This window comes from Coregonus clupeaformis, chromosome 1 (genome assembly GCF_020615455.1).
Source record: "Coregonus clupeaformis isolate EN_2021a chromosome 1, ASM2061545v1, whole genome shotgun sequence".
NCBI lineage: Eukaryota > Metazoa > Chordata > Actinopteri > Salmoniformes > Salmonidae > Coregonus > Coregonus clupeaformis.
The window spans coordinates 83,607,110-83,751,288 of record NC_059192.1 but is presented as its reverse complement, the minus strand read 5'-3'; the positions used below and the strand labels follow the sequence as shown (position 1 = coordinate 83,751,288).

General features: G+C 43.4%; 4 protein-coding genes across 8 annotated transcripts in view; 1 reads left to right on the top strand and 3 right to left on the bottom strand.

Moving 5' to 3' along the window:
• rufy2 (RUN and FYVE domain containing 2) overlaps positions 1-11,028 on the bottom strand; it is a 19,759-nt gene extending 8,731 nt beyond the window's left edge. The window contains exons 1-6 of one of the 5 annotated variants that reach the window (XM_041888451.2): positions 10,955-11,028; positions 9,695-9,949; positions 8,788-8,913; positions 5,245-5,418; positions 4,689-4,806; positions 1-42 (exon numbers count right to left, since the gene is read on the bottom strand). The exon at positions 1-42 is cut by the window's left edge and continues 60 nt beyond it. In XM_041888451.2, the coding sequence (XP_041744385.2) occupies positions 1-42; positions 4,689-4,806; positions 5,245-5,418; positions 8,788-8,863 (410 nt within the window). In that variant the 5' untranslated portion in view covers positions 8,864-8,913; positions 9,695-9,949; positions 10,955-11,028. Of the gene's footprint in view, positions 43-4,688; positions 4,807-5,244; positions 5,419-7,771; positions 8,329-8,787; positions 8,914-9,694; positions 10,036-10,954 lie in introns of those variants that run through there. The other 4 variants (XM_045223050.1, XM_041888443.2, XM_041888435.2 and 1 more) reach the window with 4 other exon arrangements.
• A 30,525-nt stretch (positions 11,029-41,553) lies between these two features.
• On the bottom strand, positions 41,554-89,942 carry tspan15 (tetraspanin 15). Its single transcript, XM_041888421.2, has 8 exons — positions 89,794-89,942; positions 67,436-67,621; positions 65,696-65,770; positions 63,020-63,115; positions 58,562-58,678; positions 53,719-53,769; positions 53,379-53,495; positions 41,554-42,848 (listed from the first exon to the last, which is right to left on the bottom strand). The coding sequence occupies exons 1-8, from the start codon at positions 89,875-89,877 to the stop codon at positions 42,675-42,677; spliced, it is 900 nt and encodes a 299-aa protein (XP_041744355.1). The 5' UTR covers positions 89,878-89,942; the 3' UTR covers positions 41,554-42,674.
• Positions 89,943-92,852: 2,910 nt separating this feature from the next.
• On the top strand, positions 92,853-99,036 carry tacr2 (tachykinin receptor 2). Its single transcript, XM_041888407.2, has 5 exons — positions 92,853-93,406; positions 94,967-95,161; positions 95,338-95,488; positions 95,759-95,955; positions 96,157-99,036. The coding sequence occupies exons 1-5, from the start codon at positions 93,009-93,011 to the stop codon at positions 96,353-96,355; spliced, it is 1,140 nt and encodes a 379-aa protein (XP_041744341.2). The 5' UTR covers positions 92,853-93,008; the 3' UTR covers positions 96,356-99,036.
• Positions 99,037-99,199: 163 nt separating this feature from the next.
• On the bottom strand, positions 99,200-141,246 carry hk1 (hexokinase 1). Its single transcript, XM_041888380.2, has 18 exons — positions 140,996-141,246; positions 135,719-135,881; positions 118,150-118,298; positions 117,875-117,994; positions 117,658-117,753; positions 117,163-117,262; positions 111,263-111,446; positions 110,955-111,110; positions 110,571-110,804; positions 110,007-110,311; positions 109,254-109,402; positions 108,909-109,028; positions 108,307-108,402; positions 107,881-107,980; positions 100,332-100,515; positions 100,046-100,201; positions 99,708-99,941; positions 99,200-99,434 (listed from the first exon to the last, which is right to left on the bottom strand). Exons 1-18 carry the CDS (start codon positions 141,056-141,058, stop codon positions 99,284-99,286), a joined length of 2,760 nt encoding a protein of 919 aa, XP_041744314.2. The 5' UTR covers positions 141,059-141,246; the 3' UTR covers positions 99,200-99,283.
• Between the last annotated feature and the right edge of the window lie 2,933 nt (positions 141,247-144,179).

Here is a 144,179-nt window from a genome sequence, read left to right as displayed (position 1 = left end):
AGGGCCAGACGCAGCCAGGCCCGAGCTCTGCCCAGCGGAGTCCTACAACAACAGCGCACAAACTACAGGTATTAGTCCAACAATCATTCATATTCATATACAGTGGGGGAAAAAAGTATTTAGTCAGCCACCAATTGTGCAAGTTCTCCCACATTAAAAGATGAGAGGCCTGTAATTTATCATAGGTACACGTCAACTATGACAGACAAAATGAGAAGAAAAAAATCCTGAAAATCACATTGTAGGATTTTTAATGAATTTATTTGCAAATTATGGTGGAAAATAAGTATTTGGTCAATAACAAAAGTTTCTCAATACTTTGTTATATACCCTTTGTTGGCAATGACACAAGTCAAATGTTTTCTGTAAGTCTTCACAAGGTTTTCACACACTGTTGCTGGTATTTTGGCCCATTCCTCCATACAGATCTCCTCTAGAGCAGTGATGTTTTGGGGCTGTCGCTGGGCAACACAGACTTTCAACTCCCTCCAAAGATTTTCTATGGGGTTGAGATCTGGAGACTGGCTAGTCCACTCCAGGACCTTGAAATGCTTCTTACGAAGCCACTCCTTCGTTGCCCGGGTGGTGTGTTTGGGATCATTGTCATGCTGAAAGACCCAGCCACGTTTCATTTTCAATGCCCTTGCTGATGGAAGGAGGTTTTCACTCAAAATCTCACGATACATGGCCCCATTCATTCTTTCCTTTACACGGATCAGTCGTCCTGGTCCCTTTGCAGAAAAACAGCCCCAAAGCATGATGTTTCCACCCCCATGCTTCACCCTAGGTATGGTGTTCTTTGGATGCAACTCAGCATTCTTTGTCCTCCAAACACGACGAGTTGAGTTATTACCAAAAAGTTCTATTTTGGTTTCATCTGACCATATGACATTCTCCCAATCCTCTTCTGTATCATCCAAATGCACTCTAGCAAACTTCAGACGGGCCTGGACATGTACTGGCTTAAGCAGGGGGACACGTCTGGCACTGCAGGATTTGAGTCCCTGGCGGCGTAGTGTGTTACTGATGGTAGGCTTTGTTACTTTGGTCCCAGCTCTCTGCAGGTCATTCACTAGGTCCCCCCGTGTGGTTCTGGGATTTTTGCTCACCGTTCTTGTGATCATTTTGACCCCACGGGGTGAGATCTTGCGTGGAGCCCCAGATCGAGGGAGATTATCAGTGGTCTTGTATGTCTTCCATTTCCTAATAATTGCTCCCACAGTTGATTTCTTCAAACCAAGCTGCTTACCTATTGCAGATTCAGTCTTCCCAGCCTGGAGCAGGTCTACAATTTTGTTTCTGGTGTCCTTTGACAGCTCTTTGGTCTTGGCCATAGTGGAGTTTGGAGTGTGACTGTTTGAGGTTGTGGACAGGTGTCTTTTATACTGATAACAAGTTCAAACAGGTGCCATTAATACAGGTAACGAGTGGAGGACAGAGGAGCCTCTTAAAGAAGAAGTTACAGGTCTGTGAGAGACAGAAATCTTGCTTGATTGTAGGTGACCAAATACTTATTTTCCACCATAATTTGCAAATAAATTCATTAAAAATCCTACAATGTGATTTTCTGGATTTTTTTTCTCTCAATTTGTCTGTCATAGTTGACATGTACCTATGATGAAAATTACAGGCCTCTCTCATCTTTTTATGTGGGAGAACTTGCACAATTGGTGGCTGACTAAATACTTTTTCCCCCCACTGTATATATATATATATACAGTGAAGGAAAAAAGTATTTGATCCCCTGCTGATTTTGTACGTTTGCCCACTGACAAAGACATGATCAGTCTATAATTTTAATGGTAGGTTTATTTGAACAGTGAGAGACAGAAAAACAACAACAAAAATCCAGGAAAAACGCATGTCAAACATTTTATAAATTGATTTGCATTTTAATGAGGGAAATAAGTATTTGACCCCTCTGCAAAACATGACTTAGTACATGGTGGCAAAACCCTTGTTGGCAATCACAGAGGTCAGACGTTTCTTGTAGTTGGCCACCAGGTTTGCACACATCTCAGGAGGGATTTTGTCCCACTCCTCTATGCAGATCTTCTCCAAGTCATTAAGGTTTCGAGCCTGACGTTTGGCAACTCGAACCTTCAGCTCCCTCCACAGATTTTCTATGGGATTAAGATCTGGAGACTGGCTAGGCCACTCCAGGACCTTAATGTGCTTCTTCTTGAGCCACTCCTTTGTTGCCTTGGCCGTGTGTTTTGGGTCATTGTCATGCTGGAATACCCATCCACGACCCATTTTCAATGCCCTGGCTGAGGGAAGGAGGTTCTCACCCAAGATTTGATGGTACATGGCCCGTCCATCGTCCCTTTGATGCAGTGAAGTTGTCCTGTCCCCTTAGCAGAAAAACACCCCCAAAGCATAATGTTTCCACCTCCATGTTTGACGGTGGGGATGGTGTTCTTGGGGTCATAGGCAGCATTCCTCCTCCTCCAAACACGGCGAGTTGAGTTGATACCAAAGAGCTCCATTTTGGTCTCATCTGACCACAACACTGTCACCCAGTTCTCCTCTGAATCATTCAGATGTTCATTGGCAAACTTCAGACGGGCCTATATATGTGCTTTCTTGAGCAGGGGGACCTTGCGGGCGCTGCAGGATTTCAGTCCTTCACGGCGTAGTGTTACCAATTGTTTTCTTGGTGACTATGGTCCCAGCTGCCTTGAGATCATTGACAAGATCCTCCCGTGTAGTTCTGGGCTGATTCCTCGCCGTTCTCATGATCATTGCAACTCCACGAGGTGAGATCTTGCATGGAGCCCCAGGCCGAAGGAAATGGACAGTTATTTTGTGTTTCTTCCATTTGCGAATAATCGCACCAACTGTTGTCACCTTCTCACCAAGCTGCTTGGCGATGGTCTTGTAGCCCATTCCAGCCTTGTGTAGGTCTACAATCTTGTCCCTGACATCCTTGGAGAGCTCTTTGGTCTTGGCCATGGTGGAGAGTTTGGAATCTGATTGATTGATTGCTTCTGTGGACAGGTGTCTTTTATACAGGTAACAAGCTGAGATTAGGAGTACTCCCTTTAAGAGTGTGCTCCTAATATCAGCTGGTTACCTGTATAAAAGACACCTGGGAGCCAGAAATCTTTCTGATTGAGAGGGGGTCAAATACTTATTTCCCTCATTAAAATGCAAATCAATTTATAACATTTTTGACATGCGTTTTTATGGATTTTGTTGTTGTTATTCTGTCTCTCACTGTTCAAATGAACCTACCATTAAAATTATAGACTGATCATTTCTTTGTCAGTGGGCAAACTTACAAAATCAGCAGGGGATCAAATACTTTTTTCCCTCACTGTATGTATGTATGTATGTATGTATGTATGTATGTATGTATGTATGTATGTGTATATATATATATATATATATATATATATATATATATATATATATATATATATATATACACACACACACATATTTACCTTCAAAGTGAAGAGGCCCATGGGGGTGGGGGGGGGATACTAACTAGTGGATGTGTCATATTAAAATATCAGAACACTGTGTCTATGTGTGTTGACATTAGACGTGACGTGCATGATTTGTGATCAACATGCAAGTTGTTTCCATAATGTTTAACAGCCCAGCTGTGTCATCAACTTTATAGCACACTCAGAGGAAAATGTGTCTGCTTGCTTTCCAAGGTTATAGAATATATATCTTCCCCTTTATTTCTATGGTGTTCCCTTTGCAATCTGAGGTTAAATTCTGCTGCACCAGAGAGTTTCAGTCGTAAAAAAAATAAAACAGAAAACGATGTGAAAGTACAACAATACATTCAGACACTTCCCTGTTCTGGCTCAAGTTTCTCTTTAACATGTCAGTAAGAGGAGTCCACTTTTAGTACACTTTCAGCTTGCAGTGAACAGTAGTGGCTTTTATGGCCTACAAATGTAAACAAAACCAACATCTGTTTATTATCTATGCATAGTCACTTTACCCATACCTACATGTACAAATTACCTTGACTAACCTGTACCCCCGCACATTGACTCGGCACCCCCTGTATATAGCATAGTTAGTTATTTTATTGTGTTACTTTTTTAAACATTAGTTTATTTAGTAAATATTTCCTTAACTCTATTTTCTTAAAACTGCATTGTTGGTTAAGGGCTTGTAAGTAAGCATTTCACGGTAAGGCCTGTTGTACTTGGCGCATGTGACATATCAAATTTGATCACAGGTCATAAAACAGAAATGTCTGAGAAGAAAATACAAAGTGATGGGTAAACCACTTAGTTAAAAATGAATTGTGGGGCGTACAAAAACATGACAAACAAAGGCCAACGCGTTGGCATGGTGTCAGCCTTCATCAGGGCGTAAAGATCAAGGCTGACACCATGCCGTAATGCTTTGGCCTTTGTTTGTCATGTTAACTATTTCCAACGAAATGCCAAGAAAGTAAAGGCTTTTTAGGGCTTAATTCAATCCTTGGAGCAGAACATCAGCGTTGTAGCGCGATTTACATTTAAATGCAAAGTTCCCGCATTAGCGGCGACTGCATTCACAGTAAATGCTGCATCCGTCGGCTCAATCGGAAATTACCTGTACATTTCAAGCGCACTACAGCACTGAACTTGGGTGATACGGATTGAATCAAGCACTTAATCAAAACATTTCTGCTACAATAATCTCCCCCTCGCTCTCGCTGTTCTGGTACATACTTTAGTCCTGGTAGGTCCCTGACGCTGGCTGCGATCTCTCCTGCCTCAGGACACAACTTCTCCACCATCTCCAGAGGACCCCACAGTGACTTGTTGTATCCAAGAAAGGACTTCTTCACTGGGGTTGCAAAAACAAACATTGAGCCTTATGCCATGGGTAATGTTACACAACACTGTTGAGTATTTGCATCCTTTAACTATCAATAAATTAATGGGAAAGGGGAGATTGTATATTTGAGCATGTCCCGCCAACGGCAGGCATTGGGGATTATGCAGTTGTTAGCTGTGTGTGTAGCTAGCTGTGTGTGAGTATGTGTGATAATGTGTGTGTGTGATAATGTGTGTGATTGTGTGTGTTTGATTATGTGTGTGTGCAGCTAGCTGAGTGTGATAATGTGTGTGTGATTATGTGTGTGTAGCTAGCTGTATGTATTCATTATGTAATTAACATAAATGATGATGCAATGAAAATGTGTCCATAATATGATACTGTCCCCATTATAAATAGGATTCAACTAGTTCTGCACCATTGTAATGATGATGAGTGAGTGAATACCTTTGAGGCCATGTTTGAGGCAGTGCTCCATGACAACGAAGAACTGCTGGAGTGGGGGGTAGTCGGAGTCCAGGGTGCGCCCAAAACTGAGGGCCGACTCGATCAGGCCTTTGATGCTGAGCTTGGCCATGTTCAGCAGGTTAGCTCTCTCCATCGACATAGGGTCCCGCAGAGCTAGAGAGGAAAGGGAACCAACCCACAATAGGGAGTGGTCAATTCAAACTACCTATAGTATGTCAACAAAGAGCCGTGCCATTATGTTTTGCATAGTAGTGCACCCATACATACAGCAGGTAGACATCTGTAGCGCCCATCTTACAGTATTTCAACAAACAGTCATGGATGCATCATCTCACATTTCATAATTCCCTGCAATATGCACTAATTGTAAGTCGCTCTGCTAAATGACTAAAATGTAAATGTAAATATGTGTTGTACAGACATGATACTGTATGTAGGCACGGTATTGGGTTTCATCTTGGCCAATAAATAACATTTTCTGATCAACTATATCTGTAATGAGCGTTTCATCACCACTTCTGATCAAACCAGAAGAAAAACATTGATCAGAAACAGTTTTGCACTGGCCTCTAGCTGAAAATATTCAGTAGATGGATGGGTCCACAGAGATCCTATTCAAATTACTTCTTACGTTTCTAATATGAGTTCTAATATGTAATTCTATGGGATGGGTCACTACTAATGGGATTCTGGCAGGGATGCTTTGGGCAGTATCTTCTGCGTATTTGAAAAGCCAGCAAGATATGGAAGCACATGGCAGCAGGCCTACAGTTTCAGAGTTTAGGCCTCAGTGACAGACTAGTGCTTTATAACAGGGGTATTCAACTGGGGTTCCGCGGCCCCCGAAAATATATAAAACCCTTTCTCTCCCCCAATGTTTTTATGAATATCGCTCGCAACAATAGAATACTTTTATTTCTAATTATGTCAAATGTATTCTTCAACTCCTAATATTGAGCAAATTACACTCACTGGAGTATCTGACATAGGCTTTCAAAAAGCACCTGCGAATAGGCTACCATTGCGACAAGTGCCACTGGCTGCTGGTAAGCTTTCTGGAATTGGACATTAATTTTTTGCCAACACATGGCTAACCTTTGTTTAACCAGTTGCTCTTAGCGAAAATGTGTTTCGAGTTACCTTTCTAGCTAATAGGCTATGTTAGAGTTTACGCTTCCTCTTCCAATTATAATGTGAGATGGTCAAAATAATTTTAAAAAACAATCTACCAAATCTATTTACTTTAAAATATTGATTACTTCTCCTTGCCATTATGATAAGACAAGACATGTGAATTAATTGTTTACATTTACATTTTAGTCATTTAGCAGACGCTCTTAACCAGAGCGACTTACAGGAGCAATTTGCTAACGTATGATGAGGGTCCCTGGGTCGCCGGTTTGCCTGGGAGGGGGGTCCCCTGGGCAAGATAAGGTTAAAGATCCCTGCACTATAGCCTATCCCCTTAATTACTGTCTGCAATCAATCAGCACTCTCCCCATGTTGACAGAGCCACTGATAACGGGATAACATTTATGCAAATAATCAGACACATGGGACTCAGTTGGTAGAGCATGGCGCTTGCAACGCCGGAGTTGTGGGTTTGATTCCCACGGGGGACAAGTAAAAAAAAACGTATGCACTCACTACTGTATGTCGCTATTCTGCTTCAGATCAGAGAATCAGTAGACTGTCATTCTGTCGCACCACTTTTCATGTGAGAGAGCTCTATCCTTGCATTACAGGCCCAGTAATTCCAACTTCATAAAAGATGCAGCTTGTCTGTGTCACCCGTAGTAACTGCAGCAAGCATCGCATCAGGATCACGCTATGAGCCCGACCAGAGAGCACGAGACCTTGAAAAGACGTCCTTTCAACTTATTTTGCTCATAGGGCAGGGTTCGAACCAGCTATCCTGCAGATGCCCACTTGCAGGAATGCCCCGAATTGTGGGCCGCAATCACACACCATTGTTAAATTGTGATAACCTTCTGGTGTTTTTGTGGTTAAGTGTTTTTTCTACTGACCAATAGCTGGTTCGAACACCCTCGAGCATCCCATTGGTTCCTGCTGGTTTTTTCTTGATTGTGTACCGGAGTCCTAGCTAACTAGCCGTCGTTAACAGAACTGCGGGAAAGCAGAGTTATGGTGCATTACCGGCACCTACTGTACTGGAGCACCTCAGCCTTCCGCCTATAGGCGTCATCGGGTAAACATTTACCAATAGAAGTATAAAGAGTGGTTCCTGCAGATGCAGGAATGCCCACATGCAGAAACGCCCCGGATTACGTGCCGCAATTACACCCTTCTCCAAATTGATTCTGATGCGCAAGCAGAAAAATAGATGCACGCTGCTACATTGATTGTATGTTGCACGAATCAACAATGACCGACATATGAATTTGATACTGTAGCAACATGGGAGCAGGCACGCGATGACAAGACAGCTTTGTTGATCTATGCAAAAATAAAAAATAAACATGATGAGCACATTACTCCAAATTACCTTGGACACTCCATTCGTTTACAAAAGATGTGGGTTCCGCTACCTTTGCCAGAACATGACTGCTACTTCCTGAAAAGGTATCCGATGCTTTCCTGGCTAGTGCAAATATGGGCGCCTGCCATCTCCCATCCCCTGCCATCATGGTCGTGGACGTGGTGCTAGCTTTTTCACCGGCCGATTTTTCTTCCTGTAACCTAAGGATTCCAAATACTTGAGACTTCTCCTTGTTGCTTTCTGCTTCAGCTAATGCAAGGTCTTGCTCTGCAGGTGTCGCCATCGTCGAAATATCATACGGTTATGGACAATTCACCTGGCGACCATTGTTGCACAAATGTTTGGGATAGCATTGCTAAATGATCCAATGCCAACCCTTTAATGTACATCACATTCCGTCTACATTCTACGAGTGAAGTCCGCTTTCACAGTAATCAATGACAAATTATTATCCCTTTTCGCCGTAGTGTAGAGATATGTTTACACCCTACTGAAGCCGAATCCCTCAAGTCCGTAGGGTGGTGTTAAACGCTCACAAAACAAAAGCACTACGTAATGAGTGCCATACTTGGGATTCTGCTACCCTCTACCGCTGGCTGGAAGAACTCCAGTTTATTATAAATATAAACGTATCAATTATTTAAAATTGAGTAAAATGTTAAATATGATTAATTAAATGTTTGTAAAATATATATTTTTACTAGCTTAGCTCTATACAGTGTTTACAGAAAATGGAAGTGATGATCAGCCATGTATATTTCTTGTCAACAAGTTCACAGAAATGTATAATCTTACTCATGAATTTAAAAATTAACTCAGTAGATTAACTTGATGCATTTCCCTGTGAAGTTAATCATCTGAAATTGATAGTTTAAATAATTCAATATAGCCTTTCAGTAGGATTCCAGTTTTTCTAAGTCTGTCTGTAATACTCCACTAAACATTTTTGTGTTGTAGCCAATTGTCTTGTACAAACCTCCATGTGATTGAGAAGAAAATATAGGCTATCTGCTTTTGTTTACCTTGACTGTATGCAAGTCGCTCCATGCTCTCACTATGAGTGATGCCCCAGCGATGTAAACTCTGAGGGGAATACATAGTGAAGATCAACTCGACCCAAAATGATCCTGGACACACCACTATTTGTTCTGCAATAAGAAAGGAGAGTAGTCAAAGTGCTACACAATACACTCGATAGGAATGCTGACAACAACCTTACTGAAAACATAACACATTCTCCCCATGAGACAATGATTGTGTGAAATATAAATGATCATTCATATAAAACCAACATTACAAGGCGCATGAATGTGGATATTTTAAATGTGAAATTTAAGGAATTAAGGGGGAAATCTTATGTGCCTGAGGGCCAACTGTGGCGAATACAGACAGTGTCAGTTGGCCATAAACCAACATAAAACAGGCATATTCTGACACAGTATAATGTGCACTTTATGGTCCTTAGTTTTGAATCTGGACCATAACACAGCAACTCATGAACCCATGGAGATAAACAATGTTATAAAGCCAAGCAATACGATTATAACTTGTTCTTCGATCCTGAACATTGCTCTGCAGAACAGCCTTATTATATTTTCAGAAGCAGGACTATGTGGAGTCCATTGACAGTGTAAGTCATGTTTCTGCTGTTCTACTGCAGATTTGCCAGCCAGTGCTAAACGATCATATGACTAATTTCCTGCTGCACCCTCCCTGTCTGTGTCAGTCCCACATTGACTGAGATACTGTATGTACTCTACACTGTAACATCCTCCCATCTGTGTTCTCTTGTAGAATGTTCACTGGACATATACTAATTGACATTATACACTGGTACTAAACTAACTGCTGGACTGTCTGACTCTGCCAAATGGGCCCCTGTATTCTACTGCACTTCTAGAGTGACATGATGAAATGGTGCCAACTTACCTCAGGCAGAGCAGCAACACACTATTTGGCTTAGTTCAGCTGGGCTCAGACTGAATCAGTAACTCCAGACCTTGCCTGGCTGGGTTGGGGCCTGTTGGCTGTGCTGCGTTGGGCCTTGGTACAGAGGGAGCCTCATCCCTCTGCAGTCACAGGCAGAGGAGAGGGGATGTCTCTCAATGGAACCACTCCGAGCACATAATTCACATACGGGCAGCAGAGGAGAGGGGTCGATGAGTGCGGGGGAGGAGTCCCCCACTGAGGAGGGGGAGAAATAGTTCTGCTGAGGGGGAGGGACAAGCCTACACAGATCAGCCAATCCCTGGCCTCCTGCAGTAATGCCGCGTTCAAAACAAATGGGAACTCAGAACTCGGAAATCTCCGACTTCAGTGCGTTCAAGATAACTGGGAACTCGGGGGGAAAAAACGAGCTCCGACTGGGAAAAATCGTTTTGAACGGCCCCAATATTCCGACCTGAAGATCACCGACGTCATGATTTGACCTCTTTGTTTTCCTCCAGAGTTCCCATGTCTTGAAAGCACAATAAATTAATTGCAAAGACATTCAGGAAGTGGTTTAGTGAGTGACACCTCTGTTTGAACGCATTACCAGCTAAATGCATGGAACATACACGTCTCATAAAATGATAGTCACAATAAAGGGATCACCCAATATGTATATTCAGTGACAAATTCTGTAAATATGAATATGGATATTAATTTCAAGTGACCATAAATCATTTAGTAATATAACTATTATTTAGAAGCACATGGTTTTATGACATACAAAGAACTGCCCTTTTACGTTGAAATGGTAATCCAACTGTCTGGTCTATAGACCCCTTTCTGTGTTTGCAAACATTGCCGCACGAGGGCGTTGCGCTCAAATTGGTGGCAGAACAAGAGGGAGTTATTATAGAACGCCAGCAAAAAAGCCTATATTTACATGTTGCTTTTGAGTGCATTTCACACTACTTTTGGATTATAATTCGATATTAAGGCTCGTATGAATGTCCTGCTTAATGTTTGTAATCGCAAATCAACTGCATTATACTTCAACCAGTAAAATGGCTCTCTGGCTAGCTTTGCTACAAACTATATAATTGAGCGTTAGCATTCTAGCTAACAACTGTTCCATTCAAAATAGTTATTTTGCAAAGATCACAACCAAACAAAATCTTAGCGACTGTTCAAGCAAGGAATCAAAACAATTGTAAGTGTATGAGAACCCCAAAAAGTTGTTTAGAAGTAATACAAACGTACATCTAGGCTGTTGAATGGGTGATGGCTTTCTTACTGCACCCAAGAGTCGCTAGCATCCGTGCGTGTCACCAGTGTGTCGTGTACTGGAAAAGGGTCTATGGTCCATCAGTAAAAAGTTCATATTTAGTTTCCCATATGATGTTCTATTATCTATCCAGGAGGGAGCAGTAGCTCCCAAGGCAAGAGTCATGGTACCAGCTCCCGCCATCAGATTGAGAATCTGTTCATTTTGTATTGATAAAAGGAATGACAGATCATATGGCAATTTAACAGGAATGGTGGAAAGAAAACATTTGTGGTTCCTATTCAAAGTCAAAGTCAGCTGCCAGGCACTAACATGGTCACACATTCCAACCAATGAACCATTCATAAACCAGTGTTTGAAAATTGTATTTATTTTTAGTGCAATGTAAGTGCCCTTTTGTTTAAATAACTTTGACTCAATGTAACATTTATTTAAAGTCACAGGTTCTAGGCCCATTTAAAGGGAAAGTTTTAGGTAAAAATGAAACAAAACAAAGTTAATTCATGTTAAAGGTCTAGGTTTGCAATAGGAATACAGTAAGAGTACACAAAATGGCTTCAAATCAACTACTTCTCTGCTCACAGGTGTCATACACGATTGACCAAAAACAGTAACAAACTGTCCTGATGAAAGACAAAACAATTAGCCACTGAACTTACAAATTAACAGTTAAACAGAAAAAAAAATTATCACCTTAAGGGAGGGCACCATCACACTGCTTGAACCCCAAATCCAGCAAAGCCTCTCCCAACACAAATCCACTGGGAACAAAAAAGACATTATTGCAGTGGCTTTACAGAACAATACACATACTGATTATTGGTCAACTCAAATACTGACGCAAATTCACGAGTTTAAGGACCAGACATTGAAATGGGTTTAGAATATTTGAGGGAATGGAATTGAGAATTCAGGAGGGGAATGAGAATGGACCAGATGAAGCAGAGGGCTGCAGATGAAGGATCCAGGTAGTGGACGCTGTGGCTTGGAGTCCCAGGTAGACATCATCGTCAGGCTATGGTAGTTAGGCTGCTGTGGGGATGACAATCCCCAAAAAAGAGAACTCAAAGTTAGTTGGACCCTGGAGAGGAAGTGAGTCGTTCTGGACTGCAGGTGCTGAATGGTTGGCGATATATACTGAACAAAAATATAAAATGTAACAATTAACGATTTTACTGACTTACAGTTCATATAAGGAAATGTCAGTTGAAATAAACTAATTAGGCCCTAATCTATGGATTTCACATGACTGGGAAGGGGTGCAGCCATGGATGGGCCTGGGAGGGCATAGGCCCACCCAATTGGGAGCCAGGCCCACCCACTGGGGAGCCAGGCCCAGCTAATCAGAATGAGTTTTTCCCCTTTATTACAGACAGAAATATTCCTCAGTTTCATCAGCTGTCCGGGTGGCTGGTCTCAGACGATCCCTCAGGTGAAGAAGTTGGATGTGGAGGTCCTGGGCTGGGGCAGTTACACGTTTTCTGTGGTTGTGAGGCCGGTCGGACGTACTGCCAAATTCTCTAAAACGATGTTGGAGGTGGCAACAGTTCTGGTGGACATTCCTGCAGTCGGCATTGCACGCGCCCTCAACTTGGAGACATCTGAGGCATTGTGTTGTGACAAAACTGCACATTTTAGAGTGGCTTTTTATTGTCCCCAGCACAAGGTGCGCCTGTGTAATGATAATCCTGTTTAATCAGCTTCTTGATATACCACACCTGTCAGGTGGATGGATTATCTTGGCAAAGGAGAAATGTGCACAAAATGTGTACATATGGAACATTTCTGGGATCTTTTATTTAAGTTATTGAAAAATGGCCCCAAAACTTTACATGTTGCGTTTATATTTTAGTTCAGTATAGTTGAGGTAGTACAGGCATATGGACGAGATGCCCATGGAGTGACCCGACCTTAGACCCCAGGAGAGCAAGTAGAAACTACGGTGGAAAAACAACAAAAACTTGAAGAACCAGGCTCAGCTGGGAAGCCAATCCTCTTTTGACTGGTTGGGTAGGATTCGGTGCATGTGGTAGATAAGTGTCCGTGAAATGAGGCAGTGACTGGAAGACTGTGCTTTTGTTAATGCAGGTTCTGAGAGATGAGCATGGTGTGGGCTGTTGATGTCAGAGTGGATGTAGGAATGGTAGGCTTGAGAGGACCAGCGTCCGAAGAGATGTAAGGTGTCTGGGATGCCGTGTTGAGATGCCATGGATGCAGCTCCTATGGGGAAAGAATGTCAGGAGAATTGGTCAGCCTGTCACGATCGCTGACAGATGAAGCGGACCAAGGCGCAGCGTGATAAGCGTACATTCTTTAATTAGTACACACACGAACAAAAACAACAAACCAAACGATACGTGAAGTCCTAGGTATTACACAAAACCCTACGGAACAAGATCCCACAAATAACTAGTGCAAAACAGGCTGCCTAAGTATGGTCCCCAATCAGAGACAACGAGCTACAGCTGTCTCTGATTGGGAACCACCCTGGCCAACATAGATCAACACGATCTAGAAACAAAAACATAGAAAACAAAACATAGAAAATCCACACCCTGGCTCAACATATAAGAGTCCCCAGAGCCAGGGCGTGACAGTACCCCCCCCCAAAGGCGCGGACTGCGACCGCGCCACACAAAAACAAGAGGGTAGGGGCCGGGTGGGCATTCCGCCTCGGAGGCGGATCCGCACCTGGTCTGGTCTGGCCCCGCCGGCCAGAGCTGGACTGGACACCGGTGGAGCGGATTGCTCTGGCTCCGGTGTGGAGCAGCTGACCGGTGCCGGACCAGGCACCGGTGGAACAGGCACGGACCGTGCCGGACTGACGACGCGCACCACTGGCTTGATGCGGGGAGCAGGAACGGGCCGGACCGGGCTGACGACGCGCACCACTGGCTTGGTGTGGGGAGCAGGAACAGGCCGGACCGGGCTGGCGATGCGCACCACAGGCTTGGTGCGGGGAGCAGGAACGGGCCGGACCGGGCTGGCGACGCGCACCACTGGCTTGGTGTGAGGGACAGGAACAGGCCGGACCAGGCTGGCGACGCGCACCACTGGCTTGGTGCGAGGGACAGGAACAGGCCGGGCTGGACTGGGAACATGCACCACAGGCTTAGTGCGGGGAGAAGGAACAGGCCGGGCCGGACTGTCGACGCGCACCACTGGCTTGGTGCGGGGAGCAGGAACGGGCCGGGCTGGACTGGGAACACGCACCATTGGCTTGGTGCGGGGAGCCGGAACGGGCCGGGCCGGACTGTGGAGGCGGACTGGAGGTCTGGAGCGGAGAGCTGACACAACCCGTCCTGGCTGAATGCCTATCTCCACACAATATGTGTGAGGCATCAGCACAGGACGTACAGGGCTGTGCACTCGTACTGGCGCTACAGCACGTGGCACTGGCGCAGGATATCCGGGACCGAGGAGGGGTACTGGAGGCCACGAGCGTTGAGCTGGCACACTCCGTCCTGGCTGCATGCCCACCTTAGCACGACACGTGCGTGGTGCTAGCACAGGACGTACAGGACTGTGCCGGAACACTTGCGGCACAGTACGTGGCTCCGCATAACACGGAGCCTGCCCAGTCTCACGCTTCCTAGCCTGAGTACGGGGAGTTGGCTCTGCTCTAACTCTAGGCTCCGCCAACCACCCTTTTAGCCCCCCCCAAAACAATTATTGGGGCTGTCTCTCTGGCTTTCTCCTCGGCCGGTACCCTCTGCGTTGCCGCTGCTCCTCTCTGTAGCGCGCCTCCACAGTCTCCTCCCAAGTCCAGGCTGTCCGTTCCTGGACACGCTGCTTGGTCCTCCTTTGGTGGGATCTTCTGTCACGATCGTTATGAGATGAAGCAGACCAAGGCGCAGCGTGATAAGCGTACATTCTTTAATTAGTACACACACGAACAAAAACAACAAACCAAACGATATGTGAAGTCCTAGGTATTACACAAAACCCTACGGAACAAGATCCCACAAATAACTAGTGCAAAACAGGCTGCCTAAGTATTTTCCCCAATCAGAGACAACGAGCTACAGCTGTCTCTGATTGGGAACCACCCTGGCCAACATAGATCAACACGATCTAGAAACAAAAACATAGAATACAAAACATAGAAAATCCACACCCTGGCTCAACATATAAGAGTCCCCAGAGCCAGGGCGTGACACAGCCGTACAGGGATAGTCTAGTCTCAGATGGGAATGCAACCATTGGTGAGGCGATGGAACCATATTTGGTGATGAATAGTGGATCAGATGGCGAGGCATGTTGAGATTGTCAGGGCTGTTGGTCAGTGATTTGTTAAGGGCTGAAGGTAGCCGGAACATGTAGACTGGTGTGATTCTGCCAAACTGATCAGTTTACTGTGTTTGAGGGTGAAGGTTTCTTTGTCAAGGATGATAATGTCTGACATGCTGAGATAAGGGATGTAGGTAAAAGATGAAGATGTAAACTCCGAACATCGCAGGAAGCGAAATAACCATTAATCCCAGCGTGGAGAGACTGCACTGGAGACGTAACCTGGTCTCAGTATCTGAGGGAGAGTGTCAACATTGGAGCAGCGGTCACAGGCCAGAGGGGCCTGAGGTGGGGAGAGCTGCTAAAGACTGAAGATAGCAAGGAGACTAGAGCAGGCAACCGGAAAACCAGTTGCACCGCCAGCGGAGGTAGAATGTGAGAGGTAGGGGAAGCAGTATGCTGAGAGAGGTAGTCACTGGCAGAGAAAGAGGGTGAGCCGCTCCCGGAGCAGCAGTCACTGGTCCAGTGGGGCCGGAGAGAAAAGTAGTAGCAAGAGGCAAGGGAGCCAGAGCAGCCGCTGGATGCAGGGAGTGCATTGCTGGTGTGGAGGATACAGAGGCAGTGATCGGGGAGAGGGATATGTTCCTCTGTCAGGTATTAGAGAGAGGGGGGAGAGAGAAAGTCGTCCTGCTGGTCTGTCGGTGGAGCTGTAGCTGCAAGGACTTAGGCTGTGTCGGATGCCAAGTTTGAGGCTGGGTGAAAAGCCAGGTCCGGAGCTGATTTGGGGGCCTGGGTCAAAGTCTTTGAGGCCTGATCTGAGGCTTGGAGGCCGAGTTGGTGGTGTTGCAATGAATATGTGGCAGTGGAGGCACCAGGGGATGTTGTCACGGTAGCCCTCGTGTACATGGTGCCACCATGCAGTAGGCAACATGGGTGGAGGTGGATGTGGTTGTGGTCCCGGCAGGAGGTGCAGCCATAGTCAACCGACCAGAGAGAGGGAAAAGTAGTTTAGTGGAAGAAAAGGGGCACGAGGGAGAGGGCAAAATAACGAGAGAACAATCATGGCTGGACGGACGCCATGCAATGACATGAAGATGGCATTTTTAGAGTGAGAAGGCCGGTCTGCAGGATGACAGGATGTGGCCAATATATGGTGAATTTGCAACAAACTGATACGATGTGGCCTGCCGTCACATGGACTGTGGCACACGTGACCTGGATAAGCTTTAATTAATTGCATAATGAAGAATGGCAAACAGCTTGAATGGAAATTAATTTGGAATGTATTAAATTAAATACTGTACCGGCGATGGTTGAATAGCTGGGACTTGGAAGTGATGGTTGGCGGCACAGCCTCACGGGTCTACCAAGGAGCAGGCCATGCAGCTTGCATGTGGCCGGGAGATGCGCTGGTGCGTTCTGTGTAAGCAGGGCCGTGGAAATGCGCTCCGGCGAGCACGCTGGGAATGGGTTGCGGAGCTGGCCGGCTTGGCGGAGAGGAAATGTTGTGAAAGCAGGTAGCTTGCTTCCGTAATATGAGAGGAACGAGGGATGTAAAGACCCAGAAGCCAGCAATTGAAAACAAAATAAAACTAAAGCATGAAACGCCAATTGATTTCAACAGCAAGGTTAAGAGACGGACAGAGTAGAGGTTAATTTTAAAATTAACTTGCTCAGGTGGAATGTTAGTTTGATCAGGTTTATGTAGGGTGGCAGTGGTGATGAAGGAGAGTGAGGACAGGTATGGAGGCTGATTAGCAATGAGTTGTACCTGATGCTTGTTGAGGAGCTGCATTCAAGGCCACTCTAAAATGTGCAATTTTGTCACACAACACAATGCCACAGATGTCTCCAAGTTGAGGGTGCGTGCAATTGGCATGCTGACTGCAGGAATGTCCACCAGAGCTGTTGCCAGATAATTTAATGTTCATTTCTCTCCAACGTCATTTTAGATAATTTGGTAGTACGTCCAACCCGCCTCACAAGCACAGACCACGTCTTACCACGCCAGCCAAGGACCTCCACATTGCACAACCGAAGAATTTCTGCACAAACCGTCAGAAACCTTCTCAGGGAAGCTCATCTGTGTGCTCATCATCCTCACCAGGATCTGGATCTGACAGCAGTTCGGCGTTGTAACCGACTTCAGTGGGCAAATGCTCCCCTTCGATGGCTGAAACCTTCCTGACTCCTCTGTTTCACCACACTCACCACCGTTTCTGCATCACACCAAACGGCAGGCATCACAAACACCAGGAATCTTCAACTTCAATTGCGCCACCTCCACACTTAACGCTACCCCAGAAATCACTCCTTTCATTGGTGGCCTGTTCCTAAGAGCAAAGCAAGAAACAGATCTCGACCCAAGTTACGTGACACGGAGCGCCCGCTCCCTCTGGTCATAAGAAACACAAACAAATATCACAAGTCCACTACAGGTTACCTTCACTGATGCAACTGCACCCAACTCCTTTCCCACCCACCCTGAAACCACAAATGGATCTGTCAAAAGGCAAGGATCCACTTTCTCCAAAAATGTCACTCTTACTGGACAAGATTCTTCTTTATCATGTCCATTGATGCCAGGCTCTGGTTCCGAGACACCAATCCTCTTCGACACCCCATCTACATTTTTATCGCCATTTTCCTCAAATTCAAATACAACCTTTTCTTTCCTCATTCTCTTCGACCTCTTCTTCCTCTTTTCCCTCTCCATTCCTCCTCAGAAATCCACCTTTCTGTGTCACTGTCCCAATATTCCTCTTCTCTCGACTTTGATTGCGGCCCAGTGGCATTCCGACGTAACTCCATCTCATAATCGTCCTGCTCACCTCAGAAACGTGTCTTCTCCGGGCGTCAACATTTTGAGAGCATGAGTACAGTGGCTTGCGAAAGTATTCACCCCCCTTGGCATTTTTCCTATTTTGTTGCCTTACAACCTGGAATTAAAATGGATTTTTGGGGGGTTTGTATCATTTGATTTACACAACATGCCTACCACTTTGAAGATGCAAAATATATATTTTTGTGAAACAAAAAAACTGAAAACTTGAGCGTGCATAACTATTCACCCCCCCAAAGGCAATACTTTGTAGAGCCACCTTTTGCAGCAATTACAGCTGTCTCTTGGGGTATATCTCTATAAGCTTGGCACATCTAGCCACTGGGATTTTTGCCCATTCTTCAAGGCAAAACTGCTCCAGCTCCTTCAAGTTGGATGGGTTCCGCTGGTGTACAGCAATCTTTAAGTCATACCACAGATTCTCAATTGGATTGAGGTCTGGGCTTTGACTAGGCCATTCCAAGACATTTAAATGTTTCCCCTTAAACCACTTGAGTGCTGCTTTGGCAGTATGCTTAGGGTCATTGTCCTGCTGGAAGGTGAACCTCTGTCCCAGTCTCAAATCTCTGGAAGACTGAAACAGGTTTCCCTCAAGAATTTCCCTGTATTTAGCACCATCATTCCTTCAATTCTGACCAGTTTCCCAGTCCCTGCCGATGAAAAACATCCCCACAGCATGATGCTGCCACCACCATGCGTTACTGTGGGGATGGTATTCTCGGGGTGATGAGAGGTGTTGGGTTTGCGCCAGACATAGCGTTTTCCTTGATGGCCAAAAAGCTCAATTTTAGTCTCATCTGACCAGAGTACCTTCTCCCATATGTTTGGGGAGTCTCCCACATGCCTTTTGGCGAACACCAAACGTGTTTGCTTAACTTTTTCTTTAAGCAATGGCTTTTTTTCTGGCCACTCTTCCATAAAGCCCAGCTCTGTGGAGTGTGTGGCTTAAAGTGGTCCTATGGACAGATACTCCAATCTCCGCTGTGGAGCTTTGCAGCTCCTTCAGGGTTATCTTTGGTCTCTTTGTTGCCTCTCTGATTAATGCCCTCCTTGCCTGGTCTGTGAGTTTTGGTGGGCGGCCCTCTCTTGGCAGGTTTGTTGTGGTGCCATATTCTTTCAATTGATTTATAATGGATTTAATGGTGCTCCGTTGGATGTTCAAAGTTTCGGATATTGTTTTATAACCCAACCCTGATCTGTACTTCTCCACAACCTTGTCCCTGACCTGTTTGGAGAGCTCCTTGGTCTTCGTGGTGCCGCTTGCTTGGTGGTGCCCCTTGCTTAGTGGTGTTGCAGACTCTGGGGCCTTTCAGAACAGGTGAATATATACTGAGATCATGTGACAGATCACATGACACTTAGATTGCACACAGGTGGACTTTATTTAACTAATTATGTGACTTCTGAAGGTAATTGGTTGCACCAGATCTTATTTAGGGGATTCATAGCAAAGGGGGTGAATACATATGCACGCACCACTTTTCCATTATTTATATTTTTGAATTTTTTGAAACAATGTAATTTTTTGAATTTCACTTGACCAATTTTGACTATTTTGTGTATGTCCATTACATGAAATCCAAATAAAAATCAATTTCAATTACAGGTTGTAATGCAACATAATAGTAAAAATACCAAGGGGGATGAATACTTTTGCAAGGCACTGTAGGTGGCCACACAGAAAAACGACCCCAAAACTCAACTCTGTTCTACTCCCGTCGCGGTGGAAAACCTTCAGCTCTCCACTTCTTTTGTCTCTCTGACGCTGGACCTCGTTCAATGCACCCCCACTTCCGGTCTATTCTTCTTCTTCCCTGGACACTTTTATAGTTTCCTGCATGCCCTCCTCTAAATAGGGTCCTCAGGGAAATGATTACCAAAACCGTGGTTCCTACCCTGTCACATCAATACAAGCAATCCTATTCTTCTGTTTATTGGATCATCAGAATAACAATAGTAGCTGTTTGGCCAGGGTGGTGTCTGGTGGGTAATTGATCTAAAGGCTTTCCATACTTGAGTGATCAATAAGCCCTGTGTGTCGTGACAGTTACCTGTCAACAAGTCAATAAAGGCTATGGAGCTTGTCAGCAGCAGGTAATTTACCAGGCAGACAGGGAGCCTCCATCTAAGGACAGAGATAATACAATCACCTTGATCAGGGGACTTAAAATTAGGTAACTCTAACAACACACAGGCCTTTATTGGTTGAAAAGTCTCTGAATTGCGCTCAGCTTTCTTATTATGCCTTGTCATCCTTTGACTGTTCAACCGTTGCCATGGAAGTGCCCAGAATACTGGTAATAACGCACTGCTAATAGTAATAATACATAATTCATGAACAAAGTAGTCTAGTTTTTGATGCAACAGGTAGTCATTTTTAACACATTTTATAAGTCACCATCATGCCCACAGAAACAAAATGCTCAAAGTCTTTCTCCAGCAATACCATTGACGGTCATATATGGTATTGTTTTTATAGGCTTGAGGGCGACTCAAACAAAAGTATGCCATTGGTGAGGCCCAGTGGGAGGATATTTAGTTGTATTTCACCACAGACCAAGACATATAATGAGCAAGATCATCTCTGTTAACTACCTGTTTGAGTATTTCAACGTAACCTACTATCTCTTATTTTCCACCTACATCTCACAGCTGATTGCAGCTTTACCCAGTGGTATGGGAGGCTCTTTCTTTACCTTGACCATACATGAGCTGTCACAGAACATTTATGGACAGGAAAAATCCAGTAATCTATTAGCACCTAAAAGGCCTCTGGGTGGTATTCTATTGCTGAAACCCACTGGGACCCATTGCTAGCAAACATCTATTCTGTTTGCCTGTCAGTGTACTGTACAGTACAGTTTAGTTTATTAGGATCCCCATTAGCTACTGCACATGCAGCAGCTTCTCTTCCTGGGATCCACATAAATTGTACAAATACATGACAAAGTACAGAACAGTAATAGACAAGAACAACATAAGATATTACATTAAATTCAAAATAAAATAAGAGTTATATATAGGAAAGACACCAAGAGACAACAAAAGTACTATTTACACTTCATATATACACATTCAAATTCTTATATACAGTACAGTTAAATTAGATCTTTAGAAAGAGGAGTGGCACTGTGATACAATATGTTTTTTTAATCAGTTTTTTAAAGCTAAACTGGCTTTTTGCCTAAGTAACCTCTGGTGGCAGAGCATTCCATGGTGACATGGCTCTATACATAACTAAGTGATGGATCTTTTTTGGGTTTGGGTACCGTGAAACCCATAGTGGCGTGTCTGGTGGGGTATGTACGCATGCAAATAGATTGTACAAGTGGTTAGGCATTTTCAACACACAAATGTTTCTTAAAAAGACTATAAGAGAAATAGTCAATTTCTCCTCAACCCTCAACCATGAAGGTCGATCATGTTGTTGTTAGTTCTGTGTGTGCAGTTGCGGGCAAGGCATGCTGCTTTCTTTTGAGCCAGCTGCAGCTTTGCCAGGTCTTTCTTTGCTGCACCTTACCATATTACCGGACAGTAATCAAGATGGGACAAGATCAAAGCCTGAAGAACTAGTACAGTTGATCTTTGTGTCAAAAATGCAGAACATATTTTTATAACAGACATATACCTCTTCCCATCTTGGCAAAAACTTTGTCAACATGACTTGACCATGATAACTGACCATCCAATGTTACACCTAGGAGTTCAGCTTCTTCAACTTGTTCAGTGGTCACACCCTTTATGCACAACTCCAGTTGAGGTTTAGGTCTAAGAGAATGCTTTGATCCAAATACAATGCTTTTGGTTTTAGATGTATTTAAGACCAGTTTATTGTTATTTACCCATTCTGACACTGACTGTAACCCCTTGCTAAGAGTCTCAGTGAGCTCACATGCTATAGGTGCAGATGTGTAGAGTCTGCAATCATCAGCCTACATAGTCATTTTTGCTTCTTGTAAGACAAGTGACAAATCTTTATTAAAAATAGAGAAGAGTAACGGCCTAAGGCAACTGCCCTGAGGTATACCGCACAAAACATATCTGATGTTATAGAAGCTTCCATTGAAGAATGCTCTCTGAGTTCTATTGGATAAGTAACTCTCCAACCATGTGATAGTTATCCATTTATTTTAGCCAATCATCAGTCATCTGAGTCAGTGCAGTACAAGTTGAGTGCCCTTCCCTACATGCATGCTGAAAGTCAGTAGTTAACTTGTTCTTAAAAATATATATAATTGTGTTTGAACAAATTCATTTGAACAAAATCTCTCCATCAGTTTACTAAGAAGAGGCAGCAAACTGATTGGGCAGCTGTTAAAGCCAGCAAAGGGGGCTTTATTCTTTTTTAGGTACTTTAGCTTCCATCCACACCTGTGGGGACACACTCCTTTAGGCTTTGGTTAAAGACATGGAAAATAGGGGTGACAATACAGTCTGTTACCATTCTCAATAGTTTCCCATCTAGATTGTCTATACCTGGTGGCTTATCATTACTGATGGATAACAACTATTTTTCCACCTCTTCCACACAAACTTGACCAAATTCAAAACGGCAGTCATTTTCTTTCATTATTTGATCTTCAATACACAAATATGATGGTTCAATGTTGTCATTTCACTTCTCAGTTTGTCCACTTTACCGGTGAAATAGTCATTTAAATGATTGGCTATATCAAAAGGTTTTGTTATAAATGACCCATTAACTTCAATGAACGATGGGTTTTCTGCCCATAATATAATTTAAGGTGCTCCAAAGTCTTTTCCCATTGTTTTTTATGTCATTTATCTTGTTGTGGTAATATAATTTCTTCTTTAAAAAAAAGGTTTAGTCACAACATTTCTCAATTGACAGTATGTCAACCAATCAGCTGAGCAGCCTGACTTGTTTGCCACCACCTTTGCATCATTTCTTTTAACCATACAAGTTTTCAATTCATCATCAATCCAGGGGGCTCTAACAGTTCTCACAGTTAGTTTCTTAACAGGTGCATGCTTGTCAACAATTGGCAAAAATAATGTTACTCCAAGTGATGCATCTGAATTCTCCTCCTCATACACATCAGACCAACATACATTTTTTACATCTTCAACAAAAGATTCCTGAGAAAACATTGTGTATGATCTCTTATCAATAACTTTAGGCCCTGCCTTTGGTACTTTGGCTTTCCTTGTCATTGCCACAATTATATGGTCACTACAGCCAATGGGAAATGATATTGCTTTGGAGCAAAGCTCTGCAGCATTGGTGAAGATATGATCAATACAAGTGGATGTCACAGATCCATATCTAGGAAAACCAAAGTTCCAAAGGCTAGGCCTAATATTGTGTATAAGAGGTCATACAAGAAGTTCTGTAGTGATTTCTATGTTGTTGATGTGAATAATATTTGTTGGTCTATGGTGTGTAATGACGAGCAACCAGACGCTGCACTTGACACATTTATGAAATTGCTAATCCCAGTTACTAATAATCATGCACCCATTAAGAAAATGACTGTAAAAACGGTTAAATCCCTGTGGATTGATGAGGAATTGAAAAATTTTATGGTTGAGAGGGATGAGGCAAAAGAGATGGCAAATAGGTCTGGCTGTACAACCGATTGGCAAACGTACTGCAAATTGAGAAATCATATGACTAAACTGAATAAAAAGAAGAAGAAACTACACTATGAAACAAATATAAATGACATAAAGAATGATAGTAAAAAGCTTTGGAGCACCTTCAATGAAATTTTGGGCAAAAAGGCAAACCCTGCTCCATCATTCATGGAATCAGATGGCTCATTCATCACAAAACCCACTGATATTTGCGACTACTTTAATTATTTTTTCATTGGCAAGATTAGCAAATTTAGGCATGACATGCCAGCAACAAACGCTGACACTGCACATCCAAGTATATCTGACCAAATTATGAAAGACAAGCATTGTAATTTTGAATTCCGTAAAGTAAGTGTGGAATAGGTGAAAAATTTATTATTGTCAATCAACAATGACAAGCCACCAGGGTCTGGCAACTTGGATGGAAAATTACTGAGGAAAATAGCAGATGATATTGCCACTCCTATTTGCCATATCTTCAATTTAAGCCTACTAGAAAGTGTGTGCCCTCAGGCCTGGAGGAAAGCAAAAGTTATTCCCCTACCTAAGAATAGTAAAGCCCCCTTAACTGGCTCAAATAGCCGACCAATCAGCCTGTTACCAACCCTTAGTAAACTTTTGGAAAAAATTGTGTTTGATCAGATAAAATGCTATTTTACAGTAAACAAATTGACACAGACTATCAGCAAGCTTATAGGGAAGGACCTTCAACAAGCACAGCACTTACACAAATGACTGATGATTGGCTGAGAGAAATTGATGATAAAAAGATTGTGGGGGCTGTTTTGTTAGACTTCAGTGCGGCTTTTGACAGTATCGATCATAGTCTGTTGCTGGAAAAACGTATGTGTTATGGCTTTACACCCCCTGCTATATTGTGGATAAAGAGTTACCTCTCCAACATAATCCAGGTAGAGTCAGGAATTCCCCAGGGCAGCTGTCTAGGCCCCTTACTTTTTTCAATCTTTACTAATGACATGCCACTGGCTTTGAGTAAAGCCAGTGTGTCTGTGTATGTGGATGACTCAACACTATACACGTCAGCTACCACAGCAACTGAAATGACTGCAACACTTAACAAAGAGCTGCAGTTAGTTTCAGAATGGGTGGCAAGGAGAGGGACTTAGGAAAATTGCAATTGGCTCAGAACAGGGCAGCACGGCTGGCCCTTGGACGTACACAGAGCTAACATTAATAATATATATGCATGTCAATCTCTCCTGGCTCAAAGTGGAGGAGAGATTGACTTCATCACTACTTGTATTTGTGAGAGGTATTGACGTGTTGAATGAACCGAGCTGTCTGTTTGAACTACTGGCACACCAGAGGTCTCTTCACAGTCCCCACGTCAAAAACAGACTATGGGAGGCGCACAGTACTACATAGAGCCATGACTACATGGAACTCTATTACACATCAAGTAACTCATGCCAGCAGTAAAATTAGATTTAAAAAACGGATAAAAATACACCTTATGGAACAGCGTGGACTGTGAAGCAACACAAACATAGACACATGCATACAAACACACGATAACATACGCACTATACACACATGTACACATGGATTTTGTGTTATAGATATGTGGTAGTAGAGTAGAAGAAAGAGGGCACACACTTAATATGTCGTGAAATCTGTTATGAATGTATTGTAATGTTTTTCAAATGTATAACTGCCTTAATTTTGCTGGACCCCAGGAAGAGTAGCTGCTGCCTTGGCAGCAGCTAATGGGGATCCATAACAAATACAAATGTAAATACAGATCCAACACCATTGGTATACACTAGTTGGTTGAGCAATAACCTGGGTCATGTTACAGGCATTAGTCACAGTAAGAAGCTTCCTCTTGAGAGGACAACTAGATGATAACCAGTCAATGTTCAGGTCACCAAGAAAATAAATTTCTCTTTTAGAATTAGAGACCTTATCTAACATCACACACATTCTAAAGATACTGACAGTTTGCGCTTGGTGGCCTATAGCAGCACCCTAAAAGAAGAGGCTTCAGATGAGGCAGGTGAACCTTCAACCACAGCACTTCTACTTTGTCATGAGATCCTCTCTGAGTTTTACAGGAATATGGCTCTGAATATAGACATTCCTGTCTTTTCTATAGATGTTATATCCTTGTATTTCTACTGCTGTATCGTCAAATGTGCTGTCTAAGTGAGTCTCAGAAACTGCTAATATATTAATATTATCTAAGATTAGCAAATTACTAATATCATGAACTTTAACCTTATATAGCTTATATAAAACTGAACTCATATTGATAATAGGTTGTATTTCTAATAATAAAAAATATTTTGGAGCATATTATGTTCAGCAGATGCCTTATCTGGTTTAGCTTGTCTGCAGTAGGGTGCTTTGTTCTTTGTGTCACTTCTGCATAGCTGTCTTGCTGGACTGTTGGTGCCTTCTGATTGGGGTGTCGTCCTGTTAGCTTGGGGGGTAGTGGGGTGGGGTGCTGTCCACCCAATGTTGCAGGGTGGAGCTGGCCTCTCTGGATGGGGCCTGGTGGTGTAGGGTGGAGCTGGCCTCTCTGGATGGGGCCCGATGGTGTAGGGTGGAGCTGGCCGCTCTGGAAAGGGCCCGATGGTGCAGGGCGGAGCTGGCCTCTTTGGATGGGGCCTGTTGGTTTAGGTTCGAGTTGGCCCCTCTGGATGGGGCCCGATGGTGTAGGGTGGAGCTGGCCTCTCTGGATGGGGCCTGTTGGCGCAGGGTAGAGCTGACCTCTCTGGATGTGGCCTGGTGGTGCAGGGTAGAGCTGACCTCTCTGAATGTGGCCTAGTGGTGCAGGGTAGAGCTGACCTCTCTGGATGTGGCCTGGTGGTGCAGGGTAGAGCTGACCTCTCTGGATGTGGCCTGGTGGTGCAGGGTAGAGCTGACCTCTCTGGATGGGGCCTGTTGGCGCAGGGTAGAGCTGACCTCTCTGGATGTGGCCTGGTGGTGCAGGGTAGAGCTGACCTCTCTGGATGTGGCCTGAGTGGCGCAGTGGTCTAAGGCACTGCATCGCAGTGCTAACTGTGCCACTAGATCCTGGTTCGAATCCAGGCTCTGTCGCAGCCGGCCGCGACCGGGAGACTCATGGGCGGCGCACAATTGGCCCAGCGTCGGGTAGGGGAGGGAATGGCCGGCAGGGATGTAGCTCAGTTGATAGAGCATGGCGTTTGCAACGCCAGGGTTGTGGGTTTGATTCCCATGGGGGGCCAGTATAAAAAAATATGTATTCACTAACTGTAAGTCGCTCTGGATAAGAGCGTCTGCTAAATGATTAAAATGTAAAATGTAAAAAATGGATGTGGTGCAGGGTAGAGCTGATCTCTCTGGATGTGGCCTGGTGGTGCAGGGTAGAGCTGGCCTCTCTGGATGTGGCCCAGTGGCTTAGGGTGGTACTGGTCTCTCTGGGTGGGGGCTGGTGGTCGTAATCTTGGAGGATCTATGGCAGAGTTCCTCTTATTTTGGTTTTTGCTTTGTCCCAGAGCAGTTTCTTTCCTAGCAAACACCTTGATATAGTACTTTTGGTGTTAGGAAATCTCTCTGCAGCTCTGGCTGCCACTTGCTGCAGGAGCTGCATGTCCTCTCATTGCCATCATTAGTACCTGTGTAAATTATGATATGTTTGGCCCCATTTAATTTGTTGCTTGACAGACTTTTCAAGGCACTTGCTGTTGTTGGGCTCCATAGCTTTCTGACTGACATTCCAGGGAATAGCAGTTTCCTTCTGAGAAATGTCCTATTGGAGTCACATAAAATGAAGGCCATAGGGTGCTCTGCCTGTGTGCTGCTGTTGTGGGCTGTGGTGTCTGGAGTGATGTTCTTTGGATGGAGTGGGGTTGGGACCACTGGTGGCCTTTCCTTGTATTCCTCTCTCCTGAGGGTCTCAGCATGTCTCCACTGGTGCTGGTGCTGGTGCTCTGGGGCTGGGATGTGAGGATCTTGGGGAGGTGTGAGGAATGTGCTGGTGTGGGAGGAGGAGTTATACTGGGTCTGGTTACTGACCTCGTGCTGAGTCTGTGTGAGTCTCGTCTAGGAGGTTCACAATGAGAAGCAGTGGTACTGCCGATGAGGGGATGTGAGGTGTGGTAGTGAGGGTTGTGGTAGGCTCCAGTTGTTCTCTTAGAGTGTGGATGTGGTGTCTCTGGGTTGTAGCAATTCTATGACTGCTGACAACTCCCTTTGTAGCTCCTCCCTGATGTCAGCTACCTCTCTCCTTATGATGCTCTTGACCGTTGGCAGTTTCTCTCTCAGCTCCTCCTTATCCTGCCTCAGAACAGTCACCTCACCACGAAGCTCATTCACCTCTACCTCCAGTAGGGAGATACTCCCAAAGGCCTGGGACAGCAGGGACAGATTGTCACTCCCCATGTCTTCTAGGGTGGCTTGGTTAGATGTGAGGGTGGTGGGACTTTTGGAATTAACTGATTTCTCATCAGGGATGTCTTCTGATTGAAGTGTAGCAGTTAGATTGCCATTCTCGTTCAAGGTGTCTGCTAGCTCTTTCAGTGATGTAAACTCATGTAAACTCAGCAAAAAAAGAAACGTCCTCTCACTGTCAACTGCGTTTATTTTCAGCAAACTTAACATGTGTAAATATTTGTAGGAACATAACAAGATTCAACAACTGAGACATAAACTGAACAAGTTCCACAGACATGTGACTATATGAATAATGTGTCGCTGAACAAAGGCGTGGTCAAAATCAAAAGTAACAGTCAGTATCTGGTGTGGCCACCAGCTGCATTAAGTACTGCAGTGCATCTCCTCCTCATGGACTGCACCAGATTTGCCAGTTCTTGCTGTGAGATGTTACCCCACTCTTCCACCAAGGCACCTGCAAGTTCCCGGACATTTCTGGGGGGAATGGCCCTAGCCCTCACCCTCCGATCCAACAGGTCCCAGACGTGCTCAATGGGATTGAGATCCGGGCTCTTCGCTGGCCATGGCAGAACACTGACATTCCTGTCTTGCAGGAAATCACGCACAAAACAAGCAGTATGGCTGGTGGCATTGTCATGCTGGAGGGTCATGTCAGGATGAGCCTGCAGGAAGGGTACCACATGAGGGAGGCGGATGTCTTCCCTGTAACGCACAGTGTTGAGATTGTCTGCAATGACAACAAGCTCAGTCCGATGATGCTGTGACACACCGCCCCAGACCATGATGGACCCTCCACCTCCAAATCGATCCCGCTCCAGAGTACAGGCCTCGGCGTAACACTCATTCCTTCGACGATAAACGCGAATCTGACCATCACCCCTGGTGAGACAAAACCGCGACTCGTCAGTGTAGAGCCAGTTTTTGCCAGTCCTGTCTGGTCCAGCGACGGTGGGTTTGTGCCCACAGGCGACGTTGGTGCCGGTGATGTCTGGTGAGGACCTGCCTTACAACAGGCCTACAAGCCCTCAGTCCAGCCTCTCTCAGCCTATTGTGGACAGTCTGAGCACTGATGGAGGGATTGTGCGTTCCTGGTGTAACTCGGGCAGTTGTTGTTGCCATCCTGTACCTGTCCCGCAGGTGTGATGTTCGGATGTACCGATCCTGTGCAGGTGTTGTTACACGTGGTCTGCCACTGCGAGGACGATCAGCTGTCCGTCCTGTCTCCCTGTAGCGCTGTCTTAGGCGTCTCACAGTACGGACATTAGCAATTTATTGCCCTGGCCACATCTGCAGTCCTCATGCCTCCTTGCAGCATGCCTAAGGCACGTTCACGCAGATGAGCAGGGACCCTGGGCATCTTTCTTTTGGTGTTTTTCAGAGTCAGTAGAAAGGCCACTTTAGTGTCCTAAGTTTTCATAACTGTGACCTTAATTGCCTACCGTCTGTAAGCTGTTAGTGTCTTAACGACCGTTCCACAGGTGCATGTTCATTAATTGTTTATGGTTCATTGAACAAGCATGGGAAACAGTGTTTAAACCCTTTACAATGAAGATCTGTGAAGTTATTTGGATTTTTACGAATTATCTTTGAAAGACAGGGTCCTGAAAAAGGGATGTTTCTTTTTTTGCTGAGTTTATATAGAGGATAAGTGCAGCTTCTAGGCCTTGAATCATTACGCTGCCATTTTTGTAGGTGTTGTTGGTGAAGAGTCGATTATCAGGCTCCTGTTCATCAAATACCAAGATCTGTCGACCATTAGTGATTCCTCTCTTTCTTGCATGGCCAAAGTACCTACATGCAGCAGAATACCAAGCAGCACAATGCTCTGTATAGCAGAGCATTGATACCAACCTGGCCAGATTGTATGATTTGCTTCAGTTCTGTCGTCACATTCTTTAATTGGCTTGCGAAGCTATGTCAGCTGATGTAGGCTACGTCAACTGCAGAGGTGTATTTGATTTGCGCATGTGCCAGCAAAGCAGCGCAAGCCTCACTATGCTTATGCCCAAGTGAAGTGAGTTCGGAAAAACTGAAAGTATGCATCTTAGAAATAATTTTCACGTAAAAACTTTAGATGTCCGAAATCAGAATGAAATAGGCTTCCCAAAAATAACATCAATCAATCAATGAAATGTATTTTTAAAGCCCTTTTTACATCAGTAGATGTCACAAAGTGCTATACAGAAACCCAGCCTAAAACCCCAAACAGCAAGCAATGCAGATGTAGAAGCACGGTGGCTAGGAAAAACTCCCTAGAAAGGCAGGAACCTAGGAAGAAACCTAGAGAGGAACCAGGCTCTGAGGGGTGGCCATTCGCTGTGGTAGAACGTTTATTTTGATTGCCGATATTGTGTATTCATCAAAATCCCATCAGGTAGCCTGATTTCAGATGTGTCATGTAAACAAGATTATTAGGGAAATTGTTTGTTCTTGCACAGCATGTAGGCTAAACGTTTAAATCGAACTATTATATTAATCTGACTATTCACAATAATCGTATTATTGTGTGCATACTCAGTGCCCGACGTGCTCCTATTGGTCAGTCACTGGGATCTGCTCGTAACACCAGCCACACTACATGATAAAGGCCAAAAAATGTGGACACTGCTAGAACCATAGCCATGGGAAGTAGGGGTGCTGAGTTTATAAATTTTTTTATATATATAAAAAGTAACCAAATTAGTGAACTAGGCCTTTATTACTCCTATATGAGTTGAGAAAAATACTTGACAGCAGAGCAAAGAAAAATACTCCTCCTTGTCGGAGCCTAAGACTGCAGGTAGCGGTACTTAATCGGCAGACCTAGACCCTGTCACACTGAACGAGCCAAGACGGCCGACAATCGTTTAAGACTGAAGAATTTGCCCACGACCTGGAAAATTGTTCTGGGACGGCATAAGACGGCAAAAATCATATAGTGCAAAGGCCTTTAGGGTAAAATCAGCAAACAGTGGGTGTGTTCGTATATTCACTCTGGAGGGCCAGAGTGCGCTCAGAGTGCGCTCTGGGCGTTTGTAAATTCAGAGTGTTGTCAGATTGTCCATTGGTAAATTCAGAGTGTTTGACTCTCGGAGCGTTCAGAGCGCACACTGGAAGCTCTGGCTGAGGAGGAGGGTTGATCCGAGCGTTCTGACCTCACAACGGCAGTCAAGCACCCAAGCTAACTGGCTAAAGTTGGCTAGCTTGCTAGTTCCTTTCAGACACAAAGAGAACACCTCACTCTAAACATTTTACTCGCCCTAGCAGAGCTGGTTAGGCTGTTTTCATGTTATCTAGAGCGTTTATGACATTAACTGTGCTGCTGGCAACAATTTCATTAGAATGTTCAGAGTTCTTTTCAGCTGCTAGATCAAATGGAATGGGCCAAGCTCCTGTTACTGTTGCCACTGTTATTTTTAGAATTTGAGCAGTGATGCATGCAACTTTTTAAATTATGCACTTTTTACAATGAATAACAGGCCAATCAATATACTGCACTATATCACCATGAGCTGTCCCCTATAGCCACAGTCAACTGTGCATAACTCTTAGGGTGTGAACATGGAGTAAAAAAAAAGCTCACGGTAACTTGCATTTCGCAGCCCCTTCAATTGCATAAAATCATATTTGATTGAGTTTGAAGTGGTCTGTGGTTGATTGCCTCTACACTCATTAACAATTCAACAGTGGCAATACAGTGTTAAACGTAATCTGACATTTATCTTCTTTCAGGCATGATTATCTGTGTCAGACATCAATACAGTGGGTCTGGAAAGAAATGTGAAATTTGTGGTGCTGATCCATTATATTTAAAAAATGACATTCGTAATCTCCCCCCCCTCTCTCTGGGGTTTGTCTTAAAGTTGTCCTTTGCGGAGAGCTAGACAGTGCTAAATCACTAGTATAACACTACCCATAGATCAATTAATAAGATCATTATTCAAACAAATACTCAATAAAAAATATGCTAATGTTTAACATTACATCAGCTAAGATGGCATCAGACAGATGTCAACTTGCTCTATGTATTTCAACCTGCAAGGATAGGTTTGATCATGGAAAAGCTGGCAGTACCCCTGCAAGCTAGTGGTCCATTATTAAGAATGCCTTAACATTTAATTAAGGCTATGTCCAACTATTTAAAGATCCTCATTACCTAACAATTACCAATTTATCTTCATCCCATCTCTTTTACAGATAACTTTTTTAAATGTCGACCACTTTGGTGGTAAACAGTAAACACAGGCTCTCATTAATGTTGATGGAGATAATTAGGGTCAGGGTTAGGGTTGAGCCGGGGTGTGGGGTTAAGGTTATTTGTCTTCGATTAGACCCATAAAAGGGTTGGCATAAGGTAGCTGGGGAAAAGCTCGCTGTTATTTTTTCTTATTTTTTATTGTTGGACATGTAGAATGTAAAAACACTAGCAAATCAGCACCAAGTGATTTTAATTTTGGAAATCTGTTCCAAAGTATTCCCACCCATATTAGAGAGATATAGGCTATGTGATCGTATACAAATTTAAGCAAGGTTTGAAATTATTATGTTTTAGTCCAATATTATATCTGTTTGGGATTCTTGCGGTCAATTTGCAGTCCACAAATTATTTGTAATTATGTTCTGGCCCCCTGACCATCCGCTCAATAAAAAAATTGGTTGATGATCCCTGGTCTAGACCCACCAGCAGTCCCTAGGGTTAGGGTTGGGAGAGAAAATTAGTTTGTCTTCAGGCTGGTGATACAGACTAATCACACTAACCGAAAAAATATAATGAAACGCTAACTGGTCCTGCCACTTAAGGTTGTAAGTAAACTGTGCAAACACTGAAGTGTGTCCTTTTCCTGTTATCAGACGAAAAAATGTAAGCTGATTACATTCACTCCTCCACATTCTCTTACATAAATCTTTCTGTTCTCCAGACCGGCAGAGAATTAGTATAGCAAAGAGGGGACTGGTGGGATTTTGTAAGCTGCTGCTTTTTAATGAAAATGTAAGTAATTATATATACCTGAGTGGTTTATACCTGACATGGTCCAAAATCAACGAGGTACCAGATCACTGTATTAAACATTAATCAAATAAACAATTTCTCAGTATATTAACAAATCGTCAGATAACATTTTGCATGCCTTTCATTCACATACATTGACAAAGTTTCAAAAGGAAAGCCCATCGATTCCTATAACTTAGTTTATGTGGTTGCTACTTAAGTCCTGTTAGGTTTTCAAGGTCATTCTAGTCTCGATTGTTGTCTGTTGCTGTTTTATTAAACAGCAAAATGCAGACCCATGATTCTAATCTTACCACACTTGTCATGCCTCTTAATCTCCCAGTTCAAACAGTATGGGGCAAAGACAAGCATTTGTGAAGCAAACAGAAGTGCGTCACTCGGTTCTTGGCGTCCCAGGGTGACATTGGGACAGAGAGTGGAGGGACTTGTGTCCTGCTTAATCAAAACAGCAAGCTAGAGTGAGGACAGCGAGCAAATCCACATTACATTACATTTGACATGTTAGTAATTTACATTTACATTAATCTTAAGGTAGCTGGGTAAGACAACCACATTTCACAGTCATAGTCAGTCAAACTTTTCCTCAATAGAGCAGCTACCTTCAAAGTCAGTGCTAGTAAGAAAAGGCAAGTATAGGTGTTATTAATCACATGATTCATCCCACGTGCTGTTAATTAATGCGATTAATCACATCCTCTAGGCCAGCCGCATCGGACAGAGCAATCTTGGGGAGAACCAGAGTTATTAGACCTGCAGGTAGGAGATGTCACACCCTGGCTCTGGGACTCTATTTGTTGAGCCAGGGTGTGTTCATTCTATGTGTTATTTCTATGTTGGGGGTTCTAGTTTGTTGTTTTCTATGTTTACCTGAGTGACTCCCAATCAGAGGCAACGAGTGTCAGCTGTTGGCTGGTTGTCTCTGATTGGGAGCCATATTTAAACTGTCTGTTTTTCACTTTGTGTTTGTGGGTTTTTGTTCCGTGTTGGTCTTTGTTACCAAGGACGTTACGAGTCGTTTATTGTTTTGTTTCGTGCTTTATTAAATAAAGTAACATGTTCGTTCATCACGCTGCGCATTGGTCTACTTCTCTCCCTGACGATCGTGACAGAAAAACCCACCAAGATTTGACCAAGCAGCGTGTCCAGGAGCCATCGCCAGGGAGATCTCTAGCAGATCTCCTTCGCCTCCTCGACTGGGTCAAGCCGAGTGAGGAAGAGAAGGGCTTGACATTATGGCAGAAGGGCGAAAGGCTGGCGAGGGACATGGAGACCTGGTCCACGGGTAGGAGAGACGCCCAGAAATTTTTTAGGGGGGGGCTAACGCCGTGGACGACGGGCCAGCAGGAGACCGCGGCAGAGCGGCCCAGCGGATTGGCAGAGGAGGCCGCCAGGTTACGGGGGCCACTGGTCGAAGAGGGGGTGGAAGGTGTAGAGGCACGGGGAGAGGTACTGGGGTGTGTTACCAGTCCGGTCCGGCCCATTCCAGATCCCTGCGTAGGACCAGTGGTGTGTGTCCCCAGTACGGTCCGGCCTGTTCCTGCTCCCCGCACCAAGTCAGTGGTGCGCCCGACAGCCCGGCTCGGCCCGTTCGGCTCCACGCACCAAGCCAGGGGTGCGCATCGTCAGCCCGGTCCGGCCCGTTGCTGCTCCACGCACCAAGCCAGGGGGTGCGAGTCGTCAGTCCGGTGAGGCCGTTCGGCTCCACGCACCAAGCCAGGGGTGCGTATCGTCTGCCCGGTCCGGCCCGTCGCTGCTCCACGCACCAAGCCAGGGGTGCGCATCGTCAGCCCGGTCCGGCCCGTTGCTGCTCCACGCACCAAGCCAGGGGTGCGAGTCATCAGTCCGGTGAGGCCCGTTCCGGCTCCACGCACCAAGCCAGGGGTGCGTATCGTCAGCCCGGTCCGGCCCGTTGCTGCTCCACGCACCAAGCCAGGGGTGCGCATCGACAGCCAGGTCCGGTCCTTTCCTGCCTCACGCACCAAGCCTGGGGTGCGCGTCGTCAGTCCGGCACAACCCGTGCCTTGGTCATCGGTGCCAAATCAGGTACCGCTTTATTGCTCCCCAACGGAGCTGAAGCTAGCCGCTCCTGCTACGTCCAGGTCAGCTCCAGCCAGCGGGGCCAGACCGGACCAGGGGCGCTATGGGGGGTTTATTGGAGGGTGGTGGGCAAGCCCGGAGCCAGAACCGCCGCCGAGGAGGAATGCCCACCCAGCCCTCCCCTGTTTTGCTCGTATTGAGGCGCGGTCGCAGTCCTTTAGGGGGGGGTACTGTCACACCCTGGCTCTGGGACTCTATTTGTTGAGCCAGGGTGTGTTCATTCTATGTGTTATTTCTATGTTGGGGGTTCTAGTTTGTTGTTTTCTATGTTTGCCTGAGTGACTCCCAATCAGAGGCAACAAGTGTCAGCTGTTGGCTGGTTGTCTCTGATTGGGAGCCATATTTAAACTGTCTGTTTTTCACTTTGTGTTTGTGGGTTTTTGTTCCGTGTTGGTCTTTGTTACCAAGGACGTTACGAGTCGTTTATTGTTTTGTTTCGTGCTTTATTAAATAAAGTAACATGTTCGTTCATCACGCTGCGCATTGGTCTACTTCTCTCCCTGACGATCGTGACAGGAGAGAGACATATCTCCCCAGTACCCTCATGTCAGAAGATATGAAAGAGACCCTTTGAGTGAGCTACATCAGGAGGCCATTAGGTTGAAACGGGTGTTGACTCACACATCCTGGTGCCTGGTGAGGGATGTTCGTTATGGAAACAGACACACTGGGAGAAGGGGATCCAGTCGACAGGGCGATGTAATCTCCCAGGTAATTATACTGAACAAAAACATGAACGCAACAATTTCAAAGATTTTACTGAGTTATAGTTCATATAAGGAAATCAGTCAATTGAAATAAATTCATTAGGCCCTAATCTATGGATTTCACATGACTGGGAATACAGATATGCATCTGTTGGTCACAGATACAAAAAAGATTTTGCCTCATGCAGAGCGACACATCTCCTTCGCATATAGTTGATCAGGCTGTTGAATGTGGCCTGTGTAATGTAGTGCCACTCCTCTTCAATGGCTGTGCGAAGTTGCTAGATATTGGTGGGAACTGGAACAAACTGTCGTACACGCCGATCCAGAGCATCCCAAACATACTCAATGGGTGACATGTCTGATGAGTATGCAGGCCATGGGAGAACTGGGACATTTTCAGCTTCCAGGAATTGTGTACAGATCCTTGCGACATGTGGCAATATCAGGCTGAAACATGAGGTGATGGCGGCAGATGAATGGCACGACAATGGGCCTCAGGATCACGTCACGGTATCTCTGTGCATTGAAATTGCCATCAATAAAATGCAATTGTGTTCATTGTCCATAGCTTATGCCTGCCCATACCATAACCCCACCACCACCATGGAGCACTCTGTTCACAACGTTGACCACAGACCACTTCTCAGTTCCTATGCTTCCTGGCTGATGTTTTGGTCACTTTTGAATGCTGGCGGTGCTTTCACTCTAGTGGTAGCATGAGATGGAGTCTACAACCCACACAAGTGGCTCAGGTAGTGCAGCTCATCCAGGATGGCACATCAATGCGAGCTGTGGCAAGAAGGTTTGCTGTGTCTGTCAGTGTAGTGTCCAGAGCATGGAGGCTCTACCAGGAGACAGGCCAGTACATCAGGAGACGTGGAGGAGGCCGTAGGAGGGCAACAACCCAGCAGCAGGACTGCTACCTCCGCCTTTGTGCAAGGAGGAGCAGGAGGAGCACTGCCAGAGCCCTGCAAAATGACCTCCAGCAGGCCACAAATGTGCATGTGTCTGCTCAAACGGTCAGAAACAGACTCCATGAGGGTGGTATGAGAGCCCGACGTCCACAGGTGGGGGTTGTGCTTACAGCCCAACACCGTGCAGGACGTTTGGCATTTGCCAGAGAACACCAAGATCGGCGAATTCGGCAATGGCGCCCTGTGCTCTTCACAGATGAAAGCAGGTTCACACTGAGCACGTGATAGACGTGACAGAGTCTGGAGACGCCGTGGAGAACGTTCTGCTGCCTGCAACATCCTCCAGCATGACCGGTTTGGCGGTGGGTCAGTCATGGTGTGGGGTGGCATTTCTTTGGGGGGCCACACAGCCCTCCATGTGCTCGCCAGAGGTAGCCTGACTGCCATTAGGTACCGAGATGAGATCCTCAGACCCCTTGTGAGACCATATGCTGGTGCGGTTGGCCCTGGGTTCCTCCTAATGCAAGACAATGCTAGACCTCATGTGGCTGGAGTGTGTCAGCAGTTCCTGCAAGAGGAAGGCATTGATGCTATGGACTGGCCCGCCCGTTCCCCAGACCTGAATCCAATTGAGCACATCTGGGACATCATGTCTCGCTCCATCCACCAACGCCACGTTGCACCACAGACTGTCCAGGAGTTGGCGGATGCTTTAGTCCAGGTCTGGGAGGAGATCCCTCAGGAGACCGTCCGCCACCTCATCAGGAGCATGCCCAGGCGTTGTAGGGAGGTCATACAGGCACGTGGAGGCCACACACACTACTGAGCCTCATTTCGACTTGTTTTAAGGACATTACATCAAAGTTGGATCAGCCTGTAGTGTGGTTTTCCACTTTAATTTTGAGGGTGACTCCAAATCCAGACCTCCATTGGTTGATACATTTGATTTCCATTGATCATGTTTGTGTGATTTTGTTGTCAGCACATTCAACTATGTAAAGAAAAAAGTATTTAATAAGATTATTTCATTCATTCAGATCTAGGATGTGTTATTTTAGTGTTCCCTTAATTTTTTTGAGCAGTGTAGGACACGGGTTGGTAACCTTTCCAGAAGCATGGACCCACCCCGCAAGACTGGGTGACAAGCAACCAGGTAGAACACTGTACATGGAGTGCAGACAGATAAACAATCAATTTGAAATGGCAGATTTGAAATTTGAAATGGCAGATCCAATGTGCACTTTGTCCTAATATCATATGTAGCTTCTACAACAATCACATTTGGTAGCATTGTACTATTTTGGGCCTAAGACAAACACATACAAACTGAAGCAACCGAAGAACGCTGAAAAGGATCTCTTTGCAACCAGATTATGTGCTTAATGTCCTTGGATGTAAATTAACTGCTCTATGGAAATTAATTGTTAAGTTGCTTGAGTGTATGAGTGAGTAAATCCATCAGTTTTACATCTATACATAGGCCAACTAATGCATCCTTTGATGCTTTACAGTAGCCATATCAACACCGCCACAGATTAGAAGAAGATACCTCTTTTAGAACACGTACACCATCAGACAAACATGACAAATGCGATGACTCCACCCAAACTGAGGGAAAAACACTGGCAGCTGCAACACCAGAAGCACCATAGTGTTATCATGAAAAATGGTCCACTCCTGAGATAGGAAATATCACTTATTCATTTATATATTCATTTATATATATAATTTACGTTATTTTTCAAGACTTGACTGGGTATTTACAGTAGTATGACACACACTGAATACTGATTTAAATATGTTAGACATAATTTTAAATGTTTTATGTCCTCTGAACGCCCATCAGTGGTGGTGGGGATAAGGATCCTCCTGACAGTTATGATGAATAGGACCAGGGAAGCAGAGCGGATGAGTGTTGGCTGAAATATATAGGCCACTCCACTACTTACTAATGGGGGGAGATTGTGTTGGTTGCGTTAGCTTGTGGGGGGACAAGAGGCACCCATTCTATAAGAACCACTTAACTCTCCACTGGGCACAGACGTCAGTTCAACGTCTAGTTTTGATTTACATTTGAGTTGTCAACTAACCTGGATTAAAAGTGAAATCAACAAAAAATTCACCATGTCATTAGATTTAGGTGAAACATTTTGTTCCCTTACGTTGATGACTTTTTTCAAATCCAATCAGTTTTCCACATTGAATCAACATCATCAAATTTTTGTTGTTGTTGTTAAAATGACATGGAGATGTTGATTCAACCAGTTTTTGCCCAGTGGGTCTCTATTAGTAATCTGGATGACACAAAGGCTGTATATGTATGAGTGAGTGTATCATCCTTACAGGACACCTCCTCGATTGGGGTGTAAACAACAAAAATATTGTTTGTTCTACCACAGCTGAGGTTGGTTCTATCCTGGGGGCACAGAGCACTATTTCTGAAATGAGCATCCAATTCCCAAGGAGTATCTCTTAAATGTGACAGCACAAGGATAGCTGAAGGGCCCAATTCTTCCTCTGGATAGGTTTTAGCTGCAGGCCATTTTCAGTGGCTAAAACTTACCTCATAAGAATAGAATCTCCTCAGATGCCCGTTGTACAAAATCCAAAAGCTGAGGAAGTTGTTTTTGTATATGAGAAATGTTTCATGTTTTGCTCTTAAATTTGCAGTGTTGCTGGCAGGGCCAAATAATGAAAGGATATCACACATTTGTACAAAGATTGCATTTCAGTTAAGGTTAGCATAAGCGTATCAAATCCCTTTTCGTACATTACGTAACATTCAGTGCCTTCGGAAAGTATTCAGAACCCTTGACTTTTTCCACATTTTATTATGTTACAGCCTTATTCTAAAATGTATTACATTGTTTTTTCCCCCTCATCAATCTATACACAATACCCCATAATGACAAAGCAAAATTAGGTTTTTAGACATTTGTGCAAATGTATTACAAATAAAAAACAGAAATATCACATTTACATAAGTATTCAGACCCTTTACGCAGTACTTTGTTGAAACACCTTTGGCATCAAGTCTTCTTGGGTATGATGCTACAAGCTTGGCACACCTGTATTTGGGGAGTTTCTCCCATTCTTCTCTGCAGATCCTCTCAAGCTATGTCAGGCTGAATGGGGAGCATTGCTGCACAGCTATTTTCAGGTCTCTCCAGAGATGTTCGATCGGGGTCAAGTCCGGGCTCTGGTTGGGACACTCAAGAACATTCAGAGACTCTGACATGCACTGTCAACTGTGGGACCTTATATAGACAGATGTGTGCCTTTCCAAATCATGTCCAATCAATTGCATTTACCACAGGTGGACTCCAATCAACTTGTAGAACCATCTCAAAGATGATCAATGGAAACAGAATGCACCAGAGCTCAATTTCGAATCTCATAGCAAAGGGTCTGAATACTTATGTAAATAAGGTATGTTTTTCATTTTTTTATACATTTGCTAAAATTTCAAAAAAACTGTTTTCGCTTTGTCATTATGGGGTATTGTGTGTAGATTGCTGAGGAAAATGTTTTATTTAATCCACTTTAGAATAAGGCTGTAACGTAACAAAAAGTGGAAAAAGTCAAGGGGTCCCGTGTAGCTCAGTTGGTAGAGCATGGCGTTTGCAACGCCAGGGTTGTGGGTTCGTTTCCCACGGGGTGACAGTATGAAAATGTATGCACTCACTAACTGTAAGTCGCTCTGGATAAGAGCGTCTGCTAAATGACTAAAATGTAAATGTCTGAATACTTTCCGAAGGCACTGTAAATATCAAGTGAAATGATCCTGTTAAGGAGTCAAGTGCTGAATAGTTTCATCACAAGCGATAAAGTACATTGTAGGCATCCTTCATGCGTCATGTAATTGTTTATCTATACTTATGACTATTTCCCCATTGGAGCATTAAAGGTACATAGCATTTTACCCCCAATGTTAAGTGTAAGTGAAGGGTTAAAGCAAAGTGAAAGGCAAGTGAGAGTGAGGGCACTGGAAATTCAAAACAAGCAATGTGCTTTGATTTAGTGAGAGAAAGACCCTGCAAGAATGTCAACACCTATAAAAAGGACAATGCTAACATGATGTCGGCTCAGTCCACAGGGTATATATCTCTGGGGAAAAATGTCAGTATTTTCTCTTATGGAAAACCGAAGGCATCATGGAAAAAATATGTTTGTTGGCTAGTAGACTATTATGGGTTCTGTATTAGAAAGTTGTTTGAAAAGGTAGAAAATGCTGAAGAATAACAATTACAGAAATGTGGTATTTTGGGTGGACTAGGCTCCATGAAAGAGTAAAATATTTACAGCTTCACAGCCGGACACCCTCTGCATGCACAGAAAAACCAGCAGGACAGGAAGAGCAACGAAAAACGCCACTACAGAGGCTGCTCAACATCACTGTAAACATTATTTATTTATTCACCAGATCACTCACTATATAATGTTCAAAAGTATTACAGTGAGCTCACACTTTTTTTAAATGAACAGCATACAAGTACAAATAAAGTTTCATTATAAAAAAAAATTACAAAAGATTTTCAGACAGCACCTTAAAAGTTGGTCACAAATAAATAACTAGTAGCTTTGACTTTGATTAATTTGATGTATTTTGAGTCGAAAATGAGTTTGAAGATAAGTTTGACTTTCTATTGTGTGTTTTATTTTACCTTTATTTAACTAGGCAAATCAGTTAAGAACAAATTCTTATTTACAATGACGGCCTACACCGGCCAAACCCGGACGACACTGCGCCAATTGTGCGCCGCCCTATGGGACTCCCAATCATGGCCGGTTGTGATACAGCCTGGAATCGAACCAAGGGGTCGGTAGTGACGCCTCAAGCACTGAGATGCAGTGCCTTAGACCGCTGTGCCACTCGGGAGCCCAAGTGTGTGGATGGATTCAAATAGGAAGTCATTCATCGTTCTGTCTCAGGAGAACCATCTCATTTAGTCCGTTGCCATGGACACAGGCTGCTGATGGAACTTTGGTCTGAATAAGTATGTTAGCCGTTAAAACCAGGCGTGCAATCCCGTACGATCTCATGCTTTTAACAGGAATACACAATCATTGGCAGGAAGACCAAGCACATGATTCTGTTCTGGGAAGAGTATGAGTGATCATGAGAGCGTAAGAACTCGTCCATCTTGAACACAACTTGAGAGAGGGTCACTAACAGATCCCTCAACACTCACATATTGGAGGTAAATGTCACTGTCTGAGCAAAGTAATACGTGTAGATTTCAAACCATTTAACAGTACAAAATCCTAATAAAAATGTGGGCAACAGACCATGTGCATGTTATACATCATTAACAACTTTGGTATTCCTAACTCCTCAAATTAAGCCACATTGAGTGACTGACTATAAACTTACTGTAAGTTAATTAATATGTTGAACCCATGACATCTACAATGATTCTGAAAATCAACAATTGGATTAAGGCAAGATACCCTCTATAAAATTCCCCATAGGAAATATATCCCTTTGAAAAGCTAAAAATATACACTTTACAGGACTGGTACAATGATGATTAAAATATTGCTATCAAGTTCCTACGAGGGGCTGGCTAGAGCTACAATCTCCATAAATTAAAATTAAAAAGGATTCAATGTTTTTGCTGTGAATCAATAAAAACATAATTTCACCAATTAGGGAAAAAAGCTATTCATAAAAGGCAATATATGTTTCACACAGCACAGGCACATACTGTATACCTTTCCATCCTACTAAAACCTTCATACCTTAACCCCTGAAAAAAAAAGATCCCTGAATTAAACCAATTAAAAGGCATCTGAACAGCGTTGTAAAATTGGAGCTGATAGCTCCAGTGTGTTGGAAGGATGAGGCAGGCAGTGCATGGCTGAATTCTCTCTCTGAGCTCACACAGGTACAGCAGTGTTTTAGGCTGGTTAAATAAAAAGGAGGCACACTCAGTCGATCTCTGGCATGCAAATGAAACATTTGGCCATTCTGCCCTGCTTCTTGGTTGCCCTGAAGCCACCACTGTCCACTGTGTCCAGCAGTCCATCCTGGTAGTGACCATACTCAGCAATGGCATCCTCCACCCGCGTGATGTAGAGCCAGCTAATAATCACGCCAAAGAACTGCAAACATAAGGAGATTCAGAGTTACGGATGGGACATTTGGTCTTGAACTATGGGCTTGGGGAAGATGGCCTTGCTTTAGCAAGCACTAGTTCAATGTATTGTAAGCATATATTGGGGCACTTTGTATCTGCAGTCCATTACTGACCACTGCCTTTTTTTTGGGGGGGGTTCAATAAGTCATGTCACATCATTACTTTTTGTCCTTGATACAAAACACATTTCCAAAACCTTTTAAAAAATTGGCTGAAGCATGCCTTTTCAACCAACAGCACAAACCTGAAACAGACAAGAGCTGCAATGATTTATGAACAGGCAGCCATAGCTTTTGCGGATTCTAGAGCTCAAGCTATGTGCTCTTACTGCCAACAGCCCAAAGAAAATCTGTAGCAAATCACACTGTAGAGTATTTGATTTTACTTTTATCAAGCAGCAACGTGCAAAAAGCATGAAATAATCCATACAGTACATCTGCATCATCTTGAGGTAAAAAGCTCTGGTTAAGAATGTATGAAACAATTACTTTCTTTAAAAAATATCCTTGTGGGTATATGGCATGTTAAAACTATTCAAGTGCTGTAGCCAGCAAGTCAAGTCAACTATGAAGCTATATCATTTTAGTTCCATAACTCATTGACTGAGGGGTCTGAAACTCAGACATAACAGTCTACTCCAAAGGCACTGAACTGATGGCTAATCAAATCTAAGACTCAAAGACCACTTCTACCTTTTCTCGATGGCCTGTTTCAAATTAAAAGTCAGGAAGTATACAAGGTATGTGGGGGGATTCCTCAAATAACTAGATTACATGGACACATTCAATGATTAATCCTATCAGCAAATACAGTGAGGGAAAAACGTATTTAATCCCCTGCTGATTTTGTACGTTTGCCCACTGACAAAGACATGATCAGTCTATAATTTTAAATGGTAGGTTTATTTGAACAGTGAGAGACAGAATAACAACAACAAAATCCAGAAAAACGCATGTCAAAAATGTTATAAATTGATTTGCATTTTAAATGAGGGAAATAAGTATTTGACCCCTCGGCAAAACATGACTTAGTACTTGGTGGCAAAACCCTTGTTGGCAATCACAGAGGTCAGACGTTTCTTGTAGTTGGCCACCAGGTTTGCACACATCTCAGGAGGGATTTTGTCCCATTCTTCTTTGCAGATCTTCTCCAAGTCATTAAGGTTTCGAGGCTGACGTTTGGCAACTCAAACCTTCAGCTCCCTCCACAGATTTTCGATGGGATTAAGGTCTGGAGACTGGCTAGGCCACTCCAGGACCTTAATGTGCTTCTTCTTGAGCCACTCCTTTGTTGCCTTGGCCGTGTGTTTTGGGTCATTGTCATGCTGGAATACCCATCCACGATCCATTTTCAATGCCCTGGCTGAGTGAAGGAGGTTCTCACCCAATATTTGACGGTACATGGCCCCGTCCATCGTCCCTTTGATGCGGTGAAGTTGTCCTGTCCCCTTAGCAGAAAAACACCCCCAAAGCATAATGTTTCCACCTCCATGTTTGACGGTGGGGATGGTGTTCTTGGGGTCATAGGCAGCTGGTGACTATGGTCCCAGCTGCCTTGAGATCATTGACAAGATCCTCCCGTGTAGTTCTGGGCTGATTCCTCACCGTTCTCATGATCATTGCAACTCCACGAGGTGAGATCTTGCATGGAGCCCCAGGCCGAGGGAGATTGACAGTTATTTTGTGTTTCTTCAATTTGCAAATAATTGCACCAACTGTTGTCACCTTCTCACTAAGCTGCTTGGCGATGGTCTTGTAGCCCATTCCAGCCTTGTGTAGGTCTACAATCTTGTCCCTGACATCCTTGGAGAGTTCTTTGGTCTTGGCCATGGTGGAGAGTTTGGAATCTGATTGATTGATTGCTTCTGTGGACAGGTGTCTTTTATACAGGTAACAAACTGAGATTAGGAGCACTCCCTTTAAGAGTGTGCTCCTAATCTCAACTCGTTACCTGTATAAAAGACACCTGGGAGCCAGAAATCTTTCTGATTGAGAGGGGGTCAATGGTCTAAGGCACTGCATCGCAGTGCTAACTGTGCCACTAGAGATCCTGGTTCGAATCCAGGCTCTGTCGCAGCCGGCCGCGACCGGGAGACTCATGGGCGGCGCACAATTGGCCCAGCGTCGTCCAGGGTAGGGGAGGGAATGGCCGGCAGGGATGTAGCTCAGTTGATAGAGCATGGCGTTTGCAACGCCAGGGTTTTGGGTTCGATTCCCACGGGGGGCCAGTATAAAAAAAAAAATGTATTCATTAACTGTAAGTCGCTCTGGATAAGAGCGTCTGCTAAATGACTAAAATGTAAATGTAAAATGCAAATTAATTTATAACATTTTTGACATGCGTTTTTCTGGATTTTTTTGTTGTTATTCTGTCTCTCACTGTTCAAATAAACCTACCATTAAAATGATAGACTGATCATTTCTTTGTCAGTGGGCAAACGTACAAAATCAGCAGGGGATCAAATACTTTTTTCCCTAAATGTGAGCATCAATACCCTCAACTCAATAACCCATGGGATCTCAGTGAGAAACTTCATGACCCATGTCGTTTCTACAACTCACTTTTTCCTTTACGTAGCTTCAGGTGATAGAGATCAACATTTATTCCCAGACACAGGCAGCCACATCTCCTTCCAATCAATGGAGAGGGAGTAGACAACGGTCTAAATTATTTAAAATGGCCAGTCAGAAGACAATCCTTTTGTCTTACTTTACAGCCACATACTGTGAAACACAAAAGCACGAAATATGTCTAAGTCAATACCCTCCAAGTTGTGCTCCCTCCAATGCTACATATTATTCTAAATATGGGGCACCACATACACTGAGTGTACAAAACATTAGGAACACCTGCTCTTTTCATGACAGACTGACCAGGTGAATCCAGGTGAAAGCCATGATCCCTTATTGATGTCACCTGTTAAATCCACTTCAAATCAGTGTAGATGAAGAGACAGGTTAAAGAAGGATTTTTAAGCTTTGAGACAAATGGGACATGAATTGTGTATATGTGCCATTCAGAGGGTGAATGGGAAAGACAAAAGATTTAAGTGCTTTTGAATGGGGTATGGTAGTAGGTGCCAGGCGCACCGGTTTGAGTGTGTCAAGAACTGCAAAGCTGCTCGGTTTTCATGCTCAACAGTTTCCCGTGTGTATCAAGAACGGTCCACCGACCAAAGGACATATAGACAACTTGACACAACTTTAGGAAGCATTGGAGTCAACATGGGCCAACATCCCTGTGGAACACTTTCGACACCTTGTAGAGTCCATGCACCGACGAATTGAGGCTGTTCTGAGGGCAAAAGGGGGTGCAACTCAATATTAGGAAGGTGTTCCTCATGTTTTGTACACAGTGTATATAGAATAAAGAAAGAAAATAATAAAAGCAAAGAGAAGAGAATTAAAAAGGAAAGTACTCCTTCTAGAATATATAATAAAAATTTAAAAAAATCTAATTTGGCAAGGTATGTAATCTGTAGTCAAGAGGTGGGCAAATTAATTGAAGGGTAGGTGATTCATCTGTGGGTCTGTCAAACTATAATGGGAGAAAAATCTATTGACTTGGTTGTAATTTTGTGTGGAGTGTGATGTGACTTTCAAAATAGCCTAGAATACAATTTTTTTATTGAAAAGGGTCTTCAAAAGTCTTCAAAATCTTGCTAGATAACAAATGTATGTTATTTGTATTTATTGTTTTCAGAGGAACAGATTGCATTTAGACACATAATTAACATGTGACATCATTGGCCCTTCACAGTAGACTACAGTCTGTCTGCAACATTTCAAAGACAATTTTCAGTCTTAAAAGAACAATCTCCCTCTTTAAAGATCTACAAGTGTATGACTGTAGCGCTTCATATCCTTTTTTCTACAAGATACAAGTGGTTATATTGTTTATAATTGAACATAGCTAATTAACAGGAAATTATATGGAGCATGTAATGAAGCAAGGCTCTTGGGACCGTTATGGAACACCACCAACTGCAGGAAAAATTAATAAAATATATCTGAATTTATAGTACCTTATTCATCCCAGCTATGGTAGTGGAGCATGGACGTTACAAACAATGAAGCCCTTTAGGCTCCTTTACTCATCAAGGTCACACTTCAACAGCGAGGCTTCAACAGTGAACCTACATGGACAACACAACACATTTCCTCAATGTGTTCAGCCCAAGTCAGTTATTGAGAGGGTTCTTGCTTATGTCCCCCAACTTCCCTCACCCCAAAATGGCCTCGATTAGTTCTCAGCTGTAAGGATAGAGTAAGTAATGCTCTAATCTAGACTCACTACTGGGGAAATACTGCTCTGTCTTTGCCCATCTATAGCAGAACCAGGTAAACAACATAAATCAAAGTGCTGTCTCCCTAGGGAATGACTGCGAATGGGGTGACGTTTCACATAAACCAAATGCCTAATCTTTGCAGTGGAGAAGCATTTATAACTGGGAGGCCCATCAAGCATGCCAAACACACTCATATTCTGAATGGATATAGGTACTCATTAAAACCAGTAACTGAGCTTGATATTGGGAGGAAATGCAGTAGTAGGGTTTACTATTGACATTTACATTTTTAGGTCAAGATTCAATTCAATCAGCGGTAGATCCGCACGCTCTACATATGTCCAGGATTCAAGCCGATCGCTCTTTGGTCGGCTATTCACCTTTTAAAAGGGCAATGTGTCCGCGTTTGCAGAGACCCCATTCATGGGAACATGGCCCTAGACTTTTCATGGTGCTCTTGTGAATCTGTAGGTTTGTGTTGCATATAAGCAACATACACCATTCTAAAGATAGAGTAGTTATGCAGCAGATGGGGGCTCGGCACGCAGTAATGCAATTAACAAAAACATTACACATGCCTGAAAAATGGGTTTAGATTTTTCTACTGCAGATTGATAGAGTGGATTAAAGTTCCAGTTGACATTTTGTGGTGACGATTAAACATGTATTTGTGCCAACAGCGAGAATAACTCAAAAAGCTCATAAGATCTGAGAAACTACTCTCACAGAATTTGAAAGTGTAAATTCAATATTGCACATTTGTCCTGTTTTCCCTTGTCACGGATTCTGCCGAGGCTGCCCCTCCTTGCCCGGGCAGGTTTTGGCGTTCGTCGTCACCGGAGTACTAGCTGCTGCCGATCTATGTTCTATGTTTCTATGTTCTACGTGTTGTGTCAGATTGTTTCACACCTGTTGCCCATCTTGTTATTACTCCGCCCCTATTTAACCCTGTGGCTCCCATTGTGTTCTGTGCGTGTTTGTTGCTTGTACTCGTATGTCATTGGTGAGCGGATTTATTCCTCCCTGCGTGGAGGCTTCTTGTTTCTTTACGAGCTTTAGTAAAGTTACGTTTTTCCCTTGAGTTCTGTGTCCTGCGCCTGACTTCAGTCTACCGCATACACTGACATCGTGACAGAAACACGCACCCCAATGGAGTCAGCAGGAACGACTGTATCTACCGAGACGATGGAGGAACGAGTCCCAACGTCAAGGGACGATCCTCCAGAATCTCGGTGAGACGATGGAACGAGTTTTCCAGATGATGGAGCGATTGGCGAGAGGTGGTATCCCTTCTCCATGTCCAACCACACCACCACCTGCTACACTGGCTACCACTTCGCCACCTGGGTCCAGTGGGATTCGGTTCTCGCTCCCGAGGGCATATGACGGTACACCTGCCGGGTGCCAGGGATTTCTCCTCCAGGTAGAGCTCTACCTGGCCACCATTCACCCGGCGCCCTCGGGATACGAGAGCGTGTCCGCCCTCATCTCCTGTCTATCGGGGAAGGCGCTTGAGTGGGCTAACGCCGAGTGGAGAAATATAGACTCGAGAATTGTCCCCTACGCGGATTTCACCCGCCGCTTCCGGGCGGTATTCGATCATCCACCTGAGGGGAGAGCGGCGGGAGAACGTCTGGTCCACCTAAGACAGGAGATGAGGAGCGTGCAGGAGTTTGCGCTGGAGTTTAAGACTGCAGCAGCCAGCGCGGGATGGATGAGCGGGCCCTTATCGACCACTATCGTTGCAGCTTAAGGGAGGACGTCCGTCGGCAACTGGCCTGCAGGGACACCAATCTCAACCTGGACCAACTGGTGGACATGTCCATCAGGTTGGATAACCTGTTGGCAGCCCGCGGACGTTCTGATGGGGGCCTGTCCATTTCATCTCCCAGCACCTCCGAGCCTACACCTATGGAGCTAGGAGGTGCTGCAGGTAGGGAGACTGGGAGAGAGACTGTCCCCTGCACCAAGTGTGGCCGCAGAGGACACACTGCTGGTCGGTGCAGGGGAGGTTACTCAGGAGGTCGAGGCAGCAGGCAGAGCACTGGTCGACAGTCTCAGGTGAGTAGGCACCCGACTCACCCAGAGTTCCCTGTTGCTAATATGTGTATCGACATTATGTTTCCAGAATTTTCTCCTCATTCCCAGCATAAGGCGCTAGTAGATTCAGGCGCGGCTGGGAATTTTATTGATCGCCAGTATGCACGTAGCCTAGGGATTCCCACAGTGTCTGTTGATAAACCTTTCCATGTTCACGCATTAGATAGTCGCCCGTTAGGGTCAGGCATAATCAGGGAGGTCACCGCTCCTCTGCTGATGATGACGCAGGGGGGTCATGAGGAGAGGATTAGCCTCTATCTGATTGATTCTCCTGCGCATCCTGTGGTGTTGGGACTTCCCTGGTTAGCCATTCATGACCCCACTATTTCATGGCAACAGAGGGCTCTCAAGGGATGGTCCAGTCAGTGTTCAGGGAGGTGTTTAGGAGTTTCCTTGGGGGCAACTTCGGTGGAAAGTTCAAACCAGGTTTCCACCATGCACATTCCATCCGAGTATGCCGATTTGGCTATCGTCTTCAGCAAAAAGAGGGCGACGAAATTACCACCCCATCGTCCGGGGGATTGTGCGATAAATCTCCAGGTAGGAGCTGCACTTCCCCGGAGTCACGTGTATCCTTTGTCTCAGGAGGAGAAGGCGGCTATGGCGACATATGTCACCGAATCTCTGAGGCAGGGATACATTCGGCCATCCACTTCACCCGTTTCCTCGAGTTTCTTTTTTGTGAAGAAGAAAGATGGTGGGTTACGCCCGTGCATTGATTACCGTGGCCTAAATCAGATTACCATCAAGTACAGCTATCCATTACCTCTAATAGCTAGTATGACGGAATCATTGCACGGGGCACGCTTGTTCACAAAATTGGATCTCAGGAGCGCGTACAACCTAGTGCGTATCCGTGAGGGAGATGAGTGGAAGACGGCATTTAGCACCACCTCTGGACATTTTGAGTATCTGGTCATGCCATAAGGGTTAATGAATGCTCCTTCAGTTTTCCAATCATTTGTGGATGAGATTTTCAGGGACCTGCACGGACAAGGGGTAGTGGTGTATATTGATGACATCCTTATATACTCCGCTACACGTGCCGAGCATGTGTCCCTGGTGCGTAAGGTGCTTGGAAGACTGTTGGAGCATGACCTGTATGCTAAGGCAGAGAAATGCCTGTTCTTCCAGGAGTCCATCTCTTTCTTGGGGTACCATATGTCTGCCTGCGTCAGGGGTGAGGATGGAGAGTGACCGCATTTCGGCCGTGCGTAATTGGGCGACTCCAACCACGGTAAAGGAGGTGCAGCGATTTTGGGGTTTTGCTAATTACTACCGGAGATTTATCCGGGGCTTTGGTCAGGTAGCAGCTCCCATTACCTCGTTACTGAAGGGGGGGCCGGTGCGTCTGCAGTGGTCAGCGGAGGCGGACCGGGCTTTTAATCGTTTGAAGGACCTGTTTACCTCGGCTCCAGTGCTGGCTCATCCGGACCCCTCTTTAGCCTTCACGGTTGAGGTGGATGCGTCCGAGGCTGGAATAGGCGCTGTACTGTCTCAGCGCTCGGGTATGCCACCTAAACTCCGCCCCTGTGCCTTCTTTTCGAAGAAGCTCAGCCCGGCGGAGTGCAACTATGATGTGGGGGACCGGGAGCTGTTGGCTGTGGTCGAAGCTCTGAAAGCGTGGAGACATTGGCTTGAGGGGGCTAAACACCCTTTTCTCATTTTGACTGATCACCGTAATCTGGAGTACATCCGGGCAGCGAGGAGGTTAAACCCTCGCCAGGCAAGGTGGTCCATGTATCTCACCCGTTTTGTTTTCACCCTTTCTTACAGGCCAGGTTCCCAGAACGCTAAGGCAGATGCTCTGTCCCGACTGTATGACTCGGAGGGGAATTCCGTGGAGCCCACTCTCATACTTCCGGCGTCGTGTCTGGTGGCACCGGTGGTGTGGGAGGTTGACGCGGAGATCGAGCGGGCGTTGCGCAGCGAACCCACTCCTCCCCAGTGTCCAGAGGGTCGTGTGTACGTACCGCTTGATGTTCGCGATCGGTTGATCTATTGGGCTCACACGTCACCCTCCTCTGGTCATCCTGGTATCGGTCGGACCGTGCACTGTCTTAGTGAGAAGTACTGGTGGCCCACCTTAGCTAAGGACGTGAGGGTTTATGTTTCCTCCTGCTCGGTGTGCGCCCAGTGTAAGGCTCCTAGACACCTGCCCAGAGGGAAATTGCAACCTCTACCCGTTCCACAACGACCATGGTCCCACCTATCGGTGGACTTCGTGACGGATCTTCCCCCCTCACAAGGGAACACCACGATCCTGGTTGTTGTGGATCGGTTTTCTAAGTCCTGCCGCCTCATTCCGCTGCCCGGCCTCCCTACGGCCCTACAAACAGCTGAGGCCCTATTTACACACGTCTTCCGGCACTACGGGGTGCCTGAGGATATAGTGTCTGATCGGGGTTCCCAGTTCACCTCTAGGGTTTGGAGGGCGTTCATGGAACGTCTGGGAGTCTTGGTCAGTCTGACCTCAGGATTTCACCCCGAGAGTAACGGGCAGGTGGAGAGAGTTAACCAGGAGGTGGGTAGGTTTCTGAGGTCGTATTGCCAGGACCAGCGGGGGGAGTGGTCGGTTTACCTCCCCTGGGCAGAGATAGCCCAGAACTCCATCCGCCACTCCTCCACTAACCTTTCTCCATTCCAATGTGTATTAGGTTATCAGCCGGTCCTGGCACCTTGGCATCAGAGCCAGATCGAGGCACCTGCGGTGGACGAGTGGTTTCGGCGCTCGCAGGAGACCTGGAACGCTGCCCATGTACGTCTGCAGCGGGCCATCAGGCGGCAAAAGGCGAGCGCCGACCGCCACTGCAGTGAGGCCCCGGTGTATGCACCGGGGGACCGGGTCTGGCTCTCGACCCGAAACCTGCCCCTTCGCCTGCCCTGCCGAAAACTGGGTCGGCGGTTTGTGGGGCCATTCAAAGTCCTGAGGAGATTGAACAAGGTTTGTTATAGGTTACAACTTCCTACTAATTATCGTATTAACCCCTCGTTCCATGTTCCATGTGTCTCTCCTCAGGCCGGTGGTAGCTGGTCCACTCCAGGAGTCGGAGATACAGGAGGTTCCTCCGCCCCCGCTGGACATCGAGGGGGCACCGGCGTACTCGGTTCGGTCCATATTGGATTCGAGGCGTCGGGTGGGAGGGGTATATTGGATTCGAGGCGCCCACTGCAGTATCTCGTGGAGTGGGAGGGGTACGGTCCGGAGGAACGGTGCTGGGTTCCTAGGAGGGATATCCTCGATCCATCCATGTTGAGGGATTACCACCGCAATCATCCCACTCGCCCCGCGCCGCGTCCTCCTGGCCGTCCCCGAGGGGGGGTACTGTCACGGATTCTGCCGAGGCTGCCCCTCCTTGCCCGGGCAGGTTTCGGCGTTCGTCGTCACCGGAGTACTAGCTGCTGCCGATCTATGTTCTATGTTTCTATGTTCTACCTGTTGTGTCAGATTGTTTCACACCTATTGCCCATCTTGTTATTACTCCGCCCCTATTTAACCCTGTGGCTCCCATTGTGTTCTGTGCGTGTTTGTTGCTTGTACTCGTATGTCATTGGTGAGCGGATTTATTCATCCCTGCGTGGCTTCTTGTTTCTTTACGAGCTTTAGTAAAGTTACGTTTTTCCCTTGAGTTCTGTGTCCTGCGCCTGACTTCAGTCTACCGCATACACCGACATCGTGACATCCCTCTGTGCTTGATAAGATGGACATGGAATTGGAAACCAATAGAAAGTGTCCAATGTGCCAATTAATGATTCGTTCTGAGAGGCAGAATTTATAACGCGATAAGCAAACATTTGTAGGGGCTTCCACTGCAAGCTGTGACTGGGAAGATGCATCATCCTCTCTAGCTAAGATATACAACCAAAACATTTTTATGTGAATTCCTGAATCAAACAGGAAAGATCTCACAATATAACTGCATAATTTCCAGCCCCCACCCCCCATAAAATGAGTTTTTAAACCATTATGTGGAAACCAGTACCTGCCTCCTGCTACAGCCATTAACCAAAGTGCTGTGCCCACAACATTTATGTGTGAATCATTACTTGTGTATTGTTGGTGGACATCAGATGTCAGTCTAAAATGGCATGGTGATTAACTCTTACCTGGGGGAATAAGATGCCAAGCAGCAAGCCAGACATTATCTTATAGTTATCCATGAACCAGATGAAGACAGCATCAGTACAACCTCTGATGTAGATGACGTTCTGCAAGGCCAGCCTCTAAGCAGGAGGGACAACATGTACACGATATACATTTAAATGGCAGGCAAATCCATATGACTGATGTGTGTGATATAATCTTTTATACATATGTGATAAATAAAATATGAATTAGAAACTTGTTACTGGTCTGCACTGTCCCTCTGTATGACATCAGCAAACATCAATTTCCTATTTAGACTGTGAGAGACATTGAGACACCATTTTGTTCAGCGTGTCTTACCTCTTTGTCAAGGACCTTATATCCACATAGTGTGTTGGCAACTTCATTAGGCTGAAAAGGAGGAACATAATACTAAGTAAAAGTGATGTAACATATTTGACCACATTACTAGCAGGTTACACAAGCATATTTGAAGTTAAGATACATCCCTTGATGAGGATTATTCAAATAATTAATGATAATGAGGAATCTTCTCTACAATGTCCACCTGATTTTCTAAAATAGAAAATCAAATAGCTTGTTTTGAAAGTACATTTATTTCTGTAGGCATGAAAAGTTGTGGAAAAGTTAATAAAATGTATAAACTTGGGAACCCTGTGACTGGTATCTTCTAAAACTGGTGGTAGAAATATTAGATCTCAAGTCAAAAAGGTTGGGCACCCCTGGTCTAGTTTAACTATTTTAGAAGTTTGGCCCTTGGCTAGTGAAAGTCCAGCTAATAGCCACATAGACGTTATCGCTCAGAGAGAGCGAGATCACAATCAGTCCCAACATTCGGGAATGGATATGTAGGCTAATATCCAGCCTAAGATCATGCTCAAAAGAGCAACCAATAAATATACTTCAGTATGTTTAAAAATATGTTAAATATTAGCTAAGACTTCAATTAAAATATTAGTAAGCAATGTGAAAGAATGCTCCAAGTCTTACCTCATATTTGAAAGAAAAGGCATATTGGAACAAGTTGACAAACATTGCTAAAATCCCGGCTTTGCCCCCCAGGATCCCCATTATTTATTAAGGAGCAAACAGTAGACCGTGATAAGTGAGGGAAAACACACAACACATCAATACAGTCCTGAATTACCCACACCAGGGAAATCTACTTGCTTCAGCTTGGGTGGTTCACAGCAGAGATGGAGCACCTTGTGCAAAACTGACATGGTAAAAAGCTCTACAAGTTTTAAACCAAACAGACACCCAACTCTCTTTTCATAGACAAAATGATACTGTAAGAAGTTGTCCATTCTATTTTAGTTGAATTAATTCCACTTGAATGATAAGGTATATATATATTATTCAGGGTATTTTGACAGAGAGCAACAGTGCATGTTCAGAAAACAAAAATAGAAGTCTTTCAAACTTTTTATTCAATATTGACAGCTACCAAAAGGGAGAACATGTGATGTGCATTTTGACAGGCATAAAGAAAAACTGGAACCTTAGGGAAGTTGCTGAGTAGAGGCACTTGAAATTTCAATAGACATAAATAGTTTTAAACAAAAAGAGCTAAGACAGACATATTTTTATTCCATTCAGAGACCGGATTTTAATTGTGAACAAACATTTATATGAAGCCTTGTGAGGTGTCAATATCTGGAGTTTAGGAGATAAGCGAATACATTCAGCCAGGTGGGATCCCTAAAGGTTATCTGCTGCTATATCTCAAATCCCAGCGACTATATGTTGAAAATCATGAGCTTGAAAGAGAGCATGCCTCTCTCATTTTCAATTGCTATTTCTACCAATCAGGTTAAAAATTGAAATCTTTGAGATGACATATGACAAAAAGGTTTGCATGCCCATAATCAGATTAATAAATAGTATTTTTTACCTTGCCATTTAAAAATCAGGACAACATATTAGGATTCAGAGCCAGATCCTCCTACAGCGGCATGCCAGCACAAGACCCCATCCCTATATGCCTTGGAGGATGTTATCTTTGTACCTGGTTGCCAGTTCTGCTGAGTGACACCCTGTCTGGCCAGCTGTGCTCTCAGAGAGAGATAGAGGAGAGAGAGGATGGTAAAGGCTCACATCCACAGAAATAACTCACAAAGCATGCGGCCTCTGTCATGCTGATCGATTGATTGTGTGCAACTTACTTACAAATTCAGTTACTTTTTCTCAGCAAATTAATAACGCAAAATGTTTCACTGTCAGATTTGTAGATGATCAGAGTTCACCACATTCACCTTTTCAATAAATGTTCCCATTTAGCTATGATACATAACTACATCATAGCTCCATGATATTGATTAACGAATATCACCATTAGCCTTTTTCCCCATGTGCAATGTTTCTGGCAATGGTTGATGACATAAAAAAATTAAAAAAGATGACCTCCTGCCGAAATCCATCACCATCTGTCAAATTGGCACCTGCCAACAACTTTTCCATTCCACTGGGAAAGTCGGATGATAAGTATTGCAAGCTGTTACACACTCACAGAACATTTGGTACTGGTTGATGCTTGGCAATTGTGTCCCTCACCTTTGCAACCATGACAAACACCAAAATGACAAAGTTACACATCATACATGTTTATATTTATAATGAACTGTTTATCAATGATAAAACATACTGCAAAACTCCTATTTTTATGCATTGTATAAAGTACTAAGGGCAAGCAAATTGGCTTGTCCCAGTAGTGATGAGTTGAGGTGTAGTGACATGTTTGGGGATTTAGCGATGTATATAATTTTGAAACCTTTTTTTTTTTTTTTTTTTACACAAATATATGTAATTGGTATTACTGCCTTGAAAATCACTCATTACAAAGATATAGTTCCTTTGGAAAGTATTCACACCCCTTGACGTTTTTCAAATTTTGTTGTGTTACGAAGTGGGATTAAAATGGGTTCGATTGCCTGGGTTAGGGGAGGGTTTGGTCGGGGGGGGGGGTTTTACTTGGCTTATCGCGCTCTAGCGACTCCTTGTGGCGGGCCAGATGCCTGCAGGCTGACTTCGGTCGTCAGTTGAACAGTGTTTCCTCCGACACATTGGTGCAGCTGGCTTCCGGGTTAAGCAAACAAGTATTAAGAAGCGTGGCTTGGCGGGTCATGTTTCGGAGGATGCATTCCTTGACCTTCGCCTCTCCCGAGCCCGTTGGGGAGTTGCAGCGATGAGACAAGATCGTAATCATGAAATTGGGGAGAAAAGGGGGGTAAAAAAGTAGACTTTTTTTTTTTTTTGTCAACGACCTTCACAAAATACTATGTAAATGTCAAAGTGGAAGAAAAATTGCTTGTGTGTGTAGGTGGTGGTGAAGGGTGACACGTAAAAACATTCTAACATTTGTAAAATAAAATAAAAAACACTGAGTATACAAAGCATTAAGAACACCTGCTCTTTCCATGACATAGATGGACCAGGTGAATCCAGGTGAAAGCTATGATCCCTTCTTGATGTCACTTGTTAAATCCACTTCAAAATCAGTGTAGATGAAGGGGAGGAGACAGGTTAAAGAAGGATTTTCAAGTCTTGAGACAATTGAGAAATGTGTTGTGTATGTGTGCCATTCAAAGGGTGAATGGGCAAGACAAAATATTTAAGTGCCTTTGAAGTAAGTGCCTTGGTAGTAGGTGCCATGTGCACCGGGTTGTATTGCACACAGTGAGTCCCTGTACTTATTTAGGTTTGCCATAAAGTGGTTGAATACTCATTTTTAATTAATTTGTAAACATTTCTAAAAACATAATTACACTTTGACATTATGGGGTATTATTTGTAGGCCAGTGACATGATATCTAAATGTAATCCATGTTAAAATTCAGGCTGTAACAACAAAATGTGGAAAAAGTCAAGGAGTGTGAAATACTTTCTGAAGGCACTATACAAGGACCTTGAGCATTCCCACCAGTGGAGGGGTCTATAACAAAATACAATTATGAGTTAATCACAACCTTTTAAATTTGAGGATTCCATTGATCATTTCATGTGTCTATATAAAAAGTGTCATTGGTGTTACTCAATTTATATGAAAGGAAATTACATTGTTAGCAAAATGACTAATCGCTGGATTTTTAAAGGGTTATCGACCTTAGATCTGTGGCTTCCATTTACGAAAATCCTCAATTACCTATGTTATTGGTGTTACTACTCCTACTGGTGGCACAATGTTATCAAAAACGATTTAAAGTCATTCAGTTGTCATATTAATTGACTTGGAATGTAAGGGGGAAAATGTTGTGTTCATTTTCCCTGTAATGCCCAAATGCAACCACAATTCAAAAACGACCCTACTGTTATATTTAGAGATCAGAACACGGAGGGGAACAAATATGGCATAGGAGGCATCTAGAGATAAACAAACAGAGCTGTACTAATTCGTTTTCAACAAGTACGCAAATTTGTTAGGGGACACAAAGTGTTGTCATGGATGTGGTCTCTAATTTACATTTTAGTCATTTAGCAGACGCTCTTATCCAGAGCGACTTACAGGAGCAATTAGGGTTAAGTGCCTTGCTCAAGGGCACATCGACAGATTTTTCACCTAGTCGGCTCGGGGATTAGAACCAGCGACCTTTCGGTTACTGGCACTACGCTCTTAACCACTAAGCTACCTGCCGCCCCGGGTAATCAACCATTCTCTGCTGAAACAATACAATGCTAAACTGTTCAGTTATGAGTGCAAATAACCAGAATTGGTTGTACATTTCCATGTTTCTTGTCAGACAAATGGGAACTTGTGTGATCTTCCCAACCAGAGATTTTTTCAGTACAAAGAAACTAAGAAAAAGACAAAGTCTGACATTTGGAGACAATAGTAGCCTCGAGGTTAGCGAGTCGGACCAATAAGAGGAAGGTTGTCGGTTTGAATCACAGGGCTAACGTGTAAAAGCAGGCTGGAGTGAACTGCAGCCGGAGGGTTGCTGGCATCATTATCCCCTACGCTACCTACTGCCGTTTTGCCCTAGAGCAAGAAACTTAAACCCCAACTGCTCCAGAGTCCCTGTTCTGCTGAGCTGACCCTGTGCTGCTCCCAGCCTGTCATGTGTGTGGGGTGTTGGGTTGGGTACTGTGACAGCAAAACATTTTTTGGGGAATTTGCCTTCAAATTTATTTAAATAAAGATCTATTTATTTGCATCATGAGCTCTCAATGGAAGAGCAGCACAGACCTTGTTTTCGAGGCAGCAGGTGTAAGGCACTCCACAAGCCAGCGGTCCAGGAGCTGTACAGTTATGGTACATGTTCACTTCCCAGTCTTTGTACTCCTGCCCTCCACAACACTTGAACTGTAAAGAACAGACAGAGAAAGCACAGGACAGACATAAATAGCTGTATTAATAAATCAAAACATTTACAGAATGGTATACAGCATTATGAAAAGCCTTGATTCCTCTTTAAAACACATAACTTTAAAGGCTTATTTAAACCCTTTATGCCTACACAGATACGCATCGTTTTAATGAATTCATCCTATACAAAAGCTTTTTAACAGGTCCTTACATCAGGCACAAAATGTGGCATAACCCCATTGTCAACCTTTAGCATGCCATTTGCTTACATGATTTGTGAAGCATAGACTATGAAGGCCTTATAAAGGGTTTATGAACATTTTATAAAGTCTTTCAAATAGTTTATCATTTGAGCTTCAAGTACATTTTCTAACTCTTTTGGTCTAGTACAGCAAGGTTGTTTACATGTTGAGCTTTTGTATTAGCATAAAACACAATTTAGGTTCAAAGGAAGTGTTTCGCAAGACTATAATTCAAAGGAACTGTGAATCTGCTTTGTCTTCAAAGCAAAGATCTGAAAAGGCTCTTAAAACACCTAGAGCCATTGCTAGTAATTACTCCAATTACCTGTATAGGATTCTCTGTAAGTTTTAAGTATACTATTTCAGAAGCTATAGCATTATAATTTGGTCATTTAGAATCCTGTAAAGTTTCAGTAAAGGGATCAAAATTAAAACGATTATTTAGAATGTGCCGAGGTACAGGTAACTGCCAAAGTAAAGGAAACATCATTTACCCAAGTGTTTGTTTATTTTGGCAGTTACATGCAATTTCCAACTTCTGTGACTTGGTAAAAAATCTAGATTGTAAATCAATATTTTTGGAAAATCAGGTAATCTTTAGCCATTAACAAATGTATTCCTGAAGAAAACACACAAACAAAACATGGATGTGATGACGATATGTACTGAACAAAAATGTAAAAACGCAACAATTTCAAAGATTTTACTGAGTTACAGTTCATATATGGAAAACAGTCAATTGAAATAAATTCATTAGGCCCTAATCTATGGATTTCACATGACTGGGCAGGGGCGCAGCCACGGGTGGGCACTGGCCCACCCACTTGAGCCAGGCCCACCCACTGGGGAGCCAGGCCCAGCCAATCAGAATATGTTTTCCCCCACAAAAGGGCTTTATTACAGACAGAAAACGACATTGGAGGCAGCTTATAGTAGAGAAATTAACTAAATTATCTGGCAACAGCTCTGGTGGACATTCCTGTAGTCAGCATGTCAATTGCACACTCCCTCAAACCTTGAGACATCTGTGGCATTGTGTTGTGTGACAAAACTGCACATTTTAGAGTGGCCTTTTATTGTCCCCACCACAAGGTGCACCTGTGTAATGATCATGCTGTTTAATCAGCTTCTTGATATGCCACACCTGTCAGGTGGATGGATTATCTTGGCAAAGAGAAATGCTCACTAACAGGGATGTAAACACATTTCTGCACAACATTTGAGATAAATGTTAATGTCTGGGATCTTTTATTTCAGCTCATGAAACATGGGACCAACACTTTACATGTTGCGTTTATATTTTTGTTCAGTATAGAACTAATGAGTTGTAGTGGCTCTGACATTATTGAGTTACAAGAACATGAGGGAGAGAGATCTTGTGTGTGCTTAGGGAGATTAGCAAGTAACCTTTTCTCCAGCAGCTCATATAAGCACTATGTACCAATTCATGGTTCACCACAGAGACCAAGTATTCCAGTTCAGACTTTCATCAGAGTAAGAACTAACCCAAGCCAAAGCATTACTAGGCCTACTCTAGAGATCAATAACCAAATACTGGCCTGTGTTAAATGTTAAATGTCCGTTTTAAAACACATTGGACACACACACAAAACCTAGAGGCCAAATATACGAGCCAGAAATCAGAGGCTTGAGATGTGTGTATCCATTTGAGTCCTATTAAAATATCCTGCTATAATTACAGTCCTTAATAAATACATACAAATGTAATGACTTGGAATAGCAGAGACCTTTGCTTAAAAGCGTAAAGACCGGCATTGAACATTCGCAAATGTTTTGCATGTGGCTGAAAATCCATGCATGAAGTGAACGTTTTTATATGAACACAATTACAGATGTCTCAATCCAGTGGCAGAATGTAATGTATCCCTAAAAAGCTGTGCCTCTGACGCCACTAAAACCATAATGAAAGAAATCCTATTGTGCACAATACATACCGTTCCCCCTCATAGAACCTACTTCCAGCTGAGTGCTCACTTCGAGAGCCAGTCTCCAACTTGGCTGGCGAAACGCCACAGAGTTAAAAGCAAACAGAACTACTTCCTTTTAAAAATATGGTATAATCTGATGCAGTTTAACATCTGACCATAAAGCAGCACTTAAGAAAAATAATCTAAGAAAACCCTGTCAAAGTCCCTTAGGCTAGGTCTAATATATAATGCTAGTTAAGAGCTAGCACACAGTTGTGGTTACACACAAAATCGAATTCACTAGTAAGTTTAGAAACAGTTTTCATTTCTATTGATCTGGAAGGGTTTTCAAAGCTATAAAAAAAAAAGGGGACAGCAGCACTTGATGGAGTTGTATTTATCTACTTCCTTCTATCAACAAGTCCAAACTAACACAACTACCTTCCTCAGTGGGTATTTTCAAAGCTCCTGTTCGATGTGCTTCAGGATGTGTCAAAACACATCACAGTTGGAGAGAATCGAGGCGGTACGTTCTTTTTTTGGGAGACAGACAAAGCTGTCCTCCAACATTCAGAGTCCCAATTTACAAGTAGTTATTTCTTTCAACATTTTCCATTCTACAAACAGCTTTGTGTTGCTTGTGGTGAGTATAATGCTATAAATAAAGCCCAATATACAGTGTTTGACATATACAGTGTCGTGAAAAAGTATGTGCCACCTTTCTGATTTTCTCTGTTCTTGCATATTTTTGATACTGAATGTTGTAAGATCTTCAACCAAAACCTAATATTAGGTAAAGGGAACCGGAGTTTACAAATAACAACAAAATATATGTATTTATTGAATTAACAAAGTTATGCAACACCCAATTCCCCTGTGTGAAAAAGTAATTGCCCCCTTACACTCAATAACTGGTTGTACCACCTTTAGCTGCAATGACTGCAACCAACTGCTTCCTGTAGTTGTTGATCAGTCTCTCACATCGCTGTGGCGATACCCAGCTCATCCAAAAAGTTGACTCAAATTTGCCAAAAAGCACCTGGAAGCACCTTGATGATCATCAAGACTCTTGGAAGAATGTTATATGGACAGATGAGTCAAAAGTATAACTTTTTGGATGACATGGGTCCCATTATGCCTGGCGAAAACCAAACACTGCATTCTACAGTAAGAACCTCATACCAACAATCAAGCATGGTGGTGGTAGTGTGACGGTTTGGGGATGCTTTGCTGGCTCAGGACCTGGACGACTTGCCTTAATAGAAGGAACCATGAATTCTGCTCTGTATCAGAGAATTCTACAGGAGAATGTCAGGCCATTCGTCTAAGCTGAAGCTGAAGCGCAGCTGGGTCATGCAGCAAGACAATGACCAAAACACACAATCAAGTCTACATGCCCATGGCTAAAAAGCAACACATTTGAAGTTTTGGAATGGCCTAGTCAAATTCCAGACCTAATCCCAATTGAGATGTTGGGCAGGACTTGAAACAAGCAGTTCATGCTTAAAAACCTCCACAAATGTCGCTGAGTTATAGCAGTTCTGCATGGAAGAGAGGGCCTAAATTCCTCCACAGCGACGTGAGACTGATCAACAACTACAGGAAGCGTTTGGTTGGAGTCAATGCAGCTAAAGGTGGCACAACCAGTTATTGAGTGTAAGGGGGCAATTACTTTTTCACACAGGGGCATTGGGTGTTGCATAACTTTGTTTATGAAATAAATTAAATAAGTATAAGTATGTAATTGTCTATTATTAGGTTTTGGTTGAAGATCTGATAATATTTAGCAATCAAAAATATGCAAAAGTAGAGAAAATTAGATAAGGGGCAAATACTTTTTCACAGCACTGTACTCGGGCTACTTTTCCATCATCAGCAGTCCTCCTGTGTAACAATTCATTGAAAAGCAGGATCGCTGGAAACAATTAGTTCTCGGTAACAAATTTCATCAAGGTTAGATGTGAGAATGAGAACTACAAATGCTGCATTGACAGCATCCATCTCTCCCCCATCCAGTAGGAACCTTCTAATTACAACAAACCACTCTTTCCCTTTGTGACATAATCCCAAATGACATTTGGTCAACAGCAATGAAAAACAAAGAATCGCAGAGGCAAAACCTGGCAAACAGTTTAAAGGAAAATCCATTTTTCAAACAGAAATCGTACCTTTCTTTGAACAAAGTCCATGATGTTTTTGAAATCCAGATCATCGTAATAATTCACTATTCCTTTGCGAATGTTTTTGTTTAAGAGGTCCACAGTCTATGGTGGAAAAGAAAAATAGAGGGTGAAATATAAAGAGTGTAGGATTGAGACAGTGTGTAGGCAAGCTTTATAACAATCGAGTACAAAACAATTTAATACATTTAATGGGGAACCCAATGCACCAACACTTAACCTCTTCCTATATTGCTCCTGTCAATAAAAACTGCTTTTATTTTCCAAAATTCTGGCATAAGCAATTCCTCAAAGAGACAAATTACCATGTAACCTCTTTTTGATATAGTATGTCTCAAGTCTGAACATGATCCTATCTGTATTGGACCTTTGGAGGATTAGTTACTGTTACAATTTGATAATGGCATTTTTCTTTGCCTGGGAGGGGGTCCCTGGGCAAGAAAAAGTTTGCCAAAAGGTGCTACAACAAAGTACTGAGTAAAGGGTCTGAATACTTACGTAAATGTGATATTTCCGTTTTTTTTATTTGTAATAGATTTGCAAAAATGACTAAAAACTTGATTTTGCTATGTCATTATGTGGTATTGTGTGTAGATTGATGAGAAAAAAACACCTTAATCCATTTTTGAATAAGGCTGTAACGTAACAAAATGTGGAAAAAGTCAATGGTCTGAATACTTTCCAAATGCACTGTATTTGTCCAGAGTGACTTACAAAGTGGTGCATTCACCTTATAGCCAGTGGGATAACCACTTTACCAAAAACATTTTTACTTTATTTTTAATTTTTTTATATATAGTGCATTCAGAAAGTATTCAGACCCCTTGACTTTTACAGCCTCAAGTCTTCTTGGGTATGATGCTTCATGCTTGGCCCACCTGTATTTGGAGAGTTTCTCCCATTCTTCTCTGCAGATCCTCTCAAGTTCTGTCAGGTTGGATGGGGAGTGTCGCTGTACAGCTATTTTCAGGTCAAGTCGTGACACTTGGCATTCAGGCCAAAGAGTTCAATATTGGTTTTATCAGACCAGAGAATCTTGTTTCTCATGGTCTGAGAGTCCTTTAGTTGCCTTTTGGCAAACTCCAAGCGGGCTGTCATGTGCCTTTTACTGAGGAGTGGCTTCCGTCTGGCCACTCTACCATAAAGGCCTGATTGGTAGAGTGCTGCAGAGATGGTTGTTCTTCTGGAAGGTTCTCCCATCTCCATAGAGAAACTCTGGAGCTCTGTCAGAGTGACCATCAGTTCTTGGTCACTTCCCTGACCATGGCCCTTCTCCCCCAATTGCTCAGTTTGGCCGGGCGGCCAGCCCTAGGAAGAGTCTTCGTGGTTCCAAACTTCTTCCATTTAAGAATGATGGAGGCCACTGTGTTCTTGGGGACCTTCAATGCTGCAGACATGTTTTGGTACCCTTCCCCAGATCTGTGCCTCGACACAATCCTGTCTCGAAGCTCTACGGACAATTCCTTCGACCTCATGGCTTGGTTTTTGCTCTGACATGCATTGTCAACTCTGGGACCTTATATAGACAGGTGTGTGCCTTTCCAAATCATGTCCAATCAATTGAATTTACCACAGGTGGACTCCAAGTTGTAGAAATATCTGAAGGATGATCAATGGAAACAGGATGCACCTGAGCTCAATTTTGAATCTCTTAGCAAAGGGTCTGAATACTTATGTAAATAAGGTATTTCTGTATTTTATATGTAATACATTTGCAAAAATGTCTAAACCTGTTTTCGCTTTGTCATTATGGGTTATTGTTTGTAGATTGAGATTATAATTGTTTTAATCCATTTTAGAATAAGGCTGTAACGTAACAACATTTGAAAAAAGCCAAGGGGTCTGAATACTTTCCGAATGCACTGTAGATAAAGCCCTAGTAACTAAGTTTTCTGATTTGACGTTGCATTTTATAAGTAACCACTCAGTATAGGTAACCACTCAGTATATCAAGTTGTAGAAACATCAAGGATGATTATAGCAAAGGGTCTGAATACTTATGTAAATAAAGTATTTCCGTTTTTTCTTTATGTCTAAAAACCTGTTCTCGCTTTGTCATTATGGGGTATTGTGTGTAGATTGATGAGGGAAATTGTTTTATATAATTCATTTTAGAATAAGGCTGTAACGTAACAAATGTGGAAAAAGGGAAGGGGTCTGAACACGTTCCGAATGCACTCAGCCAGGGGGCGGAATAATCATGTCTAAACCAATTTAGGATGGGACGAAATGCTAGTGCCTGGAAATACAATTTAAAGTTTGGTACAGACAGTCCTCTGACGTCTTTCCCTCTTTGCAAGTTAGTTAATTTTATCCAGCCAGAAATCTTTTCACAAATTCCTAAACATAATGGGAATGGAATGTCATAAACAATTCAAGACATTTGAAAATTCCTATATGGAAACCACAAGGGTCAATCTGAAATACCCTGAGAATGGTGAACTGAGCAGTTAACTTGCCTGATATCAACACAATTGAGTTAGTCCCACTATGTCAACTAATTGTAAAGTACACCGTTTCTTAAACTTGTTAGCTTTCTACTTGCACAAGCCCAGGTAAATGTATCCAATAAGAGGCGGCATGAGTTCCTTTTGTGTATATAAAGATTGAGAGAAAGCCAATGATCATGAGTTTAATAACGGATAAGGAATGGGTTTATGGTACCTGATGCCTGAAGAACAGAGCCATGATGCCACCGAGAAGCTCCAGAATGAGACAGACTGTTAGGGTGTAGAGAAACTGAAAAACAAATCACATTTACAAGGTTAACAGAATATTTAACTTTATAAAAACAGTTTAATGGACCTGTCTGTTTAGCTTTCCTTTGATCATATATTGTGAACCACAAAACCACCTTTTTGCTGTAGCATCTTAAATGATGCTGCTCTTTGCCATTTTTATAGCAGCTCAGCAAAAGCTAAAAATTATGTTGATATTCAATAGGGGACACTTGTGGTGGCCTCATACACGAAAAACAAATGTATTGATCAATGCATGATGAAATTGAAGAGGCACTGTTCTAAGATGTTGCCAATTGTATGCCAAATATCTTAGAATATTCTGCACTGTAGCATTAAAAAAACGTATTCCCCAGTTAAATACAATTGTAGAATTTATTTAGGCAAAAAAAATACCTCGCTTTTAGAAGACAAAAAACTCTAATTTGTTCAGAAGGGAGTCAAACTCGAGCCAATACAAGCACTGGTGTCTCATTAAAAGTAGATGCAAACATCTCAAAATGTTCAGGTCATTAATTCATAAGAGCAAGTCTAGGTCCAAGAGGCTTCTAAACAGATTCTACCCCCAAGCCATAAGACTCCTGAACATCTAATCAAATGGCTACCCAGACTATTTGCATTGCCCCACCCCCCTCTTTTACGCTGCTGCTACTCTCTGTTTATTATCTATGCATAGTCACTTTAATAACTCTACCTACATGTACATATTACCTCGACTAACCGGTGCCCCCGCACATCGACTCTGTACCGGTACCCCCTGTATATAGCCTCGCTATTGTTATTTTTACTGCTGCTCTTTAATTATTTGTTACTTTCATTTCGTATTATTTTATATTGTATGTTTTTGTGATTATTTTTGGTATTCTTTCTTAAAACTGCATTGTTGGTTAAATATATATATATTTTAAAGTCATTTAGCAGACGCTCTTATCCAGAGCGACTTACAGTTAAGTGAGTGCATACATTTTTCATAAGGGCTTGTAAGTAAGCATTTCACTGTAAGGTCTACACCTGTTGTATTCGGCGCATGTGACAATTTCTGAGACTGGTAACTAATGAACATATCCTCTGCAGCAGAGGTAACTCTGGGTCTTCCATTCCTGTGGTGGTCCTCATGAGAGCCAGTTTCATAGCGCTTGATGGTGTTTGCGACTGCACTTGAAGAAACTTTCAAAGTTCTTGACATTTTCCATATTGACTGACCTTCATGTCTTAAAGTAATGATGGACTGTTGTTTCTCTTTGCTTATTTGAGCTGTTCTTGACATAATATGGAAGAAATTCCACAAATTAACTTTTAACAAGGCACACCTGTTAATTGAAGTGCATTCCAGGTGACTACTTCATGAAGCTGGTTGAGAGAATGCCAAGAGTGTGCAAAGCTGTCATCAAGGCAAAGGGTGGCAATTTGATGAATCTCAAATATATTCTGATTTGTTTAACACTTTTGGTTACTACATGATTACATATGTGTTATTTCATAGTTTTGAAGTCTTCACTATTATTCTACAATGTAAAAAATAGATTAATTAAAGAAAAACCCTTGAATGAGTAGGTGTGTCCAAACTTTTGACTGGTAGTGTATATATTTGACCCAAGTCTGGTGAGTGGTGAACCTCAAGCCTATATCACAGTGTTGTATTAAATTGTGTGGGCCTAGTACTCACCACTTTGAGGAGAGTCAGGTTGTCCCTGAGAGAGGCCAACACGCCGATGAAGGAGACGATGAACATCACCACCCCCAGGACGATCAGGATGATGGAGGGGGCCAGAAACACCCCCTCCAGGGTTTTGTAGCGCTGCCGCTCCACCTCCGCATAGATACCGATGGCTAGGATGAACCCCCCAATCAGCTACCGGAAATAGAGACAGATATGGAGATGAGAATTAAGTATATGGGCCAAGAGTGGTTACACATACTGAGTGGTTACTTATAAAATGCAACGTCAAATCAGAAAACTTAGTTACTAGGGCTTTATCTACAGTGCATTCGGAAAGTATTCAGACCCCTTGGCTTTTTTCAAATTTTGTTACGTTACAGCCTTATTCTAAAATGGATAAAAACAATTATAATCTCAATCTACAAACAATAACCCATAATGACAAAGTGAAATCAGGTTTAGACATTTTTGCAAATGTATTAAAAATAAAATACAGAAATACCTTATTTACATAAGTATTCAGACCCTTTGCTAAGAGATTCAAAATTGAGCTCAGGTGCATCCTGTTTCCATTGATCATCCTTCAGATATTTCTACAACTTGGAGTCCACCTGTGGTAAATTCAATTGATTGGACATGATTTGGAAAGGCACACACCTGTCTATATAAGGTCCCAGAGTTGACAATGCATGTCAGAGCAAAAACCAAGCCATGAGGTCGAAGGAATTGTCCGTAGAGCTTCGAGACAGGATTGTGTCGAGGCACAGATTGGGGAAGGGTACCAAAACATGTCTGCAGCATTGAAGGTCCCCAAGAACACAGTGGCCTCAATCATTCTTAAAATGGAAGAAGTTTGGAACCACCAAGTCTCTTACTAGAGCTGGCCGCCCGGCCAAACTGAGCAATCGGGGGAGAAGGGCCATGGTCAGGGAAGTGACCAAGAACTGATGGTCACGCTGACAGATCTCCAGAGTTCCTCTATGGAGATGGGAGAACCTTCCAGGAGGACAACCATCTCTGCAGCACTCCACCAATCAGGCCATTATGGTAGAGTGGCCAGATGGAAGCCACTCCTCAGTAAAAGGCACGACAGCACACTTGGAGATTGCCAAAAGACACCTAACGGACTCTCAGACCATTAGAAACAAGATTCTCTGGTCTGATGAAACCAAGATTGAACTCTTTGGCCTGAATACCAAGTGTCACATCTGGAGGAAACCTGGCACCTTCCCTATGGTGAAGTATGGTGGTGGCAGCATCATGCTGTGGGGATGTTTTTCAGTGGCAGGGACTGGGAGACTAGTCAGGATCGAGGTAAAGATGAATGGAGAAAAGCACAGAGAGATCCTTGATGAAAACCTGCTCCAGAGCGCTCAGACTGGGGCGAAGGTTCACCTTCCAACAGTACAACAACCCTAAGCACACAGCCAAGACAACACAGGAATGGCTTCGGGACAAGTCTCTGAATGTCCTTGAGTGGCCCAGCCAGAGCCCGGACTTGAACCTGATCGAACATCTCTGGAGAGACCTGAAAATAGCTGTGCAGCGACGCTCCCCATCCAACCGGACAGAGCTTGATTGGATCTGCAGAGAAGAATGGGAGAAACTCCCCAAATACAGGTGTGCCAAGCTTGTGCATCATACCCAAGAAGACTCGATGCTGTAATCACTGCCAAAGGTGCTTCAACAAAGTACTGAGTAAAGGGTCTGAATACTTATGTAAATGTGATATTTCATTTTTAAAAACCTGTTTTTGCTTTGTCATTATAGGGTATTGTGTACAGATTGATGAGGGATTTTTTTTTAGAATAAGGCTGTAACGTAACAAAATGTGTTAAAAGTCAAGGGGTCTGAATACTTTCAGGTTTCATGTTAATTTAATGTTCATAGATGAATGAATATTTTATGTAAATAGTTAATGAAGGACCACACAAATCTAATTAATCAAATTAATTCTGATCACAAACTTTAATCCCACTGGGCAAAGACATCAGTTCAATGTCTAGTTTTGATTTACATAGATTGAGTTGACAACTAACATGATTTCAAATGTGAAATCAACAACCATTTGAAACATTTGATTTAGGTTTAAAGTTGGGTGAAAAAAAGACAAATTCCCCAAAACCCTTTTGTTGATGACTTTTTGCAAATCTAAAATCAGTTTTCCACATTCATTCAGCATCATCACATTGCTTTTTTTGTTGTTGAAATGACGTGGAAACAATGTTGATTCAATAGGCTTGTACCTTGTGGGATGGCTCCATGCTGAGGGCAATTCATCAACATTGAAATGTAAATAACGTCTATGCTAGATACGCTGCTAAATTAAAATCAAATGTTATTGGTTGCGTACACATTTGCAGATGTTATCGCAGGTACAGCGAAATGATTATGTTTCTAGCTCCAACAGTGCAGTATACCTAACAATACAAAACACACAAATAAAATAAAATAAAGAAATATCAGATCGAGCATATAGGATACTCTCAATGGTGCATCTGTAGACGTTCGTGAGGGTGTTAGGGGCCAAGCCGAATTTTTTCAGCCTTAGGGGCCAAGCCGAATTTTTTCAGCCTCCTGAGGTTGAAGAGGTGCTGTTGCGCCTTCTTCACCACACTGTCTGTATGGATGGACCATTTCAGGTTATCAGTGATGTGCACGCAGAGGAACTTAAAGCTTTTCACCCTCTCTACTGCGGCCCCGTAGATGTGGATGGGGGCACGCCCTCTCTGCTGTCTCCTGAAGTCCACGATCAGCTCCTTTGTTTTGTTGACGTTGAGGTTATTTTCCTGGCACCACTCCGCCAGGGCCCTCACCTCCACCTTGTAGGCAGTCTCGTCGTTGTTGGTGATGAGGCCTACAACGGTTGTGTCGTCAGGCAAACTTGATGATTGCCCATTGATTCAGAGTTCTTAGAGTATACAGTAATATGCAAAGATAAATTCTAATTTGCGGGATTAAGTTGGGCCGGGATGACACAAGTATCGCAGTACTTGTTAGTATCGTGGCAAGAAAACAAAATACGAAGCGGATTTAACTTTAGGAAAACATCCCTAATGTTTTAAACAAATATTATGTCATCCAGAGTCACATTTATTTATTTCCCAAGCTATAGCACACAATATTTTACATACAGCAGGTTTTTAAAGGAGCAAAGATTTCTGGCCTGCTTCGTGTTTCCATTTTTGGCATGGAAAAAAATATTGCGATACTGGTATTGTCACAGCCCTACAATTAAGTTAATTGGCAGTCCATTCCATTTAAATTAGCTGATTAGTTTGCTAAGCATTAGCAATGAATCTTTTACTCTAAGTACAGTGGGGGAAAAAATTATTTAGTCAGCCACCAATTGTGCAAGTTCTCCCACTTAAAAAGATGAGAGAGGCCTGTAATTTTCATCATAGGTACACGTCAACTATGACAGACAAAATGAGAAGAAAAAAAATCCAGAAAATCACATTGTAGGATTTTTAATTAATTTATTTGCAAATTATGGTGGAAAATAAGTATTTGGTCAATAACAAAAGTTTCTCAATACTTTGTTATATACCCTTTGTTGGCAATGACACAGGTCAAACGTTTTCTGTAAGTCTTCACAAGGTTTTCACACACTGTATCTGGTATTTTGGCCCATTCCTCCATGCAGATCTCCTCTAGAGCAGTGATGTTTTGGGGCTGTCGCTGGGCAACACAGACTTTCAACTCCCTCCAAAGATTTTCTATGGGGTTGAGATCTGGAGACTGGCTAGGCCACTCCAGGACCTTGAAATGCTTCTTACGAAGCCACTCCTTCGTTGCCCGGGGCGGTGTGTTTGGGATCACTGTCATGCTGAAAGACCCAGCCACGTTTCATCTTCAATGCCCTTGCTGATGGAAGGAGGTTTTCACTCAAAATCTCACGATACATGGCCCCATTCATTCTTTCCTTTACACGGATCAGTCGTCCTGGTCCCTTTGCAGAAAAAACAGCCCCAAAGAATGATGTTTCCACCCCCATGCTTCACAGTAGGTATGGTGTTCTTTGGATGCAACTCAGCATTCTTTGTCCTCCAAACACGACAAGTTGAGTTTTTACCAAAAAGTTCTATTTTGGTTTCATCTGACCATATGACATTCTCCCAATCCTCTTCTGGATCATCCAAATGCACTCTAGCAAACTTCAGACGGGCCTGGACATGTACTGGCTTAAGCAGGGGGACACGTCTGGCACTGCAGGATTTGAGTCCCTGGCGGCGTAGTGTGTTACTGATGGTAGGCTTTGTTACTTTGGTCCCAGCTCTCTGCAGGTCATTCACTAAGTCCCCCCGTGTGGTTCTGGGATTTTTGCTCACCGTTCTTGTGATCATTTTGACCCCACGGGGTGAGATCTTGCGTGGAGCCCCAGATCGAGGGAGATTATCAGTGGTCTTGTATGTCTTCCATTTCCTAATAATTGCTCCCACAGTTGCTTTCTTCAAACCAAGCTGCTTACCTATTGCAGATTCAGTCTTCCCAGCCTGGTGCAGGTCTACAATTTTGTTTCTGGTGTCCTTTGACAGCTCTTTGGTCTTGGCCATAGTGGAGTTTGGAGTGTGACTGTTTGAGGTTGTGGACAGGTGTCTTTTATACTGATAACAAGTTCAAACAGGTGCCATTAATACAGGTAACGAGTGGAGGACAGAGGAGCCTCTTAAAGAAGAAGTTACAGGTCTGTGAGAGCCAGAAATCTTGCTTGTTTGTAGGTGACCAAATACTTATTTTCCACCATAATTTCCAAATAAATTCATTAAAAATCCTACAATGTGATTTTCTGGAGAAAAAAATTCTCAATTTGTCTGTCATAGTTGATGTTCCAAGATGGCGTAGTAGTGCAGTTCTGTTTTTGTCGTGTGTCTGTAAATAGCCTGTAAATACCCTGTTTTTTTGTATTTTTCGTACATATTTCCCTATCAGACTTTTCATCCTTCTACAAAATATACTTTCCTGCAACCCGCCTCACTCAATGTGGAACGGATTCTATTATTGACTTACCTTTTATCTAGAATCTCCAGTTGAAACTAGCTAGCCAGCTAACTAGCTACTTGCTATTAGCCACAGTTAGCGGTATTTCACCCAGAACATTGGATTTTTTTTTCTGCTGATTAATTTAATCACTGGACATTAATCACCGGATATTCGGCCAGTCTGCACAGCGCGTTATCGACCCAGAACATATCAGTTTTTCTGCCGGAATCACTGAATCACTGGACCTTCAACTCCGGTTTCATCGCTACCAGCAACAAAATGGACGCTGTGGTCTGGCTAATCATCCTGAGCTAGGCCCATCTCCCGGCTATCTACCTCTCTGTCAACCGGACGGGACCACCTAGTGTTGACACGGAGCCCCGCTGGTCCTACACGACTGGTCTGCCGACGAAATCGTCTGATGTGGTTATAACGTCGACCACGAAGATTCCATCTGCTAGCCCCGGCCCGCTAGCACACGCTAGCCATGGCCTCTTACTCGCTAGTGCTTTAGCAGCCTCCGAACTATCCTATTGCTGTTCACCGGACCTTTGATAACTCAGCTACACAGCTGATGTCTGCTGGACTGTTCCTTTTTACGGTACTACATCCTGTTTATGTTTAGCCTCAGCCCAAACATGGTTAGCTTATTGTTGTTTCGGTTATTTCTAATTGTACTATTTCACTGTAGATCCCCCAGCCCAGCTAAACCTGCCTTAGATAGCTCCTTTGTCCCACCCCCCATACACGCGGAGACCGACTCAATTGATGCCTCCAATGATGCTATCTCTTTCATTGTTACCCAACGCTTAGGTTTACCTCCACTTTACTCATATCCTTCCATATCCTTGTCTGTACATAATGCCCTGAATCTTTTCTACAACACCCGGAAATCTGCCCCCTTTATTCTATGTACCCAACGCACTAGAAGACCAGTTCTTAAAGCCTTTAGCCGTATCCTTATTCTAGTCCTCCTCTGTTCCTCTGGTGATGTAGAGGCTAACCCAGGCCCTGCAGCCCTCAGTATCACTCCTACTCCCCAGGCGCTATCATTTGCTGACTTCTGTAATCGCAAAAGTCTTGGTTTCTTGCACATAAATATCAGAAGTCTACTTCCTAAGTTTGAGTTATTCACTGCGTTAGCACACTCCGCCAACCCTGATGTTCTAGCAGTGTCTGAATCCTGGCTCAGGAAGGCCACCAAAAATTCTGAAATTTCCATCCCCAACTATAACATTTTCCGTCTAGATAGAACTGCCAAAGGGGGGTGGAGTTGCAATCTACTGTAGAGATAGCCTGCAGAGGTCTATCATACTATCCAGGTCTGTGCCCAAACAGTTTGAGCTTCTACGTCTAAAAATCCACCTCTCCAGAAATAAGTCTATCACTGTTGCCACTTGCTACAGACCCCCTCAGCCCCCCAGCTGTGCCCTGGACACCATATGTGAATTGATTGCCCCCCATTTATCCTCAGAGTTCGTACTGCTTGGTGACCTAAATTGGGATATGCTTAATACCCCGGCCATCCTACAATCCAAACTAAATGCCCTCAACCTCACGCAAATTATCAACGAACCTACCAGGTACAACCCTAAATCCGTAAACATGGGTACCCTCATAGATATCATCCTGACTAACATACCCTCTAAATACACCTCAGCTGTCTTCAACCAGGATCTCAGCGATCACTGCCTTATTGCCTGCGTCCGTAACGGGTCCGCGGTCAAACGACCACCCCTCATCACTGTCAAACGCTCCCTAAAACACTTTAGCGAACAGGCCTTCCTAATTGACCTGGCCCAGGTATCCTGGATGGATATAGATCTCATTCCGTCAGTAGAGGATGCCTGGTTGTTCCTTAAAAGTAATTTCCTCTCAATCTTAAATAAACATGCCCCATTCAAAAAATACAGAACTAAGAACCGATATAGCCCCTGGTTCTCCTCAGACTTGACTGCCCTTGACCAGCACAAAAACATCCTGTGGCGTACTGCATTAGCATCAAATAGCTCCCGCGATATGCAACTTTTCAGGGAAGTTAGGAACCAATATACACAAGCAGTCAGGAAAGCAAAGGCTAACTTTTTCAAACAGAAATTTGCATCCTGTAGCACTAACTCCAAAAAGTTTTGGGACACTGTAAAGTCCATGGAGAATAAGAGCACTTCCTCCCAGCTGCCCACTGCACTGTGGCTAGGAAACACTATCACCACCGACAAATCTACAATAATCGAGAATTTCAACAAGCATTTTGCTACAGCTGGCCATGCTTTCCATCTGGCTACCACTACCCCGGCCACCAACTCTGCACCCTCCGCTGCAACTTGCCCATGCCCCCCTCGCTTCTCCTTCACACAAATTCAGACAGCTGATGTTTTGAAAGCACTGCAAAATCTGGACCCCTACAAATCAGCTGGGCTAGACAATCTGGACCCTTTCTTTCTAAAACTAGCCGCCGAAATTGTCGCAACCCCTATTACTAGTCTGTTCAACCTCTCTTTCATAACGTCTGAGATCCCCAGAGATTGGAAAGCTGCCGCGGTCATCCCCCTCTTCAAAGGGGGGTGACACTCTAGATCCAAACTGCTACAGACCTATATCCATCCTGCCCTGCCTTTCGAAAGTATTTGAAAGCCAAGTTAACAAACAGATCACCGACCATTTCGAATACCACCGTACCTTCTCCGCTATGCAATCCGGTTTCCGAGCTGGTCATGGGTGCACTTCAGCCACGCTCAAGGTCCTAAACGATATTATAACCGCGATTGATAATAGACAGTACTGTGCAGCCGTCTTCATCGACCTGGCCAAGGCTTTCGACTCTGTCAACCACCGCATTCTTATTGGCAGACTAAATAGCCTTGGTTTCTCAAATGACTGCCTCGCCTGGTTCACCAACTACTTCTCGGATAGAGTTCAGTGTGTCAAATCGGAGGGCCTGTTGTCTGGACCTATGGCAGTCTCTATGGGGGTGCCACAGGGTTCAATTCTTGGGCCGACACTTTTCTCCGTGTATATCAATGATGTCGCTCTTGCTGCTGGTGACTCTCAGATCCACCTCTCACGAGACGACACCATTTTGTATACATCTGGCCCTTCATTGGACACTGTGTTAACAAACCTCCAAACGAGCTTCAATGCCATACAACACTCCTTCAGTAGCCTCCAACTGCTCTTAAACACTAGTAAAACTAAATGCATGCTTTTCAATCGAACGCTGCTGGCACCCGCCCACCCGACTAGAATCACCACTCTCGACGGGTCTGACCTAGAGTATGTGGACAACTACAAATACCTAGGTGTCTGGTTAGACTGTAAACTCTCCTTCCAGACTCACATAAAGAATCTCCAATCCAAAGTTAAATCTAGAATCGGCTTCCTATTTCGCAACAAAGCCTCCTTCACTCATGCTGCCAAACATGCCCTCGTAAAACTGACTATCCTACCGATCCTTGACTTCGACGATGTCATTTACAAAATAGCCTCCAACACTCTACTTAGCAAATTGGATGTAGTCTATCACAGTGCCATCCATTTTGTCTCCAAAGCCCCATACACTACCCACCACTGTGACCTGTACGCTCTTGTTGGCTGGTCCTCACTACATGTTCGTCGTCAAACCCACTGGCTCCAGGCCATCTATAAATCACTGCTAGGCAAATCCCCGCCTTATCTTAGCTCATTGGTCACCATAGCAGCACCCACCCGTAGTCTGCGCTCCAGCAGGTATATCTCACTGGTCATTCCCAAAGCCAACACCTCCTTTGGCCGCCATTCCTTCCAGTTCTCTGCTGCCAATGACTGGAACGAATTGCAAAAATCTCTGAAGCTGGAGACTCTTATCTCCCTCAATAACTTTAAACATCAGTTGTCAGAGCACCTTACCGATCACTGCACCTGTACACAGCCCATCTGAAATTAGCCCACCCAACTACCTCATCCCTATATTGTTATTTATTTTGCTCTTTTGCACCCCAGTATCTCTATTTGCACATAATCTCTTGCACATCTAGCATTCCAGTGTTAATACTATTGTAACTATTTTGCACTATAGCCTATTTATTGCCTTACCTCCATAACTTGCTACATTTGCACACACTGTATATATATTTTCTGTTGTATTTTTGACTTTATGTTTTTTACCCCATATGTAACTGTGTTGTTTTTATTGCACTGCTTTGCTTTATCTTGGCCAGGTCGCAGTTGTAAATGAGAACCTGTTCTCAACTGGCTTACCTGGTTAAATAAAGGTGAAATAAAAAAATAAAAAATTTGTACCTATGATGAAAATTACAGACCTCTCATCTTTTTAAGTGGGAGAACTTGCACAATTGGTGGCTGACTAAATACTTTTTTCCCCCACTGTATCAAAGTAATTACAGCATTGAGAAGGGCTCCCCCTTTAAAAGTAATGACAATAATTAAAATCACTTATTCATTACACATTAATACAAACGCAGAAACACACTTCACTGTTCATAGACCTTGGTTGAAAAGCTACTGCGAGGTAGCGATAATGGGAGTAGTAACCCCTCCAGCACTAATGAACCAGTATGTAATGCTGATTTAGTACAAAAGGTGACATTCTCTAGTGTTCATTACATCCTACCTGTGACAACTAATCAGTGTCTCTAGGTCTATGAATGCCTGTCTCCCCTGGTGGGCCACAGGCAGCTGATTGAACAGCTTTCCCGCTTCAGGGCCAATTTCATTTTCTCTTCAAACACCAATGCAGGGATGTCTGGTTTGTGAGTAGTTCAAGGAAACCTACTGTGCACAGCTCTACCAGAGGTTTTTATTGCAAAGAGAATTGGCTCTGAGCTCTGAGATTGTAACTGACTGTTCTGATGTTCCAGGTGGATTTGTAATTAAAAGAGACACCAAGCAGCTATGAGGCGGCACTGCTAGACTGATACTATACTGTAGGCCTACACAGGAAATTACAAGGCTTTTTGATCGCTTGATACCAGTCCAAATGGAGGGAGCTGTGGTTGCTAGGCAAACTCCTGATCTACAAACAGTCAGGTCCAAAATTATTGGTACCCTTGATAAAGATGAGCAAAAAAACTATATAAAATAAAATACAAATACTGAGCTATATTGTATGCTCAAACTTTTTTTTTTTTTAAGTATCTTCTGTTATACTAATACAATTGCTCAGATAAATATTTTTTGTTTAACAAGTTATTTAAAGAAAAATCTAAAAGAAAGGGGTTAAAATCATTGACCTCACCTTCGGAGGATAATTCCAGAGACTAAGATGGGCATTGCAAAATGTTGATTTTATGTGGAATTTGATGTGTGGTTGGGGTTATTGTCTTGCTGGAAGATCCACTTGCGGCCAAGTTTCAGCCTCCTGGCAGAGGCAACCAGGTTTTTGTCTAAAACATCCTGGTACTCTGTAAAGTTTATGATGCCATTGACCTTGACAAGGTCCCCAGGACCAGGGGAAGCAAAATATCCCCATAACATCAAAGATACCTTTACAGTATGTATGGGGTTATTTTCTGCTTAGGCATCCTTATTTCGATACCAAACCCACCACTGGTGTGCATTGCCAAAGAGCTCTTTTCATGTCATCTGACCATAGCACCGGTTCTAATCCAAGTGCCAATACCATTTAGCAAACTGCAGGTGTTTACATTTGTTGGATGAAATGAAAATAGAGCTCTTTGGAGAGTCAGGTTGTTGGCAAACAAGACGTTGGCAGTTTAAATCCCATGTGAGGTTGAGTCCCAAGTAATCAAAATACAGCAGCATACTGTCATTTTACAGCAACACCTTCATTCAGCTGTTAAAGTACAGTAACTTGTTGTACATGTACTGTATTTTCACTGCAATCAGTTTCTGGTAGTGCGTCTTAAAATTACAGGAAATTCAGCTGTAAAAATACAGTAACTTGTTGTTGTATATTTATCGTATTTTCACTGCAACCAGTAGCCGGTACTGTACTGTTAAATTACACGTGGACTCGCATGTGGATCAGATAAGTATGTCAAATCCTTAAATGAAACACCTGCATAAAAGGCATTCACCTTTTCGCTTCTTTAATACAGTATTACATTTACATTTACGTCATTTAGCAGACGCTCTTATCCAGAGCGACTTACAAATAGGTGCATTCACCTTATGGCCAGTGGGATAACCACTTTACAATGTTTAATTTTGGCTCCCCCGCAGAGGTAGGAGAGCCAGCAGGCCAGAGATAAAAATTACTATATTCAAGTACAGTAGTTCAGCAGATACACTGTCTGTTTTATAAAACAATACCATGTAGTCCATAACCCAGCACCTATTTGGTATTCCTGAGGGGATCCAGGCATCGCGACATAGCAAGGATCTGGCCAGCACATTGACATGACTGTGGATTCTCAACAACCTGCAGTGGTGCACATTCATCAACAGACTGATTTCGTGGTCTGACTCTCTATTTCACAATACTTCCCTATGGCAAAGTACTCGATTTCTGCATAAACTTATTGGAAGCAGCAAACAGTGAGCGAATATTACTTTTAAAAAATCTATAAAGCTGGATTTCAGCATGTTTCTATAAAAATGTTTCTATACAAATGCAGTACAACCCTACCTGCCACTATGGTGCCTTGTGAGTAAAGCTATACCATAGAGCCAGCGGACTGTGATACATCTCCCTGACAGAAATGCCTGCTAGGAAAAATCAAACAGATTATTTTCTCAACAATGTGGGTGGTACATGCAACCTTTTGTTTATGTTCACAATGATGGCTCCTAACATGTGCAGGCCTGTTCCCTGGTGGATGTGCTTTTGTCAAGGAGCAGCGAGAGTCATAACACTGCTGTTCCTGGCTTTAACAAGCCCACAATGCCCTGCTGTACAAGAACATTATGAGCTTCGAGGGAGACACTTCACTTAAGTCTGAGACCAGTGCAGTTACAGTGGGGAAAAAAAGTATTTAGTCAGCCACCAATTGTGCAAGTTCTCCCACTTAAAAAGATGAGAGAGGCCTGTAATTTTCATCATAGGTACACGTCAACTATGACAGACAAGTTGAGAAAATTTTTTCCAGAAAATCCCATTGTAGGATTTTTTATGAATTTATTTGCAAATTATGGTGGAAAATAAGTATTTGGTCACCTACAAACAAGCAAGATTTCTGGCTCTCACAGACCTGTAACTTCTTCTTTAAGAGGCTCCTCTGTCCTCCACTCGTTACCTGTATTAATGGCACCTGTTTGAACTTGTTATCAGTATAAAAGACACCTGTCCACAACCTCAAACAGTCACACTCCAAACTCCACAATGGCCAAGACCAAAGAGCTGTCAAAGGACACCAAAAACAAAATTGTAGACCTGCACCAGGCTGGGAAGACTGAATCTGCAATAGGTAAGCAGCTTGGTTTGAATAAATCAACTGTGGGAGCAATTATTAGGAAATGGAAGACATACAAGACCACTGATAATCTCCCTCGATCTGGGGCTCCACGCAAGATCTCACCCAGTGGGGTCAAAATGATCACAAGAACGGTGAGCAAAAATCCCAGAACCACACGGGGGGACCTAGTGAATGACCTGCAGAGAGCTGGGACCAAAGTAACAAAGCCTACCATCAGTAACACACTACGCCGCCAGGGACTCAAATCCTGCAGTGCGAGACGTGTCCCCCTGCTTAAGCCAGTACATGTCCAGGCCTGTCTGAAGTGCATTTGGATGATCCAGAAGAGGATTGGGAGAATGTCATATGGTCAGATGAAACCAAAATATAACTTTTTGGTAAAAACTCAACTCGTCATGTTTGGAGGACAAAGAATGCTGAGTTGCATCCAAAGAACACCATACCTACTGTGAAGCATGGGGTTGGAAACATCATGCTTTGGGGCTGTTTTTCTGCAAAGGGACCAGGACGACTGATCCGTGTAAAGGAAAGAATGAATGGGGCCATGTATCGTGAGATTTTGAGTGAAAACCTCCTTCCATCAGCAAGGGCATTGAAGATGAAACGTGGCTGGGTCTTTCAGCATGACAATGATCCCAAACACACCGCCCGGGCAACGAAGGAGTGGCTTCGTAAGAAGCATTTCAAGGTCCTGGAGTGGCCTAGCCAGTCTCCAGATCTCAACCCCATAGAAAATCTTTGGAGGGAGTTGAAAGTCTGTTTTGCCCAGCGACAGCCCCAAAACATCACTGCTCTAGAGGAGATCTGCATGGAGGAATGGGCCAAAATACCAGCAACAGTGTGTGAAAACCTTGTGAAGACTTACAGAAAACGTTTGACCTGTGTCATTGCCAACAAAGGGTATATAACAAAGTATTGAGAAACTTTTGTTATTGACCAAATACTTATTTTCCACCATCATATGCCAATAAATTCATTAAAAATCCTACAATGTGATTTTCTGGATTTTTTTTTCTCATTTTGTCTGTCATAGTTGACGTGTACCTATGATGAAAATTACAGGCCTCTCTCATCTTTTTAAGTGGGAGAACTTGCACAATTGGTGGCTGACTAAATACTTTTTTCCCCCACTGTATACATTTTTTGATAGGCCTACAGGAATGCAAAGGCAAAAAAGGTGAGAGGTAAAAACGTCATGTGTGAAACATGCTTTAAAACATGAAATTATAAATAATTACATAGGATTTTCCTGTTTGATGACCTGCAGGATTTCCTGTAAATTATCCAAATGCTGAAAAGCACAACAATGGGTGAATCCGTCACTGAATACAGTCCCTCCTTTGAGTAACTTCGTTAAACAAAGTACAACTGTTTAATTTGTTGAAAATATAATCTACCGTGTGTACAATAAATCAAAAGATATTTCCAACCAACTTTCTTAACTTTGGCAACATAAACTTGGCAGGTTGTTCCAAGCCAATATCTCTTTTTTAAAAGTATCAGTAATAGCAAAGCCTGTGATGGTGTTTGCTCGGTCTTCAATCAACTCTTTGAACTGAGATTGGTAACAAGAGATGTTGGCTTGGAACAACCTGCCAAGTTTGAGCAGCAAAGCCTGTGATAGTCTTCACAACTTTCTGAACCAAGATTGATAACAAGAGAACCAAAATTTCATGACAGCCTAATCAGTAGAACCCCAAAAGTGTCTTTCTTGATTGAAAGAAAGCTGGGGTAGAAAATAACAAAACAGACACTTATTGAGACACAAAGTGACACTGGTTCCCAGAGAACCAAATGCCCTGACATAATAGCCTAACACGTCAAAAGCTGTTGCAGTCGACAAATACAGGAATACCCGCCCGGTTTGCAGCCTCAGCAAGTTTCATTTCTGTTGAGACACTGAATAAAAATGACAGTGAAATAGAGGCTGAAACAGTAGGCCTACCATACCTTTGTTTAAACCCTGATAGTACTACATTTAATTGACAGTAAATAGTGGAGGGAGAAAAAAGTACATTATTCTTATACAATTTGAGCACTTTTATAACCCTCTAAAGCTGTGGTGAGTCCTGTTCCTCAATATGTTGTTTCAGTCAGCACCTGTGGTAAATCATTGGCTCCCACAATTTCCTGTTGTCTGAAACATTATGCCCGGATAAATCTCCATCCTCCACAACAAAGATTTGATGGTCCGCATATTTTATTTTTTAAAGTATAATAATAAATAGATAGAACAACAATGCCCTCTTTATGATGATTGACAGGTAAGCTAACCATCATGCAGGCCTACTATACCAAGGTACAGTTCAAACAGGTATTTAACAGGGGCAGAGCATGTATTAAACAGTAATTAGCTAGTGCCGAGCCTATATGGAAATACTGGTGACACTACACTTGCAGGGTAGGCTACCTACTATATCACACATGTATGACCCACACATTCATAAGCAGTACATGCTTATGATAGCTACAAAACAGGCAAATATCCACTTGTGGTTGTTGACTTATGTTAACATCATTTCATTATGAATGTGTTAAGTCCTTATGTAGGTACTCCTTTAACAAAATATTTGCCAAACCCCTGTGGTCCTCATGTTTCCCTCGGATCAACAGTATAAAAAGAAAGAAAGTCACAAACTAAATATGCTCCCAACAATTGAATGGATATACCTAACCAACATTTCGGCACTGAAGCACCTCTACAAACATGATTAGGTGTGCGTCACATCATGCTTTTTACTCCCTCTGATCAACAAACATTCTATATTCGACAGGTACTAAAACTCTGATCAAATATAATTGACACTGGGAGGGCTGTTTAGACGACACTAAAGACGCCCCCATTTGAATCCATTATGCCCAGTAACGACCCACACAAAGCTATTATCAACTAAATGTTGGGTATAAAAATATTGTTAACCCTAACAATGCAGGAACTTTGGTCTATTCAAGCTAAAATCTCTTCACTTTATTGAAACCAAAGACCGTACAGGGTGAAACAGGGACTGTCTATTTTAATAACTGAAAAACTCTGAACAATTATTTCCTTACTCTCTATGCAACACCTCCATTAAATTATACCATAAATATTTTTCAAAGTAAATTGGATTCAGATCATCCATCAAGATGATAAAACATTGGTTCCATTTAACAATAGAAGGAAAGAACCATGAACGATGTGTATTACTTGTTAAATTAAATGCCAATTTTCTGAGAGTATAGGGGGCATAATGCACTTTTTGCACCAACAATTTATTCATAAGCCATTGTAGATCTGATTCTACTGGCAGATGAAATTGGGTGGGCTATAAAGATTTTAATGCAGGGATCATCAACTAGATTAAGATTTTTTTGTTGCGCGGATGGTCGGAACAAAATCACAAATTATCTGTAGACTGCAAATTGACCGCAAGAAGCCCAAACAGATATGTTTGACTAAAACATAATAATTTCAAACCTTGCTTACATTTGTATATGATCACGTCTTGTCTCTATTATGCGTGGGAATACTTGGGAACAGATTTCTTCAATTAAAATCACTTGGTGTTGATTTCCTGGTGCTTTTACAGTCTTATGTCCAACAATGAAAATAAAATAGGTTTTGAAATTTAGCCCGAGGGCCGCTAGTTGGGGAACCGTGTCTTAATGCTACTAGCGTAACCCTGTTTCTCTGATATTATGAATATCACAGTGGGATTCACCAAATCTCTAAGAAGCTCAAAGAACCAAATCACGTCTGTGTCAAAGACAGACAGGTCGAGTGGCGAATTAGATAAGCCCCTCCCTTCATACTAAAGAACCACTCACCCGCCCCCTGGTCATTCTCGAGCATGCCAAACTTCCTCACAATCTTGCGAGTAGGGGAATGTGGTGAGGTATCGCACTCATAATAATCAGAGAACCGGGCTTAAGAAGTAACCTTAAGTTCTTTCAATTATTTGTTTGGATATCACACAGCGAGATATGGCCAACTCCTGTATCACACATACTCTCTGAAGCCAGGTAGTCTCAACATATCAACCCTCAGAGGCTCCAACACTGAGGACAGTATGTACCAAAGAATGTGCAGTGACGCCTAGCTGGTAGAACCTCAAATGTATGAGGGGACGCCCAACAAGCCACATCGCAAATCTCCTGCAAGGAGATGCCCTTAAACTGCACCCAAGAAGTAGCCATACCTGTGGTGGAGTGAGCCCTCAGGCGTTCTGGAATCTGTAAACCCTTGCTATTATAGGCCAATGTAATAGCTTCCACAATCCAATTTGACAACCGTTGAGAGGGGCCTCCCCTCGAAGGGAGGTGCCCAGGATACTAGAGTTGGTTGGTATTGCGCAAAGCTCTCGTTATATCCAAGAATATGCGCAACGCGCGTACTGGACACAAACAGTGGAGCCGCTCATCTACTATAGAAGGGGAAGGCGGCGGGTGGAAAGACACAAGGTGGGACAATTGTAATTGCAGCTGACCTTAGGCTTAAAAGGCAGGGTTGGGCAACAAGGTAACCTTGGAAAAGCCCCGTGAAAACTGTAGACACGAATGGTGAACTGACAGTGAATGTAGGTCACTCGCTTTGAGGATGTAAGGGCAACCAGTAAAGTGGCCTTAAAGGAGAGATATTTCATCTCCACGCTTTCCAGCGGCTCAAAAAGCTGCTGTGAAATAACCAAGCACAATAGACAAATCCCATGACGGGACTAAAGGCTTAGGAACTGGACGTAAAACAATCTCAGTTCACTTGGGTCAGCAGATCCCTGCGTAATGGGAGTTGCCAGGGCTCATCGTACAGCAGGAGAATGATCTCCGCTATCCAGAGCTTGCTTGGCCATCAAGGGGCTACCAGGATGAGCCTTCTTCCCCCACTCTGGGCAGTGCATGCTTTTGTGCGATGACGAAGAGATCTACGGATGCTTGACCATATCTCTCCCAGATCTGTTTCACCACTTGGGGGATGGGGTCTCCATTCCCCTTGATGGGGATTCCGTCTGGTCAATAAGTCCGCTCCTACGTTCAGTACACCCAGGACATGAGTCGTGCATAGTCACAGTAGGTGTGCTCTGCTCCACAGAATAATCCTGACTGATAGTCTGTGTAAGTGCAGGGAACGAGTGCCTCCCTGGCGGTTGATGTAAGCCACCACAGTCATATTGTCCATTCTGATCAAGACATGACAATTCCGAAGGGAGGGTCAAAAGTGTCTCAGAGCAACAAACTGTCAGCAATTCGAGGTAATTTATGTGAGCAATGCAGAGTTGTGGGGTTCACACTCCATTTATTGCATTCCCCTCATGAACTGCACTCCAGCCCGTGAGTTACGAGTCTGTCATCATCACTTTCCTTGTTGTCACTACACCTAGGGGAGTGCCAAGAATTAAGATTGAGGGGCTCTTCCAGTGAGAGCTGAGAGACATGCGGAGGTCACCCTTATCTGACGACTGAGGTGACACAGTGTACACAGATGCTGGGCATACACTCAGCACTGGAAGTCTCTCATCCTCAGTAGGCCAAGAGGTACTACTGAGATGTTGGACGCCATCAACCCCAGCATTGGGCCTAGGTATTCTACTCTCTGTGTTGGCATCAAACAGCTCTTATCTTGAACCCTATCTCGGAGAGATGCGTTACAAGGGAAGTCGTGTCTTGTATATCTTGTTCCCGGGATGGGGAGCAAAGCAGATTATCGTCTATGTAGGCGGAGACTCTCAGCCCCTTGTTTCTCAGGGGTGTGAGAGCTGCCTCTACACACTTGCTGAACGTTCGTGAAGCTAGCGCTAGCCTGAACAGGACGGTGAGGTATTCGTAAGCTGTGCCTTGAAAAGCAAACCTTAGAGACCTCCTGTGTGCTGGCAGGATGCTTATGTGAAAATAAGCATCCTGCAGGTCAACTGAGGTGATCGAGTTGCCTCAACAAACAGAGTGAGACAGCATGTTGAATGTCAGCATATGGAACGTGAACTTCTTCAGATAGTTGAGGACCCATAGGTCCAGAATGGGGCGAACTCCTCCCCCTTTTTTGGGAACCAGGAAGTACCAATTAGTAGAAGCCGAGGTGGCTCTCTGGCACTTGAATCATCCTGATAGCCCGTTTGCTTAACAGATAGGAGATTTCCTGCTCTAGTATGCGTGCCAAGTAGCCAGTCACTACTGATTCCCAAATTCTCCGAGTGAACTGCAGTCTGTACCCCTTCGTAGCCGTGGACCAGACCCAGGGATGGACTGAGCATACGCTCCAGTTCCCTGCTCTGGTGGTGAGTAGCCCACAGGTCGATAGACTATCGCTCACCAGTGCTGCTGGAGTGCCCTCTGTTGGCGATGGAGCGAGTCACCCTTTCATTGTATTTTGCTGTGTCCTTGGCATGACGTCTGTGTTCCAGCGAAAGGCCCTGGTGCCAGCAAATTGCCCTCTCCCTGCTATGAAGCCTTGGCTTGGGGAGGGGTAGGCCGGATAGACACGATTCCCTGGTCTACGGGGCAGGCAGAAGTTGAAGGCTTCACACTCCTTCTTTCGAAGTTCACGCTTCCGCATTGCGAGAGTGGAGTTCTCATCCTCTTCTGCAGCCTGGAGGATGTCGGTCATGCCCTCGTTGTCTTCGTCTATGATGACGTCCCCTTTCCCCTCCTGCAGAAAGAAGACCTGGTAAAATTGGGTGAAGGTCCTCGGGGTAGCCATCCATGACGTTGGTCAATGAGGGCTGGGTCTGTGAGGTAGTCTCCACGCTCGAAGGGAGTGTGGGAGACAAACCACGTTGGAGAATTCCTACAATAGACCCAAAGGGGGTGCGTGTCTGCCTGATATGGTTGCCCCACATGGATACGAATGTGCCGGTGCTGGGGCAGGGGCCGGGGCCGAGGCCTTGCTCGGTACCCCTTAGGCTGAGCTAGCAGGCTCCATGGCTCCACAAAACAGCAAATCCGAGAACGAAGACAAACATGACTAGCTTTCGCCACTTCGGCTAATAGCTTAGCTAGTTAGCACAGTGCTAGATGAAGAAGCTAATCCTTCAACAATGTGAACATAGCTAGCGTTTACTTTGTGGGTTAGTAGCCTAGCTAGTTAGCACAATGTTAGCCAAAGGAAGTTAACCCTATGTTGGTCTTAGGACAAACAAAAGTGTGGCTCTCGACTGATAAGCAGTGAAGCTAGGACGGACGGTCTAGTCAAGGCGGCATGGTAGTGGGTTGAGCTAAACGAGAGAGCGAGCTAGTAATTCTACCCTTCCAGGTAGAAAAGCTAGTCGGTAGGATAGCTAGCCTTGCGGAAAGCTAGCCAGGTAAACTAAGCCTTGCAGCTAAGCTAGACAAGTCTCAGTAGATAGCCGTGTGACGCTAGCTACCACAGGAGACAAAGGGAAGAAAAAGCTCATTCTTAGCCAAAGCAAAAATGTTCCATTCGGTAAAGTCACCCAACACATAAGACATAAGATGAAAAACCTGCGCTCGGTGGCTTAACCTCACAGCACACCTGCAAACATTTGAACAGGAAAACAAATAAAGTCGTTCTGAGGAGAGCTGAGAATGACCAGAGGGCGAGCGAGTGGGTCTTACCTCATTCGCCACTCGACCGGTCTGTCGCTGACAGACGTGTGTGATTGGTTCTTCGAGCAGCTTAGAGAGATTCTGTGAATCCCACTGTGAGATGTTGAAACGAATCATTGAAACAGAACTTCTACGCTCTAACATTCCAGCAAACATGTCCACATTGGCAAGATGTGGGCCCAATGCAGGCTAAAATATTGGCCCCACGTAGGCTGCCCACATTGGGCCAATGCGCCTTTGCTCATTGGCCCCCATGTTATTGGCCGAATGTGGGCAGCCCATATCTGGTGAGGGAAGCCCTCACTTTGCATGAAATAAGCCCATCTTTTCCCAGCAAACATGCCCACATTGGCACGATGTGGGCCCAATGCGGGTTAAAACATTGGACTCATGTAGGCTGCCCACATTGGGCCGATGCACCCTTGCTCAGCGGCTCCACATTGGTGGCCCCAAGGGCAGCTCTCACGTCGCCTGAAATAAGCCTACCCCTTTGGATCGGCTGCCCGTTACATTGTATCAGAAAGACAAAGTTGTTGCTATCTAGTGATGTGCAGTTCGTGAACGATTTGTTCGTTTTGAACAAATACTTTTACTGACTCGAGAGTCATGATTCATTTTCTGAGTGACTCGTTCATTTTAGTATTTTGTTTGACCTGCTGGCCGCAATGAATTCTACAGCAGGATTAATATGCGCCCTCCGGTGATGTGCTCCGACCAACCACTGTCTGTCATACACTGTATATGCACGCAGGCAAAATAGATAATGCTGTAGGCAGCATAGAGAAGAAAAAAACATGTTTAGAACTGATAATTGATCACATGGTGCAAGAATTAAAGCAATTAATTGATTCTTGAACGTTATGGACACAGCTTTGTAGAACCGAAACATACACAGCCTCTGCTCAACAAACTCAAACTCCAGAACAAATCGTTTGGGGTGCTTCACCCTCACTGCAGTCAATCAATGCATTCCGCCAAGAGTCGTTCACAATCTAGTCCGATTGCGGCCACACCTAGACCTTGTTTCAAATGTAGGCTACCAAGAAAGAATCATATTTGTATGCCTAGCAATCAACAAATGCTCATTATTTAAAGCACGCTTTTACAAGCCTCAGTAAGCGATGACAGCTTCAATAAGCTTGTTATGGTGAACGACATGTGAATGAGAGGTTTGTAGAATCATGACCATTTTGAGTTTTCAGTTCATCGTTCGCTGGTAGGGGATCCTGCGTGCTCTGGGCATTACTGACTCAAATGAACAAAATAAGTTGAAAGTGTTATTTTGACTGTGAATGAGTCGAAAAGATCTGAGTCAGTAAAAAGAGCCAAACTTCCCCATTACTATTGCTATCATATGTACACAGTGTACAAAACATTAGCAAAACCTTCCTAATATTCAGTTTCACATCTTTTGCCTTCAGAACAGCCTCAATTATTCAGGGAATGGACTCTACAAGTTGTCAAAAGCATTCCACAGGGATGCTGCCCGTGTTGACTCCAATGCTTCCCACAGTTGTGTCAAGTTGACTGGATGTCCGTTGGGTAGTGGACCATTCTTGATACAAATGGGAAACTGTTGAGCGTGAAAAGCCCAGCAGAGTTGTAGTTCTTGACACACTCAAACCGGTGCACCTGGCACCTACTACACTTAAATATTTTGTTTTGCCCATTCATCCTCTGAATGGCACATATACACAATCCTTGTCTCAAGGCTTGAAAATAATTATTTAACCTCTCTCCTCCCCTTATCTACACAGATTGAAGTGGATTTAACAGGTGACCATTAAGGGATCACCTGGTCAGTCTATGAGCAGCTGTTCCTAATGGTTTTGTAAACTCAGTCACATGCACTTATCTAAAGTATTTTTTACATACTTTATCATTGACAGTGTACAAAATAAAAATGTCGTCATCACACAACAGAACAGTTAAACTGGAATGACACTCAGTAGCAGTTGCACAAAAAGAACTTGTGAACTTATAACTGTAAGGTTATATCCATGTTGGGCTGGTGTGGGCTAGCCCCTGCCCACCTTGCCCACATGGGGCCATGTTTGCTGGGTCCTCTCATACATAATCGTTTAATTATCCAAACATGACATTGCATTTATTAGCACTTATACTGTCACATGCCCTTCAAAGCCACACACTGTAAAATGTTAATTCCATCGGACTCTGGAGTGAGCCACCAGCAAAAACGTAAACAATGTAGCAAATACATACCCATGCCTATCAAACCACCACCAGCCCCAAATCCACCGTGTGTAGGCTACAAGATCGGGCACCCGTCGATCCAACAGAGCTTTTAAGTTATCAGAAATCCTAATATTTACGCATTGCCCTTTTGTCACAAACACTAGCAAGGGAGAATTGCCGGAATGCGCGAGTCCGTTCATCCGCCATGTGTTATTTGCATCGAGTCTGCCTCGGTTATCTATTTGGCGATACGGGGGTATTAATGCATAGGCTACTCACCCAGAAGATAGTGGCATACAAAATAACGGTAAACTTCAGAAAAACGTAGGAGAACCTCTCGCAATATCTAACATCATTGGACATGTTTGATCCCGAACGATGGCCTTCCTGTTTCTCGTCCCCCACACCTGGAACTCTGTTCCGCGTCGCTGTGCTGTCTGACCAGTTATATTTGACTGATAGACGGACGCCCCAATTAGGACACTGGGAGGAATGAATGGAGCTACTTCTGCCACTGTGGCTTCTGATTTTAGTAGCTTGCTTACGGCCGACTTCATAAGTTAAATTTTTTTGCGTTTCCTGATTGTACCTGTATTTCAGTAAGGCAACATATTACGTTTTATTTTGGTTGCACTGTTGGAAGAAATGCAATGCACAAATCAAATGCACATATACTGGCATAGGCCTAAGTGAGTTATAGCCTATAGTCCCCTACATATTTATTTGGACAGTGAAGCTAAAACTTGAATGTGTCTCCATACTCCAGCATTTTGGAATTGTTTTATATGAGGCAACAGTACAGAATGTCACCTTTCATTTGAATGTATTTTCATACATATCTGTTTTACCATTTAGAAATGAAAGCATCCACATTAAAGCAATGTACATTCAAAAAGGAATCATAGGCTGCACCATGAAAAAAGAAGATGTATCATTTCTGACATTACAGACCAAACATATTTACTGGTAATTAATATTTTAGTATTAATTTATATGGACATGTAGGGTACACTGTATACAACACCTGGTTTTGATATAGGCCTATACCAATATTATTCTTGCTTCCCTTGTTTTCTGTTTACTCTATATCTTGAGGAATATACAATCCTTGGTGTGGTTATTTGTAAGATTGTCTACTCTATAGGGTACTCTCAAATGTGGTAGGGTAGGCCCTGTCAAATGTAGCAAATGTAGATACTATTATTAATTTAGAAACCAAAACATGAAACTTCATGCACAAAGGTATTGCCTGTTTTTCAATATTATGTCAGCAGAGAAATGTTTTATTTCACAACGTGGCTGAACAATATCTAAGGAATTTTGATTGATTTTAGCCCAGGTATTCTGAAAGATGTATTTACTGAACCAATGGAAAATTTCAACAATTCTAACCTTCTGTTTTGCCTGGCTGCAGATTCATTACAGATCTGTTTGGATTAATTTGGCTTGCTGGTATTTGTCTCAGGTATGGAGAGTACTTGGATGGTACCCAGACAGTGGATTTAATATTGTTGATTTTAGACAGTAAGTTGAAAGAAGCTTTCATTAAGCATTTTCTTGCCACATACTGTATGATGTTGTAAGTTATTTCCATGTGGTAGGCCACTTGAAATAGAATGGCACATATCTGGAATGTTGAGCCTGAAGCATTGGGGAGTGGTTGTCGGTGTGTTGGACTCTGTACTCTGCATGCAGATATCATGTTCAGCTTTTGAAAACAACCCGGCCATAGTACTAATCCTCAGACTTTTATATTCCAATATCCACTATATAAAACACTTCAGCAATAAGGCCCGAGGGAGTGTGGTTACCAACGTATGACCAATATAAATTATATTATAAACTGGGTGGTTCGAGCCCTGAATACTGATTGGCTGACAGCCAATCTGGTATATCAGACCACATATCATGGGTATGACAAAACATGTATTTTTACTGATCCAGTTACGTTGGTAGCCTGTTTATGATAGCAATAAGGCACCTCTGGGGTTTGTGGTATATGGCCAATATACCACGGCTAAGGGCTGTTCTTATGCACAACGCAACGGCCTTGGGCGTGGTATATTGGCCATATACCACACTCCCTCTGTCCTTATTGCTTAACTAACTCATATCCAGGGTTGTCACAGGAAGGCCAAGAAGATCATCAAGGATGTCAGCCACCCGAGCCACGGCCTGTTCACCCATCTAGAAGGCGGAGACAGTACATGTGCATCAAAGCTGGGACCAAGAGACTGAGAAACAGCTTCTATCTCCAGGCCATTAGACTGTTAAACAATCACCACTAGCCGGCCTCCGCCCAGTACCCTGCCCTGAACCTTAGTCACTGCTGCCCTATGTACATATAGTCATTGAACACTGGTCACTTTAATAATGTTTACATACGGTTTCACCCACTTTTTATGTATATACTGTATTCTAGTCATGGCTCATCCTATATAACTTATTATTTTTTAAATCTGGATTATGTGTGTATAGTTGTTTTATTGCTAGGTACTGCAGCACTGTTGGAGATAGAAACACAAGCATTTCGCTGCACCTGTGATAACAACTGCAAATCTGTGTAGAGACCAATAAACTTTGATTTGATTTCTAAATTGAATCCGTTAGAGTTACTAGTTGCCTGTCCAAAATTGTAATCAGTAAGGTAACTTTTGGATTACACAAACTCAGTAATGTAATCTGAATAATTTCAGTTACTTTTGGATTACTTTCCCCTTAAGAGGCATTATAAGAAGACCCAAAGGAGTGTGGTCAGACTAACTCTGGTGGAACAAACTTAAACTTGCGCCTTTTTTAATGGTGAATTGAATGTCAATGAGAAAACAGAAAGGTGTCATTTCTGAATTTAAAAGTAATCCAAGAATGAATCATCTAGTTTTTCTAAACTATTTGTAATCTGATTACAATGGTTTTTCTGGTCATGTAATAGATTAGAGTTACAGTTTTTTTGTAATCATATTACATGTAACTGATAAAAAGTAATCAGTTACTCCCCTACCCTGCTCCTGTCTGTGTACCTGCTTTGCTTCATTGTGTTCTGCAGGTTTCTGGAAGTCTGCTGCATGCGGCTATATTTGTAGGCTATTTGTTATTGACAGCACTTCTAAAATCAGATGTTGTTGTTGAAAGTGTGCACCTGTGCTGTCACAGCTGTTATGTCATACTGAAATCTCAAACCCTACACTTTGGTAGGCTCTTGCGCAAATTCCAAAACCGTAGCTCGCCAACCACTGCTGGCAGCTCAGCTTTACGCACGCGCCACTGGCAAGGCTCCGGAGGTTGGATGGAGCGCACTTCAGCGGGTGCTACAGTTACTCAGAAGATAGCAGGAGAGCTGGAGAGGGTCTTCTGACATAACAAAACCTTAATGGTTCTGAAATTGTGATTTGTTTTGTTCAAGGAGAGGACAATGTGCCCGAGGATGACATCTGACCTAATTATTTATTGTCCAATGTTGTTTCCAAAATTATTTTGTGCAATTTGAGGTAGAGATGGATACAACATCGAAACCCCTCAACCTATCAACAACCATATATTTTCAGGATTATGGAAACGAGACGACCATCAATCGTTTTGAACAGCCGGATTGGCAAGTGGCACTGTGGGCAATTGCTTATTCACTTATAGTGATTGTGTCTGTCACAGGAAATGTCACTGTAATTTGGATAATTTTGGCGCACAAAAGAATGAGGACAGTGACTAACTATTTTATAGTAAATCTTGCATTCTCTGACGTTTCGATGGCTACTTTCAACACTGTCTTCAATTTTGTTTATGCTATACACAACGACTGGTACTTCGGGTTGGGATACTGTAGGTTTCAGAACTTCTATCCCATCACAGCCATGTTTTCAAGCATTTATTCTATGGCAGCTATTGCGGTTGACAGGTAAGAACATACTTCTTCCTATTATGTGATATAGCCTGCATACTCTAGTCGGTAGAGAACACACAATTGTTCAGGGACATCAAAAGTAAAAATGTCCACTCAAACCATGGTGAAGTTCTTTAAATCACGCACGTTCCCAATACATATAATCAATCATATCAACCTCCACAATGGCTGCATCACTCAGATAAATGTGTAATGAGGCTACTTGTCATTGAAGTGTACAATAATCCAATAATCATCACATATGTTCTGATTTTTATTATATTTCTGAGTTATATTGTTTTTTTTCTTCAAATATAGCTTACTGAGCATTGTAGATGCTAAGGGTGCAATACATTATAATTGTTATATTACTGAATTTGCTTACAATATAATATTTTTCCATTTTCCATGTATCCCTTCACCAGGTTTTATCATCTTGTCTGGGTGTGTTCACCACAGTGCAGTCTGTCTGTCTGTCTGGCTGTCTTTGTGCGCGTAAAAGAGCGCTCTAGCCTTCCTAAATCCACCGATTCTGTTGATATAAGGGCAATTCGTATATTATTCTGCGTATCACTATGGAGCTATAGCCTACTGTTTAAGGGCTCAATTGTATCTGTAAAGCTGAAGCATTACAGATTCCGCGATAGAAATGTAAATGTAATTTCCAATTGAGCCAACATATGCAGCGTTTACCGTGAATGCAGTCTCCGCTAAAGCGGGAACATTGCCTTTAAATTTCAATAACGCTGTAAAGCTGAACTTCTGCGATGCGGATTTAACCCTCCCGTTGTCCTAGGGTCAAAATGACCCGCCACTGTGTTAAACCAACTTTATTTAATTTTTATATTTTTTGGATCATTTGTGAGAAGGAGGCAGTGATACTATCTTTAAAGTTTTACTGCCTCCTCACAAATGATCCCAAAAATATAAAAATTAAATAAAGTTGGTTCAACACAGTGGCGGGTAATTTTGACCCTAGGACAACGGGAGGGTTAATAGAGCCCTTAATGTGTTAGTTACATTGGCTTAAAATACATCCCATTTCATCTCTGAACCTAACATTCTACCTTTCTCTCTCTCTCTCTCTCTCTCTCTCTCTCTCTCTCTCTCTCTCTCTCTCTCTCTCTCTCTCTCTCTCTCTCTCTCTCTCTCTCTCTGTTTCTCTCTCTGTTTCTCTCTCACTCACTATGTGTGTGTTTCCATGATATGCATGATATTCAATGAGATATTCCATTGACAGCTGGTTAACTCTGACTGCAACATCACCCTGAAAGCTGCACCACATGCTTTTTGTATTCAATTAGAAATATCTTAATGAGTTAAAAAACAATACAGCTGTATTGTAGACATTGCTGTTTTCAAAGCTCCGATGATCAGAAGTTACGTCATATATTACAGAATGAGAATCGGCAGAGTGCACTACCATTCACTCATCATCATGACAGTGAGATTGTGATGAGTGAGCGTCACCGTGGTTTTCAGAACATTTCAGTCTTCAGCACTCTAAGCAGCCTATGACATGCACTGTTATAAGTCTCTGGCTGTATCTGATTTTTGCTTGTTTCTATTCCACAGATACATGGCCATAATTTACCCTTTACAACCAAGGCTATCCTCCACATCCACCAAGATTGTGATTGGTCTCATCTGGGCGTTGGCATTCTCCCTGGCTTTCCCCCAGTGTTACTACTCTGTCACCCAGCATTATCCACCACGGACCATCTGCATGGTCAACTGGCCCGATGACTATGGCGGGAAACACCATCTTACGTGAGACACCCATAATACCATTCCCAGTAATGTGTCTGTATAGACGTAGTTGCTATAATGACAACATAGATCATGGTTGGAAATGAATGTTAAGGGATGTTCCAAGCCTAAACCCACATGATCACATACGTCTGTCTGGAATTCTTGAGCCTGAACAATATCCTACTGTCTCGCAGATACCAGATAGCTATGATCATACTGATCTACCTGCTCCCCCTGCTGGTGATGTTGATCACCTACAGCCTTATTGGCCAGACACTGTGGGGCAGTGAGATACCGGGGGAGGCCTCAGACCACTACCAGAATCAGATCCAGGCCAAACGCAAGGTCAGCTATGTCATATTGATGCAAAGCCTTCACTGAACAGCTTATAAGAACCTGCTTCTTTTTGTATTTTTTTGTATGTCTATTTACTGAAGAACTGTGTCTAGTATTCCACCAGTATGGCCATTGCAAATGCATACCAAAAACAAACGCTTCAAACGCTTGAGCTGCACTAAAACAAGAGCTTAGACCCAGGTCTGGTCCATATAGTTGTCATGGCATCAGAGATGCTCAGCTGTCTCAGTGTGTTGTGCTGTTTTGTGCTCCATGTAGGTGGTGAAGATGATGATAGTGGTGGTGATGACCTTTGCCCTGTGCTGGCTGCCCTACCACATCTACTTCATCCTGGGCAGCTTCAACAAGGAAATCTACATGCAGACGTACATCCAGCAGGTATACCTGGCCATCTTCTGGCTGGCCATGAGCTCCACCATGTATAACCCCATCATCTACTGCTGCCTCAACCAAAGGTAAAGCCAGAGGGACATCACTAAACTCATATTGTGTCAGTTGCATGATATTATTGATTCAACAACATACAACCCACATTCAAGTTTAACTTCATTAATGAAGAAGTAAAGCAATAGTTCATTTCTGAATGTTTATCAACGTTAGCTGGCTAACTTGGTGATCTTGCTTTGTGATATTCCCTTTGGCATCTCTCTTTCTAGATTCCGCTCAGGGTTCCGTCACGCTTTCAGCTGGTTCCCCTTCATCAAGGTGTCGGAGGAGGACAAGATGGAACTGCAGCACACACAGACCTTCAGGATGACCCGCAGCTATCGCACTGAGAACACCAAGAGCACTGTGGTCCGCCACAACTCCACCCAACATGATGACCACACCACAGTCAAGCTCATGAAAAGCTAAAGGCATGAGGACATGTTCAAGCTCATGATGACAGCTGCTAGGAGAAGTCAAGTGAAACAAATCATGTAATGATTGTGTAAAGTCACTCAGTCACACCAAATACCTCACAGACGATTGTTAATCCAGGAGGAGAATGGGAAGGAGAACTCCCATGGCATAAGCACCAAGCCTTATCTGTTGCAGTGTTTAGGTAGTGATATTATTTTTGTTGTTTTAGCATAAAATGTTGTGTGCCACCTGGCTTTGTAGATCAGATTGTGAAACATGCAAGTGAACCCACTTGTAAATATTTACTGAAATATCAAGTAATTGATAAGAGACTGATACATTTACACACACAAAAAAAACACCATACTTTATTAATAGTACACAAATGAGATTACACAAATGAATGATGGGGTAACATCTGCCGCAATATAATTTGAGGAATGGACTGTGATATTTCAAAAACGACACAGAATATTTTCCAGCTCACCTCTGAACTATGTAACCACTGTAGTCCTAGACTCATCTTGGGGAAATGAAAGTTCTCGAGTAGAATATATTGCAATCTTTTCTACAGCAATAGAACTGTTACCAAAATCCATACACCACAGAACTTGACTTGTAAGAGGCAACCTTTTAGTAGTTTTTAGACTAGAATTAGAATTAATTAGAATTAGACTACAGTTGGAAACAGTTGAACAGACAGACTTTGTGGCAAGGGGATTGAAAGAGTTATATGGGATAGCTGTAGTGTCCGATAGAGCCCATGTTTGCAGCTATGGGGTAAAATGTTGTGTTTCTCAGTCCAAGATACAGTAACCGTGTACAGTATTCAATGGTTCTCTGAAATCAGAGAAAAGGCTATCAACACAATTGTTAGGAAAACGAAAACTGTCAAAAACAAAGCATGTGAATTTAAAAAGGATAATGTGATATGTGGTAACTATTGCCTTTGTTGAATATCACAGTGCGTATTTCATTTTTGTTTTGTGCCCTAGAGAGTACTCTTATTTCATGTTGTGACTTGTGATGTGCTCAAAAAAGAAATTGTCAAAGTTATATCTCACTACATTTTTTGCTACCTATGGTGTCACATCATATAGGTCATGCTTATTGTAATATTGTTGTATTTTGTACAGTTGATATTGATATAGTGTAGCATAGAAAAGTCACTCCACTGAGGAATTTATACATTTAAAGTATTGTAAAATGTTACGCTGTGTATTATTGTAATATTCTGGTGCTGGCTACTTTGGAAATTAATTACGGCTATGTTGATAACAGTGTGGACAACTCAGGTCGGCTGACTTTCCACCTCAAGATAATTGCATAATGCCAGTGTAATTCATAAATTACTTTATTATAACGATAACTGAAATGAAAAATATATGTAGCTTTGCATGACTGTGCAGACATATTGTAGGTAAAATGAATTCACAAAATAACAAAAATCTTGTTGTTGCTAACATAGCATCTTTGTCCAAGGGCTTAACTGTTTAATTTATACTGTATTATTAATGTGCTGTACTATCACTGGAACATTTCATGAACAAAAGCTCAGAATGGAAGTTGACCTTTATTGAAAAAGTATTTACCATAGGTCTTCATCTGATGACTAACAGCTTTATATTTGGTTGCACATCAAAAAAATGTAATTTAATCCCATTGCATCATTTGGACCAGTTTTGTGCATCTCTATGATTGTACAAAATAAACGTATTCTAGATATCTGACACCAAATAAGGTATGCATTTATTATTTCATCTTAGAGCTATCATTTTCTTACAGTAAGGCTCAAACATTCAACTGCAGTATACAAACGTATACTCACATCTTGCTCCATTCATTCTGTTATAGATGTCTTCTTTTGTACATTGTGCACTGTTGGAATTCAGTCATTATCTTATTCACAAAAGCCAGTTTTATTGATACCGTTGCTTTAGATATCTGGTTTTCAGCAGGATCTGATTGAATCGGGCCCTTAATATGACTCAACCTGAGAGGTTTCACAGAGACTGCCAAAGCAATGCATTGAGGAAGCATCCTACAGTGTGGCTACATTTACTTTTGAACGAGCTTGTGAGCAGCCTGCCCTTGAGCAATGAAAAGATACTCAAAGGTCAAGGAACAATGGTTCATTCATAACAACCCTAGAAATTCTATCAAGCAAATACAAAACAGGTTGACATTTGATATCTTTGAAACATTTCACAAGATAACTTCTTAACCTTGCAATGATTCTCCCCTATCACTCATTATGTCAAAACATCCACCCAATACAAAAATAAAATAAATAACATTGACATTTACATACCTGGGCAAGATATAAGACATTCAAAGCAGAAATATTTTCCTTTGTTCTCTACTATACATATACCCAAATGCCTAAAGCAGTGTTATACATCACAAATAAGATTGCATAAAACAAAGAGCCCAGTTCCTTTCATACAGCACAGCAAATCAACACAAAGAGCAAACGGCTGGTAATAGCAGGTGAAGAAGGGAAATGGTTTGAAGCATGTAAATGTTCTGTCATTGATGCCCTTGAGATCTGCCCACCACAGGGGAACAATGGGTGGTTTCTGAAGCAGAGTGGTAAAGTGGAGAATACTGTAAGTGTCATGGCTAGAGTGGTATGCTGCTACAAGAAGAGGAAGAAGAGGAGGATGAAGAGGAGGAGGAAGAAGAGGAGGAGGAAGAGGGTGAGGAAGAAGAGAGGAGGAAGAAGAGGAGGAGGAAGAAGAGGAGGAAGAAGAGAGGAGGAACAAGAGGAGGAGGAACAAGAGGAGGAGGAGGAGGAGGAGGAGGAGGAGGAGGAGGAGGAAGAAGAAAAGGAGGAGGAGGAGGAAGAGGAGGAGGAGGAAGAAGAGGAGGAAGAAGAGGAGGAGGAAGAGGAGGAGGAAGAGGAGGAGTAGGAAGAGGAGGGGAGCAGGCCAAACAGACTCAGTTCTTCTGCTCCTCCTGCTCACGCATGCGACAGCCCACGGCGGTGATGAGGGCTGCACCCTTGCCGCTCCCGTCCTCAGAGAGTAGGAAGTTGACGTTGCACTTAGGGGCCAACTCTTTCACTGTCTGGTGCATGATCCCCGAGAAGCTGTGAAGGGATAGAAAAATACATGGATGGTCTCACTTACACACTTTTGTTCATGCTATTGTTACACTGAAAATGTAAATCAATGATGTAGGAGAATAGAGAATAGAAGGAAGATGTGCTATAAAAAAATATTTTATAACTTCAATAAACTACACAACCATTGCTGGCCCATACTCAACATTCACCATAATGTCACTGTCAACTTGAAACACACAGGTAATGACTATGATACATGCCATTTCAACCAATTGCAATCTCATCATTACTACTCACTGTGGATGCAGCTTGTAGAGTGTTCCGTCTACCCCCACGGTGATGTCCATTTGGTTCAGCCCACGGTTCTCTCTGATTTTGTCAACGACGGCAGCCATTCCGGCTCCACAGAGCTGAGCCGCCCTGCGAGATACTGTGCCACACACCTCCTTGACGATGATACTGTCATCACATGTGCTGTCCAGACCCAGCTGCTGCAGGATGGACCTCACCTGCAGTAGCGCCAACCGGTCACTGAGGGTAAGAGGACATTTGGTTGAGACCATTGCACAACAAAAGATAGTTATGATGACTCAGTCAGTTACCATTTCAATAGCAGATTCAAAATGTCTACCAACCTTTCAATCTGGGAGAGGAACTTAGTTTCAAAAATGCCTCTGGTCTTTAGGGTCTCTGATATCTGCCCTCTGAAGAGGAAGCCACGTTTTGTCAAGTCGATCAGGATGTTTCGCACAATCTCCCCTAGATACATACCGCTGCACATCTTCTCATACCTGAGATGAAAAAGAACCACGATCATTTAGGTATTTCTAGATCTCTAATAACGAGACTATTCAATATCAAATATCAACAAAAGTTAGCTGAAGTGAAGTCATTTTGATTGGGAGAGAGCAGCCCAGTCACCTCTGTTTTCCAGGGTTGAGTGAAAAGTCATCCACAGCTCTGTCATATTCTGTCCTGATATCATCCAGGCACCCGTTGTCCCCGAAGGCGCCCCACTCCATGTTGACACACATCCTCCCCACATCCCCCTCCACCGTCTCAATGTTCCTCATCTCCTCCATGTAACAGGCATTGCTGCCAGTTCCTGAAACCAGAAACCATACCATATTCAACAATCATACCTTTGACAGGTATCAAACAATAATAATAATAATAATAATAATAATAATAATAATAATGTAGTTGCCTAGATCAGTGGTTCTCAAAGTGGGGTCCACGGTACTGCAGACCAAATCTCAAAATATAAAGAAATATTTCTAAAATATTTTTTTTTAATGAATATTATTAACAACAACAGATTGTTGTTTCACCGTCATTGTAAAGCCCTAGTTATTATTTTGCTCTGACAAAGTAATTTCTAAAGATTATTTATTTCATTCAATTTAAGTCTATCCCTCAATTTAAGGTCAACCCTATTACGTGAACTGAACTCTCGTTTTAATATGGTGAAACTATTCCTGTAAAAAACTATTTGTAAAGAAACATTGAACATCTAATAGTCAAATCATAGAGTAAAAGCAGGTGAGCTGGTTCTACTCGTTTTGCCAATTTTCTGGTGTTTTGTGGAAAAAACTGAGCGGGTCGAGCATAACAAGTCAACCCTGTTACCCATCAAATCAAATCAAATTGTATTTGCCACATGTGCTGAATACAACAGGTGTAGACATTACAGTGAAATGCTTACTTACAAGCCCTTAACCAACAATGCAGTTTTTTAAAAGAAAAAAGTAAAAAAATAAAAATAAATCTTAAGTAAAAGAAATAAAAGCTAATAACTAAAGAGCAGCAGTAAAGTAAAATAACAGTAGGGAGGCTATATACAGGGGGGTACCGGTACAGAGTCAATTTTTAGGGCCTTCCTCTGACACCGCCTGGTATAGAGGTCCTGGATGGCAGGAAGCTTGGCCCCAGTGATGTACTGGGCCGTACGCACAACCCTCTGTAGTGCCTTGCGGTCGGAGGCCGAGCAGTTGCCATACCAGGCGGTGATGCAACCAGTCAGGATGCTCTCGATGGTGCAGCTGTAGAACTTTTTGAGGATCTGAGGACTCATGACAAATCTTTTCAGTCTCCTGGGGGAATAGGCTTTGTCGTGCCCTCTTCACGACTGTCTTGGTGTGTTTGGACCATGACAGTTTGTTGGTGATGTGGACACCAAGGAACTTGAAGCTCTCAACCTGTTCCACAACAGCCCCGTCGATGAGAATGGGGGCGTGCTCAGTCCTCCTATTTTTCCTGTAGTCCACAATCATCTCCTTTGTCTTGATCACGTTGAGGGAGAGGTTGTTATCCTGGCACCTCACGGCCAGGTCTCTGACCTCCTCCCTATAGGCTGTCTCATTGTTGTCGGTGATCAGGCCTACCACTGTTGTGTCGTCAGCAAATTTAGTGATGGTGTTGGAGTCGTGCCTGGCTATGCAGTCATGGGTAAACAGGGAGTACAGGAGGGGCCCCCGTGTTGAGGATCAGCGTGGCAGATGTGTTGTTACCTAACCTTACCACCTGGGGGCGGCCCGTCAGGATGTACAGGATCCAGTTGCAGAGGGAAGTGTTTAGTCCCAGGATCCTTATCTTAGTGATGAGCTTTGAGGGCACTATGGTGTTGAACACTGACCTGTAGTCAATGAATAGCATTTTCACGTAGGTGTTCCTCTTGTCCAGGTGGGAAAGGGCAGTGTGGAGTGCAATAGAGATTGCATCATCTGTGGATCTGTTGGGGCGGTATGCAAATTGGAGTGGGTCTAGGGTTTCTGGGATAACGGTGTTGATATGAGCCATGACCAGTCTTTCAAAGAAGAAAGTGTCAACCCTGTTACGATCAACCCTTTTACTTTATTTGGCACTTAATAGGCACTTCCAGTGGGGAAAAAAGTATTTAGTCAGCCACCAATTGTGCAAGTTCTCCCACTTAAAAAGATGAGAGAGGCCTGTAATTTTCATCATAGGTACACGTCAACTATGACAGACAAATTGAGAAAAAAAAAGACACCTGTCCACAACCTCAAACAGTCACACTCCAAACTCCACTATGGCCAAGACCAAAGAGCTGTCAAAGGACACCAGAAACAAAATTGTAGACCTGCACCAGGCTGGGAAGACTGAATCTGCAATAGGTAAGCAGCTTGGTTTGAAGAAATCAACTGTGGGAGCAATTATTGGGAAATGGAAGACATACAAGACCACTGATAATCTCCCTCGATCTGGGGCTCCACGCAAGATCTCACCCCGTGGGGTCAAAATGATCACAAGAACGGTGAGCAAAAATCCCAGAACCACACGGGGGTCCTAGTGAATGACCTGCAGAGAGCTGACCCAAAGTAACAAAGCCTACCATCAGTAACACACTACGCCGCCAGGGACTCAAATCCTGCAGTGCCAGACGTGTCCCCCTGCTTAAGCCAGTACATGTCCAGGCTCGTCTGAAGTTTGCTAGAGTGCATTTGGATGATCCAGAAGAGGATTGGGAGAATGTCATATGGTCAGATGAAACCAAAATAGAACTTTTTGGTAAAAACTCAACTCTTCGTGTTTGGAGGACAAAGAATGCTGAGTTGCATCCAAAGAACACCATACCTACTGCGAAGCATGGGGGGTGGAAACATCATGCTTTGGGGCTGTTTTTCTGCAAAGGGACCAGGACGACTGATCCGTGTAAAGGAAAGAATGAATGGGGCCATGTATCGTGAGATTTTGAGTGAAAACCTCCTTCCATCAGCAAGGGCATTGAAGATGAAACGTGGCTGGGTCTTTCAGCATGACAATGATCCCAAACACACCGCCCGGGCAACGAAGGAGTGGCTTCGTAAGAAGCATTTCAAGGTCCTGGAGTGGCCTAGCCAGTCTCCAGATCTCAACCCCATAGAAAATCTTTGGAGGGAGTTGAAAGTCCGTGTTGCCCAGCGACAGCCCCAAAACATCACTGCTCTAGAGGAGATCTGCATGGAGGAATGGGCCAAAATACCAGCAACAGTGTGTGAAAACCTTGTGAAGACTTACAGAAAACGTTTGACCTGTGTCATTGCCAACAAAGGGTATATAACAAAGTATTGAGAAACTTTTGTTATTGACCAAATACTTATTTTCCACCATAATTTGCAAATAAATTCATTAAAAATCCTACAATGTGATTTTCTGGATTTTTTTTCTCATTTTGTCTGTCATAGTTGACGTGTACCTATGATGAAAATTACAGGCCTCTCTCATCTTTTTAAGTGGGAGAACTTGCACAATTGGTGGCTGACTAAATACTTTTTTCCCCCACTGTACTATAGTAAAACAAAAAACAAAAAACTCTTGAGATAGTAACAAATAAAAAAAAACATGTCCCATAATGTTAAAATTAGGTGAAATAATTGTTTTATGTAATTTATTTTACAAAGTTTAACTTCTCAAAAGGCACCGAATTGGTGGAACGACCCTGATATTATTAATCTACAATTTCTTAACCCTGGGCCCATGTGCCTGGGAGGCTTACAGGGATATTGGTATCCACAGTACTCCAACAAATAGCTTTTTTTTTTTTTTTATCTTACTCAAGTTATGTTCTGATTATGAGGGGTCGCTGATGAATTTTCTATCACAAAAGGGGTCCCAGCCCCAAAAAGTTTGACTACCCCTGGTCTAGATATAATTACACCCACAATCAGCTGTTGCTATTTTCACTTGTCCTCTCTGTTGCTCAAATCTATATCGTCATGGTCTTAAGTTAGTTCAAAAGTAGCATACGTACATCCAGAACTTTGCCAAGTGCAAGCAGGGGTGTAGTGCTGTCGGAGCGCAGAGGAGTGGCGCGCCCTCACTTTTTTCAATTTGAGAATACACAGAGCTACAGGTACAGTGAGGGAAAAAAGTATTTGATCCCTTGCTGATTTTGTACGTTTGCCCACTGACAAAGAAATTATCAGTCTTTCATTTTAATGGTAGGTTTATTTGAACAGTGAGAGACAGAATAACAACAACAAAATCCAGATTTTTTTAAATAAATTGATTTGCATTTTAATTAGGGAAATAAGTATTTGACCCCTCTGTAAAACATGACTTAGTACTTGGTGGCAAAACCCTTGTTGGCAATCACAGAGGTCAGACGTTTCTTGTAGTTGGCCACCAGGTTTGCACACATCTCAGGAGGGATTTTGTCCCACTCCTCTTTGCAGATCTTCTCCAAGTCATTAAGGTTTCGAGGCTGACGTTTGGCAACTCGAACCTTCAGCTCCCCTCCACAGATTTTCTATGAGATTAAGGTCTGGAGACTGGCTAGGCCACTCCAGGACCTTAATGTGCTTCTTCTTGAGACACTCCTTTGTTGGCTTGGCTGTGTGTTTTGGATCATTGTCATGCTGGAATACCCATCCACGACCCATTTTCAATGCCCTGGCTGAGGGAAGGAGGTTCTCACCCAAGATTTGACGATACATGGCCCTGTCCATCGTCCCTTTGATGCAGTGAAGTTGTCCTGTCCCCTTAGCAGAAAAACAACCCCAAAGCCTAATGTTTCCACCTCCATGTTTGACGGTGGGGATGGTGTTCTTGGGGTCATAGGCAGCATTCCTCCTCCTCCAAACACGGTTAGTTGAGTTGATGCCAAAGAACATGATTTTGGTCTCATCTGACCACAACACTTTCACCCAGTTCTCCTCTGAATCATTCAGATGTTCATTGGCAAACTTCAGATGGGCCTGTATATGTGCTTTCTTGAGCAGGGGGACCTTGCGGGTGCTGCAGCATTTCAGTCCTTCACGGCGTAGTGTGTTACCAATTGTTTTCTTGGTGACTATGGTCCCAGCTGCCTTGAAATCATTGACAATATCCTCCCGTGTATTTCTGGGCTGATTCCTCACCGTTCTCATGATCATTGCAACTCCACGAGGTGAGATCTTGCATGGAGCCCCAGGCCGAGGGAGACTGACAGTCTTTTGTGTTACTTCCATTTGTGAATAATCGCACCAACTGTTGTCACCTTCTCACCAAGCTGCTTGGCGATGGTCTTGTAGCCCATTCCAGCCTTGTGTAGGTCTACAATCTTGTCCCTGACATCCTTGGAGAGCTCTTTGGTCTTGGCCATGGTGGAGAGTTTGGAATCTGATTGATTGATTGCTTCTGTGGACAGGTGTCTTTTATACAGGTAACAAGCTGAGATTAGGAGCACTCCCTTTAAGAGTGTGCTCCTAATCTCAGCTGGTTACCTGTATAAAAGACACATGGGAGCCAGAAATCTTTCTGATTGAGAGGGGGTCAAATACTTATTTCCCTCATTAAAATGCAAATCAATTCATAACATTTTCGACATGCGTTTTTCTGGATTTTTTGTTGTTATTCTGTCTCTCACTGTTCAAATAAACCTACCATTAAAATTATAGACTGATGATTTCTTTGTCAGTGGGCAAACGTACAAAATCAGCAGGGGATCAAATACTTTTTTCCCTCACTGTATTTCTGAAAAAATGTATTCTGATAAATTCTAAATAAATGATATCTCATTACCACAAAAATGCCATAAAAAACGATACAATGACAAAACAAATAAATATGTATAGCAGCTTAGAGGTAAATTGTGGTTTCTTCCCTGTCTTCTCTCTGGTGGTGGCGAGAATGATGAAGACCAAGTGAATGACCACTTGGTGTCGCCGAGGACACCCAAACAAGAGTGGCCAACGCAAGGCCCAAGGAGCATGACCCCCTCTGGAAGTTGCTGTAGCCCTGCTGGGGATATGTAGCCTATATTGGCTATTGGTTCAAATCAAATCAAATTTTATTGGCCACATGCGCCGAATACAACAGGTGCAGACATTATAGTGAAATGCTTACTTACAGCCCTTAACCAACAGTGCATTTATTTTTAATAAAAAAGTAAAATAAAACAACAACAAAAAAGTGTTGAGAAAAAAAGAGCAGAAATAAAATAAAATAACAGTAGGGAGGCTATATATACAGGGGGGTACCGGTGCAGAGTCAATGTCAACCGGCTAGTTGAGGTAGTAGAAGTAATATGTACATGTGGGTAGAGTTAAAGTGACTATGCATAAATAATTAACAGAGTAGCAGCAGCGTAAAAAGATGGGGTGGGGGGTGGGGGGCAGTGCAAATAGTCCGGGTAGCCATGATTAGCTGTTCAGGAGTCTTATGGCTTGGGGGTAGAAGCTGTTGAGAAGTCTTTTGGACCTAGACTTGGCACTCCGATACCGCTTGCCATGCGGTAGCAGAGAGAACAGTCTATGACTAGGGTGGCTGGAGTCTTTGACAATTTTGAGGGCCTTCCTCTGACACCGCCTGGTATAGAGGTCCTGGATGGCATGAAGCTTGGCCCCAGTGATGTACTGGGCCGTACGCACTACCCTCTGTAGTGCCTTGCGGTCGGAGGCCGAACAGTTGCCATACCAGGCGGTGTAGAATTTTTTGAAGATCTGAGGACCCATGCCAAATCTTTTCAGTCTCCTGAGGGGGAATAGGCTTTGTCGTGCCCTCTTCACGACTGTCTTGGTGTGTTTGGACCATGATAGTTTGTTGGTGATGTGGACACCAAGGAACTTGAAGCTCTCAACCTGTTCCACAACAGCCCCGTCGATGAGAATGGGGGCGTGCTCAGTCCTCTTTTTTTTCCTGTAGTCCACAATTATCTCCTTTGTCTTGGTCACGTTGAGGGAGAGGTTGTTATCCTGGCACCACACGGCCAGGTCTCTGACCTCCTCCCTATAGGCTGTCTCATCGTTGTCGGTGATCAGGCCTACCACTGTTGTGTCGTCGGCAAACTTAATGATGGTGTTGGAGTCGTGCCTGGCCATGCAGTCATGGGTGAACAGGGAGTACAGGAGGGGACTGAGCACGCACCCCTGAGGGGCCCCCGTGTTGAGGATCAGTGTGGCAGTTGTGTTGTTACCTACCCTTACCACATGGGGGCGACCCGTCAGGAAGTCCAGGATTCAGTTGCAGAGGGAGGTGTTTAGTCCCAGGATCCTTAGCTTAGTGATGAGCTTTGAGGGCACTATTGTGTTGAATGCTGAGCTGTAGTCAATGAATAGCATTCTCACGTAGGTGTTCCTCTTGTCCAGGTGGGATGACGGGGATTTGGGCCTTGTCGGGTGTGTGTAGGATATCCTTTGCGGCTGCCTCGTTGAAGAAAAAATCTTCGTCCAATACGAGGTGAGTAATCGCTGTCCTGATATCCAGAAGCTCTTTTTGGTTATAAGAGACGATGGCAGAAACATTATGTACAATATAAATTACAAATAAAGCGGAAAAACACACATAATAGTACAATTGGTTAGAGGGCTGTAAAACGGCAGCCATCTTCTCCGGCGCCATTCTCTTGAGATGCAGTGCCTGTTCTAGCTTGGTATGTCAGGGTGGGCAATTGGAAATGTGAATTGGGCCAAGTTGGAGGTAATAATGCATTTAGGTGTAGTTTATTGAGATGCATGAATACACCACATCAAAAGCTACACGGATGACCAACCTGCGATCAGGCCAACCTCACAGGTGGGCTCTTCATATGCACATGTCATCATGGTCCCCACTGTGTCATTCACTACTGCCACCACGTCCAAGTCAAACTCCTGGAGAAACCACAGATAGAAACACATGTACAGGATGTCTCTGGGAAGCATATGCAATGCGGAAATGAGGAGAACTTAATTTTTATAGCAATACCACTGAAAAATATTGTATCACAACCTTCTTTATCATGGCAAAAACTAACAAAAAGAGCAGCCTACAGCGACTTTTGGTTGTCAATAGATGCCCATAAGATCTCAGCTTTTATATTTTGTGTATACCCGTAGAACAGCCACTAATATCTAGGGCCAAGTTTTTCCTGCTCTGGACCCGTGGTCAGGAAAAACTTTGGGCCCTGGTTATAGCATCATGCCATCTCTCCACTTACCTCTCTCCTTTTAATCCCTTCTCTGAGAAGTCCGACAACATCCTCCCCTTCACAGTCAGTGGCTTTGAAGCCTTTGGTCCAGGTTACCAGGATGCCCTGAACAAAGACAGAAATATGTTCTATTAGTGACGTACACACAGGCACATACGCACACACTTACGCACACACTTACGCACACACTTACGCACACACTTACGCACGCACACACATATAATGGAACAGATGCAGATAGAATTATGGGTAATGTAGTTATTCAACAGTTTCTAAATTGGCCTACAAATGCATAAATCATAATTATGCATTGTGACAGCATGGTATCTCAGGACTACCGAACTCTCCAAAACAAAAAAAACTAAACTGGAAAATAAATAAAAATACAGAACACAGCAGAAAATAAAGTGGCGGTGCGAAGTGGCATGTAACAGGACGACAAGCTTCTTTTGAGCCTAAAATGAAGAAAATTGGCGCAGAATTGAAGATGGAGATCCCACCTCAGTTTTGTGGTGGTATTATAATATAGATATATAGACTAATGAGCAATATGTCTGAGATGTAAAAAGTTGCTAGATGGCTGATTATTGTAAAGGAAGCAGTCAGCTCACCACATCCAGGCTGGTCTGTCTGCAGGGGAAGGAGAACGTGAAGCCCAGAGGCAGGCGAGTGTTCTTCATACCCATGTAGTCCAGGAAGTCAGATATGCACTGGACAATGTGGTCAAACAGCTGGGGGAAATGGAGGGTAATTTTTCAACAAGCACAATTGCTTAAGTTACACAGGTCGCAAGGGTTGGCTGTTAGAATATGCTTAATGTGTGTCCTGTTGTATCTATAATAGGAGCTATTGCGTTTACAATAACTTTCTTTTCAAATGTGTGAGACAATTTACATTGTTTTGGTACAGAATTAGATATATGTCCATACTCAGAGGAAACTCCCCAACTTACTCACCTCCTCTCCAGTCCCCTGCATCACCTCCATAGGAATAGCATAAATTTTGTTATGCATCTCTACTGTCCGCCGCTTGCCACTGCGGATCTTTACCAACAGCACTCTAAAGTTTGTCCCTCCTAAATCCAAAGCCAAGAAATCCCCATTTTCTGGAAAACACAAGAACATAACAATACTATCTTTAGTAAAAAATGAGATTATAATGGTTTGATTTTCCATATTTGTATGAGATGATAAGAATACATAATAAGATATTATAAAGGGTTCCTAAATGCTTATGAAAAGTCTTACAACGCATTGCACTTGTTGCCACTGTCATAGCCATTTGAAATTAGTGCTCGGACAAACAGTGCGTCAGAGTTGAATCTCTCATTAACATCGGATGTTCTGACTTGCATGAAGGTGTGGGAGTTCTGTGCAGTAATTGTGTTAGCCTTAGAAATACTTTGACCTTAATCAGGGCACTGCAAGAAGTGCTAAGCAAAAATAATACACAATATCATGTGCCTACATGGAGGCCAGGATTATACAGTAGCGTGTTAAAGCATTAACGAGTGATAAGGAGCTTTCAACCTGTTGATATGGTTATATACAGCAGGGGGAGCAGAAGAGGTGTAAAAATCCCATTGAGTTATATCTCATGTCAAATGGAATGACTCTCTAAATGTTTTGTCACAGAGCTAAACCACTGTGGTCAACTGGTAGAATCACAGCCTGGCAAACTAGTTTAAATCCCAGCTGAACTTCTCTCACCTGATCCATCTGGTGTGCTGAGTACATATGTGGGCCACATCTTGACAGTGGCGCTGTCATGGGTCTTTTTCCCCAGGCCGTTCTGGATCTCCGTCCTCATCCTCTTCTTCACCTCCAGCAGCTGGTCACTGGTCAGTCTGAACTCAGCCAGGGTCTCTGTGATCTGACGACGCTGGTCAGCCAGCCGGAAGGCCACGGCGGTCACCATGGCAGCGCCCTTGGAGCTCCCACTCTCTGAGAGCAGGAAGCGGACATCTGACTCGGGAACTAGGCGGCGGACTGTTTTGTGGAGACGCCGGGCATATCTGAGGAGATGGGGAGGGAGATTCTCAGTCAGACCAAACTCCTGACCTTAAATTCTCACACATAACTTTTATGTAACTAAACACAACTCAGGCTCTTGGCCCTAGTCCCTAAAATATAACTTTGACATCTGTATTCTGTATCAGTGTCTCTTTTTCAAAGTCCATTATCGCATAGCTTCAACGCAAGATACAAAATTAAGAAGCACAATATGAGTCTACATTATACCCAGGGGGCCTTCTACTGGTATAGGCTACTCACTGAGGGTGCATCTTGTAGAGAGAGCCATCGATGCCCACAGTGGTGCGTAGGCGAGGGTTCCCTTTGTTGTCCTTTAGCCTGGAGAGGATGCCGCCCAGAGTGGCAGCAATGAGGTTGGCTGATCTGTGGGAGACTATGGTGCATATGTGCTGCACAGCGATGCAGTCATCTGCAGATGGTTCTACACCCAGGCGACCTAGGATATCCTTGGCTTTGGTGAGGCCTTCTTTACTCCTGGACAGTAACAGGTTCGGAGAAGGGATGAGCTCAGTGGTGGCAAATAACATTACAAAGGTGTACAGTAATAGTGTGCAACAGTTTTCAAATGGCTACATGATACAAGTCGTCTAGACCCTAAAGAAAATAAAACTGAGTAACACCTACTTTTCTATGGAAGAAACGTGTTTGGTTTCAAATTTCCCTTTGGTAAGAAGTTCAGGCGTTATCCGACCCTCGAACAAAAATCCCTCTTTGGCCATCTTGACCAGGATGAGTCGCACAAGTTCGCCCATGTACATCCCACTGACCATCTTCTCAAACCTAGAGAGAAAAAGATACAATACGTTGCTAAACACTGAGGGAAAAGGTGACATGTAAGATAACTACTGCTATCAATACACGACTGATTATTGCATGTCTTAAAGACATTTGGGAAGGTCTACTTTATTGCGTAATAATACTGTGGGACATACAGTTGTTTCCCTGGGTTTAGAGAGCCCCTGTCAATTTCTCTGTCAAACTCTGTGCGAATGTCCTCCAGCATCCCATCGTCCCCAAAGGCTCCCCACTCTGTGTTGATACACATCCTGCCCTCATCTCCCTCCACCAGGTCAATGTGCCTCAGCTCCTCCATGTAACAAGCATTAGTACCTGTACCTGAAGAGACACCAAGAAACAACACGTGAGTATTGCTAAAGTAAAAGTGTACCCAATGAGCTTCAGCTCAGCTTGAACAAAAATGGGGTAAAAGGGTGATCAGCAGGGGCACATTGAAACCAAACACTGCACTGTATCTGTTTTAACAAAATGATTGAAAATGTCTGAATAAATATAATTAAATGCCCACACCAGTAGAAATCCACTTTTTCAAGCTGAAAAACAATGTCCAAAGCTTACCCAATATGTTGCACAACAATTTAAGTCAATAAGTCATAGTTTTAGTCAAATTATGATATATTTGGGCTTGACGTGACAAATCTGAAATGCCCACTTTGTGCAAATCTGTGTGAATGCGGTGTCTTTTCCTATGATATGACATAAAAATTATTTTCAGCCTACGTTTCGTTTCAGGGCTGGTTTTTATTTGAATATTACCACCCACCAGCATGGCATTGTTTATTAATCAGAAACAGCTGCAAAGTTATTCCTCTTCATGACTGACATAAGCCAAACAGCCTTATGTCCACTTGGCCGCCTGAGCCCTGGAGAAAATTTAAATAAGGGTGCAAACTTATGTTTTTGCACCTCCACTTTTTTTTTACTAGAAAAGTATCATTAACCATTGGATAATTTGTAGATTTTCACTAACATACAGAAATACAGTGTAGACATTGTTGATGTTGTAAATGGCTATTGTAGCTGGAAATGGCTGATTTTTAATGGAATATCTACATATGCGTACAGAGGGCTATTATCAGCAACCATCAGTCCTGTGTTCCAATGGCACGTTGTGTTTGCTAATCCAAGTTTATCATTTTAAAAGGCTAATTGATCATTAGAAAACCCTTTTGCAATTATGTTAGCATAGCTGAAAACTGTTGTGCTGATTAATGAAGCAATAAAACTGGCCTTCTTGAAAACTAGTTGAGTATCTGGAGCATCAGCAATTATGGGTTCGATTACAGGCTCAAAATGGCCAGAAACAAATAACTTTCTTCAAAAACTCGTCAGTCTATTCTTGTTCTGAGAAATGAAGGCTATTCCATGCGAGAAATTGCCAAGAAACTGAAGATCTCGTACAACGCTGTGTACTACTCCCTTCACAGAACAGCGCAAACTGGCTCTAACCAGAATAGAAAGAGGAGTGGGAGGCCCCGGTGCACAAATGAGCAAGAGGACAAATACATTAGAGTGTCTAGTTTGAGAAACAGACGCCTCACAGGTCCTCAACTGGCAGCTTTATTAAATAGTACCCGCAAAACACCAGTCTCAACGTCAACAGTGAAGAGGCGACTCCGGGATGCTGACCTTCTAGGCAGAGTTGCAAAGAAAAAGCCATATCTCAGACTGGCCAATAAAAAGAAAAGATTAAGATGGGCAGTCTGACAACAGATAATATTAGCTAGATAGATATGGTTAGCAAGATAGCTAGCTAGATAAGGTTAGCATGCTAGGTACACTGGCAGCTGTCAGTGCCCTATTTGTTGATGTTTATCAACTCCACGTGGAAATTCCCACACCCAATTTGTTAATATGTACAGTGCCTTGCAAAAGTATGCATCCCCTTGGTGTTTTTCCTATTTTGTTGCATTACAACCTGTAATTTCAATTGATTTTTATTTGGATTTCATGTAATGGACATACACAAAATAGTCCAAATTGGTGAAGTGAAATGAAAAAATAACTTATTTCAATAAATTCTAAAAAATAAATAACGGAAAAGTAGTGCATGCATTTGTATTCACCCCCTTTGCTATGAAGCCCCTAAATAAGATCTGGTTCAACCAATTACCTTCAGAAGTCACATAATTAGTTAAATAAAGTCCACCTGTGTGCAATCTAAGTGTCACATGATCTGTCACATGATCTCAGTATATATACAGTGGTGTGAAAAGGTGTTTGCCCCCTTCCTGATTTGTTATTTGTTTGCATGTTTGTCACACTTAAATGTTTCAGATCATCAAACAAATTTAAATATTAGTCAAAGATAACACAAGTAAACACAAAATGCAGTTTTGAAATGAAGGTTGTTATTATTAAGGGAAAAAAAATCCAAACCTACATGGCCCTGTGTGAAAAAGTATTTGCCCCCCCCCTGTTATAACACAACTCAACTGTGGTTTATCACACCTGAGTTCAATTCCTCTAGCCACACCCAGGCTTGATTACTGCCACACCTGTTCTCAATCAAGGAATCACTTAAATAGGACCTGCCTGACAAAGTGAAGTAGACCAAAAGATCCTCACAAGCTAGACATCATGCCGAGATCCAAAGAAATTCAGGAAGAAATGAGAAAGAAAGTAATTGAGATCCATCAGTCTGGAAAATGTTATAAAGCCATTTCTAAAGCTTTGGGACTCCAGCGAACCACAGTGAGAGCCATTATCCACAAATGGTGAAAACATGGAACAGTGGTGAACCTTCCCAGGAGTGGCCGGCCGACCAAAATTACCCCAAGAGCGCAGCGACGACTCATCCAAGAGGTCACAAAAGACCCCACAACAACATCCAAAGAGCTGCAGGCCTCACTTGCCTCAGTTAAGGTCAGTGTTCATGACTCCACCATAAGAAAGAGACTGGGCAAAAATGACCTGCATGGCAGAGTACCAAGACGAAAACCACTGCTGAGCAAAAAGAACATTAAGGCTCGTCTCATTTTTGCCAGAAAACATCTTGATGATCCCCAAGACCTTTGGGAAAATACTCTGTGGACTGACGAGACAAAAGTTGAACTTTTTGGAAGGTGTGTGTCCCATTACATCTGGCGTAAAAGTAACACCGCATTTCAGAAAAAGAACATCATACCAACAGTAAAATATGGTGGTGGTAGTGTGATGGTCTGGGCCTGTTTTGCTGCTTCAGGACCTGGAAGACTTGCTGTGATAAATTCTGCTGTCTACCAAAAAATCCTGAAGGAGAATGTCCGGCCATCTGTTTGTGACCTCAAGCTGAAGCGAACTTGGGTTCTGCAGCAGGACAATGATCCAAAACACACCAGCAAGTCCACCTCTGAATGGCTGAAGAAAAACAAAATGAAGCCTTTGGAGTGGCCTAGTCAAAGTCCTGACCTGAATCCTATTGAGATGCTGTGGCATGACCTTAAAAAGGCAGTTCATGCTCGAAAACCCTCCAATGTGGTTGAATTACAACAATTCTGCAAAGATGAGTGGGACAAAATTCCTCCACAGCGCTGTAAAAGACTCATTGCAAGTTATCGCAAACGCTTGATTGCAGTTGTTGCTGCTAAGGGTGGCCCAACCAGTTACTAGGTTGTAGGGGGCAATCACTTTTTCACACAGGGCCATGTAGGTTTGGATTTTGTTTTCCCTTAATAATAACAACCTTCATTTCAAAACTGCATTTTGTGTTTACTTGTGTTATTTTTGACAAATATTTAAATTTGTTTGATGATCTGAAACATTTAAGTGTGACAAACATGCAAACAAATAAGAAATCAGGAAGGGGGCAAACACTTTTTCACACCACTGTACACCTGTTCTTAAAGGCCCCAGAGTCTGAAACACCACTAAGCAAGGGGCACCACCAAGCAAGCGGCACCATGAAGACCAAAGAGCTCTCCAAACAGGTCAGGGACAAAGTTGTGGAGAAGTATGGATCAGGGTTGGGTTATAAAAAAATATCTGAACTTTGAACTTCTTTTCAACCATTTTGAAAAGAAGGTTGACGACATCCGATCCTCGTTTGTTAAGTCAAATGACACTGCTGGTCCTGCTCACACTGCCCTACCCTATGCTTTGACTTCTTTCTCCCCTCTCTCTCCAGATAAAATCTTGCGACTTGTGACGGCAGGCCGCCCAACAACCTGCCCGCTTGACCCTATCCCCTCCTCTCTTCTCCAGACCATCTCCGGTGACCTTCTCCCTTACCTCACCTCGCTGATCAACTCATCCTTGACCGCTGGCTATGTCCCTTCAGTCTTCAAGAGAGCGAGAGTTGCACCCCTTCTCAAAAAACCAACACTCGATCCCTCTGATGTCAACAACTACAGACCAGTATCCCTTCTTTATTTTCTCTCCAAAACTATTGAGCGTGCCGTCTTTAGCCAACTCTCTTGCTATCGCTCTCAGAATGACCTTCTTGATCCATACCAGTCAGGTTTCAAGACTGGTCATTCAACTGAGACTGCTCTTCTCTGTGTCACAGAGGCTCTCCGCACTGCTAAAGCTAACTCTCTCTCCTCTGCTCTTGTCCTTCTAGACCTGTCTGCTGCCTTTGATACTGTGAACCATCAGATCCTCCTCTCCACCCTCTCCGAGCTGGGCATCTCCGGCGCGGCTCACTCTTGGATTGCGTCCTACCTGACCGGTCGCTCCTACCAAGTGGCGTGGCGAGAAGCTGTCTCCGCACCACGTGCTCTCACCACTGGTGTCCCCCAGGGCTCAGTTCTAGGCCCTCTCCTATTCTTGCTATACACCAAGTCACTTGGCTCTGTCATATCCTCACATGGCCTCTCCTATCATTGCTACGCTGTTGACACACAACTAATCTTCTCCTTTCCCCCTTCTGATAACCAGGTGGCGAATCGCCTCTCTGCATGTCTGGCAGACATATCAGTATGGATGATGGATCACCACCTCAAGCTGAACCTCGGCAAGACGGAGCTGCTCTTCCTCCCGGGGAAGGACTGCCCGTTCCATGATCTCGCCATCACGGTTGACAACTCCGTTGTGTCCTCCTCCCAGAGTGCGAAGAGCCTTGGCGTGACCCTGGACAACACCCTGTCGTTCTCCGCTAACATCAAGGCGGTGACCCGATCCTGTAGGTTCATGCTCTACAACATTCGGAGAGTACGACCCTGCCTTACACAGGAAGCGGCACAGGTCCTAATCCAGGCACTTGTCATCTCCCGTCTGGATTACTGCAACTCGCTGTTGGCTGGGCTCCCTGCCTGTGCCATTAAACCCCTACAACTCATCCAGAATGCCGCAGCCCGTCTGGTGTTCAACCTTCCCAAGTTCTCTCACGTCACCCCGCTCCTCCGCACACTCCACTGGCTTCCAGTTGAAGCTCGCATCTGCTACAAGACCATGGTGCTTGCCTATGGAGCTGTGAGGGGAACGGCACCTCCGTACCTTCAGGCTCTGATCAGTCCCTACACCCAAACGAGGGCACTGCGTTCATCCACCTCTGGCCTGCTGGCTCCCCTACCTCTGCGGAAGCATAGTTCCCGCTCAGCCCAGTCAAAACTGTTCGCTGCTCTGGCACCCCAATGGTGGAACAAGCTCCCTCACGACGCCAGGACAGCGGAGTCACTCACCACCTTCCGGAGACATTTGAAACCCCACCTCTTTAAGGAATACCTGGGATAGGATAAAGTAATCATTCTACCCCCCCCCCAAAAAAAATAGTTATGCACGCTCAGGTTTTCTGTTTTTGTCTTATTTCTTGTTTGTTTCACAAGAAAAAATATTTTGCATCTTCAAAGTGGTAGGCATGTTGTGTAAATCAAATGATACAAACCCCCAAAAAATCCCTTTTAATTCCAGGCTGTAAGGCAACAAAATAGGAAAAATGCGAAGGGGGGTGAATACTTTCGCAAGCCACTGTTTAAGTAGCCTTCGTCATTCTTCAGAGGTGGAACCTAAACGTGCATCTCCTCTCTAAAACAGGAAATTACATTGAAATAGTGGCGTCAACTTCCTCTGGGGGAGGTCTTTTAATGGTCTGGTGGGAGGTAAATGGATTTCATACCTATGATGATACCAACTTCACAACGCTGGTCATCAAAGCCACAGGTCATCATGGTTCCAACTGTGTCATTGACCACTGCCATGATGTCTGCTTCATAGTCCTAAAAAGCACAGGGTTACAATTATACAACCATGGTGCAACAGATTTCTTTCTAATCATTGCTTATGACTGAACTTCCCACTGGGCAGAGACATCAGTTCAACATCTAGTTTTGATTTACATTTGGTTGAGTTGTCAACTAACGTGAATTCAATGTGAAATCAACCAAAAATGTCACCCTGTCATTGGATTTAGGTTAAAAGTTGGGTGTAATAAAAATTCCCTTACATTGATTACTTTTTGCAATTCCAAATCAGTTTTCCACGTTGATTCAACGTCATCATATTGTATTTTGGGGTTAAAATGATGTGGAAACAATGTTGATTCAACCAGTTTTTGCCCAGTGGGTTCATTGTCATTGCATTAGGCAAGCGTGATTAAAAACATCAAACCTACCCCACGTTTTTTGATGGCCTTGTTCAGAAGAGTCACAACGTCCATTCCCTCAACTCCACTGGCTTTAAAGCGTTTTGTCCAAGTGAGCAAATAACTCTACAAAAGACAAACAGGCAGCTAGACTAAAGATCACTGATAGTATGATAAGATCTGTCTTCAAAACTGAAGCTGATACTCTCTCAGGTGTATGGTACAATTGGCTTGTTCATTCTCTCACCTCATTCAGTTTGGTTTGTGCACAGGGGAATGAGAAGGTGAAGCCGACTGAAAGCTTCTTATCCTTGATATTCTGCTTCTCCATGAAGTCACCCAGGCACTCTGCAACATGATCAAACAGCTGAAAGGGAAAGGAAAATAATTAAGTTAGGGATGGTTATCTCGAAAGCAATCTATGCACAAGGAGAGACTGCAATGCACACTTTGGCTTTAATTCCCTAGCCACTAGACTTTTAGACATTTATATATGGTAGGAGTTTGAAAGGTACCCCGTACCCGAGTGCCGCTGCCATGGATGATGTCCTCTGGAGTGTCATAGATCTGGCTCTCCATCTGAACTGTCTGCTTCTTCTCATGGGACACCTTCACTCGCAGGATGCGGAAGGCCGAGCCTCCCAGATCCAGAGCAATGAAGTCCCCCTTCTCTGTAACAAGCATAAAAATATGCATGTGGTCACATCAAGCAAATATGTGAACAGTGAACAGAGGCATCATGTCCACTGAAACAGAAGGGGGAACATACTGATCGAGGTATGTGTATGACAGTACTACAGTCAACAGTGAATATGTTTACATGCCCAGTAATAATTCGATATTAAACTGATTATGGCAGTAGGCAGATTTTGCAATAGTCATGTAAACACCTTACTCTGCTTATCTTAATAGGCGTTAGGTCAAAATCGAAGTAAGCATACGCCGATTAAAACACCTGCTTTTCTGAGCAATCTTTCGAATTATTAGGACATGTGAACACCTTAAATCGGCTTTCCAGCAGTGTATTTGATCTGCGCATGTGCTAGCACCAGCCGAGCAAGCCTCCCTCTTTAGCGCGAGTGAAGTGAGTTCAGAATAACTGAATGTATGCATCTTATAAGTAGTTTTCACATTTTTTTATTTTATTTTATTTCACCTTTATTTAACCAGGTAAGCCAGTTGAGAACAAGTTCTCATTTACAACTGCGACCTGGCCAAGATAAAGCAAAGCAGTGCGATAAAAACAACAACAACACAGAGTTACACATGGGATAAAACAAAACATACAGTCAATAACACAATAGTAAATCTATATACAGTGTGTGCAAATGTAGTAAGTTATGGAGGTAAGGCAATAAATAGGCCATAGTGCAAAATAATTACAATTTAGTATTAACACTGGAGTGATAGATGTGCAGAAGAAGATGTGCAAATAGAGATACTGGGGTGCAAATGAGCAAAGTAAATAACAATATGGGGATGAGGTAGTTGGGTGGGCTAATTACAGATGGGCTGTGTACAGGTGCAGTGATCGGTAAGCTGCTCTGACAACGGATGCTTAAAGTTAGTGAGGGAGATAAGAGTCTCCAGCTTCAGAGATTTTTGCAGTTCGTTCCAGTCATTAGCAGCAGAGAACTGGAAGGAATGGCGGCCAAAGGAGGTGTTGGCTTTGGGGATGACCAGTGAGATACACCTGCTGGAGCTCATACTACGGGTGGGTGTTGCTATGGTGACCAATGAGCTAAGATAAGGCAGGGATTTGCCTAGCAGTGATTTATAGATGACCTGGAGCCAGTGGGTTTGGCGACGAATATGTAGTGAGGGCCAGCCAACAAGAGCATACAGGTCACAATGGTGGGTAGTATATGGGGCTTTGGTGACAAAACGGATGGCACTGTGATTGACTACATCATATTTGCTGAGTAGAGTGTTGGAGGCTATTTTGTAAATGACATCGCCGAAGTCAAGGATTGGTAGGATAGTCCGTTTTACGAGGGCATGTTTGGCAGCATGAGTGAAGGAGGATTTGTTGCGAAATAGGAAGCCGATTCTAGATTTAACTTTGGATTGGAGATGCTTAATGTGAGTCTGGAAGGAGAGTTTACGGTCTAACCAGACACTTAGGTATTTGTAGTTGTCCACATATTCTAAGTCAGACCCGCAAAGAGTAGTGATTCTAGTTGGGCAGGCGGGTGCAAGCAGCGTTCGATTGAAGAGCATGCATTTAGTTTTACTAGCGTTTAAGAGCAGTTGGAGGCTACGGAAGGAGTGTTGTATGGCATTGAAGCTCATTTGGAGGTTTGTTAACAGTGTCCAATGAAGGGCCAGATGTATACAAAATGGTGTCGTCTGCGTAGAGGTGGATCTGAGAGTCACCAGCAGCAAGAGCGACATCATTGATATACACAGAGAATAGAGTCGGCCCGAGAATTGAACCCTGTGGCACCCCCATAGAGACTGCCAGAGGTCCAGACAACAGGCCCTCCGATTTGACACATTGAGCTCTATCTGAGAAGTAGTTGGTGAACCAGGCGAGGCAGTCATTTGAGAAACCAAGGCTATTTAGTCGGGCAATAAGAATGTGGTGATTGACAGAGTCGAAAGCCTTGGCCAGGTCGATGAAGACGGCTGCACAGTACTGTCTTTTATTGATCGCGGTTATAATATCGTTTAGGACCTTTAACGTGGCTGAGGTGCACCCATGACCAGCTCGGAAAGCAGATTGCATAGCGGAGAAGGTACGGTGGGATTCGAAATGGACGGTGATCTGTTTGTTAACTTGGCTTTCAAATACTTTCGAAAGGCAGGGCAGGATGGATATAGGTCTGTAACAGTTTGGATCTAGAGTGTCACCCCCTTTGAAGAGGGGGATGACCGCGGCAGCTTTCCAATCTCTGGGGATCTCAGATGGTACGAAAGAGAGGTTGAACAGGCTAGTAATAGGGGTTGCTACAATTTCGGCTGCTAATTTTAGAAAGAAAGGGTCCAGATTGTCTAGCCCAGCTGATTCGTCCAGATTTTGCAGCTCTTTCAGAACATCAGCTACAGTGGGGGAAAAAAGTATTTAGTCAGCCACCAATTGTGAAAGTTCTCCCACTTAAAAAGATGAGAGAGGCCTGTAATTTTCATCATAGGTACACGTCAACTATGCCAGACAAATTGAGAAGAAAAAAAATCCAGAAAATCACATTGTAGGATTTTTAATGAATTTATTTGCAAATTATGGTGGAAAATAAGTATTTGGTCACCTACCAACAAGCAAGATTTCTGGCTCTCACAGACCTGTAACTTCTTCTTTAAGAGGCTCCTCTGTCCTCCACTCGTTACCTGTATTAATGGCACCTGTTTGAACTTGTTATCAGTATAAAAGACACCTGTCCACAACCTCAAACAGTCACACTCCAAACTCCACTATGGCCAAGACCAAAGAGCTGTCAAAGGACACCAGAAACAAAATTGAAGACCTGCACCAGGCTGGGAAGACTGAATCTGCAATAGGTAAGCAGCTTGGTTTGAAGAAATCAACTGTGGGAGCAATTATTAGGAAATGGAAGACATACAAGACCACTGATAATCTCCCTCGATCTGGGGCTCCACGCAAGATCTCACCCCCGTGGGGTCAAAATGATCACAAGAACGGTGAGCAAAAATCCCAGAACCACACGGGGGGACCTAGTGAATGACCTGCAGAGAGCTGGGACCAAAGTAACAAAGCCTACCATCAGTAACACACTACGCCGCCAGGGACTCAAATCCTGCAGTGCGAGACGTGTCCCCCCTGCTTAAGCCAGTACATGTCCAGGCCCGTCTGAAGTTTGCTAGAGTGCATTTGGATGATCCAGAAGAGGATTGGGAGAATGTCATATGGTTAGATGAAACCAAAATATAACTTTTTGGTAAAAACTCAACTCGTCGTGTTTGGAGGACAAAGAATGCTGAGTTGCATCCAAAGAACACCATACCTACTGTGAAGCATGGGGGTGGAAACATCATGCTTTGGGGCTGTTTTTCTGCAAAGGGACCAGGACGACTGATCCGTGTAAAGGAAAGAATGAATGGGGCCATGTATTGTGAGATTTTGAGTGAAAACCTCCTTCCATCAGCAAGGACATTGAAGATGAAACGTGGCTGGGTCTTTCAGCATGACAATGATCCCAAACACACCGCCCGGGCAACGAAGGAGTGGCTTCGTAAGAAGCATTTCAAGGTCCTGGAGTGGCCTAGCCAGTCTCCAGATCTCAACCCCATAGAAAATCTTTGGAGGGAGTTGAAAGTCCGTGTTGCCCAGCGACAGCCCCAAAACATCACTGCTCTAGAGGAGATCTGCATGGAGGAATGGGCCAAAATACCAGCAACAGTGTGTGAAAACCTTGTGAAGACTTACAGAAAACGTTTGACCTGTGTCATTGCCAACAAAGGGTATATAACAAAGTATTGAGAAACTTTTGTTATTGACCAAATACTTATTTTCCACCATAATTTGCAAATAAATTCATAAAAAATCCTACAATGTGATTTTCTGGAAAACATTTTCTTATTTTGCACAATTGGTGGCTGACTAAATTATTGTTTTCCCCACTGTATCTGAATTTGGGTGAAGGAGAAGCGGGTGTAGAGCTGGTGGCCGGGGTAGGGGTAGCCAGGTGGAAAGCATGGCCAGCCGTAGCAAAATGCTTATTGAAATTCTTGATTATCGTAGATTTATCAGTGGTGACAGTGTTTCCTAGCCTCAGTGCAATGGGAAGCTGGGAGGAGGTGCTCTTATTCTCAATGGACTTCACAGTGTCCCAAAACTTTTTGGAGTTAGTGCTACAGGATGCACATTTCTGTTTGAAAAAATCTAGCGTTTGCTTTCCTAACTGATTGTGTATATTGGTTCCTGACTTCCCTGAAAAGTTGCATATCGCGGGGGCTGTTCGATGCTAATGCAGTACGCCACAGGATGTTTTTGTGCTGGTCAAGGGCAGTTAAGTCTGGGGTGAACCAGGGGCTATATCTGTTCTTAGTTCTGATTTTATTGAATGGGGCATGCTTATTTAAGATGGAGAGGAAAGCACTTTTAAAGAACAACCAGGCATCCTCTACTGACGGAATGAGGTCAATATCCATCCAGGATACCCGGGCCAGGTCCATTAGAAAGGCCTGCTCGCTGAAGTGTTTCAGGGAGCGTTTGACAGTGATGAGGGGTGGTCGTTTGACCGCAGACCCATTACAGACGCAGGCAATGAGGCAGTGATTGCTGAGATCCTGGTTGAAGACAGCGGAGGTGTATTTAGAGGGTAAATTAGTCAGGATGATATCTATGAGGGTGCACATGTTTACGGATTTAGGGTTGTACCTGGTAGGTTCCTTGATAATTTGTGTGAGATTGAGGGCATCTAGTTTAGATTGTAGGATGGCCGGGGTGTTAAGCAAATCCCAGTTTAGGTCACCAAGCAGTACGAACTCTGAGGATAGATGGGGGGCAATCAATTCACATATGGTGGCCAGGGCACAGCTGGGGGCTGAGGGGGGTCTGTAGCAAGTGGCAACAGTGATAGACTTATTTCTGGAGAGGTGGATTTTTAGACGTAGAAGCTCAAACTGTTTGGGCACAGACCTGGATAGTATGATAGAGCTCTGCAGGCTATATCTCTACAGTAGATTGCAACTCCGTCCCCTTTGGCAGTTCTATATAGACGGAAAATGTTGTAGTTGGGGATGGAAATGTCAGAGTTTTTGGTGGTCTTCCTAAGCCAGGATTCAGACACTGCTAGAACATCAGGGTTGGCGGAGTGTGCTAACGCAGTGAGTAACTAAAACTTAGGGAGGAGGCTTCTGATGTTAACATGCAAAATACCAAGGCTTTTACGGTTACAGAAGTCAACAAGTGATAGCGCCTGGGGAGTAGGAGTGATATTGGGGGCTACAGGGCCTGGGTTAACCTCTACATCACCAGAGGAACAGAGGAGGAGTAGAATAAGGATATGGCTAAAGGCTTTAAGAACTGGTCTTCTAGTGCGTTGGGTACAGAGAATAAAAGGGGCAGATTTCCGGGCGTTGTAGAATAGATTCAGGGCATTATGTACAGACAAGGATATGGAAGGATATGAGTACAGTGGAGGTAAACTTAAGCGTTGGGTAACGATGAACGAGATAGCATCACTGGAGGTACTGATTGAGCAGGTCTCCGCGTGTATGGGGGTGCGACAAAGGAGCTCTCTGAGGCTGGTTGAGCGGGACTGGGGGCTCTACAGTGAAATTGTATACTAAGAACTAACCGGAACAGCGATAGGCATGCATATTGACATGGGCAAGAGGCATAAAGCAATCACAGGTGTTATTCCAGAGAGCTAAGACAACAACTGGTAATGGCGACGAAAGTTTGGGCTGAGGCTAAACAGATAAACAGGACAGATAAACAGGAGGGGGTACCTTGTAAAGGAATAGTCCAGCAGGCATCAGCTGTGCAGCTGAGTGATCATAAGGTCCAGTGAATAGCAATAGGTGAGACCGGGAGCAGTTCAAATGGCTGCTACAGCACATGCGAGCAGGAAGCACGGCTGTTGATTGCGTGTGCTAGCAGGCCGGGGCTATCAGATGGATCTTCATGGTCGTCGCAACGGGAAGCCTGTTGAAACCACATCAGACGATTACGTCGGCAGACCAGTCGTGATGGATCGGCGGGGCTCCGTGTCGACACTAGGAGGTCCCGTCCGGTTGACAGAGAGGTAGATAGCCGGGAGATGGGTCTGGCTCGAGGCTAGCTCAAGGCTAACTGGTGCTTGCTTCGGGGGCGGTGGTGATTAGCCAACAACATCCATTCAGTTGCAGCTAGCTAGTTGCGATGATCCGATGTTAAGGTCCAGTGATTCAGTGATTCCGGCAGAATATCCGATATGTTCTTGGTCGATAGCGCGCTGTGCAGACAGTGCAGACTGGCCAATAATAGTCCAGGCTAGAGCTGGCTGGTAGGTAATGCAGGCCACGGACAATGGTGAAAACCGCTAATGGTGGCTAATAGCAAGTAGCTAGTTAGCTAGTTAGCTGGCTAGCTGGCTAGTTTCAACTGGAGGTTCTGGATAAAAAGGTCAAATAAATAATAGAATCCGTTCCACATTGGGTGAGGCGGGTTGCAGGAAAGTATATTTAGTTGAAAGATGAAAGTGTGATTGAGAAATATATACGAAAGAGACAAAAAAACAAAAAAAAGGCTATTTTCACGGACACACTACAGAGTACACGACCGCACTGCTACGCCATCTTGGATCAGACATACATATGTCCGAACTCAGGTATGTGAGAATGCTGTTCATTGACTATAGCTCAGCGTTCAACACCATTGTCCCCTCCAAGCTCGTCACCAAGCTTAGGACTCTGGGTCTGAACATCTCCCTTTGCAATTGGACCCTGGACTTCCTGACGGGCCGACCCCTGGTGGTGAGGGTAGGCAACATCACCTCCGCCATGCTGACCATCAACACAGGGGCCCCACAGGGGTGTGTGCTTAGTCCCCACCTGTACTCCCTGTTCACCAACGACTGCGTGGCCACGCATGACTCCAACACCATCATCAAGTTTGCTGACGACACGACGTGGTAAGCCTAATCACCGGCAACGATGAGTCAGCCTACAGGGAGGAGGTCAGTGACCTGGCAGTGTGGTGCCAGAACAACAACCTCTCCCTCAACGTCAGTAAGACCAAGGAGCTGATCATGGACTACAGGAAATGGGGGGGCGAGTATGCCCCCATCCACATCTACGGGTCTGCAGTGGAGCAGGTCGAGAGCTTCAAGTTCCTCGGTGTCCAAATCACTAAAGGCTTAAAATGGTCCAAACACACATGCACAGTCGTGAAGAAGGCGCGATAGCCCCAGGAGGTTGAAAAAGTTTGGCATGGGCCCTCAAATCCTCAAGAAGTTCTACTACTGTACCATTGAGAGCATCTTGACTGGCTGCATCACTGCCTGGAATGGCAATAGCACCGCCCTCAATCGCATGGCGCTACAGAGGGTGGTGCAGACAGCCCAGTACATCACTGGGGCTGAGCTCCCTGCCATCCAGGACATCTATATCAGGCGGTGTGGAAGGAAGGCCCAGGAAAATCGTTAAAGACTCCAGCCACCCAAGCTATGGACTATTCTCTCTGCTTCCGCATGGCAAGTGGTACTGGTGAATCAAGTCTAACACCAACAGGCTCTTGAACAGCTTCTATCCCCAGACAATAACACTAATAAATAGCTAACAAAATAGATACATAGACTGTCTGAGATAACCTTGTATCTTTATTGATATTTTATTTTATTTTTGCACCATATCTATGCACACTCACAGGGCCCTACACACTCACACACACACTCACTCCATCATCTGCTCATTCACACATAATATGCACATACAGTGGATTCGGAAATGATTCAGGCCCCTTGACTTTTTCCACATTTTGTTAAATTACAGCCTTATTCTAAAATGGATTAAATTATTTGTTTTCCTCATCAATCTACACACAATACCCATAATTACAAAGTGAAAAAAGGTTTTTAGAATTTTTTGCAAATGTATAAAACAAAAACAAAAAACATAATCAACTTATTTACATAAGTATTCAGACTCTTTGCTATGAGACTCGAAATTGAGTTCAGGTGCATCCTGTTTACATTGATTATCCTTGAGATGTTTCTACAAATTGATTGGAGTCCACCTGTGGTAAATTCAATTGATTGGACATGATTTGGAAAGGCACACACCTGTCTATATAAGGTCCCACAGTTGACAGTGCATGTCAGAGCAAAAACCAAGCCATGAGGTCAAAGGAATTGTCCGTAGAGCTCCAAAACAGGATTGTGTCGAGGATCAGATCTGGGGAAGGGGCCCCAAAAATGTATGCAGCATTGAAGGTCACCAAGAACACAGTGGCCATCATTCTTAAATGGGAGAACCTTCCAGAAGGACAACCATCTCTGCAGCACTCCACCAATCAGGCCTTTATAGTAGAATGGCCAGACGGAAGCCACTCCTCAGTAAAAGGCACATGACAGCCCGCTTGGAGTTTGCCAAAAGGAACCTAAAGACTCTGAGACCATGAGAAACTTTGGTCTGATGAAACCAAGATTGAACTCTTTGGCCTGAATGCCAAGCGTCACGTCTGGAGGAAACCTGGCACCATCCCTACGGTGAAGCATGGTGGTGGCAACATCATGCTGTGGGGATGTTTTAAAGCGGCAAGGACTGGGAGACTAGTCAGGATCGAGGGAAAGATGAACGGAGAAAAGTACAGAGAGCTCCTTGATGAAAACCTGCTCCAGAGCGCTCAGGACCTCAGACTGGGGCGAAGGTTCACCTTCCAACAGGACACCAACCCTAAGCACACAGCCAAGACAACACAGGTGTGGCTTCGGGACAAGTCTCTGAATGTCCTTGAGAGCCCCAGCCAGAGCCCGGACTTGAACCAGATCAAACATCTCTGGAGGGACCTGAAAATAGCTGTGCAGCGATGCTCCCCATCCAACCTGACAGCTTGAGAGGATCTGCAGAGAAGAATGGGAGAAACTCCCTAAATACAGGTGTGCCAAGCTTGTAGCGTCATACCCAAGAAGACTCGAGGCTGTAATCACTGCCAAAGGTGCTTCAACAAAGTACTGAGTAAAGGGTCTGAATACTTATGTAAATGTAATTTTTCAGGGTTTTCTTCTTTATCAATTTGCAAAAATGTCAAAAAACCTGTTTTTGCTTTGTCATTATGGGGTATTGTGTGTAGATTAATGAGGAAATGTATTTATTTCATTAATTTTAGAATAAGGCTGTAACGTAACAAAATGTAACGTAACAAAATGTACCGTAACAAACGGGGTCTTAATACTTTCCGAATGCACTGTACATTTATACTGACTCTACACACACGTACACCCACTCACATACAAGCTGCTTCTACTCTGTTTATCTTATATCCTGTTGCCTAGTAACCTTACCCATATACATGTCTACCTCCATCACTCCAGTATATGGTATTGGAACTGACCTACTTACTTATTGTGTTCTTCATATTTCTTCTTATTTCTCATGTTTTTTCTAGTATTACATTGTTATTGATTATTGCATTGTTGGGTTTTGAGTTTGCAAGAAAGGCATTTCATTGTACTTGTGCATGTGACATTAAAACTTGAAAACTAGGTAGCCTGATTTCAGATGTGTCAATGTAAACAGGATTATTAGGGAAATCGTTCTTCTTGTAAAGCATGTAAACGTTTTAATTAAGCTATTACATTAATCTGACTATCCACAATAATCACATTATTGTGTGCATGTAACAGTACTCAGTAACTCAAATCTTTGTGTTGCCCAATGATTGTCATGTCTGGGCTGACTACCCTTGGCATTGCCATGCAATAGTATATCAGATGTAATTTTGTCAAAAGCTCCTGGCTCTTGCCAAAAATCCACTCTACCGGGAATGAAAGACAGTTTCACACTGTCTTGAGAACATGTTACAATTAAAGCAGTAGTAGTTTTATGGTCATGACAACTTATCTTTTGTAAACCAAAGGAACTGAAAAGTAAAATAAAAAAGAGGGAATGCAAACGATGAACCGTAAAGGCCTACTGCATATAATCTCTTACGTCATTAGCAAACACACTCACAGTGTGATATATTTCACTTTTGCTCTGATTTACTTCAAAGTGATGGTCTGATGATATGCTTTTTTTTTTTTTACATCTAATCCTGATACTAAAACACTGAGTGCAGACAGATTAACAACCTCATTTGCCCTACTGCTGTCGCCTGACAACAAGAACATATCATTGCTAGTTGGCTATCTGCTATTATTCGAACTATGCCAAATTGGTCTTCTGATGGGAGAAAGTCAGAAAGTTTCACCGACCACTCGCCACTTAATTGCACTTTCCTGATAGGATATTAATAGATGCTGTTTTAGCCTACCGGTAGTTGATTAATTAGGTCGTGATTGCTCTACACAATTGCACACAACATCAGTGTAGCGTAGCAACAGTATGTCAAAAACCCATTAGACTTCCTCCACTGCTTGCTTGTTAATAAATGAACAAATATTTAACCAGCGCCTGGCGGACACTTTCATTGCTCCAGTTCACATTGCTCCTTCTAATCAAACTTAGAATTGAAGAACACATACAAAGCAGCATGCGGTTAGCTAATGCAGCAGTTTTACAATAGGAATGGAGGGTTTAGGGTGCACAGTAGGCCTATGCCAATACTCAAGGACAATTATAATTTGAACATATCAGGAACACATGACAAACAAATCCAAATCATTGAACCAATCAACCACAATATCATCCAATGGTAGGATGACCGTAAGATGTAAACATGACCTAATAAGGTTTTGTGTTAGAACCACTCTGTTAGGAGTACTGTAAGAGCCAGACATTATGTCACGTGTCAAACTCATTCCACGAAATGCAGAGTGTCTGTGGGTTTTCACTCCTCCCTTGGACTTGATTGATGAATTAAAGTGACTAATTAGTAAGGAACTCCCCTCACCTGGTTGTCTAGGTCTTAATTGAAAGGAAAAAGGAAAAACCAGCAAACACTTGGCCCTCCATGGAATGAGTTTGACACCCTTGCATTATGTGACCTTAGTAGATAGTGGAGCCTTGACATCTGTGTGAGGGCAGAGCAGGGACGTCCGGGTTATTGCTTGGCCTTATTGCATTCTCTCACTGTGGCCCTGTTGTGAATGAGAGCAGAAATCAGCAGCCTGGATGATACTTTTCACAGTAACAGTAGGAGTCTTAAAGACCACTAAATAAACCATACTCTGTGCACTGTATGAGCTCTTGTCAGTTTATTTACAATGCCTATCTTTATTAGTATCGTATTCCTTAAAATGAAGAGGTTGAAAATCACATGAAAGTATAGATAGCCTAGTAAAAATCATATTTTTTAAATCTTATTCTCCACTCCCTTCAAGATTTCCTTATGGAATAAATCATTGAAGGGATGCCAAGGTGAGGATTCCTGCTCAAGAATGCAAGGCCACTGCAGGCTCTCAACCATCTTCGCAGTTTACTATGTAGCTAACTATAATTTCAATCCTGGTACAGGGTGATTTCAGAAGTTATTACTGTGTTGTTAAACAGGAATCAAGACTTTCATAGTGATGCTTGTTTAGCTAAAATATCATCAGGATACAGTATCATATCACTGACCTTGAAAAACATGGCTGATAGTCATACAGGATCTTAATTTTATAGTTAGCGACCTGTAGCACTGACGTCTGTAGCCATGAAGTGCTTTGAAAGGCTGGTCATGGCTCACATCAACAGCATTATCCCAGAAACCCTAGACCCACTCCAATTTGCATACCGCCCCAACAGATCCACAGATGATGCAATCTCTATTGCACTCCACACTGCCCTTTCCCACCTGGACAAGAGGAACACCTACGTGAGAATGCTATTCATTGACTACAGCTCAGCATTCAACACCATAGTGCCCTCAAAGCTCATCACTAAGCTAAGTATCCTGGGACTAAACACCTCCCTCTGCAACTGGATCCTGGACTTCCTGACGGGCCGCCCCCAGGTGGTAAGGGTAGGTAACAACACATCTGCCACACTGATCCTCAACACGGGGGCCCTTCAGGGGTGCGTGCTCAGTCCCCTCCTGTACTCCCTGTTCACCCATGACTGCATGGCCAGGCACGACTCCAACACCATCATTAAGTTTGCCGACGACACAACAGTGGTAGGCCTGATCACCGACAACGATGAGACAGCCTATAGGGAGGAGGTCAGAGACCTGGCCGTGTGGTGCCAGGATAACAACCTCTCCCTCAACGTGACCAAGACAAAGGAGATGATTGTGGACTACAGGAAAAAAAAGAGGACTGAGCACGCCCCCATTCTCATCGACGGGGCTGTAGTGGAACAGGTTGAGAGCTTCAAGTTCCTTGGTGTCCACATCACCAACGAACTATCATGGTCCAAACACACCAAGACAGTCGTGAAAAGGGCACGACAAAGCCTATTCCCCCTCAGGAGACTGAAAAGATTTGGCATGGGTCCTCAGATCCTCAAAAAAATCTATAGCTGCACCATCGAGAGCATCCTGACTGGTTGCATCACCGCCTGGTATGGCAACTGCTTGGCCTCCGACCGCAAGGCACTACAGAGGGTAGTGCGTACGGCCCAGTACATCACTGGGGCCAAGCTTCCTGCCATCCAGGACCTCTATACCAGGCGGTGTCAGAGGAAGGCCCTCAAAATTGTCAAAGACTCCAGCCACCCTAGTCATAGACTGTTCTCTCTGCTACCGCACGGCAAGCGGTACCGGAGTGCCAAGTCTAGGTCCAAAAGACTTCTCAACAGCTTCTACCCCCAAGCCATAAGACTCCTGAACAGCTAATCATGGCTACCCGGACTATTTGCACTGCCCCCCCACCCCATCATTTTACGCTGCTGCTACTCTGTTAATTATTTATGCATAGTCACTTTAACTCTACCCACATGTACATATTACTTCAACTACCTCAACTAGCCGGTGCCCCCGCACATTGACTCTGCACCGGTACCCCCCTGTATATATACCCTCCCTACTGTTATTTTATTTTACTTCTGCTCTTTTTTTCTCAACACTTACTTTTTTGTTAAAAAATAAATGCACTGTTGGTTAAGGGCTGTAAGTAAGCATTTCACTGTAATGTCTGCACCTGTTGTATTCGGCGCATGTGACCAATAAAATTAGATTTGATTTGATTTGGGAATTTGGTCACTCTTTTGGTTATGTGAATTTCCACTTTGAATTTTCAGACTTGATTTGCCCTAATAAAAAAACGTATCAATCCATACAAAAATGACCATTAATTATAATCCACATTTCCTGTTGCTGCAGGATTAATGTCCTGCTGTAGCAAACTGGCTAAAATTAAGATCCTATATCTGTAGTGCTCAGTTGGCAGTGATTTTTGTATGAACCGTTAAGCAAATTCAGAGTACATGTAACTATGTTGGTTCGGTAAACCACGCTCACGCATAGCTCTCCAAGATAATGCCTATAGGCTTTAGGTCAATGGGTTAACACAGTCCTGTGGAACAGGAGACCCGGGTTCCAACCCTGTCAGCAACACATAGCCGTTCTACTGAGTAAAGATGGTATAATCAGGCACTGAGAGGTGGGATTATGTGTAATCTGTGATGTAACCACAGGTTTTTGATAGGGTCCTGGAGGGCAAGAATAAAGAATGCTCACCTGCTGCAGCAAAGGCAGATTCAGGGCCAGTTCCAGGTATAAGCAACATAAGCGGTCGCTTAGGGGGCCGCGGACCCCAAAACATATATATATATTTTTTACATTTAGGAACTCAGTCGGGGTCTCAACTTACTATTGAGAGTAAGAACAGTATAATACACCAGGTGCAATTTAGAAATTTGCATCAGCAGTTTTTCTCTTGTTATGTCAGCCACTGACAGTCACAAAATGTTCCATCTCAGCTTACAATTTTTAGATTGGTAGTTAGTTTAGCCAGATATGTAAACTTGTAGGAATCATGGCCGAATACCGAACCTGCACGCAGGGCACATGCCCAGGGGTCCTGACCTCCAGGGGGCCCCCATTGATTTTGTTAGTCAATCTCACTCAGATATCATATTAACATGGCATAAGTCATAACATAATGTATAGAATAGCAGGTAATTAGCTTTAAAACTGCATTTTTTTCTCTCTGCCCCAGGGCAAAATGAGTAGAATTGCATGAAATGTATTATAAAATTGTTACGTTTTCTCTCAGCCACATGGAAATATGTGTAGAAGTGCAGAAAACTTGCTTCTAAACTGCAAGATTTTCTCTATGCCCCATAGGAAAATGGGTAGAATTGCAGGAAATTAGCTGTAAAACTTATGCTTCATTTTCAAGTTAGTCAATCAAAAAGTTAATGATCAATCTTCTGCTGCTACTGTAGATTGACAACAGTTGTCACCACATTCTAGCAAAGTTAATAAGTAATGGACACAATATGATGAATCTTTCATGAATTAAAATTTTATTAAAAGGGTTTGATCTGAATGTTGGCGAGTGCCGCCAACTCATATTGAACTGCCTGAAAGATCATAGGAGAACTGATGAGGTGAGATTGATGAGATTTTGTCCTTTCATATTGGTATAATGAAATGTACACTACCGGTCAAAAGTTTTAGAACACCTACTCATTCAAGGGTTTTTCTTTATTTTTACTATTTTCTACATTGTAGAATAATAGTGAAGACAACAAAACTATGAAATGACACATATGGAATCATGTAGTAACCAAAAAAGTGTTAAACAAATCATAATATATTTTATATTTGAGATTCTTCGAATAGCCACCCTTTGCCTTGATGACAGCTTTGCACACTCTTGGCATTCTCTCAACCAGCTTCACCTGAAATGCTTTTCCAACAGTCTTGAAGGAGTTCCCACATATGCTGAGCACTTGTTGGCTGCTTTTCCTTCACTCTGCGGTCCGACTCATCCCAAACCATCTCAATTTGGTTGAGGTCGGGGGATTGTGGAGGCCAGCTCATCTGATGCATCACTCCATCACTCTCCTTCTTGGTAAAATAGACCTTACACAGCCTGGAGGTGTGTTGGGTCATTGTCCTGTTGAAAAACAAATGATAGTCCCACTAAGCCCAAACCAGATGGGATGGCGTATCGCTGCAGAATGCTGTGGTAGCCATGCTGGTTAAGTGTGCCTTGAATTCTAAATAAATCACAGACAGTGTCACCAGCAAAGCACCCCCACACCATAACACCTCCACGCTTTACGGTGGGTAATACACATGCGGAGATCATCCGTTCACCCAAACCGCGTCTCACAAAGACACGGCGGTTGGAACCAAATTTCCACCGATCTAATGTCCATTGCTCGTGTCTCTTGGCCCAAGCAAGTCCCTTCTTCTTATTGGTGTCCTTTAGTAGTGGTTTCTTTGCAGCAATCGACCATGAAGGCCAGATTCACACAGTCTCCTCTGAACAGTTGATGTTGAGATGTGTCTGTTACTTGAACTCTGTGAAGTATTTATTTGGGCTGCAATTTCTGAGGTTGGTAACTGTAATGAACTTATCCTCTGCAGCAGAGGTAACTCTGGGTCTTCCATTCCTGTGGTGGTCCTCATGAGAGCCAGTTTCATCGTAGCGCTTGATGGTTTTTGCAACTGCACTTGAAGAAACTGTAAAATTTCTTGAAATGTTCCGTATTGACTGACCTTCATGTCTTAATGTAATGATGGACTGTCGTTTCTCTTAGCTTATTTGAGCTGTTCTTGCCATAATATGGACTTGGTCTTTTACCAAATAGGGCTATCAGGGCCCATATCCACAAAGCGTCTCAGAGTAGAAAATTGTAAGTGCTGAGAATAGAGACATTTTACTCCTACTCTGATGGGTCAAAATAAAAGTTACGCATGAAGCCATTTACTCATAAGAGTCCCACTTAGTCAAGATATATTTAGGAGGCCACATGAGCTGTCCTAACCAGTTAATAAGAGTTACCAGCAGGTGTCTTGATAATAGCAAAAGGCAGCGAGTCAGTGGTTCCTGCGCTATAGACAGGCAATTGCTTTGGAGTTGAAATTATGTTTTGATATTTATACAGCCTAAGATCAACTGATAAATAATCTACATTTACATGCAACAGTAGGTATCTCTTGCGCTTTGAAAATGATTTTACATGAGGCCTAATTCACATGATATGCCTAAATACTTATAACCACTAGGCTAATAAATAATCACATATTTTTCTTTCGATTATTCTATTAACCTACATCATGTTATTTCAAGTTATCCCTTTGGAGCGCAATATCACGTTGTTAAAAAATATCCCTAAATTGGGCATGCCTATAAGTTGGGCAATTGACAGCATTTAGGGGCTATGTTTTCGGTGATTAATAATAGCCTAAACCTTCCAAACCTTTTCTGCAACATTATCGGCAAGTGACTTGATGCCTACTGTGCCAAAAGCGATTTAGAGTTGTTGAACGGAAGTGAGTGTGTTGATATAACGGTAAATATTATCAAAATGTCGCTCTTAACAACCATCATACTGATTCAGTGCAATATGCCTATCACATTATTCAAAATATCAGAATTTATTAAAAAATGCAAGAAAAGGCAACATATTAGACAATAATTAAGAGCAGGCAGAGTGATCATGTCAGGCGAAAATTATATCAACTATTTTACGATTGCAACATTTGATGTCAGAGCCCCACCTGTTTTTGTTAAGGCCTGTTTTGCATGTAATTCTGGCATTACTTCGTTTCACATATCAGTTTAGCAAACAATGTAAAAAATCATTGAGTTAATAAAGTAGCATAAAAACTTGATCTCTTTCTTTGAGTAAGGCAGCTCCAAAATGCATCTGTTCTGTCACTCATGGGGACACTACATCACTGCAGAATCCACGGCAGTTTGTGGCCACTGTTTGTCAATATTATAGTGCATTTAATGTATTGTTTAGTGTTGTGTCGTGACTTTGTTGGCAAGCATATTTTTTTTTTATGGTTGAGTTTGCCCCACCAAGATTGACATTCTAAAATCGCCACTGTTTGATGTACCGTCACATTCACCGTGGTTGTCTGAAGCATTCTATAGAGTTTACAGCTGGCGATGCCTCATCACGATTGGCTATTACCCATCATTTGCAACAATGTCATTGAGCGTCATCACTATCTTTCCTTTGCGGTAACTCAAACTGTTGTAAATACCAGCTGAGAAACTTTTATGAGTTGTTTTTACTCCTGGCTCAGTTTGTCTGGGCAGTGTCTTAACGTCATCCTAAAACCTACTCTGAGCTGGGAGTTTTTTTAAATTCTTAAAACAGGGTTTAACAGGATTCCTAGGACCTTTTCTGAGATGCTTTGTGGATATGGGCCCAGACCCTTTTATTTCTATTGTGACTGTAACTCCTCTAGCCAATCCAGGTGTCAGGCAGAAACCAGTTGGTCAAGTGGCACTGTTTCTGTTTTTTCACCCATTGGCTACTGTACAAATCTTTAACAAGATATTACATCTTGTCCTTAAAAAATAAAGAACCAGGTATAGATTTCCGACAACTCTTCGTCCTCTGAGTATCCGGTTGGAGTATCCATACTCACCTGATCCATCAGGAATGGACCTGACGAAGGTGGGCAGCATCTTGACGGTTGCTGTGGGGTTGGTGTCCCGACCCAGCCCATTCCCCAGCTCCCTCCTGAATCGCTTCATGATGTCCACTAGCGTCTCGTCAGAGAAACGCATGGCGTACAGGTACTTATCGATCTGAAAGACACCAACACATCATCATCATTGATCATTCACAACCAGCTTCTTCAGATGAATCCAGGGAGTAATTAATTCATAATTGATAACATTAGGATTATATGATCTATCTACTTCTCCTTGAGAGGGAACACAATGGGCTCTCAAAAGACACTAACAGTTACAAAACATCTACTAGTAGTGATTCAGCTGTCCTTTGTAATACTGGACCCAGTCAGTATCATGATGAAGGCCACACCTCAGAGCCTTAATCTTGGGAGAATGAGCTGTTCTAAAGCCTTTCCACATCTGTCCAAGGGAATGAAGGCAGAGTTCATTTGATGACAGAGTCCAAGCAATTCATTTTTGTCCTCTCTAACGGACATTAGTTTTTAGTCCATATCTCTAAGGCCATATGTAACAGTGTTGCTTCCGTCCCTCTCCTCGCCCCTACCTGGGCTTGAACCAGGGAAACAACTACTTCAAGGTCTCAGAGCGAGTGACGTCACCGATTGAAATGCTACTAGCGCGCACCGCTAACTAGCTAGCCATTTCACACCGGTTACACATACATGCCATTGTGTTAGGTCCTGTTGTACCTTTGAGAGGACATTCTGGGCTTTTCAATTATATCACGTGTGGGGGTGTCACCTTGATATTTTTTTTCTTTCTGGTTCTTCAAAATGGCTACTTTCACAATTACCATCACAATTAGCACGTTTTATGGTAAGTGTGTGTAATTGTGTAATTATAATTTTTGTGAGTTTGATATTCAAATAGTTTTTAATAAGTAAATATCTCAGGAATAGTTTGGTGAGTTTTCAGAGCAGTGTAATATTTTTACACATGAAATAAGAGCTAAATAAGAGCTTGTTAATGGCCCAGTGCAGTGAAAAACATGATTTTCCTGTGTTTTATATATATTTCCACACTATGAGGTTGGAATAATACTGAGAGAGCTGTTTGAAAAGACAGCTCTCTGACCAATAAGAAAGAGAGTTCCAAACCTTTCTGCCAATAACAGCTAGTTTTCAGTTTTGCCCTCCCAACTCAGTCCACTCCCAGACAGTCCTAGCAAAATTCTTGCTTGAAAAACTGCTCTGCTAAGAAGCTATTTTCTTTTTGACCATTTTGATTGAAAACAACCACAGTAAGGTACTTCATTGTTACCCCGAAATTATTTGATATTGAGATTAAAATAGCTGCATTGGGACTTTAATAAAATGTCCTCTGTTATGGACATCAGGAAGGGCTAACTATGTTTTTACCTACTGTCCCCATTTACTGTAATGTAATATTTTTCATATTTACTATCAACCGAGTTCTAATGGCCACTACAGTGCACATACAATAAAAAAATGTATAAAACATTTTTTTCTTTGTAACATGTTTTATTTTTTTATATTTTTTTTACTCCAAACACTTATGTGATACAATAATAATAATAATAATTCCCCAAAAAAAATTTTGCTGGGTCTCAGGAGGCTATTGAGCCTCTAGCAGCGCGTCAAAAAAATGTAGTTGAAATTTGGTCAGTACAAATCTGAACCAATCATAGATGTCTGTTTGACACGTTTGGACAGCACAGCCTACAGTATAGTAAAGCACCGTACAGTACAGCACATACAGTAAAGAAAAGTAGAGTAAACTAGAGAATAGGTCAGTACCAGTGGTGTAATTTTTTTACGTACTGGAGCGCAAAAATTACGTAAGAATTTCTCAATCAAAGTTTGTACCGACAGAGTGCCTATTGAATATAATTAAAATAAAATGCATGCTCCAAATGCAACATCTGCCTAGACCCACACATATTGTCTCAATAAAAGTTTATATTTTAAATACCCTCAAACATCCAATTAGGCATACCTAAATAAAAAATTGGGAAATCTGTCAATCGTGAATAATCCTTCTTCTTGTTTTACCGGTGAAACATCCAAACTGCATCTACATGCCAGTCATTTGATCTCAATCAGTATAATGGGAATATGCATTTAGATCTTCTTGAATTATGTAGGACTACAGATGGTTTCCTAAGCGAATTAGAACAGATGGTGGTAACAAATAGCATAGGCCTTACCTGTATTTTGTTCAATCAAAACACATGTTTTGCGTAGTGGCGCTGTGGCTCGCACGCTGTTGAATTTTGGCCGCTGTTGAATTTTTGCCGCGTGAGATAAAAAAAAATAGACCACTGAGCTAATCATGCTAAAATCTCATAAGAAATTAGGTGGTGTTTTTGGTCTAACAGTAACATTATACTATGCTATTCGGTTCTGTTATGTAGAATATTAATAAAACATAATGTGACTTTAGAGACATTGATTCAGCTTTGATCTAACTTTAGTAAACAGCAGCAATTTGAGAAGTGGCGGAGCGACGCTCCGGCAGCACTAAATCCCTGGTCAGTACAAGAGTAGAGTTTAGTACAGAACAGTACAGCACACTACAGTACAGTATAATTTACTGTACTGAACTGTACTCTACATACTGTACTCTAATCTGCTGTACTATAGAATATTGTACCTTACTGAACTGTACTCTACTCTCCTCTACTACTTTGCTGTGCTGTACTGTACTGTACAGTGCTCTACTGTGCTTTACTGTGCTGTACTGTGATGTCCAAACTTGTGAAACAGACATCTATGATTGGAACTGATTCCAACCAAATTTGGTCTTGTTTGGGGGCAGAGCTCATTACAATAATAGCCAGTGTAGAATAATACCCAAGATATTACATTTTTCTACCTTTGTGTACCTGCATTTCTGTTTAGTACAGATCAGGGACCCATGATGTCATACTGTTACCATCATACCATAATCAGGTGTTATTCCACTTCACTTAATGTAGTTCAATAACCAAATTCAAGGTTTCATATCATAGCTGACACCCATTCTTTCTGCAGACATCTTTGAATCTTAATTCAGTGTAGATATTTAGAAAAGTTGGTCACATAAAGAACTGAGGGAGATTTTCCCGTCATTCTGTTACCAAACTTTACATCTGCACTGTTCTTCGAGTCAAAGTGTTTTGTAAAATGTTCAGTGTAAATTGTTAAAAGTAGTCCTTGTGCATAGAGTTGTATGGTTTGTTTATATTATATATATATATATATATATATATATATATATATATATATATATATATATATGTTTGCTATAATTCCATCAATATATGATGGATTTTCAACAACAACAAAAAAATTGTCCAACTGTTGCATTTATCAGAATTGTATTTTAAACCTTTTAACAATTTCAACAACCGTTGCTAATTGAGCTACCTCGAGACATTCCAGTAAAGAACTAGATAGTACAGGTCTTCTGTATGTTAGAGGAATAAAACTGAAAGGAATTTTTGTGAGCTATAAAATTATTGAGTTAGCACTAGCTGTACAAACTTTATGATTCCAATGCAGGAAACATAAAAAGCAAGTCACGGTGACTGGCATACAGTACATACAGTCTGCATTGTTATAATAAATGAACAAACACACCATATGTAAATAGCAGTCATAAAGAATGTGTGGACGTGCTGATAGGCCACACCCCCGTTCTACATATTCAGGAACAGGAAACAATATGATGACTGGAAACCGTGCTGTCTGTCTACAGTGACCAGTGATAATTAAGTTGACATATCCCCTCTCCTTTATTGAGAGGTGTGCTGTGGTAGTTAAAAAAACATTGAAATATCGAAATACTTTGTTAGGCATACTCCAGTGGCTAGAGAAACACACCCATGTTACATCTGGTTATCAGGTTAAACTTTCAAACAGTGTTCTGAACTTAAGAAGGTGAGCCAATTCAACAGGGGCAATTTTAAGTAAATCCAATAGCATTCCCTACAGAGTTAGTTGTATCTACAGCGTTATTATATGTCCTATGTGTAAATATATTGACAAAGGACAGGTGAAGACAATACTTACTACACAATAAATATTTTCAGACAATAAATAAAACTACATTTTTGTACAATACTTATTACCAAATTTCATCAGCCTAGTCTCAAGGCTAATGAAATGGTTAAAACAGGAAATGTGTGTAATGTCTTGGCCACCATGGGCCTAATTGACTGACATATAAATCATTTAAATTAGTGAGTACAAACACACACAAACTATGTGATGCCCATATGACATTCATTATCCCTGTGTACACCTGATCATATTTCACAGATTGTAAACTTTTTCTGAACACTACTCAATTTAGGAGGGGGAATACATTTGCAGTTCACCAAACAAGTAAAAGCAGATACATATTTTCATTGCTGTTTAGGCCTATTACAAAAAACTAGTTGAGCCTAACAATTTGAAACTGAATGTTCCTTTCATTAGCACTACAAGTCATGCTGTAGCACTTCTCAGATATCCACACAAATAACCTTCAGATAATGAATAACCTGTACCTCTCTGTGGTAAATTGTTAACATGGCTTTGCCAGAGAAACCTAAAGATGTTTGATACTTCCTAATACTTGCTGGCTTTAATCTAGTGATATTGCATTTACCACAAGGATTGCCAGCTACAGTATGTCCTTGCTAGCTTTTATTTAGGCACATTTGCCACTAACACACCCTAGCCAGTAGTCCTACAACATCCAGGAAAGGAGGTATGGGGCATTTTCAACATGCGCATTCTCAATGTTTGCATTCCTTTCTCTCTCAACAATGATAGAGTGAAATTATTACAGCAAGGGCCTCCAGGAAGCGGATGGGCGCAATGTCATTTGGAGGCTGAAACCTAACTCAGTAGGCGGGTAGTGGTAGATGCTCCTGACCTGCCCCCTCACAAGGTTAGAGCTAAACACACCATACACATTTAGTCATAACAGACATGGAAAAACCCAGGGCCCACTGCTCAGGGCAGGCTACATCCTGGTTTCAAGGACATTGCAGTGTTACAAACAAGATGCCCTGACCGGCACTGTAGATGCTGCTGCATGCTATCATGAGACAGGGAAATGTAACTCTGACTAGTCAGAGTGAATCTACCAGCTTCAAGACAGTCAATAAGCCTAGGGCTTCAGATTGTGTCACTTGTCACATGGCCCTGAGCTCTGTGCCACAAAGCTGTCCTATTTTTGGGAGGTAGGTAATAAGGGCTCTGCTCGATGTAGATACGTTCCTACAGGGCACTCACCTTTTTGACTTTGTCATCCTTCAACTCAGTGAAGTAGTAGGCCAGAAGCTGTGCTGCTATCATCCTATCCACCGATGTGGTGAAATAATAAATAGAGAGCTAAAAAAAAAGGGAAATCCCTATAGTCACCTCTCACCGGTGAGGAGGTTCAAAAAAGGTCGCAGTTTCAATCCAAACAAAGCTAGAGAAACCGGTCATGTATAGGGCTCGCAACACTCTCTCCCTGGGCCCAGAAAGTCAGACTACATGGAGTAATTTTTAGCTTGCATGAAATACAGGCAGCAGGAGAGCTGGGAAGGGTACTGGTTTAAGCCCTGCCTACTGCCTGTGCTCTGATTGGCTAAGCTGCTGAAGCCAGGGCCTCCTGGGCAGAACCCAGTTGACAGGATGGCTGGCTGCCTGTAGTACACACTCTCCTTCACTAGAACATGGGGTGGAGGAGGAAATGAGGAAGTAGAGGAGGCAGAAAAGGATGGGAAACAGAACCGGTCTTGATCCTTTTTTTTTTACTGTGCTAAATAGGAAACAGACAAGCACATTCATCACGTTGCTGTGGTGATGGCTCATCGGGGTTAAAGAGTAGGCAGAGAGAGGGGTTACACATTCAGCACGTTGCATTTCACTACACCCGCAATAACATATGCTAAATATGTGTATGTGACCAATACAATTGTATTTTATTTTATTTGTGATGGCTCATAGGGGTTAAAGAGTAGGCAGAGAGAGGGGTTAGATTACAATGAATTGTTCTTGCTCTTTGGTTTGGCCAGTGTCACTCGAGTGTCCTCTCAGCCCTGAAGGGCTTTTTTCTAAGGGGGTCACTGCAGCTTGTCAGGGAGCTCATTTTGCTGAGTAATACTTTTGTTGACTGCCTCTACTGTCAACTATGTAGCTGCGGTCTGTTACCTCACTGCTGCCTACAATGGTCAGTGCTTGAAGGAAACTTTTCTCAGGGTGTTGTAAGGGTTTAGTGCTGTTATAGTGACAACAAAGATGAGGGGATTTGGACAAGCATTCTGTGAGAATCAGTGGGGGGCATCAGGAGAACTGGTATTACCCCAGGGATACAATACATTTTTACATTTACATTTTAGTCATTTAGCAGACGCTCTTATCCAGAGCGACTTACAGTTAGTGAATACATATTTTTTTTATACTAGCCCCCCGTGGGAATCGAACCCACAACCCTGGCGTTGCAAACGCCATGCTCTATCAACTGAGCTACATCCCTGCCGGCCATTCCCTCCCCTACCCTGGACAACGCTGGGCCAATTGTGCACCGCCCATGAGTCTCCCGGTCGCGGCCGGCTGCGACAGAGCCTGGATTCGAACCAGGATCTCTAGTGGCACAGTTAGCACTGCGATGCAGTGCCCTAGACCACTGCGCCACTCAGGGAGGATAGCTTTGTTTGTCTTCATTCTGGACTATTTTAAACATACTTTGACTTTGCCCTCAATTGGAATTTGCCTGGGAGGCAATCTGCCAGTCGAGTGGACTGCATGATTTGCAGATTTGTCTCATTATTTCTAAGAAGATTTGGTGCCACAAACATTTAATCCTCGATCTACCCACTGTCAGTAAAATGTGGCTTAGAGGTTCAGTTGTGTTGTAATGGCACTGCAACTGACTGTATGACCACTACAAATTGATAATACTTTTCTTTGGAGTAATGTACTGTTAAAACAAAGTTTCGTTGGAATTTACGGTAACATACTGTACCTTTTTTAACAGTAACTTACAGGTAACTGGCTGCCTGTAAGTTACCGTAAAAACAAGTTATGGGTTTTACAGTGTAGCAGCCTACCTGCTTGCACCAATCCCATGTAATTACATTAAAATACTGTGAAATAGAAACACCATCTCTCCTCAACGAATTTCATTCATCTATTCATGTCACGATCGTCTATGTCGTCCAAGTATGACCAAGGCGCAGCGTGTCCAAGAAACATGACTTTATTAAATAAACGTTATCGAACTACAAACAAAAAGACGACTCAATGAAGTCCACGGTACACTGACCAAAAGGAACAAAAACCCACAAACACAAGGTGAAAACACACAGTTTAAATATGGCTCCCAATCAGAGATAACGAGCCGACAGCTGACACTCGTTACCTCCGATTGGGAGTCACATGACTAATCAAAACCAACAAAACCAAACACACCCAATAACACAACATAACCTACCCAAAACCCAACAAAACGAACACACCCTGACTCAAAATACAAGTCCCGGAGCCAGAGTGTGACAGTACCCCCCCCTAAAGGCGCGGACTGCGACCGCGCCTCACAACCCCACAATAGGGGGAGGGCTGGGTGGGTGTTGCTCCTCGGAGGCGGCTCCGGCTCGGGCTTGACCACCACCCCACTATAGTCACTACCCACTCTCGTAGCCTCCTCCAAATGACCACCCTCCAATTTAACCCACCTGGATTAAGGGGCAGCACCGGACTAAGGGGTAGCACCGGACTAAGGGGCAGCACCAGGATAAGAGGCAGCACCAGGCTAAGGGGCAGCACCGGACTGAATGGCGGATCCTGGCTGGCTGGCTCTGGCGGATCCTGGCTGGCTGGCGGATCCTGGCTGGACGGCTCTGGCAGATCCTGGCTAGACGGCTCTGGCGGATCCTGGCTGGACGGCTCTGGCGGATCCTTGCTGGACGGCTCTGGCGGATCCTTGCTGGACGGCTCTGGCGGATCCTGGCTGGACGGCTCTGGCGGATCCTGGCTGGACGGCTCTGGCGGATCCTGGCTGGACGGCTCTGGCGGATCCTGGCTGGACGGCTCTGGCGGATCCTGGCTGGACGGCTCTGGCGGATCCTGGCTGGACGGCTCTGGCGGATCCTGGCTGGACGGCTCTGGCGGATCCTGGCTGGACGGCTCTGGTGGATCTGGCTGCTCATGGCTGGCTGACGGATCTGGCTGCTCATGGCTGGCTGACGGATCTGGCTGCTCATGGCTGGCTGACGGATCTGGCTGCTCATGGCTGGCTGACGGATCTGGCTGCTCATGGCTGGCTGACGGATCTGGCTGCTCGTGGCTGGCTGACGGATCTGGCTGCTCATGGCTGGCTGACGGATCTGGCTGCTCATGGCTGGCTGACGGATCTGGCTGCTCATGGCTGGCGGAAGGCTCTGGCTGATCCTGTCTGGCGGAAGGCTCTGGCTGATCCTGTCTGGCGGAA

What these genes read in the sequence shown, in the direction of transcription:
- tacr2 (XM_041888407.2), top strand. Translation starts at nt 93,009, where the DNA reads ATGGATACAACATCGAAACCCCTCAACCTATCAACAACCATATATTTT. An exon ending in GCAGCTATTGCGGTTGACAG is followed by an intron (nt 93,407 to 94,966) that starts GTAAGAACATAC and finishes TCTATTCCACAG; the next exon opens with ATACATGGCCATAATTTACC. An exon ending in AGATCCAGGCCAAACGCAAG is followed by an intron (nt 95,489 to 95,758) that starts GTCAGCTATGTC and finishes TGCTCCATGTAG; the next exon opens with GTGGTGAAGATGATGATAGT.
- tspan15 (XM_041888421.2), bottom strand. Translation starts at nt 89,877, where the DNA reads ATGTCCAATGATGTTAGATATTGCGAGAGGTTCTCCTACGTTTTTCTG. An exon ending in TGTATGCCACTATCTTCTGG is followed by an intron (nt 67,622 to 89,793) that starts GTGAGTAGCCTA and finishes TATTTCCGGTAG; the next exon opens with CTGATTGGGGGGTTCATCCT. An exon ending in TGGACTTTGTTCAAAGAAAG is followed by an intron (nt 58,679 to 63,019) that starts GTACGATTTCTG and finishes TGTTCTTTACAG; the next exon opens with TTCAAGTGTTGTGGAGGGCA.
- hk1 (XM_041888380.2), bottom strand. Translation starts at nt 141,058, where the DNA reads ATGATAGCAGCACAGCTTCTGGCCTACTACTTCACTGAGTTGAAGGAT. An exon ending in CACGTTTCTTCCATAGAAAA is followed by an intron (nt 110,805 to 110,954) that starts GTAGGTGTTACT and finishes GTTACTGTCCAG; the next exon opens with GAGTAAAGAAGGCCTCACCA. An exon ending in CTCTACAAGCTGCATCCACA is followed by an intron (nt 99,435 to 99,707) that starts GTGAGTAGTAAT and finishes ATCCCTTCACAG; the next exon opens with CTTCTCGGGGATCATGCACC.